At 41.4% G+C, this 144179-nt stretch overlaps 1 long non-coding RNA gene across 1 annotated transcript; it reads right to left on the reverse strand.

Moving 5' to 3' along the window:
* Positions 1 to 41713: 41713 nt before the first annotated feature.
* Positions 41714 to 64698, reverse strand: LOC148000285 (uncharacterized). The gene is made up of 3 exons (XR_015641864.1): positions 64481 to 64698; positions 48225 to 48392; positions 41714 to 42059 (listed from the first exon to the last, which is right to left on the reverse strand). It is a non-coding gene; the product is annotated as an uncharacterized LOC148000285 (long non-coding RNA).
* Positions 64699 to 144179: the final 79481 nt, after the last annotated feature.

Below are 144179 nucleotides of genomic sequence, written 5' to 3' on the forward strand. Positions count from 1 at the left end.
AGAGGAGACTCAGGATTACATTCATCTAGGTGAGGCACATGTATGAAAGGTTTGGTTTGTCAGAGGAGTAAATATTAGAAAATGGAGATATATATCTATATAGCTATAGCTATAGATATAGATATATATATCTATATAGCTATAGCTATAGATATAGATATAGATATATATATCTATATAGCTATAGCTATAGATATAGATATATAGTTTAAGAAGCCTGCTTTTCCTGATTGGCTGATCTCAAAAACGCTGAGTTATTGATCATTGCAGCTTCATACAATGGTTCTTCTGTGTTTGGCCAGCTTGTTTCTTTTTGCGACAGTGTCTTGTTATATACCTCAGCTGGACTCCAACTCAGGAACCTCTTGAACTCTGAAACAGGCCTATACCACCACACCCACCTTGATTTCTCTGTTTAAGTCTTTGAGGAACCAAATGGAACTCTCAGACATGAGATGAAGGTCACTTTTTACCCAGCATCTGTCTTTTCTAACAAACACAGGGCCAACACCTTTTTTCTGAGTGTATACATCTGCTGGGTAGACTTCTGTTTTGACTTGTACCCATCAATCTACCCATAGGTCACTATTTGGAATTTCCAGCTCATGTTCTTCTTTTTGGAAAAACAAGAACTTAAAGACACTTATGACTATCCCTCGGTATTTATAAGGACTTTATTCAATCCTTATGCTTTCCTCGGTATTTATAATTTTATTGTCCATACATCTAATTTCACGTCAACTTTTCTTAAGTGACTTGTCAGTTTTCATCTTTCCCAAGTATCCAATTTAGTTCTCAGGGAAATAAGAGCATTTTCGTGGTTACATCTCATCAGTGCGACATCATGATTAGTCACAGGTAAAGTGTGTAAGTGGAACCATTACTCTCCCTGAGTGGGGGAAGCAGCACTCTCTGTAAGCATGGAAACCTGAGTGGAAGGAACAAAAGTGAGACAAACATTGATGGGAAGGTTCAGTTACTGTTTTCCAAGGCACTAGGGAATGTTGTTCATCCAGTGGGTGTTTGAAATAGAGGTGAATTGTGAGAATTCATTTGTTCTATCAGAACCACTGTGAGTGAGGGCAGTTTTGTGAGGACATTTACTAGTCTGAAGATACCTTGGGCAGTTATAAGAGAGTAGGAGATAGGTGGATATTTCTGGTGTTCAGTGAATGAAAGCCTGGGAGGTCGCTAAGTGTTCTGTGATGCCATCGGTACCGATCCCTCACTGTAACAAAGTATGCGAGGGAAAGATCTTGAAGGGGGAAGATTTATTTTGACACGTGGTTCCAAGGTCCTTTGGTTCAACTGGAGAGTGGAGACACTGGGGGCGAAGAAAAATGGGAGCAATCCTTCCCTCCTAGGACTGGTTTCTAGTGTTCTACTTCCACATTACTGCCTCCCAACAATGCCATCATGATGATAAAAACCATCGAGAAATTCATGTCCTGAGCCCAGATGTCAAACTGCGCACTTGTCTAGTCATTTCTCAATGCGTGGGTCTAACAGGTGGGAGCTAAGCCTCTCATAGGTTAGACTTTGGGAGATATTCAGATTCAAATCATAGAAAGTTCCCCAGAATAGCATCTCATGTGCACCATGGAAAGTTATCTGGCCCCAAATGCCAGAAAACACCAAGGCTAATTGGTTTAGTATAATGCATGAACAACACAATTTTTAAAGACATCAAGAAACTTATAGTATTAGAAAATATGTAATCTGGAAAGCAAAAACAATTATCTAAAGGACTCAAAAGAAAGGTAGTTATGGCTTAACTGTAGTTTGGAGCTAACTCTGAACATAGATTTAACCCTTAGAGTCAGCAAGACCAGACAGCTTCATTAAGCCAACTCTCATAAACTAAACTGATATTTATAAAGTACTAACACATATATGTAAATAGCAAATGATAAATAGCAAACATTTAACAGATATTTTATTGTGTTTAAGGTTATAAGGGAAAAGCTAAGAGAGGGTTACTTCTTACTTGGCTTACTCACAGGAGCAAATTCTATTTTGAAGGATAAAGTTCTTGCAAACTTTACTTTAGTATCTTACAAAGATACTAAATTCTTAAATATAAGGATGGAGAGATGATTCAGTGAATAAGAACCCTTGCTTTATAAGCCTAAGGACCTGACTAGAAATCCCAGTAGCGATATTAAAGAACTGGGCATGATTGTGTGCCAGTAACACCAGCCCAGTGAGAGGCAGAGGACTGTCACTCACTGGAGAATGCTGGCCACCAGCATATATCCAGTTTCAAGTGACAGACTGTGCCTTCAGGGGCCAAGACAGAAATTGATAGAGTAGATACCCAACATCATCTGCTGGCATATGCAGACTCCCAAATCACACATATGTGCACATGTACCACCCACGCATACACACGTATCAGACATTAACATCAGGGTTCATAACAGTAGCAAAATTACAGTCATAAAGTAGCGACAAAAATAATTTTATGCTCTGGGTCACCACAACATAAAGAACCGTATTAAAGGGTCACAGCACTAGGAAGGTTGACATAGAGACATGTTGTACATGTGGCCTTGAAGCCATCGGAAATTGCATATCTACCCTTCCTCCTTTGGGGTCTATGACCTAGAGACCACCTTCCAGCACTTTCCTCATGTCCTCTTCAGTAGCCAACCCAGCTTAGCCCAAGTTTCCATAAAAGAATTAAGGTAGCGCTAGGCTTCAGTGATCCAAAAATCACAGAACATCATAAGGAAGAGATAAGAAAAGGAGAAGCAGTAATCTGTTGCTAAAGAAATTGAATTCCTTGCCCTCCATGTTCCTTCTGAAGCTGTAGATGACCAAGAATAAGTAGCAATGTCCCCAAAGTCCTCAGCTCTTAAGTGACTCTCGGAAAGAAATTGCCATGTTGTTTCATTGTCCATGATATGTAAAGGTAGTTTGAGATATTTTTCTCACCATTTTTCTTCTGGATGTTGTGCATTTTTAAATTTCAGCATTGTAATCTCAGTTAAAGTCTACCAACAGAAAGTAGACACAGTTATGTTACATGTGTGTAATGTTTCCTTTGAAAGTAACTGTTGATCTGTTTATAGAAATTAACCAGTGTGATTAATCACCCATATGTTTCACATCAGTTCCACACTTTGCCTTGTTGCTTTATGTGATGGGATTCATTTCTATATTTGCCACGATGATTTTAATCATGCTTGTCTTCTTTTTCTCTAACAGAGAGACCGCCACAGAGTTATCTGGAAGTCCACCAAGGTGAGCTGCGGGCATTTCTTATTCTTCTCCTGACTTTTCGAAACAATCAGAGAACAGCACTTTGCTCTCTTTAAGCAGGCGTCTCATTTTCTCGTATTCTTGTGCTAAAAGATCCTGCATGAGTCACTGGGTCACTCATCAAGAAGTAATGAGGCTAATGTCTATGGATGACTTTGAGAAATCGGTCTCATTCCTTTTATGTCTTTAGATAGGTGATAGACAAATGATAGCAAGATAGATAGATAGATAGATAGATAGATAGATAGATAGATAGATAGATAGATAGGTAGATAATGGATGGATGGATAGATGATAGAGAGATAGATGATGGATGGATGATGGGTGGATGATAGATTACATAGATGGCGAATAGATGATAGATTACAGATAATAAATGATAGATACAGAGATTATAGATAGCAGATATATGGTAGGTGATAGTAGTCTAAGTGCTGATTCCTCATTAGAATAAGAAGAATTGGCAATTGGAGATATTTTGCAGTGTTTTTCCCTTTACCAATTGTTATTGCATCCAGAGGTTAATGATTTATTTAAAAATTGTTTTCCCCTAAAGAACCTAAGTAGACTTTTATTGGTATAAATGCATTTGAAGTTCTTATATTTTAAATAAGAAAGAGAAGAGAAAAGGGGAGAGAGAGAGAGAGAGAGAGAGAGAGAGAGAGAGAGAGAGAGAGAGAGAGTAACAGGGTGGCTATCTTTTAAAAGTCATCTTACTGAGCACCGTATCTAGGATCTGGCCTTGGCACAAAAACTTCTGCTCAGTCTTTGAGAATCAATGAAATGTCATGGGGCATTGATTGGTTGGGGTCTGTTGAGTGGCCATTGAAATAATCTCAAAACAGAACAAGGAACAAAGAAGGGGACTCTAAATACCACTGGGGGATGGGATGTTTAGGATCAACACACTCTGGAAGAGAAAGAAACAGCTGAGCAGCTTGTTTTGTACTTGAAAACCCTGTAGATTCATGGTTGATATTACCCCCAAACTAGCTTCGTGTGATCCAAACACTTAAGTTACCATGTGTACTGGCTGGTTTTGTGTGTCATCGTGACACAAGCTGGAGTTATCACAGAAGAGAAGCTTTAGCTGTGGAAATGCCTTCATGAGATTCAGCTGTAAGGCATCTTCTCAACTAGTGTTCCAGGGGGGAGGACCCAGCCCATTGTGGGTAGTGCCGTCCCTGGGCTGGTGGTCCTGGGTTCTATAAGAGAGCAAGCTGAGCAAGGCAGGGGAAGCAAGCCAGTAAGCAACATCCCTCCATGACCTCTGTATCAGCGCCTGCTTCCTGCCCTGTGTGAGTTCCAGTCCTGACTTCCTTTGGTGATGAACAGCAATGTGGAAGTGTAAGCTGAATAAACCCTTTCCTCCCTAACTTGCTTCTTGGTCCTGATGTTTGTGTAGGAATAGAAACCCTGACTAAGACACCATGTATGTTCACTCTTTGGATAGCTTCTCAAAGAAGCATCCCAGAGGTGTGCGAGCTTGCAGGGTTCAACCGAGTGTGTTCCTGACATGTCTGTCACTACTGCGTTTGTTTGCCATGGTCCTTTTTGACTTGGAAACGTCTGCTGTCAGGGGCTGAGCATCCCATCATTTGCAAAGGAAGGGAGTTATGTGTCTACCCGTGTTTGCGGTGAAGAAGTTAATCCTGAAATAATGGAACAAGGAATGACTTCCAAACTTTTATATTACGGCTAAGACGTGGGCCACCTCTGTGTTGTCAGGGAAGACCCAAACCATGCTATAATCATGCAGATGAAAATTACTCATCTGTCTGAAAATCTGCAGAATCTCCTGAATTCTATTAACCAGTGCTTTATTGTGAATGCCAAGCAGTCAATCGAGTATTCCCTTGGAGTGATCTTCCGTTGTAGACTCTTTATTACCCAAGGGGACAGAATGCCCTCCTCTTGAGTTTGGTGGCTGGTATTTTGGTAATGAGCCTATTTATTTTTTTGTCATGAATTTTTTGTTGCTCTATTGTTGAATAATGTTGAAAATCAACAGCACGGTGGCGATCCGATTCTAACTGCAGCTTGCACTCATTTCCATGCATGTGTGAGAGTGTGGGAAATCAGGTTAGTGCTTCTCAATTATGTTCCTAATGCAGCCTCAGGTGCTCTGCTGGCTTTCTCCAGGGGCAGCTTGGGATATATCCATTGACAAGTACTTCCCTTCCCACATTAACATAAAATAACATAATTATTTCACAGTGATTGTCCCCTTTGGTAGCTAGGCTATTTCTTTGGCAAGCATTTGCTTGCACAGTCTCGCAGACCTCCATCCCTTGTTCAGATGTCAGCCTGTCTTCAGGTTTCTTCAGCCTGTCACTGGGAAACGAGCCCTCTGATACCTAGGTACCATTTAGAACAAGGCACATGTGGTTATTTTGTTTGCTTCTTGGCTAGTGACGAGTGGATCATGACACTTGGAAGTTTTTATCTTTTCAGTCACAAAAGCGTGCTTTTGCTGTGACATCCAAAAGAAAAATGGAAAATTGCAATCCAGACAACTGCTGGCTAGTGATAGGTGGCTAGGAAGGAAGACAGTGGCATTTTACCACACTGTTATGATTCGGTTTTCATTGGCTTTAACTGTCTTGGAATTTTCCAAAGGGCCTTTTACAGCTGTTCCGGGGGGTCGGGGGGGATGGAATATTGTACCTTTAATTGCCTTACATGGTGTTAATTTCAAGTCGCTGGCCACAGGTTGATAATACTCTATATAAATGCACAAATCACGCAGCACGGATTGTGCCTTGGAAGCCAAAAATGCTTCGAAGTTGAAACAAGATACATGTGCAAGACGCTTGTTCAAGCATCAGCTTCATCCCCGTTGCTAATGATAACTTAAATGTGTTTTCGAATTCTTGCTGTTGCTGAAATTAAAGCTTAGTAATAATATGTCACCAGAAAAATATTAGATTACTTGAGCAACATGCACTCTAAGCAGTGTAATTATATTATAAATATTAAAAACCAATGATCTTGTCAGGATTAAAACAAACATTTAAACCAACTCTCTTGTAAGACTCATCTTGAAGAGTTCCGCAAATGGAATGCATGCTCTCTTCCTTGAACTGTGAAAACAATCATTTTATCTTGCATGTGGCTTTTTGCTTTTATTTTACATGTAGCAAAAGGCAATTCAGCAATCTGAATAGTTTTCCTATTACAACCATTTGTGTGTGTGTCTGTGTGTGTGTGTGTGCATGCGCATGTATTAACACGTGTATATAAATGCACATGTAGAAGCCAGAAGACAATCTCAGGTTTCATCTTTTTCCTTTTTTTTTGGTGGGGGTGGTGGTATTGTTTCTGTTCTTGTGTTTGGGACTTCTTCTTCTTCTTCTCCTCCTCCTCCTCCTCCTCCTCCTCCTCCTCCTCCTCCTTCTCCTTCTTCTTCTCCTCCTCTTCCTCCTCCTCCTCCTCTTCCTCATCCTCCTCCTCCTCCTTCTCCTTCTTCTTCTCCTCCTCTTCCTCCTCCTCTTCCTCCTCCTCCTCTTCCTCATCCTCCTCCTCCTCCTCCTTCTTAGATGTCTCTCACTGGCTTGAAGCTCTGTAGTTGGTTAGACAGGCATGCCCCTTCTTCCCCAGAATTTATCTGTCTTGGTCTCCCCACTGCTGGCCTTGTAAGTATACATCATCCTGTCTGACTTTAAACATTTTTTAGTTATTTATGTATTTTTATTTTATGTATACTGGTGTTCTGCCTGCTTGTCCAGGTGTGTGTAAAGTGGAACTGAAGTTACAGACAGTAGTGAGCTGCCAGGTAGGTGCCGGGAATTGAACCCTGGGACTTTGGAAGAACAGTCAGTGTTCTTAACTACTGAGCTATCTCTCCAGCCCCAATTCCTGGCCTTTTAACTAGCTTATGCAAATCTACTTCAGGTCCCTATTCTTGCAAGGCAAGCACCTTGCTAGCTGAGCCATCTCTCTATGTCTATAATAATGTTTTTCCAATTCTGTTTCTTCTGTTGAAAAGTAGTTGGTTTAGGTAAATGAATTCAAAATGAAACATGATGATATCCCAATTGTTCAATGGAGTTGAGGTACTAAATTGATTATAAGCTGAGCTTTTAATTTAAATGATGCCTATACAAACAACATTTTTATTTTTGGATAACACAGTAAAACTATGGGTAAGTTTCACATCACCTCAGACTTTCCTATTGTCATGTGCCATCAGCCGCTGGTGTTGAGAGAGAGGAGACTTCAATTCCCTGTTAACACAGTATGGAAAATAAAGGGATTTAATAGACCATTATAGAAGCTTCTTGAGTACTGCAAGAGAGATTCATGAGCCGGCTCTTACGCACAGTACCTACAACTCAGGAACATGAAGTGTCAGTCAATGAAACTTAAAATAATTAGGCATGTGAACCAGCTGCTGTCATCTACTGGATTTCTCCATCAGCCAGTGGGAATCAGAGCTCAAGATTAACGTTATGAAAGATTGTGAAAGAAAAAGATGTTCTCTTGCTTTCAATGTTGGCATGTTAGTAATTTTTCCTTGCATTGTCTATAATGGTGTGGAAATAATATTACCATGACCCCTAGATCCGGCAATTCCCAGAATCCTCTTCTCTCAGATTCACTGCTGAGATCCCAATGAATCATCAGTACAATGGCCTCAGTAATTAGTTTCCATACACCACACTAGATGTTGTGGTGGTGTATTAGACATTTTAAGGCTAGTCATAGGCAGTATGACAGTCTCTGTGCTAATTTATAAGCTCCGAACCAGTTTCTTTATCCCAAGAGGGAATTGACTACCCTTTAGTATGGGTGACTCTTTAGTATGAGGAAATTCAATTCATTAGGTGCATCACATGTATTTTTTTGACTTAATGATATTTTTAGCTTATGTATTATTTACCAGAATGCAGCCCTCCTCACACATCGAGAAGAACCCATATAAGCAAAAGCAACCCAAGATCTGGAAGCACAGGGACAAAGCATTGCACTGGTGTTTGAGACTCTCTATCAAGAAACTAAGGTTGTTTTCCTGGGACTATCATTGATCATGTCACTCCATTATAGTTTTACTTGTAGAGCATTGATACTCGAGAATTGATACTGGTGTGTACTGCTACTAGGAAACTGATACCAGAGTGTGTATACTTCGTGTAGAGCTTTGTTTTCTGAGGTTTGAAGTGGAGCGGGCCATTTCTCATCAACCGTATTTCTGTCATGCATGTGCCTGGTCAGGAAGCAACAAGGAAAAATGATGGAAGCCAAGGGAATTAGGATAAGCTCAGAAGGCTTGGGTTGCTACTTGTGACTCTAGAGGGTTTAAGGTCAGGGCTTTAGTTCTCCATAGAAGCTTTGGTAGCTAACACAAAGCCCTATTTCTCATTGTCCTCAATACAAAATCCTTCTCCCTTGAGGGCCTTAGAAAGTAATGGAGTAAGACAGTACTTTTCCAGGTCAGCTTCTTATTCAGTTAAGAGCTGATGGGCACACACTTCCTTGCTTCTTCATGATGCCTAGCAAACAACAGTTTCCTCTAGTCTCCTAGGATCTTCCTCCGGGGTGGTTCTATATGATGAGTTTCATTATTTGTTCACTAATTTAACAAAGGTTAAGTTGAGTACTACCAAGAATAGACCATGTGGGAGAAAATAGATAAAACTCCAATTCATTTCTCTGCTACTTTATCTAGTAGGGAAAATACAGGCGAGCCCAGTGCTAGGCACATAATGCTTTGTGGGTCCAGAGAAGCAGAAAACCACCTGCAGTGTTTAGTATGAATCAGGGACTTGACAACTAGGAGACAAGCCACAGGTCTACTTGTGAGGAAGCAGATTGAAGTTAGCCTCTGAGATTATCTGTGAGGGACTGTCTTGGCTAGAATCACTGATAAAAGAAGACCTATCTTAATGTGGACAAGGATCATTGGTAGGTCATGGATTCTGGGTCACAGAGAAGGAGAAAGCAAGGTGGACACTAACTGCCATGGATAACTCATTGATCAGCCACTGCGAACACTTGCCTTCATCTTCTCATTTCCTTTCTGAAATGGCCCACTGGTTTCTCTTCACCATTCCTTTCTTGGAGAACCCTTCCTGAGCACCTGCTCTCAGTAGCACCCAAGACACATTTGCCCATGGTCCCACGGCCATCTTGTATTGTCCAAGCAGCAACTGCCATTCTCTCTGCATCTGTTGTCCAAGGTCATGATGTGCAGTCTTCCTCCTCAGACCCAGAACAGTGTCTTCATTGACTCCACCCTATGCAAGACCCAGAACAGAACTGGCAATCAAGAAATGTTTGTGGAATTGCTGTGTAAGCTCCCATTTTAGAAACAAGAAAACTGAGATCTAGTCTATAATTTGATCTTCCTTCCTCCTCCTCTAGGTACTCTGTCATCTCCCTCTTCTTGTTCTCACCTCCCAAATGATCTTCCCTCATTTTTTTGGCTTAGGGACAAGTCATATTCATAAGCAAAGTCTGGCCCAAACCCCAAGCCTATAAACAAATACTCCCTTGAATAAAGCCACGTCACTTCTTTACATATGATCTAAGCCCAATCTTGCAGCTCAGCCTCAAGGTTGATTTACTGTGTAGAGAAGGCCTAGCCTTGCTTTCATATTAGTCTTTTATACAATTTATACTAAAGAAAACAAACATGTTGAGAACCCATTACTGTTCCTGATTTACCCCTAATGCTTAGCACGGTGAGGAACAGAGTAGACACTAAGTAAATACTTGCATAAGGTTTGACTGTCTGAGTGGATATTTGAATTAATTAGTGGATGTTTGAATTAACGAATAAATGTTTGAATGGAGAAGAAGGGGGAAGACGACCAGACCACAGTCTGACATTGGAACAGGTATATGACTTCTTCGACCAGTCACTCTTCCTACTCTGCTTGACCCTTCACAATCACAGCACCCAAAGAGTTTCATCTACTTAGCTGCGAAGTTGTTAAGCTGAACTTGAGTCCTCATGAGCTGTCTAGAGGAGTTACCGTTGAGTGTTTGTCAGTCGAGAGCCTGCAAGACCAGGCATGGGACTCAGGCAAACTTACCGTTCCTTGGCCGAGTTCACTTAATATATCTGCCTCCATTTCTCATTTATAAATTTGGAAAACTTCTCATATTCATCTTATAGAGCCAACCTTAGGAGATAGTCCATGTAATGTAGCTAACCATCTGGTACACAGCCCATAATAGATACATGGTGGCTATTACTGTGGTTCCCCAGGCTAGCTTTAGCTAGCTATTTTTAGTAACATTTGATTAGTGTTAATATGTAGGGGGTGGCATCATATTTCATTATAAGAAGCTGCCCGGCAAAATAATTCATTACCTGTGTTCTGGATCCAAATGCCAGTCTCTATTCACAATCCTGCCCAGCCACTTAGTGCTGTGAAGTTTTATACATCACTTTACTTCACACCGCCTTGTTTTGGGGACAACTATGAAACAATGTTTCTGAAGGATACATGGCAAGGTGCATGGAGAGTGCTTCCGCAGGGCTTGTTTTATTACTACAAAGAAATCAGGGTAGACTATTGGGTGAAGTTTGAGGTAGAGAGAATAAGTGAATGTGTGTAGACCACTAATTCATACTTCACCTTTCTAATCAGGAATGTGATGCTTGGTGGTTTAAAGCCAAGTTTACTAAAGGCTGAGGATACAGCTCAGGGTATAAAGCACTAGGTGCACAAGAGGGGGCCTGGAGTGTGGATCACCAGAGTCCATGGAAAAGCCAAGCAGATATGGCTGCCACTTATGATCCCAGCATGGAGGAGGCAGGGGCAGGGGGCCAGGAGAGGGATCACCATGGGTCTCCATATACCCACACATACACATGCAGATATTCATATGTATGGGACACACACACACAAATAATAAACCAAAACAGATATTCTAAGCATTATAACCGTTTGGCCCTGTTATAACACATGAAAACAATGACTGACCAAGGCCACCCTGGCTTACAATGATTCAACCTAAAATTCTCAGCCTTGTGATGGCATGAGAGAGCTATCCACCCAGTAGAAAGCACACTTTGTATTTAAAATTATCTCTTTCCCAGGCTAGTGATATCGATTCTACTGTTCTCTGCTCGTGTCCACAGTAAAATGGATCTACGGTTCCCAATCAGCCATGCAACCGTGGGGCACAGCTGATATCCTCAGTGCTGTGTATCAACAATGTCCTTCAGCACACAGTCAGTACCTTGTATGAGACAGTCTGCACTTGATTGTAACACAGGCACTCCATTAGATGGTTTTGCCAAACCATCTGTCATAGGGCTATAAGCACTTTTAAGATAAGGTGGAGAAAACTATGGCATTTATTAGGTTAGGTGTATTTTCCGTTGAGGATATTTTGGCTTGTTATGAGCTTGTGGGGACACTGCCCTAATGGCAGGTCAAGGAGGCCCCGAATATGCAAATATTTCTCTTCAATCTCAGGCAGCCCTATCCAGAACATGGTTCTCATTAATTCTCCAAAGTACCCAAATCAAAACATTTCATTCTTTGCAGATGTTTTTAAGAGTGTAGTGACGGAATTAAATTACACTTGTTTTATAATACGGTGTTCTGATGTGTAACACACTATTAAGGAAAGGATCCTTACAAGGGAACGTTAGACTATCACGAAGCTACTCACTGCCTGACCTATTTAGACTGATCAGATTCTTTCTGTTGTAGACTGCATAATTAAATTTTAAATGGAACATGATAAAGAAATTATACTGGTGGTCTCCAGAGATTTCGATACCCTATTTGGCTCTTTATAAGAGTCTAGCAAAGACACACTTTAAAATTTAATAAAGGCCTGCCCTAATTTTTTTTCCTTTCAGGTTTCTCCTATTTGTTTTATAATTCAATGCTCCGTTACCTGATCCATAAGTGTTATCTGAAATAAGTGTTGAAAATAAAAATTCTTAAAAGCGCACTTATCCCAATTTGAGAATTCCATTATTTGTGGATGGGTGCTTTTTTTTTTTGTAGCAATTGAACTCTTTTAAGATAAAACCTGCCATTTCCTGAGTTCTGTCACTGCAAAGAATTGGAGTTCTGTTTGGCTGTTTGCAGAAGCGTTCACGTCTTCAGAGTTTATAGAGCAAAGGGGTAGAAAATAGTTTCTGTCTAAGATATAATTTTAAAATGGAATTTCTTATATACTATGGAAAAGTTGCACATCTTGAGAGGATTAAAGGCACAAAGACAGAGACACACACACGAGAGAGAGAGAGAGAGAGAGAGAGAGAGAGAGAGAGAGAGAGAGACAGAAAGAGACAGAGAGAGCTCAGGCAAAAGAGCCTATCGGGGGTGAGAGCATGCCTTTTAGCTTGGGGATCCTGAGAATTATTGCAGCCTCTCAAACAAATACCTTTGCTTTACAACTTTTTGTCACTTAGTTTTCGTCTGTGTTTAAGAAGATAATGATGTAGAGATAAAATGAAGTGTTGAATGCATTTGTTCATGTCTCTTCAGTAACACTTTATAAGACACACACACACATGAGGGAAACGTTTTGCTCTGCTGATGGGTTTTACATTTTGCTATACCTTCAACTTTGACAAAATAAATAAATAAATAAATAAATAAATAAATAAATAAAAGCCAGGAGAGCCTCCCTCCTGAGTTCCTTGCTTTTGATGCCATCATAAATTTTACCGCCATTGATATCTGACATGGTCAAGCAAGCAGGAGCATATATAAAGACCTGTGATATGTTCTTTCTTGGCTGTAAATAGTTCTATGCCTTATAAACCCTTCTCAGATTAGGTTTTATAAATGCTTCTATTATGTATTTTCTTTTCCCCTCTCTCTATTTGCACATACTGTGTTGTTCCTGCTTTTCATTGAAGCCATAAAACACTGTATGAAATAAAGACGATGTAGTGAGAGAATGTAGTCACTATTCAGCCCATCCATCCTTAACTTTGGGCTTGTCACCCAAAAAGGGAGCAGTGCAAACTTAAAGAGTCATGCTGAGCTACATAAAGGATGCTAAACAGAAATGTGAACTGGAACATGGCTGTCCAATGAATGAGCGGAATTCAACTTCCTTACAAAACACAGCATTGGAACCCTCCTTCTTCCACACCCAGACCCGCAGAACCCAAGCCAACAGCCACAATATGGTGACAACTGGTGGCCCTTAGTTCGTTATTGGACACCAAAACCTCCTCCCAGAGGAAAAGAAAGACAATCCCTGACTAGGCCTCTGTGCGGAGTTTCCAATTCAAAAACTAGCATGTTGAATGGGTAATGAAGATGCTTGCTGATTGGCCTAACACACAGGGAAGCATAAGAAGAAGGTGCTGACATTAGCAATGTCATAATTTCCTGTTATATCACGAGTACCCATGGGAGCAAGGAATTATGTGATCTGGCTGCAGAGGATGCAAAGTTAATGATCTTGTGTTTAAGAGTCAAAATATTCAACTAAAAAATATTGAACTCTCTAGAGAGAATATAATGGTAATTACAATGGCCAGAGGTTAGGGACAGATGCAAATAGGGTTAAAGGTTATAGAGTTAAATAAGAAAGAATGACTTTGGTAATATCTATCTATTGTACTGCATGGTGACTATAGTTAACAATGATGCAACACAATTGAAATTTGCTAAGAGAGAAGATTTTAAATGATCTTATTATAAAATATTAGATATATAAGAAGATAATAATATATAACTAGCCTATTTACTTATTCTCCAATGCATACACATATCAGAATGTGTTCTGTGCTGTAAATTATTTATCTTAATTATACTAACTATAAATAAAATAAATAGTCAGCAAGATATTCCAAAATTTAACATTTTTAAGTGTAGTAAGAAAAAGTATGGTCTATCTTGATGCAAAGCTTGTCACATTGTACATTTAAAGAAGAGGGAAAATAGCAGTTACCAAATAAACTGGCAAGATATTTAAGTGCGGAGGAGAGAGAAGAATTATAGAAAAAAATGAAAGGGAGGAACATGTTCTGAGACAAGAAGAAGAAGCAACATTTCAAAGAACTAGGAATGTTCTGAGATGGAGATCCACAAGCTGCTACCACTTAAATGGTCTATTGATAGAATATTCTATAGCCGAGTAGAAAAATTGGTAAAGGCTTTAGACTTACTAAAGAATTCTGCTTGTAATTTGTTTGGGTTTTGGTGGTGGTGTGAGATGTTTGTTGTTTGTTTGTTTTGAGTGGTTTTTGTTTTATTTTTTGTTTTGTTTTTTGTTTTTTTTTTTGTCAGCATGCCACAGGTAGCATTTCAAAGGATGGATAAGGTTGGAACTCAATGAACATACAAACAACTTTAATGTGCAGGTATCCTGTAAAGTCTACCCCTGAGCAAAGCATCACCAGGCTGTGAGCTCCCGGGGAACTGGAGATGTGTCTGTCCTCCTGGCTTTACTGTCTTTCAAACTCATCACACCCCCTAAGCACATGGGAGAAAGGGACTCAAATATGGCCGGGCTCATGACTAAACGAGAGATACAAATTTTTCTAAATAGAATTAATGCATGCACTGATCACTGTAGAAATAAAAAAGAGCAATGGGTTACTAAAAATATTGGGAAAATAAAAACAAATTAACTCTACCTACTCAATTCCCGAAATTCCAACCGTGGAGGTCTGAAGTGTTTGCTGGAAGTCTATAGCATTTAATATTAAAATATGTTGTCCATTGTTATCCAGAGGGTTAGGGGAGGCCATTTTGAATCTTCAGTGACTCCAGAGTTATTTATATCATGGGGGATATTTTGCCAAAGTAGAAAAAAAATATGCAAAGCAGATTGAGATTTTTTTCTTTCTTTCTTTTTTTTTTTTTGGAAATAATGTCAATGTCACAGAGATAATGTAATTCACAAATGACTCCTTAATTCATCCTGGCAATTTCTCAGAAGGAAAAGGTATGCAGACTCTTTGGGACAGCTCAGTAACTATCTTTTCCGTGACATTGATGGAGAGTTCTGTGTGACACCATTAGAGAAGACTCTTGGCAACAGAGTTGTGCACTTCGCGGATTCTTGGTTGGCCTTTCCCAGCTTGGCCTGCACGATCTTGGCTTATTTTATTGTGCCTGGGGTTTCATATTTTCTGGGTTCTTGCCTATAGCTTTGGCAGTTGAGAGTTTTCAGTTGAGTAAGTCCTACCTAAGTTCAACTTCCATGATGCAAGATTCTCTTTTGTACCAGAGTAAAGTGAAGCTCAAGGGTCACATGTCTTTGTCGTCAACTTTATCATCTAATTCCAGGTTTGCCCAAATTTTACAAGTGTAAAGCTTCTCTAAAAGCTCATGGTTTGTTTGGCAGGAGTTTCGGACAACGGGTAAGGGGAAATGGGTCACGAAGTAGCTAATAGCTGACAGTGTCTCATCCTGAGGTCCTCGTATATGTGGTCATTCGGTGTTCACTGGGGATGCATGTGAGGTGGAGAAAACCAGGCTCCTGTTGCTAGCATTAACAAAATGGTTGGCACACTTCGCAATTAAAAAGATGAAACTCCACAAAAAGACTGTGCATTAGAAATCCAGGTGGAGCCAGTAAGCTGCCAGGAATTTCAGGGCCTGACCCGATAACTCCAGAGATTTCTTAACATTCTTAAGGTGCAGCTATAAGACTATTGGAGAGTCAGCTATAAGACTATTGGAGAGGGAAAGAATGAGAAACTTAATATTTTTGAGCAACGTTTACATGTTAGCATTAAGGTATCCTCGTAGGTCGTCCACATACAAATTGCTCAAATTCTCTCACGTTGCAACTATTCTCCTTGAAATGTGCCACCAGCCAATTTCATTTTTAGATATTACCTTGGGTATCTAGAATTATAGCACCATAGGGCTACAGGGCATGTCTTTCTGTCTTCTCCTATTCTATAGGTACTTAGCCTGAAGATCCGGAAAAATTAAGGAAAATCCCCTTCACTGCACAACATGAATTTCCTAGGCAGGCTGGGGCTTGTTTTGTTTTTGTTTTGTTTTGGTGTGGGTGAACTCCTGTTACCATTTTAGAGCACACTCTTCAGACCACAGTGCCAAAAACCTCATTAACTACCCATTGGCCTCTCAGTACACACTCCCTTTTAGGTACTATCTATCCGTCTCCCCTACTTGCACCTTGAGACAAAAAACTTTATTTCCAGTCTTCTCCTCCATAGCTATGTTCTTCCTGCACATAAACAAGGTCTGAGGCAAAGATGGATCCTGGTTATTCACGGAACGGTGCGCTCAGATTCGGACGTGCATGCATCATTCGGGAATCTGTGGAACTATTCTTATGATTCTGCCTTATATCCGATTGACTCGCTCCTATTGATTTTCAACAAGAAACAACAAAGGATTGTGGAATCTGCCATGGCCAGACTCCTTTTCTTGTAGAGTCTAGGCTTTTCTAAAGCTGCTGGCGAAGCTCATGGGTCACAGAGAACTCCGTAAAAGCAAGATTATGTTATTGAGACCGTGTTAGTTGAGGATACAATGTCAACCAGGGTTTGCCTTTCAGGTCATAATGGGTAACTATAATTTCTGAAAAGAGTAGAAGGTTTTATAATAGAAAGTTTTATTTTTTTAAAATATGAATGGTGTGCGTGCGTGTGTGCGTGTTACTAACTATATACACATACCAAGAGAGATAGCAAGGAAAGACAGAGAAAGAACCTATGGATTGACTCTGGTTTAAAAGCTTATTGTCAGCAACTGACATTTACTGACTAGACAGATGTTAACATTGTCTTTGTTTTATTTATTCCACACAAACCCCAAAAAGTATTACAGAGGCAATATTACTTCTCCACTTTAACTTCTATTCCCATCTGTTCTGTCCCCTCTACTAAAGTAAACTGAGGTGTCTTCTATAAAGCAATCTAATTTGAAATGACTCAAGAGAGGCAGAGAAAGTGATAGGTAATTCTGCATATTCAGAATTCAATAATAAAAAATAATCACTTTAGTGAAGAGCCAGCTGTTCTTTGTTTTCTAATAGGCATGTGACGCTGATGAGAAATAGCATTCGGGAGAGGTTCACTGAGTGGAATTGGTTTGATTCAGAATATGATACCGCCGTGCAGAACAGGAAATGGTATCTAGGCGTAGCAAAGAGCTGAGCAGTTCAGCAGGACCAAAGACCTGAACACCATAGCCTTGTCTTCAAATTTAGAAGATGAAAAACTGCTAGTTGCTTCACGGTGAAAGCATGGCATGATAATTCTTTCAGGGAATTTGCTTGTGTCTTCTGTGTCCTTCAAATTTTATTTAGATGACTGCTTTCTAGAGTTTTGGTGTGCGATGACTTGCAATATGTTAAAATACCATCACAACTAAAACTATTCGAGGCAATTTAGACTGAGATGATTCTAGATCGGAGTTATTTTAGCATTCTGCTGGTTGAGTGACTAGGGCAATTATAGGAATCACGTGCTGCAGAGGTCATGCTCTGTGTCTCCTCTGTGACTCCGTTGTTTCATTGCACCTCCCCAAAGGAGACCGTGAGGCAAGGATTTCAGTCCAGTGCCACAAGGGGACAGATGTAGACACGTGTTAGGAAGAGACTAACGCCACTGAATTCTGTGGGTGAACGTGTTCCTGCCTGGGCTACTGGGACTCTTAACTCATGGGAGACTGTGAAATACTGAATATATGAAAGACATATATTCATCTGCCATGCTCAAGACTCACTGTTTTAAGTCACTCCAGAATCCTTTGATGTTCTTTGTCTTTGCACAACCTGAACATGTGTATGGCTCAAAAAAGTCCTTTCTGAAAAGCAGAATTTGTAGGCTTCTTGAGGAATAATCTTTGGGCAAAGGTCAGAGAAGGCTGAAGGCATAAAACCAAGACACTGCTACTATTTACCTCATCAGTGTGCCTGCTATCAGACACTCAGCACCCGTGCCACTACCCTCTGGGTACCAGATACCAATTAGTATTTACTCAAGGAAAGCAGAAAGGAGAAAGGGAGAAAGAGAGGGAGGAGGATGAGAAAGGGAAATGAATCAAATAATATAAAGCCAGCCTCGAAAACATATTACCCAGCAGTAATGATAGATAAAAGTTTAGAGGCAGGTTTTGAAAATGGCATTTCCCTTTTGATCCAGGTCATTAGGCTAATATCAAAGTTTATATCTGCCACATTTATTGTATCTGAAAAGATAGGAGAAAAGGAGAGTAGACATGAGAGATCACCAACTTCAACTCTGAACGTAAGAGCTATCCCCAACTAATTTCTCTCTCTCTCTCTCTCTCTCTCTCTCTCTCTCTCTCTCTCTCTCTCTCTCTGTGTGTGTGTGTGTGTGTGTGTGTCTGTGTGTGTGTCTGTGTGTGCTTGTGATCTATGTATGAACAACTTCATGTGAGTGCATGTGTAAATGCATGTCCATAGTGGCCAAAAATCTTTCTCACTCATTTTCCACCTTAACTTTTGAGTCAACCTCTCTTGAAACTTGAAACTCACTGATTCAACTAGACTGGCTATTGAATCTCAGGGATCCACCTGCCTTCATTTCTCCAGTCCTGGGTTTCTAGGCAAACAGTGTCACACTGGGCTTCTTATGTGAATGTCCGACCTCTGATCTTAAGACCTCATGCTTTCACAGCAAGCATGTAACTGACTAAGCCATCTTCCGAACACCGTTGCCCCATATTCTACAGGATTAACAGTGTGTTCAACTCGATTCTTCACAATAGATGAGTTCCCAGTGTTCTAGACAGCTCCTGATTATCAGTGAGTCCTGGAAGAGCTTGCTTCTTAGTCATGAGGGAGAAAGAGTTGAATGGACTGGAAAGGGGAGCTCTAAGATAAGGACAGGCATTGTTCACCTACTAGACAAAAATGGAAAATGTACCCTGGACTCCACTAATATCAAGATGTTTAGCTCAACAGAAATGACTTCATCTATATCCTGATTGTATTTGAAGATAAAACACAAAAGGCAAGTTATTGTAGACATTTAAATCCATGGCATTAAACAGAGAAATGCGTTTTTCAGAGTGCGTGATTATGAGGTTGCTCTGATAGCTCTCATCATGGTTTGAGATAGTTGGGGCCTGAAAGTGAAGATCTGACCAAGCAAGGCTCTGAATGCGTTTACATGCGAGTGCGTATACGTGGATTGTTAGAGGGTCAGAGAATGGAGAGTGTTATAAAGAGGGATGACTTCCAGAAATTATGCCTGTTTTGGCTAAGTTTCTCCTTTGGAGCATGTATCATCTTTGTGGCAATCGTAATTGCCATGTGAGTGTTGACAATGACTCTGTAGGGATCAATAAAGCCTAAGAAGGCTATTTCTCTACTGAACACTATGTCTTCAACAATGGCTACCCAGTTAACGCCTAATCAGAAAATCTCGGCTTTTTTCCATCCTCTCTCCTGGGTCTTTGAGTCATATATGCTACAGAAACAGCACCAGAGAGGCAGAAGATCCTTAGGAATGCAGCAGAGTTTGAAAGTGCCTGCAAAGGGTTAAGAAGTTAGAAGTATATACTCCTTGCCAGAAACAAGAACAGCAAGGCCTTGGCAATGACTGCTGTCTGTGTTTTCCTGAGAAGTGGAGAAACACACCAGAGAGACATCAGGGCCAGCATAGTCCAGGTCGTTAGGATCCCTGCCCTCAGGGACCTAATACTGCCTCCCCATCCCTACGTCTGCCAGGACCCTGGAAGTTGGTGGCAGGCTAGCTACATGGAGGGTGGGAATTCAACCCACAAACAGTTGCTTCTTTTTTCTAGCCTCATTTCTATCTCTTCTCGACAATTTCCTCATATTGATCTATTGCTTTAATTTTTGGTTGGCAATGGTGGTAGTTATGATGCAAATTTACCCCAGGAAAACAGGATATTTTGGGAATTCATTAATGCTAACACATTGCACTTGGATCATAGATCCCATCTGCCCAAATCAAACACAGCAAGCAAGCAACTGATAGCAAGCGAGAGCCACTTCACTTTCTTAGGACAGTACAGGTCCAGCGTGAGTATGGTTTCATCCCAACGGTTCATCTCGGAAACCAGAAGCCGGTGACATTTGCTAACACCGTGCTTCTCACGACACTTGGCAACATGGGTTTGGTGTTTGCTGTTGTTGTTTGTTTGCTTGTTTTGTTTTGATTTAGTCCATCAGAAAAAAAAATTATCTTGCATGCATTTCTGCTTAAACCAGGCAGAAGAATTGGCTTGGGTGCTGTATTGATTATTTATTTCTGTGTAGCATATTATCCCAAAAATCTAAAGGCTTGCAGCAACTACCCTGCGTTATCTATTTTTGGGGGGGTTGGGGGTGGGGGCAGTCAGGAAAATGCTCATGGCTTTTTCCTGGAGAGTTGAAACTGCTGTTGTAGTTTTTCGATGGGCTGTAACCATCATACAAAAACTTGACCGTGAACAGATGAGCTTTCGGATTCACTGGTATGATTCTCAGGATATAAGAGTTCTTTAGAGGAAATAAGGTCACTGGTTGTATTTCCTTCCTTTCTTTTGGCTGGGGCCTCCCTGACACTTCCTTGCCCTGTGGGAATCCCCATAGAAAAGCTGACTTCCATTGCTCCAATAAGAAAATAGATTCAGAAAGAACCAGAAGGATGGCGGTCACATCCTTTGTATAACCTAATATCATAACCTCTTGTGACTGTCTTTTCTTCATTATAATAAGATGTCAGGGCCAACCCATACTCAAAGGAAGGATTATGCCAAGGATATAAATATCTGGAGGCGGGGACCAGAGGGGAGTAGGTCAGAGGCTATTTACAGTGATGTGATTCCAAACTAAAATAAGGTGGTTATTTATGCTGCAGTAAGTGCTGTCTTCTAGAATAAATCCTCAATTATTTCTAGCGATGCAGCTTAAAACTTTGGGGATTAAAAAAGAAACCATATGGCCAAGCACATGTAGCAGTTGGATTGTTTCTTTAACGGTTGGCAATACGTCCAGTGTGTTAAGGAGTAGAGAAGGTGTTTAAACTGCAAGTCCTTTAAGGCATCAGCATTAGTCAACCGATCTGCAGAACGGAAGGCTCTGCCCCTTCTTCACCAGGAAAACCCTACAGAAGGAAGTCATTGGCAACTTCGAGTGGACAAGATGGCAGTCCTAGCTGAGGGGAAGTATGAACTCTAAAAGAAGGTGATTCTTAAAGGAGTCCCGCCCTCGTGTAAGTGTGTAGAAGGAACAGGATGAGTCCCTAAGTAGTAAACGATTGGAATGGATCCAGAGCACAGGTAGGATTTGCATAATAAAGGATCCAAGAGTTTCCTGGTATTCACAGGGCTGAGGCAAGGTCAAGGTCAGCCTGAGATACATACGGAATTCTAAGCCTTAGCTACTTAGGGAATCTTTGTCAACAAAACGAAACAAAACAAAAACCTAAAACCAAGTTAATTAATTAATTTAAAATGATAAATTAGCAGCTAGAGAGATGATCTTGCAGGTAAGAACATGCTAATTTTGCAGAGGAGCAGGGTTTCTTCCCAGCACCCACCTGGTGGTTCATGTCCATCTGTAACTCCAGTTTGAAGGCATCCAATGTCCTCCTCTGAACCTCAAGGGCACAAGGTTCACATGTGGTGCACAGATGTACACACATGCAAAACACTCATATACATAAAAATAAATATCTTTAAAAAATAAATATCTTTAACTGATACATTAAGGAGGGACGGTGTGTGTGTGCATGTGTGTGCATGTGCCTGTGCGTGTGCGTGTGTGTCTGTGTGTTCTGATCAGCTTAGGGATCTGGGGGCATGAATAAGTCAATGGGCTACAGCAGTAATGAAGAAGAATCAATGAGAGCGGGATGCTACTAACTGGCCTAATACCTGCTAGAGAAGGCAAGGCTCTGGGCAGAGCTTGGGAGGGCAAACAGCTCTTGGCTGGTCACTTACGCCTGAGCAATAGAGTACAGAGTCTTGGGTGGTAGCAAAGACCCCCACAAGCAGAGGAAAAACTAAAACAGGGAGTGAGGCATAGAATTGACAGATAGATAGATAGATAGATAGATAGATAGATAGATAGATAGATATAAGATAGATAGATATAAGATAGATAGATAGATAGAAGATAGACAGATAGACAGATAGACAGACAGACAGACAGACAGACAGACAGACAGACAGACAGACAGACAGATAGAGTAAAGATTCTCCAGTGGAGAATCCTCGACCACAGGGAAAAGACAGACCTTGTATTGAACCACAGAACTGAATACTCCTTTGCTTGGGCCATGGAAGATGGTCGGAATACAGGAATTCGAGGGAAGGGAGAAAGCTGTAAATATGCATCGAGAAACTGCTCTCCGTGGACTAGCACTTTGTCAGGAAAACAAGAAGCCTGCCCCGCCCACGGTCCTTCAGCTGGTGTGAGCAGAGGAAGGTACAGCTCCAAGGTGATATTGGTATTCGCCATGCTGTGTTGGTGGCCAGAGATGGTCACCGAGAAGGTTGCTGGGGACAACTGGGTGTGACCAGAGCTTGAGGAGCCCTCCCTGGTGTGCATTCTGAGTGACTAGCAGTGTTGAGGTGGCCTTGGCACTAGAGTCCTAGGTGTTGCTTGCTCTGCACACTTGTCAATCATCCCTGAGGAAGGGACAGTGAGAGTCTGTCAGCAGCTGCTCCAGGATAGGAGAAGAGGGAAAGTGGCAGTTAACGATGTTGACAAATTTCTAACGGGGCTATTACAGTCTGTTAATGTGGATTCTCAAACAATATGTTTCTGTGCTCCATATTTTTTTTTCCCCTGCTGCTTTGATTGAGAAAACCATAGCGACAGGAAGTGCAAGATTTACACCATTCCTCTAGCAGGGGATGGGTGCAGGCAGGGAAGCCCCCTTGGGGAGGAATTTACCTTTTAAAATTAGCCCTGCACAGGTGCTCTGGAACTGACATGTAACTGTGAGAAGGAGGGGGTGGCATTCCTGAAGGAAAAGGTTAGGCAGATTAACAACATTGCTGAAAATGCTGCCATCCTGGCTCTGTCATTAAAACAGGTGGCTGTCATTATGGCTGCTCACCCATAATGGGAAGATAATACAGGCTGAGAGAGATTTATATGGGCCTCAGGAAGATGGGATCACACACACACTCACACACACTCACACACACTCACACACACACACACTCACACACATGCACACACGCACACACACACACACACACACACACGAAGAAACAAAAAAGGGAAACAAATCATAAAGAGAGCAGTTGGGGGAGGGGTCTTTCTCTTCCCTTAGGACTGCAAACTCATTAATAACACAGGCCGTGTCACTTTATTCAGAGGGTTAATTCACCTACAGAGATCCGAGTTTGTTTATTCAGGTCTATTCAAGTATCCTTCAGAAGGATCTGTGTGCTTTTGCCTCTCTGCATGTTTTCCTTTATAGGAGGGAGTAGTAAATATAAAATTTATTGTGCACATCAAGACTTATTCCTGACTCACCTCAAATGCTGTCATATGCTCAGCAGACCATTAAATCAAGAGGTGGTTCCAACTGACGATACAACCAGAGGTGGCTTCTTTGCTGTGTGAGGATACTGATAAATCTGTGCACCTCATTTTTTTTTTACACTGACTCCTTTTTTCTGATGGTGGGGATGGTTTGGAGGGATTGAAACCAGACCCTCCATCATGGTAGGCAAGCATTCTACCACAGAGCCATAGCCCCTCATGTATCTTGTTTTACTTAAAGGGATTGTGCAAAAGCTTGTTAATAATTTGAATAGCATATTAATTACTTGAATTATTGCCAGATGCTACTTTAAGCATCTTCCAAGTACTCAATACTTTGAAGGTGAGTCGATTTACCATATCCACTTAGAGACAAATTACAGAAAGGCTCTGTCTCAGTCACTGTTCAGTTGCTGGGAAGAGACACCATGACCATGGCAACTCTTATGAAAGAACGCGTTTTAACTGGGGTTGACTTAGAGTTCAGAGGTTTGGTCCATTGTCCCCATGGTGAGAAACATGGCAGCACACAGGCAGACAGGATGCTGGAGAAGGAGCTGGGAGCCCTGTATCTGAACTCACAGGCAACAGGAAGACAGAGACTCTGGGCTTGGAATGGGCTTTTTGAAGCCTCAAAGTCTGTCCCCACGGATACACTTCCTCCAACAAGACCACGTCTTCTAATGCTCTCAAGTAGGGAATCACCTCCTGGTGATCAAGTGTTCAAATCTATGAGCCTGTGGATCCCAATCTCATTCAAACCACCACACCTCTACACTACTTCACCTGTACCAAGTCCAAGCTCATACAGCAAGGCTGTTATGCAGTTGGCTTGCACAACATGTCTTCCTCCAGCAGCAAGACCTTCATTTTCCTGATTCCCCAGCCACCGTGTGCATATCGGGACCTATTTTAAGTTTCACAGGAAGTTCTGGAGAGAACAAGTATCTTAGTCAGATTACTATTGCTATGATGAAACACCATGACCAAAAGCATCTTGTGGCAGGGCATATTTTACTCATAGTTGCATTAACACTTTATTATCAAAAACAGTGAGGGCAGGAACTCATGCAGGGCAGGAACCTGGAGGCAGGAGCTGACGCAGAAGCCCTGGAGGGGTGCTACCTACTGGCTTGCTCCTCATGACTTGCTCAGCCTGCTTTCTTAAAGAACCCAGAACCATCAGGGATGGCACCACCCACAATGGGCTGGCCCCTCCCTCATTGATCACTAAATAAGAAAACATCTTACAGCTTGATATTATGGAGGCATTTTCTCAATTGGGGCTCCCTTCTCTCTGATGACTCCAGCCCATGTCAAGTAGACATAGACACTAGCCAGGACAACACCAGTCATGTAAGCAGTTGGTGCATTAAAGGGTCAGTGACATAGAGCTGTGCTTGTGCTAGGGTGACCGGGTATTCTCTGTCTCCATGAGGCCTCTGTAAAATGGGCAGTCCATGTTAAAGTCAGATCTGGAGAACCTGGCTCTGCTTGCTGTGTGAACAGTCTGAGGATGCGAGGTAACCTTTTAAATCCATTAGAAACGCACATAAAACCATAAAGGACCAACACAAGGATCAAGGAAGGCATGCTCACACACTCTCTCTGGCCTCTCCCTTGCAGGTGACATAAAACCCCATCTCTACTTGTCAAATTTCAAGATGTCTCTTTGCTCATCACAAACATTCTCTCTCTCTCTCTCTCTCTCTCTCTCTCTCTCTCTCTCTCTCTCTCTCTCTCTCTCTCTCTCTCTCTCCCTCCCCTGGAGCTTTACAGCTGATTGGGCACAGATGGGAGGCAGGGGTAATTTCCCTTTCCCCTCCCCATTTCTGTTCAGCATTTGACATAAGACATGAATAGCATGTTTGCCTTACAAGGCATAGCCAGATTGCCAGGTAATTATGTTGATTTATAACGGCAGGAATGGTAGGTAGCATGAAACACCATTTTAACTGATGATGCTCAGCTTAATACTCCCATAATTTGTAAATTATCTCCTGTCGTGTTGGATGCCCAACAAACATATCAGTGGAAAGAATCCTGTCCAATTCTACCTGCCTACAACAGTGCCTGGTTTTTGACGTTTAAAGAGGAAAGAAAAGAAACGAATACAAAAATGAACCTATCGCACATTCCCTTTAAGATACTTTTAAGAAAGGGCTTCGCATTTCTGCTTCTCACGGTCATACGTACTGTAACAGAATGACTGTCTAACTCCAACCACAGATGTGGCATTTTAGAGGAGATGGTTGAAATGTAAGAGTACAGAAAAGCGTTCGTGAAGAGAGAGACGAGGAAAGACGGTAGCAGGTCAGTGAGGTCCACAGGAGTCAGAGCCACAAATGCCCAGATGTGGTCATCACATCCTAGGCGTGGGAGATGAGCATAGAATATGTGGGAATAAGAGAGTTGGATACAGACGAGGTGGATGATGGGATGACGCACCCCAAACCTGAGCATGGTTCACGGGACAAAGAAGAAGATGTGAGAGTTTTGCAAAGATCAAAATTTGCCTTTGGTCAGGTCAGGTTCATAATACTGGTATGAATGGAGACAGGGGAGCTATTTAGGAGGCCTCCTAGGTGGAAGGCAATTATAAGCAAAGACAGTAGCGGTAAAGCCAGAAGGCAAAACACATTTTAAAAAATCAGAATTATTTGGGTGGAAGAGAAAAATCAAAGGGGGTTTTACCATTACATAATAGAGCTGGGGTGACGAGTGGTCAAAAAAGGGTAAAAAAATTGGGAGCCAGAGAGATGGCACAATGGATAAAATTGATTGCTATGCAAGCACAGGGACCTGAGCTCAGATCACATTAGGTTTGTAAAAGCTGTTCCCTGGGCATGACCATGCCTGTTATGCCAGCATTGGCAGGCAGAAACAGGAGGGTTGCTAGGATTTGCTGGGTTCCAACCTAGATCTGGGTTCAGTAAGAAACTTAGTCTCAAAAATCAAAGAAGATGGAGAGTGATAGACCAGGACACTCAACATCCTTTTCTGGCCTCTTATCAAGCATATACAGGCAGATGCACTTGCATATACATACACGAATACATCATATGTACATACACACTTGCATGTAAAAATAATATTAAATTAATAATAATAATTAATTATAATAAATAAGAAAAAAGAAGAGGAGGAAAAGGAGGAGGAAGAGGAGGAGGAGGAAAAGAAGAAGAAGATGAAGAAGAAGAAGACGAAGAAGACAAAGACGAAGAAGAAGAAGAAGAAGGAGGAGGAGGAGGAGGAGGAGGAGGAGGAGGAGAAGGAGAAGGAGAAGGAGAAGGAGAAGGAGAAGGAGAAGGAGAAGGAGAAGGAAGAGAAGAAGAAGAAGAAGAAGAAGAAGAAGAAGAAGAAGAAGGAGGAGGAGGAGGAGGAGGAGGAGGAGGAGGAGGAGGAGGAGGAGGAGGAGGAGGAACAAATGAACAAGGAAAGAACAGCTTAAAGGTGTGGTTCTCAACTGTGGGTTACAACCCCTTTGGGGTGTCACATACCAGATATCTTGCATATCAGATATATTTACATTATGATTTATAACATGAAGTATCAACAAAATAATTTAATGGTTGGGGGGAGCAGGTCACCAAAGCATAAGGAACTGTGTTAAACAGTCATGACATTAGGAATACCGAGAACCACTAGCCTAGAGGAAGATCTGCTGTGAGTAGAAAGCTATTGAACTGAGTTTTCTGGGACAGGAAATGGGAACTAGAAGTTGCCCTCTCAAGACTGGAGTTACAGATTCCCAAGTTCTCTCCAGAAAAGTAACCAGTGAAGAAGAGAGAATGAGTCACAACCCCGAGGGAAAAGAAGTGCAGTGAGCCATGCCTAGACAAGACAAGACGGAAGAGAGTCATCATTAACTTTTGCAAGCACACAACACCAAAGACTAGAAACCCACATTTCCCCCTTAGTCAGCAGAATGTACCCGCACTCTCTCCAGCATGTCCACAGGGCACAGGATGAATATTGCTCCAACCCTTAGGCACATCTGCACAGCATACATTCAGGACGAATTCTCTCCTTTCAGAAGTAGTTTCTAGATGGCCAGGATTTCTTTCTGCCTAACCTTAGTCTCGTTAGTCTGTTCCCAGCATGGGCCAGGAGAATAAATGTTTTTAATATAAAAATCAGACCACGTCACTTGTCCCCTCAGACTCAGTAAGCCTGGAGCATCAGCTTTCTTAAGCATCTCTGAGCCCTCTGCAGTCTACCCTGGAAGCTCACTGCCCTCCTGGCCAGTTTCTTACCCTGTGCCAGCCACGACACGATCCTCGTTTTTCTCTCTACCTTGGGGACCTTTCACAGTCATGATTCTTTCCCCTTAGATTTGTATCTCTGTCCTCATCTCCTTGTTGGCTTTTCTAAGCAGCCTTTTCCAATACAACTTCCAGAGATACCCCTATTAAAATCATCACTCCAGCCTCAACCCTACCCAGCGCTCCTTCCCCATTCCCCTCCAGAGTGGAAAAGATCGTGACTCTGAACTGGACTCCCTCGGGTATGCATTTGCCTTTACTCTTTCTCAAAAGCATGGTCTTGGGTTAAATACTTTAATCTCTTCATGACTTCACTTTTCTCATCCATTAAATGGGCATATAATAAGTTGTAGCTAGGATCAAGTCCTCATGCGCAAAGTGGAATTCTGCGCGAGACATTTGTTCTTGGGGTTAGCATTGCTGGGCAGGTTGTTACCAGTTTCCTGGCATATGAGTCTGTTTCTAATGATTTGTAGCTTCACTATTGGGTTGTTTTTTTATTTCATTATTTTGTATACAACTAAATCTAAATGGGCACACAGAAAGGCAATCAGTACTAATGAAACAGAAACATTGGTGGCATTTTTCTCTGCTCTTGCATTGTGTCTTCGTGTCTTGGTATTAGGAAGAGTGGAATTCGGTATCTGAGACATTCAGTGAAACTCATACAGATAAAAGACGTTGACTTGGCACTGGCCACATTCACTCAACACCCAGAAGGACTTTAAAATAGAGAGGGATCCTGGATCCTAGACCACAGCCATACAGCTGTCTGCTTTTCTTAATTCCAAAATGAAAGTTCTCTGAATTTTATCAGAAGCGTAGTATTACCATCCACACAACTAGAAGACAGACAATATAATACATGGAAGAATCGGTGCAAGTCATTTCCATGTCACAGACTAGTCTGAACTTTCTCTACCCATGATGCCCTGTTCTGTGTTCTTCACCAAACTCATTATAAAGACCCATTCTTCTTCCCAACTGAGTCTTTCTTATCCAGGATGGCAGCAGAAGATGTAGTGTTCCCATCTAGGGTATAAACTAGGCCTGGGGCTCCTTCTCCCAACAGGAAAAAATCTGATCACTCGCTAAATTTGGGAATGGCCGTCAAAGCCACACTAGATTTCCTTAGGATATCCTATGCTGGCCCTAAGACTTAATGCTGTATTGCCTCAGATATTTTTGGGTTCCTATCTTCTCTTTGACTGATAAGCAGTCTTATAAACGTTTGGGAAGTCCATGAGCGTGTTCAGGAGGCCCAGGCCAGCCTGACCACATCCAGCCCAGCTGAGTTCCACAGCTCTGGTCAAGCATAAGGAGAGAGAGAATAAGTGGCCTGGAGTAAAGCATGCACTGGAGGATGTCACAACACACGGTGCACTCATTTTATCTTTTGAAAATACCTGCTGACACCCACATTCACTCCCATCCCCATATTCAGTATGGGGTAAGATCCTGATCTTGTCGAGATAGGAAATTCAAGTTCCCCAGGATGATAAGACCTTGCTTGTTTTGTGCTAAAAGATCTGTCTCCTTTCTGACCTATTTCTTGGACATCTTATCTCATTACCTTGACCATGCAGGGGACCATATGCCATCACGCCTCCCTCCCCTTCTTGCTGAGTTTAGCTTCTGGCAACAAGAGGAGAGTCACAGGAGAGCTGGGCCTTGGTTCACAGGATCTGTGTGGGCCTCCATCTTCCTCTGTGTCCTTGAAGAAAGGTAGAAATCTGGCGTTTGGAAAAGCCAGGATGCACACAGTAGATAAGAGTATGTCCTATAGCAGGTTGCTGGAGCCCCAGGAAAAAAAATGAATGTCTGTCTGAGGACAGATGCTTCAATGAGAAGAGGGCCACTATACAAGAATCACCCTCTCCTCTGAAGAATCATCGTGTCAGGGGCTGGGAGATAGCTCTGCTGGTAAGATGTCTGCTGCACAAGCACACAGAGTTCAATAACCCAAATAAAAGGCAGGCATGGTGGCATATGGCTGGCCCTAGAGATAGAGAGGTGAAGACAGTCAAAGCCCTGTTGTTCTGCTTGCCAGACACTCAGCCTAGCCGAACCAGTGAGCATCAAGTTAGGTGGGAGATCTTGACTAGTGTAAAGTAAGCTTGGGATTAACTGAGGAAGGCACTTAACATTGATCTCTAGACTCGATATTCATGCACATACATGTGCGTGTACATGCACACACATACACACATGCATACACACATGCATACACATATCCATACATCCTTTGAACACATGCATACACACACACACACACACACACACACACACACACACACACAAGCTATGTCTGAGCAAATACAGCCAGAGGCTTAACTCAGTGAGGTATTCTAGAAGGAGACCTAGGTAGGAAAAAGGAATCATATTCAGGGTCTTACAAATATTTGCAATACAAGAGCAGACAATACAGTTCTTAATATTCTGTGCATATGTGTAGTGTGTGTAATTTCTTAATGACACCTTACTTGTGGACTGCTCCACTGAGGACAGGCTAGAAGAACTGCAGAAATTCCAGGGTTACATGAAAGGATTTGGAGAAGGACCCTACCTCTAGATCCCCACTGTTGCTGCTTACATGTGGAGGTTGGATAACATGAGTTTTCTTGGCTGTTTTGCACATCTGATTGAAAATTTTCACGATTGTTTATATTGCCTCAGGGTATAAGTGCAAACTATGAAAGCTCTGTTACGGTGTATATGATGGGACAGCGACAGCTATCAACACCTATGAAAACATCTGCTGCTAAATAAATGCCTCTTAGAAATGCTCGACGTGTGGCATCCTGGAACAGAGGTGTGTGCTAAACAGAATAGAATTTTTACGGAAAGCTCTTGGTAAATTAATGTCAAGAGAAGGTCAACTGTGGTCTGTAGAAGGCAAGACTTGTTCTTCTCATATGAGTCATGTGGTAACTTACGAAAACAGATACTTTGCTATTTATGATCTATTCTGTTTCATGGTCTACTATTTGCCTATGTAGATAGTGTCTACACTACGGTTATTGGAGCAAGAGATATGGTTCAATTGGGAAAGTACACGTCTACTATGCATGAGGCCCTGGGCTCGATGCTAGTACCATATAAACGGGTCGTGGAGGTGTGTGCCCATAACCCCAGCAGTTTGGAGTTGAAAGCAGGAAGATCAGAGGTCAAGGCCGTCTCTTGGCTAAAAGTGTAAAGTATGTTTCCAAAGCCATAAGAACAAATTCTTCAGGCCTACTAGGAGGCCTCTCTTTTTGTAGTATAGAATATAAATCATTAATAGTAATAAATTTCTTTTCAGTGGTTAGCTATAATCAAAGGAGAAGAGTGATTGACAGAAAGCCCTCATGCAGTTGACCTCCTCCATAGACACATTTTGAAGATTAGAAGCCACCCAAGCCCTCCACATTTCAATTGTCCTAAGTTCAAGTTTCAAATACTGTCAGGGTCTTGTCTAGAAGCAATGAAATGAATCTTGGGCCAAAAGGAAAAAAAGGGGGGCATGCTTTTCCAGTTAAATCAAACTCTTGTCACTTGAAAGTAGAGAAAAATCAGTTATTCCCACCAACCTCCCATCTCCTTCTTTATGAGTCCAGCAGCAAATATATAATAGACGCCAAGCCAGCTGGCCAGCCCAAGAGCCAAAAATCATTCTACGTCAGGAGACATTTTAAATCCCAGCCCCAAAATGCCCAGCTCTTTTCACAGGGCAGGTTTTCTTCTTCAGTCTCTGAATGCTGAACTCCTGGGGCTCGTGGATTTCCCACAAGGCACCTTTGGCTCCATGAACCAGGAAAGGCACAGATGTGAAAACAAAGTACATATGGCCCTGTGCATCCACACGGTGCCTGGGCTCTGCGGGGGACATGGCTACCCAAGTCAAGTGTGCAGAGTCTCTGCACAGGCATTCATGGAGAAGAAAATCTTGGGAAAATTCCACATGTCACCAACAGGCTATTACTACGCCAGAATCACTGTCTTGGTTTTATGTTCTATTAAAAGGCCGTGTCATAACAAACCCTTAACCCTTCCCCATTGAAGTTCTGCACCTATTATACACTTTTCTCATCACAATTGAGCGATCTCTACTGACTCCGAAAAGAGTGACACTCCCAATCCTTTGAAAAATTAGGTGTTGTAGCCGACCTCTGAGACATAGCCTCCGTGGTGCTTGACTTGGTAACTGGAGCTTCTTGAGGGTAGAAATCACGAAACGAAAAGGCAGAAAGCAAGCTTGGGATGACAGCAATAAAGATTCAGGAGGGATAGTCAGTAGGGAATAAACTCAGAAGCGGCTCTGTGGGGAGTTCCAGAGCCTCAGAGTATCGTTCTCAGCAAGAGTCTTGACATCTGTCTGTAGCCTTATCACTGTATCTGTCGGTATCCACTTAGAAAAAAGTAATGAACGGAAGCTGGTTCAGGAAAAGGAAGACGGGGTGTTATAGTTATTTAAGTGGCTATTTTAAAGCTATATTTAACCAGACATTTGTACAAAGTAATTATGGCCCATGGCTTTATGGGCGACGAGAACAGTTGAAAGAATTAGGCAAAGCTAGAGCGGATAAATGATGCCCGGATTCTTGTTCACCATTTGGCCCACGTGTAATTAATTTTCTTCCTCATCTCCCTAGTTAGGCTTCCAGAATTGTCTCTCCACTTGTAAAGGGATCAGGTTCGGTAGTGGTATCTTTGCAGCTAGACACAAACAGATTGGTGAGCTGGTCCAGAAGCCCGTATAATAGCAGCACGACCATAAAAATGCCATCGCCCTCAAGTTGCAGGAAGATAAAGCGCGATGCTCACCGCGGATGAATGCTCCGTCTCCCTCTGTCCCCGGGCCGCAATCAATTGTACATCATTAACAAGACACAAAATCTTTACTAATTAGCTTTTATGATTATATTGTTATTGCGTTGAGCCTTTTCGAGCATTGGAAATCGAGGAGGAGATAGGATGCCCAGAAAAGAGCCCTGTGTGAAGGGGAGGACCAGAGAAGCCCGCCAGACCTGTCAGCATCAGACATCTTCAATCCATTCCCATCTGTAATTTTCAGTTCGATTCGCTGTTAAGATTAATATTTTAGTGAAAGAGTGACAACTGTTGGAGGAGAGGGAGAAGAACATTGAGCGTGCTTTCTCACCAGGCAGAATTCAGCTGTGGAAGTGATCTAACAAGAATAATTAGTCATTTTCCCTCCGCTCAAAACCTTCAAGGCTATTTATAAACCTCCATAGCTTTGTTACATGTTACTCTTCTCTAGACATGAAAAAAAATAGAATTCTCCTAATTAGGAAGATAAAGCTTTTACACCAGCATATATTCCGAACGGATCAAAGATTTAATTTAATGATATAAAACAATAAATCGTCCAAAAGCATCCACGAGAGGGTTTATGTGTTACATCAGAATAAGGAGGGTGATTTTAAATCACCCTACGAGATTGAGCACCTTAGAAGAAAAATTAGGTAAATTCAATGATATAACTTTAAAAAAAATCACAAACTAACTCGCGAACTCAAAGCAAAAACGCCGTAAATGAAGTTTTAAAATACATGGGAAAATTTTGCAATTCATATCATCATCCAAGGCCAAATATGTAAAGAGTTGCTATAAATCAAAATGACAATTTCCAACAAGCCTGAAGAGAAAGACGCAAAGGCTAGGAATGGTCATCTCCTAGAAAAGGTATTTGCATGTTTTCTACAGTGTATAGAAGTAGGCCCAGTCCTGCTCCTAAAAATTAAGCAACGTCGAGATACCACTTTTTGATTATCAAGTTGGAAAAGGTCAGAAAGTTGGATGACAAACTGTGTTGTACTGGGGCGAGAAGCAAACCCTCCCCACTGCTGCGGCAAATCCGTACAAACTGAGGACGGGGACTCAGCAGTTTCTAACAAAAATGGCAAACGTGCAGCCCTCTGAGTCAGTGGTTTCACCTCTCGGAGTTTACCCAACAGATACACTGTGAAAGCCGCGCTTTAAAACCCTGCACATTCCTGCTTTGTTTGTGGAAAACCAATGCCAGGAAACGACCAGACTCTTCCTCCACAATTTGAGTTATGAGAGCAATTCCGTGGAACAGAATGATTCTGCGAAGTAAAAATGAGATTGTTCTTCGTGCACAGATCTGGGGGAAAAAAAATTCCCCAAGATGTACTGCTAGTAAAAAATAAAACAATATACAATGTAAACATGCTGTGTCTTTTGTTCGAAGGGGAGAGAAAATCACACACACATGTATTTGTTGTTTTAAGAAGATAAATCATGATCCACAGTTCTTAGAGGATCGAGTGCTTGTTTCAAAGGCTCCAAATAGCCCAATCCTCCTGCTTCTGATTCCTTTACTGGGCCAAGCCATCTCTATAATGATGCTTAGACATTTTTTTCCAAGTATCTTGTATTGACTGCCTGCCAGGGCTTTAAATTTCTCTCTCTCTCTCTCTCTCTCTCTCTCTCTCTCTCTCTCTCTCTCTCTCTCTCCCCCACCCCATGTGTGTGTCTCTCTCTCTGAATCTCTCCCTGTCTCTCTCTCTGAATCTCTCTTTCTCTTTCTGTCTCTCTGTCTCTGTCTCTGTCTCTCTCTCTGTCTCTGTCTCTCTCTCTCTCTCTCTCCCCCCCACCCCGTGTGTGTCTCTCTCTCTGAATCTCTCCCTGTCTCTCTCTCTTTCTCTCTCTCTCTCTCTCTCTCTCTCTCTCTCTGTCTCTCTCTCTCCATCACGACAGAACTGTTGGAATGATGGTTTTTCTCTCCATTTTACAAATGAGAAAACCGAGGTTGACAGACACAGAGTAAGTCAATCAAGTCCCCATAGCTGAGATGTGGCAGAGGGAGCGTTTGAAACCAGGTTCTGGCTCTAAAGTTTGCATGCTTGACACTGGAGCACACAGATAAGTATGCCTGGTCTGCCTAGGGGAGGGTACTCCTGCGAGCTGAGTCTTTACCTCCAGCTATGCAAGAGCAACCAACAATTTTCTAGCTTAGGATCATTAGAATCTCAGCGCTCCTCGAATGGTCCTTGGATTCTTCACGGGATGAATCAGTTCAGAAGCATAGTTCCACAATGACAAAACAGTAGAAATTATCGACTTAGCAGCTTGCTCAGTTGACCACGGCTATGTAGAGTACCCTCTAGTGTCCTCTCAATATCGCTATTTCACAGTTCCGAAAGCTGAGGCTTTGATGAAGAAGTTAAGTAGCTCTTTAACCTGTGGTGGAGGTGGATAGCTCACTTAGAAGCTGTGGTCCCCTGACTCCAGCACTCTTATCCTTGGTACTGTATTCTCAGCCGTGCACTGCAACCATAACTTCGATAGTAAAGGAAGAAGCTGACCTGGAATACTGATGTCGGGACATCCCTTGCCTATGTGGCTGAGGTTAAAGAATCTGTGGGGATCCCTTCATAGAACCCACACAAGGAAACCAAGGCGCAAAGTGGCAAAGTGACTTTCAGGCACCCTGTGCCTGTTCTCAGTGGTTTAAATGCTTAGGCAAGCTCCCCCTGCTCCCTTCTAGGTCCACCACTACAAATAAAGTCATCATTTGGAATTGTCTAGACCTAAGTTAGGGGAAATTACACTTAGAAAGAAACGGGGAAGCAAGGGCAACTGAGAATCCATTTGCCCGGGCTTTTTAAGTTGTCTCCTGTGGATGGATCAGCTCAGATATTTTTATAGCAGCATCCTTCTTCCTTTTTCCTCTATGTTTGATAGAGGGATTACAAAACATCGATACCGAGTTATTTTCCTTTATCGCTGCCACAAAACTTGCCTTAATAAGAGGCGAAAGCAAGAAGGGTGGAAGCCCGTGGTCTCCCCACTCTATTTCTTCGAGAGAATCCCATAATCAAGGTTTGAGGCCTTTAAAACTCTTCTTTAGAGAAGACATCTTCCTGTTGCTAGTACAAAATTCTCCAAGCCCCATGCTAGCTTATAGATCTCTCTTGAGGGAAGTTGCCTTTTCTTGGGTAACAGCTACCAAGCGGTCAAGTGAACAGACCCTTCAGAGGAACTCAGACTTGGAGCACACCTCCCCCCACCCCACCCCAATATAAGAAAAGTGACCTGAAGCCTGATGATTGACTTCTGTGAGCCTTGCTGCAAACTTCTCTACCATCACGTTAAATACTATGTACTGGATGGGTCTTTAAGATAAGGCAGTGAATCACCTGATATAAAAGAACCACAAAAGTGATTTGCACATAGTAGGCACCATTTAAATCCACCTCCTCTTATAAGGAGCCAGACTCTGCTTCCCCCACGTTCTCTGTCAGTGGTCCCAACTCTACCCTCCAGCATCTAGGATTGAGAATAGAATCTTCCACAGGGTGGCCCTCGAAATCCTGCAAAGTAACCACTTTCTTCCTATGCGACTTGCTTTATGGTGCTCTGGACTTCTAGTCTTCTAGCCCCCATCTGATCCTTCTCAGTCTCTATGATTAAGCCAGTCTTTCTGATGACGCATTCAAACCGGCTTATGTATTTATATGTGACCTATGGTACCAGGCGCCTTATTGAAAGACATTTATTACAAGTAATGGTACATTAATGGTATAATAGAATTAACATTTGGTGCATATGTATCTTCTGGGAGTCATCTGCTATGTGAAGGATGACCCCCGGTGCTTTTGCCTGTGACTGAGAGGATGAATGTACTCACCAGTGAGTTAAAGCTGGAAGGAGCCCTATCACAAGGACTTGGTAAAGGGATCAGTCTATAAAGTGCTTGCAATCTGAGCATGAGAACCTCGAGCCCCAGGAACCATATAAATAGCCAAGTATGTAACAGGAACATACCCGCCATCCTAGTCCCGGGTGTGTGGAGTCCAGGGCCTGTTGACCAGCCAGCTTAAATGAGCCATCACACTCCAGATTCAGTGTGGGTCCTGTGCCCAAAAAGGGAGTTGGAGAACAATAGAGAAGAAGCTCATTGTCAATCAAACATCACACACACACACACACACACACACACACACACACACACAAACTACTAAACTCGACAAGGTCTGCTTTAGCTAACCATCAGGCTTTGGCCAATGGATTCTCTCTTCAACCCTTTTTCCCACCTCCCTCCCCCTCGTCCCCGCATCCTTCTCCCTCTGCCTCTCCCCCTGGAAAGAGGAAAACAGAATGATTGATTTCCTCTCCAGAGGGCAGTCAAATGCTCACGACACCTCATGAAATAATGTCCCATTGGTCTTTGCATTGTTCAGGTGACTTTGTAAGAGAAAGTACTTAGTGTTTCTGCACTAGTCTAGGGGGGTCAGAGAAGACAGAAACTCTTACCACAAGCTAACTTTTTCTAAGATTTTACATATATACAGTGTGTGTGTCTGTGTGTGTACACCACAGCTTGTATGAAGATCAGAGGACAATTTACAGGAATCAGTTCTCTCTTTCCACCATGTAGGTTCTGGGTTTCATGCTGGGGCCACCAGGCTTGGTAAGAAACGTCTTACCTATGGAGCTATCACACCGGCTCACCGCCTTTTGCTTCATTCCCTCAGCTTCCGAGTGGATGAGCATAGTTACGGCTACATCTCCCTTTCCTCAGTGTCGCCTGGGAGATGAACCAGAAAGTCACCCTGCAAAGTCTGATCAGAGACACCATCTTAGTTATCTGTCTCAGGGTTCCTGCGGCTTAAGGGGAATGCTTATAAAGTGTTGGAGAGTCTGGGAGGGAGGAGCTAGACGAAATGTAACTCCTCAGGAGACGGTAATGGGGACTCTCTGAAAGCTGTACTTTGGAGAAAAAAAAAAGATGTTTACACCGAAATAAGCATGAATCTGTATCTTTGTTTCTCTCTGTGTCCATCTGCTAGAGAGGAGGGTATGTGAAGGGAATTTGACAGGAGAGAAAAATTTACTCAAGCATGAGGATGCTGTTTCTCTAAAATCCGCGCTTGGCTTCTTCCCAGGGAATCTGACTTCTCCTGGGCTTTGCAGCTAAATTCTCAGGGACGTATCCTCAGAAGTACTGTCTGTACCAATTCAGCCGCTTCTAGGATGCCACATTTCAAAGGGGGGGAAAAATAGCACAAACGGGTAGAGTCTGGGAGATGAAAGTGAGAACACAGCCATATGCCCAAGACGTTCTCCAGCACACCCTGGGTTTCTCCTGAGCCAGCTTACGGAGCGTGGAGCATCCCGGCGCAGTTTCCATGGAGAGACTCTAAGTTCTGTAGCCAAGGATCCTGTGCTCAGTTTTAAAGAATTACATCATAGTCTGCTTCTCAAACATGTTAGAAAACAGAGAAAGAATGGGCCCACACTACCGTGCTGTGTATGGGGCAGGTGCTTTTGGTAGTGTGTTTTAAGAACAGGCTGATAAATTTCCCCCACCCCAAGTCCCAGACTAAACTGTCAGATTCCTTAAGTCATTTTATATTATGATAAAGTCAGCTCAGTTTTATCATGGCCAACCCACTTCCATATTGTGCTTCCCCGTCAATAAGAGACTGTGATTATCTTCCATAAATACTTGCTTAACTTTCACAATTCTTTGGTTGTGCTCAGAATACAAATGTTCCTTTCTTTTTTTTTTTTTAAGCGACGTCACATGCATTCTACAAGTCCAATCAGTCTAACGTGGATACCGTCGTTTGCTTTTCCGTTGCTGTGATAAATGCCAGATCCGAAAGAAACTCAGGGAAGGAAAGAACCTATTTCAGCTTTTCACATTAAGATCACAATCCATCATTGAGGGAAGTCAGCACAGGGAACCTGGAGAACGTTGCTTTCTGGACTGCTCAGTGTTTCATGCTCAGTTTGTTTTATTATATAGATCAGGCCCACCAGCCTAGGGATGGTGCTGCCCAGAGTGGACTGGGCCCTGGCACACCAATCAAGACAGTATCTCACAGATATGTTCTGAAACCAGTCTGACCCAGATAGTTCTGCAATGAGTGTTTCCTCTCCTGAGCTGAATTCTGGGTAGTGTCAGGTTGGCAATAAAAACTAAGCTGTACAATAGGGAACCAAACCAGGGTTGCTTGGAAAATTCTTAAACCTTTAGCCTAGGTTAGTCAGTGTATTTTGACCTTCTAAGATTGAATATTACATATTATTTTTTCCTCCTTGGGTCCTTTTGGTCCATCAGCAGAAGGGCTCTGTCATCACATAACTCTTGCCTGGCCTTTTCATAGACACAGAATGACCCCCATTCCCCCAGGGGAAGGTACCTTGATGAGTTTCCTTTGTGAAAAATGTCTTTGCAGTCTTCTGGATCAAAGAACATGAGGTGAATGTAAGCTGCTAGAGTATTGAATTATCGTTTTCCCTTTCAATTAGTACCAGTTGCTGGCACCTTATGTGACCCAAACTGAAAAAGAATTAGTGTCAGCATCTTTTGTTTTGTTCTGTTTCATTTTGTTAATTTCAACACAGTGGTTATCCTTATATGCAGGGCTGTCAGGATGCCTGGTGTGGGTTCCTAAATTCTCCCACCACTCAAAATAGCATGAAGTTACAAGTTGGAGAGGGACTGTCTCAGCTGATGTTTCAATCCCGGGTGTTTTCCTAGGGAAACTGGAGCCCAACCAACGTAAGCTGGTTGTGATGGGAACGATGTCTGTTAAGGGAGCACCAAAAACAAGAGGGAGGAGCTGAGTCTGTGCACTCCCCCTCATCCCTACAGTCTCAAGGCAGAAAAATATATTTTCTTCTTAGTGATGTCAAGTGAAGACAGGATCTTATTTTTTGTTTGTTCATGGTTTTGTTTTGGTTTTGGGCATTGAGCCGAATGGACTGGGTTAGTGTGGGGCATCCAACCGATTAGTATTCCTACCTCATTTAAATCTGCTCAGTAGAAACACTATACAGCTAAAGCTAGTTGTTAGAATATTCTGCCGAATGGGAACCTCTTTTAATTGATAGAACTGTGCTTCGCTGGGCACGGTGAAAGCTGAGGCACATAAGGTGAGCTGGTGTTAATGAAAAATTTTGAAATGTCTTGAATCATCAGGGAAAGAGTACCGTGCATTCAGTGTTGTTCTAATGTTAAGTATTTTATTGCATCCTGGATCTGGAAAATTGGTGATGCACACCCAGTACATGGATAATATTCTATTAAGCCGAGGGTTTGACTTGATATGACGTCCCACTTCGAAATAGAGCAAGATGGCGAAGCCTTCTTATAGGCGGCTGGCTGCTCTGCTCTGCTCTGGGCAGCATTAGACTATTCTTGTTTTGCATAGTGAAACTAATAGGTATGAATTGGAACCTACCTCCTTTTTCTTGGTAATTGGGCATTGGCTTTATAGATTTAAATATACCTGGCACAGTATTCTAAGTAGGCATGTTCCTAGCTAGAGGGCTTTGTGCTTCTAAATTTCTCAAAATCTACCATTCTCTTTGGCTAATGGGATTAAAATGAGCACAGGGATGGGACGCACTTCCTTGCTTTAATATTCCTGACGTTTTCTCTAGCCCTGGTTCCTGGCTGGTCAGTGTTCTTCACACAAGTGCAAATATTCCACAGCGATTTGTCCCGTCACAGTGTCAGACTCTGTAGCCCAGCCTTGCCCCAGAATGTGATGTACGTCCGTCTCTGGCTTCAAGCTCACCACAGTAGTAGTCCTCCTGTTTTAGCCTCTTGAGTGCTGGGATTACAGGTGTGAGCCACTATGCCCAGCTACAGTGGGAGCCTCTCAGTTCATTTTTATTTTCGGCCTAATGAAGGCTACGGAGCTAATTTGGAACCGAAAGGCTTTTCCGAGGGAAAAGTAAGTTTTCTAAGTAGGTGAGGGGTTTAGGGCTGGGAGATGATGATTTCAGACTTAAAAGGAGACCCGAAGGGAAGCTGACCTCATTTCATTGCCAGAAGATTACACCGTGTATTTATAGATGGTGATATTGACTTCCTGAAGAAGAGAAAAACTAAAAATGTGCTATGAAGCGTTACTGTAGTAATTTGACCAATGGCAAATAACAGTTGGGGCACCGAAGATTGTATTCTTTTAAGTGTGAATATTCGCCACCATTTGGGAGGTGGGTATAGAGTTTATATAGTTTAGTCAGGATAGAACTGCCCATGCAGACATTCGAGCCTGAGTTCGAAGCCCTGGCACCCATGTAAAAAGCTAGCCACACAAGAATGCGTCTGTAATCCTAGAACTGGGAAGCCAGAGAGGCTTGTGAACCTGGAGCTCATAGCCAGCTGTCTACATTGCGTCAGTTAGCTCCAGGTCAGTAAGGGACCATGTCTTACATTAAGGCAATAGGTCACAGAGGAAGACATCCATGACCTCTGGCCTCCACATGCCTGTGCACACATGAACATGCACATTTACTGTATAAATGCACTCACACAAGTTCAAATACACACACACTCACACACACACACACATACACATACAAACACACACATACACACACACATACACATACATACACACACATACACACACATACACACACATACACATACATACATACACACATACACACACACATACACACACACATACACACACATACACACACATACACGCACATACACGTACACACACACTCTCTGCAATAATTTTGGGTTTTCTGGTTACTCTTTCATTGCTTTGTTTCTTCAGATCTTCTTTTCTTCTCTTATTTTTTTCCCAGTGCAAGTACGGAAGAAAACAAAAAGCCCATGGAAGACCTTGTGGGTTCTTCCATTCCCTTTGTAGTCCGCAGGCCTCGTGGAGTCATGTGGCTGAGGTTTCCAGGGAAACAAGTCAAAATAGGGTGCTGGGCACAAGTCCCTTGTGTCCTTCCCTTCTCTGTTTTTCTGGAGTCTTTTTTATAAGGCTCTGAAGAGCTTTTAGAACCACCACTTGTTACAGGGTAAATCACGATTTTGCCTTAAGAGGCTTTTATGCTTGACACAGCAGATAAAAAAGCATAACAAGAAATCACTTTTCAACAACTGGCATGAGGAGATGAGAGAAAAAAAATATGAGGAGAAAATCATCTTTCATTTCTTCCAAGTTCCCAAAGGTCACTCACACCTTCCCTGAGTGCCAGAGTGACTCCTGTTTCCTCACGTGGCCATCTGTTGTCGATTTGCCTCCAGTCATGTTCAAATCAAACGTAAAATAGCCGACTTGGTAAATCAAATGGATCAACTTTCCCTCTTTATGAGGAAATGCGGTTTAGTCAGTGCTGAAAAAGAAAAATCATAGACTAGGGGAATATCTCAGTTGGTAAAGCGTTTGCTATACAAGTCCAAACACCTGAGTTCAATCCCAAGAACCCCCGCCGCCCCCCCACACTTCTTAAGAAAACCTTGTATGGGGTTGTACACTTAATCCCAGTGCTGGGGAGGCAGATAGGATGTCCCATGAGACTTACTGAATACCCAAGCTAGCCTATTTGGTGAGTTCCATGAATGACCCTGCTTAAAAACAAACAAACAAGTAAACAAACAGATAAACTTTTTGGAAAAGACTTGGGTCGGACAGGTGTTTCAGCGGTTACGAGCTCTGGCTTCACTTACAGGAGACCCAGGTCCCATTCCCAGCACTCATGTGGCAACTCAGAAGTATCTATGACTCTTGTTCTAGGCAATCTAATTCCCTCTTCAGGCACCAGGTATGTTCATGGTACACAGACAGACACACACAGACACACACTCACACAGGCACAGACACACACATGTTCCTTCAGTTGCAAATTTTGAGATTACCATCTTTAACTTTGTCCACTTAACGCATTCTTAGAGATTTACATATATGCATATGTGTATGTGTATGTGTATGTATATGTATATGTATATGTATATGTATATGTATATGTATATGTATGTGTATGTGTATATATGTATGTATATGTATATGTTGTTGCCTTCAGACACAGCAGAGAGGACATTGGAACCCATTACAGATGGTTGTGAATTACCTTGTGGTGGCTGGGAATTGAACTCAGGACCTATGGAAAAACAGCCAGTGCTCCTAACTGCTAGGCCATCTCCCACTTACTGTGTTCTTTAGTATCCTTCCACAAAAATCTAGAGCTTTTTCTTGAAACTTGTCAAGGTGCATGCACCGGCAATGCAGAGACCTAAAGTCTCAAAGAATTGTAGAAAAGCACGCAGGCTAACTCTTGCCTGACGGTGAAATGTCTCCATTCTTCCTCTCAGTACAGTCCTGGGTTTCCAATGGACCCACTACAGTTCGTATTTTAATAGCAAGTTATTACTTGTTAAGAAAGCTTGACGAGAAAGTGCTTGTTCTGTTAGAACAGGGTAACATAGCTTGTAAACTAGATTTAATTTTGACTTTTGAAAAGAAAACAAAATTTAAGTAAAGGTTGCGAAGGGCCGGTAAAGATAAAGAAAGGGGTCCATTTTCCTCATTGTCACTTGGCAATGCTGATCCCAATTTCAATGATGTAATGAGTACTCAACTTTCCTCCTCCCAATAAACACATCTCAGCCGCCTACTCTCTGGGGACACATCCTGAACGTTTTCAGACATCCTGCCATCTCTACTCATGTCAAGAAGATTCTCTCTCCAACCAAAATCGAGATTCCAACACCACTCGTGTTGATGGTCAGTCTGAAAGTATAATCCATAATCAAACTGATATTAAAATACACATCGTTGTTAACATTAGAAAGTTGATATGAGGCCCCCGACACAGACAGCAGAGGACTGCCTGGTCTGGCCTCAGTTAGAGAAGAAGCACCTAACCCTCAAGAGACTTGAGACCCAGGGAGCGGGGAGGTCTGATGGGGGATCAGGATAGGAATGGGATGAGGAATTATCAAAGGGTGGGCTGGGAGGGGGATAAGGACTAGACTGTAAAAGAAGAATAAGTTAATAGTAGGAAAATTTATATGTGAAAACGTTTGTACATATAAATAAATAAACAAATAGGAAAACACAAACAAAAAGTAACATTCAGATACTACTTTGCCATTTTTGAACACACTTGGTAATTAAACTCTTCAAAGCCAGACGTGGGAAGGCTTTTCCTTACTTCTAGAATCTTTTTCTGAGACTCCCATCCCTCATCCTAACTGTTGCGCTAAGAGCAAATTTGATAATGTCTATAAAAAAGTGTTTTATGTTTATCAAAATCTAGTATGAAAGAAATTGAAGTTATTTAGCCTGGTGTTATCAGTGGCTAACAGGGTAGAGTGACCACTTCTGGAGGGTGATTTAATACTTTAAAACCTTTACGATGTCACTTAGGGCTCTGAAAAAGATAACTTACCAAATGATACTTTTGTAACTTAAAAGAATTTAATGGCCACCTAAAGTGAGCAAATCACAGCCCTTGCTATTTTAGGGTCAAGCCCACGTGAGGCCATGGTCTTTCAAACAGACGTGATTTTATGTCCTTTTAGAAAACAAGAAAAAAAAAAAAAACTCAAGACCTCAAGAAAGCCTGGTGCTTCTGATTTGTCTGGCGTGCATTTCTCTGACACATCTAAAGAAGGAATAAAATAGTTCTTTAAAAAAGTGTTTAAACCATTGCTAGTTTGGAATCAACAAAATCATAAAATCTTCTCAGTAAAAGCAAGGTACCACTTCAGACCACACAAAAATAATGTCAATTGTGTGTGCATATATATATACATATATACATATATATATATATATATATATATATATATATATATATATGGGTTCATGCCTGCTACTTCATGGAATCAACAAAGATTTCAAAATAAGCAGACGTATTTTCTAGCCAGTGAAAAGAACTCAGCTGAACACGAACGACAAAACAACAGCAGACCCTCTCTTACCTGGTGGGCAGGTATGATAACGAGAAACGCCTTGAACCCATTACCACTGATATAAAACCAGTGCGCTTAAAGAATCGACCCAATCTTGGCGTCTGGTGGGGTGGAGAAGACTAGAAGAGCATCTTACCTTCCTATCAATATTAATTATACATCTATAAGGGCAATTTTGGATCATATCCAAATAGATAAAACACAATGAATCTAGCCCTTCTCTCTTGAAGAACAGATGGTACAATCTGCTTAGCACACATTTAATTATTTATTATCCTATTGGTTAATAAATATGTCCGAGTTTCCCCACGTTAGTGAAAAACTCATTAAAAACCTTGAGTCATACTTGGTTGGACGAGACGGCGTATCCCTGGACACACCCAGAGTAACTGAGTGGCCTGTGAGCACTGGACCTGAAGTTACACTGAGTGCTAAACAGAGGACAGAACCTCCTGGGAGAGAAAAGTGAGGCCGGAGCCGGAAATAGATGAGAAGAGATTCCTGACCGCCACATACGTTTGACCTTGAGAAAAAAGAAGGTGTTTAGAGGTTAAAACACAACTCAGGGTCTACCACCAGAATTTCTGCAGCAAGATATGGAACAGGACTGATGGTTTACATTTCTTATGAGCTCCCAGGTGTGGGGGGTTCATCTTGTGAGCTTGGCCGTATCTACAATCACCCAGGGGACGAGGATGACTAGAATAGCTGAGACGCGAGGACCTATCATACAGTAGGGCCCTGGGTTGAATCAAGAAGAAAGGGAGGTCTGCGGTCTTCACTGTTCTCTGCCTTCTGGTTGTGGATGTAATGGGTCAGCTTCCTCAAGCTCCCGCCACCAGGACTTCCCAGCCTCCATGATTATGCTGGAGGGCCAATCTGGAGGTTGGCCCTTCACTTGCTAAGTGGCTAGCAACTTTAGTTGCCTAAGTCGCTTTGGTCAGAGTTATGTTCACAGCGACGCCCCTAGGTGTATTGATGCCCTTGGTCCTAAGAGAACCCTTGGGGAATCCATCGTTGCACTAGATTCGCATGCAGTCCGCTCTGTGCCGTATTTGTTAACGTAAGAGATCTCCACTTGCTTTAAAACCTTTAAATTGAGATTTAAGGACAGAAGCCATTATTCACAGAAACAAACACGGAAAGGCACTTAATGCTAAACCCGCAAGTTAAAAGACCTAAAAGAGATCAAGCTGAGCTCCAAGTGCACCGGGCTATGAGTGAATAAGCCTAACTGATTAATGATAATAATAATAATTTTCTAAATGAGGCTGTACCCCACATCATTAGCACGGTTATTACCCAACATATGAATGGATCGTATCGCAGTTTGCTTGGGACGTTTTTTTGTTTGTTTGTTTTAATTTAGAATGTGTTTTTTGCCATAGAATGGTGAAAAGCAATGACAACAAACGTCTCTTTACCCAGAATTCACTCAGAGATTGTTCTACGGAAGTATCCTTGTGGGTCTGAGGTTATGGATGGCTTCGGGAGAGTCCAAATCAGGGCCTCAGACCTGTGTGCCGATGCTTTACTTGATAAGCCGCGGCAGTTACAAACACGTGTTGCCACCAACTTAGAGTAAATGCTCTGCAGATAAGCATGGAGAAAGGAAATGGTTGGGCCCATTTTGGATATACGGTGCATCTGTTTTCTTTGGCACACCCACGTTAAAGCCACCACATCTTTGCAAGGACGTCCATCCTACATATGTCAGGCTCTACACGAGCCAACTTATGGATGGCCTTTGCTCTTCTTGTCCAGCTAGCCAGACTGTAATGGAGATATGGCACCCTAATGATACCCTTCATGCATGGCTAGGTCAGTGAGTCCGGCACAGTGGAGGTGAAGAGTTGAGGAATCACAGCTTCTCATGTGGATTGTTCGAGAATTCAGGAGATCTTAGATACGCAAGCCGGGATCACCGCTGGCTTTGCTCCCTGCCCTACCTTCTTTTACACATTCCTGTCATGCTCTAGCCTTTCTGTTTTTCCCTTGGTACCCAGATTTATAAAGGACTTAAGTCTGCTGAAGATGGGGCATAGGATAGACTGTCACTGGCATTTCAGTTGAATATCTCTGAGCACAGAAAGATTTCCTGGTGAAATCGGGGATCGAGGAATTGGACAAAGAACAAGAACAGGAAGCCAGAGAAAGGACCAGAATAGTCGCAAAAGTCAGTGAGTTATTTCACTCCTGTGGCCTTGCACTACTGTATGAGGCACACAGAGCCCGAGAATCAGGGTACGGTGAGCTTTCTCTGTTTCACATGTGGTCAAATGAAAAGAGCAGAAGGAAATATCCATTTTTGGCAAATCAGAAATAATTTCTGGTATTGGCTAGGATGAGCAAAGACTGTTATTTGAAGTCCAGTTATTTATAAAGTAGGGAAATCATAAGTACACACACACACACACACACACACACACACACACACGGAGAGAGAGAGAGCACAGCACACAGCACAGTCAGGCAATGAAATGTCTGAGTGGGTTTCATTGATTACCAATTCCTGCTTTTCTCCACTTGATTCTCACATAGAGTTATAGACTCCAGGAGTCCTGGTACTTAGAGATACGGGCATGAAGACAAAGCATGCTGGCAAGGACTGTATTAGGGAAAATGCCTGTGGCAGCAGGAATCAGAATAGATGGAGTGGCCAGGCTGCTGTGCACTGCAGCTTAAGAACGACTCAGCAGGGCCACTTGGAGTTCTTGACCCAAACTTCACCAAGATCGACTTGTATCTCCCAGGAAAGAACCTGTTCGGCACTCCCTGCTGTGCTCAACCAAAGCCTGGGGAGATGGGTCAAACATGAATATACTCATGTTTCAAAGCCCAGGGTAGGTCAATTACACTGTGGCTGGACTTCTGTGAGGGTCTTGTCATCTACATGGAGCGTCTCCAAAGTGTCCTGGGATAAATGTAAGTGAAGTATTTCACTTTGAATTAGAGATGGCACAATTTGATTTATTTAACATTGGGGGGAAAGTTGCAATTCACTCTCCTTGGCGGTATGCCTTAGGAAATACAGAGTCAAATTAAAATCTACCCGATTTAAAAATTGTATTTCAACCATACAGTTTTCTCTGAACCATTGTGCACTGTGTGTGCATGTATGGTGTAAGGGAGTGGGGGAGGGGGAACGGGGAGAGAGAGAGATTAGACCCACACATACCTGTCATATGATTAGAATTTAGAGAACAATCTGACTGTCACTCCTTGCCTTCTACCCCACTTGAGACAGTTTTTGTACAACACTGGGCAGCCTAAGAGCTCTCAGGAACTCTCCTGTCTCTGCCTCCCATCTCCCTGATGAGTGTTGGAATTACAAATGTGTGCTCAGTGCCTTGGTTATCCAGCTTCTAGAGATCCACACTCAGAACCTCTACTTGGTGCAGCAAGCAAGCAATTCCCCCACCAAACCATTCCCACCCCACCTCCGAATTAGGCTTAAGTCTGGGAGAAGGGAGAAAAATGACCAACGTTGGCTTTGTTTTGGTCACGATGGTAAAAAGGAACGGGATAGCACAGACTTGGCCATCCGAGGGATGAGGATGGGATATGGGCAAGCCCCAACTTACCAAACACCACTATTGAATCATGAAGACTCCATGGGACATCTTCTTAGAGGTTATCAACCTCTTCCTTCTTTTGACTCAAAAGGGAAAAAAACTTGACTTCAAATTTAGAGGACCTAATTTTTTTCATTTCATATAAGTATTATGTGTCTGGTTCCATGGAGTAGATACCTTTAAAAAACAAAAAATCAGCAGCCATGTTAAAACATTCCTCTAAGTTAAATAGGCACATATCACCCTTTATTTGAATTATGTGTACACTTTGCTTTCTGTTCATCCAGTGTTAAAATGGAGAATGAGGAGTTGTTTGTTTTGTTTTTTTCCCAGACCTACTAGGTATCAACAGATGAGGTATCAACAGATGTGCTTCCGTGATTGACAGGAGTATGCAGAGAGGGGGGTTTCTTTCAGACAGCTCTTAGAAAACTAGTTCGCGTGAACTGTCTGACTTAGATGCAGTTGTATGGAATTCTAATCCGATTACATTACACTTCACTCTCAGCTCCTTCAGGCTTAAAATAATCGGTAGCAACAATGACAGTGTGTTAATGGGTTTACCTTAAAATGATTTTAAAACTCAGTTATCAGAGGACATGCTATTGCTTGGTATTCAATATTGTTTTTCTTGGGAAGAAATGCAAAGGTCAAACCACTATGGCCCCTGATAAAGTTATTTATGGTGGCTAATGAGATAAGCGTCTAGCAACTAGAGTTAAAATTAGTAATAAGATAATGACCCTAAGAACGAAATACCTTTTGTTTTCTTGTTCAAAAATGAAATGCATGAACTGGCCCTGAAAATGCACAAATCAAATTAATAAAGACTTGGGGTGTTTCCGTAGAGAAAACCCAAGATGGTGATTAGAGTGATGATTTGGAAGAAACTATCCTGGGTCAACCTCAAAACGTAGGCCTTGGGAATAACCCAAAGGTCATAGAATGAATTCTAGTCGTTTCGGACTAAAGGTGGACGTTAAAGAGAAACAGCCGTGGTGAGGCATGCCTAAGAAATATGACTATTTCCAACTTGGAGAATTTCTCATGTAAAATGGAGAGCCACTTACAACCACATAATTACTTGGATAGATCCGTCTATCTCCTTTGTTTACACATGAATAATGAGTAACCTTCCTGTATTGCTATATAAAGGCATCTGCAATGTTCAATACTAAGCGCTCTCTCTCTCTCTCTCTCTCTCTCTCTCTCTCTCTCTCTCTCTCTCTCTCTCTCTCTTTCACACACACACACACACACACACACACACACGGGGGCGTGGCGGGAGAGTCCTATGCAGCAGGCTCTCCTATGCACACACACAGTCATTCACTCACCCACTAAAGGAAGATTTTCATCTCTGTAGTTCTTTGCCTCCGAATCTAGGTCAAATAGAAGGTGTGTTCCCTAGTGTAATACAGCTGAAGTATTGTCTTATTTTTCAAGGCCCATTTGCATAAAAGCTTTTCCCTCACAATGAAGATGCTTCTCCACGTGTTTGTGGCGATTAAAGATATGTATATTTAATGGTCTTGCTCCATCAGGAGGATGTTGGCTAATGCTGGTGTCATAGGTTGCCAATTTACCTTCTAGTAATTGCTACTTAAATACTTGTTTGAGATGGGCAAGAACTCGGTCTTACAGCTAGCTTAGGATGCTTCGTCAAGCCTTGGTGGAAGAGCTGGCTTCTAATTAAGCCAACAGCAGCACCCCTAAAACTGCATAACTTCCATTTCTGTCATGTGTAATATGACCCGCTAATGGATGAAAATACAGCATAATCAAGAAGAGAGCTGTAGCGTCTTGTGTCTGGACAATCTCAGGACAAAATCATTTACACAGAACTCTCGTCAGATAGCATCCAACGCCAGTGTTTCCACATTCTCCAAAGTCAGGAATGGTGAATGAGATCTTACTCTGCACCGGCATGCAAGATCCTTAAAGCAATTGTTTTTAAAATATTACCCCCAAATTATAGATTATCTTTCTACCTTTAAGTGGCAAACACTAATCACCCATAGCAACTCCCATCTTCTTGTCTAGTAAAGACTATCAGTCCAACAAGGTAGAAAAATATAATCTTGTCAGGACTGATTAACAGATATCTCTTTCCAGATTGTGGTCTGCCACAACTCCTTGGCTCAGTTCTTCTTTACAAAGTTGCAAAACAAACAACCCAGCCTTGTTTTGCTCAAAAGATTTCGGGTTGTTCCAACTGACCTTAAGCCAACCACAGTCTTCAGTTCTCCTAAAGCATTCTGACTGCTTCTGCTCAGTTGGAAATCTTGTGCAACTTTAAATATTGGGAGTCATAGAGGTTAACATTTTGCTTAAAACACACATAGATGTAGAAACACACAAATCCAGATTGGACCCTGAAGCCAATTAGTGATCGTGTCTTACAAGACCAGTGATTTTTTTCAGTAAAGAGAGAATTAGCTAACCATGGGGAGTACTGAATTTTGATGCTAAATTAAATGTCTTTCTTTAAGTGCATTCATATCTTTAGCATTGCTCTACCTTTTTGTTCTGGTCTTCAGAATGTCTTCCCTTTTCCATTCACTTTTCTACCTGCTACTTCCAAAAGTCAAAGGGACCTTGGCCAGTCCTTCAGTTATTACTATTATTAAGCCTTTCCTTCCTTGCCTTCTCATAGATGGCTGACTTTATCTTTATATAATTAATACCTCCCCTCTCCAATGTCCTATCTTTCATCTGCTTACTGTGGTTTCTCTCTCTTTCTCTCCCTCTCTCTCATGAACACACACACACACACACACACACACACACACACACACACACACAAAACACAAACACATACATGCATACGCCCACCCTGTTTTTTTCTATTTATACATCTGTCATGTTTCATTCAAGGCTCTCATTTCCTGATACAGTCTGTTAATGCTGCAGCTTCCGTAATTATTATCATGTGTGTCTCGTGATCAAGGAACCCAAGGTTTTTGAAAGAGTAATCCATGTCCACTGGCTTTGTGTCCTCAATTCTTTTACTCATCTTTATTTAGGCATAATTGACAACATTATAAATCTGAACATTCTTCTTGGTGCTTCGGTCAGTTTTCACCTCTGTGTCTACTCAGTCCTTGCCCCTAGTCTTATTGCCCCTAATGGTACTTGGACAAAAGTAACCAATAAACTGGAGATAGTTGAAGTGTAACCTTGCTAGAGTCCTCTCTATGCAGGATCTCTGTGACGCTGATATCATAGACCAAATACCACTGAGAGACGCTCACTACAATTCTCCCCAAACATCCAGCAAGGTATGGATGGGTTTTCTGTGAAAGAAAGGTTTGTGGCCTGATTGTTTCATAAGCTTCTTCATATTGTAATCTTCTTAAGAAGATTCACAGTGTAGCCATGCATGGGGGCACACACCATGGACATATGCTTTCAAACTGAAGCAGGAGAACCATGGGTTCATTCCAGGATAGTCTGTGCTACATAGCAAGGTCCTATTCTCAAAAACAAACAAACAAAACCACAGATTTACAGTATTACACTGGTGAGCCCGTTTTACTTTAATCTATAATATCTTAATATAAACCTAAGACTTGACTTCTAGAAATTCTGTTCCTCAAAATGTCCCCTTCCAGACATAGTTCTCTGGGCTCTGTAAAGACTTTCTTTTTCTCATCTTTCTGGGTGCTTCCCATTGTCCCTAGCATTCTGTTTTGACCCACAGCTCCTCATATCCTGTCTTCAGTGAGCTCACACTCTCTTCCGGTTTCAACCATCTCCTAAAATGACGATTCCCAAATTGTCCCGTGTCCTTCAGATTCGTACATCCAGTTCTCTACCATGTGCATCCACCTGGATGCTCCCTGACGCTGCCTTTTCTTGGATGGCTCTCAGCACCCTATCATGAATAGGTCTCTAATTAATAAGATCGTTTGTGCTCTTTCTCCTCGTTTTGGGTGATTCTTTTTTCTGCACATGTGCCCGAAACACGAGGCACTTCATTTTGTCTATGATTTCACACGGAGCACGGCACAAAACCATCACAGTGGAACGATCCCAGGATGGATGGAAAGGGAGGAACTGAAGATAAGGAGTGTGTGAAACAAAATAGCTAGAAGGAGGAGTGAGGGAGGGCACTGGGAGGAGGGCAGCAATCAGGATATAAAGTATATCTTTAAAAAAGAAAAAGACAGAGAGAGCATATTCCCGGATGGAGTTATAGCTTCTTGGCCCCCACATTCCTCTGACGGCCATGCCAGCAAAGGGGAGTTACAGGAAGTGTAAGAACTTTGCCTCTGGCAATTTTCAAGATATTTTCAAAGGGTATAATCCTCTCATGCCCACCTGTGCTGGGTTCTTCTAGAGACCGTGTTCGAAAGCCTGCCCACCCACCATGTGGAAGAGAAATTGTGTGTGCGTGTGTGTGTGTGTGTGTGTGTGTGTGTGTGTGTGTGTGTGTGTGTGTGTGTAAAATCCCCCGCTGGCCCTTTAAAGGCAGCCATGATGCAGCAGCATGATGCTGTGACACAGGCTTGGTCCTTGAGTTCCAGGCTCCTGATACCTTGCTGATTTGAGCCTGCAGTTGACAGATCCATGTCTTGCACCTTGCCCATATGTTGCTCTTCCTTCCTTCCTTCCTTCCTTCCTTCCTTCCTTCCTTCCTTCCTTCCTTTCGTGCACTGGGGGTGGAGGGTAGAGTGCAGGAATATATATGTACATGCATGCTCCTGCGTGTAGATAAATACATGTGCAAGTGTGTGTGTGTGTGTGTGTTCATCTGTATGTGTGTGTTCATGTGTATGTGTGTGTCTGTGTGTGTGTCCGTGTGTGTGTGTGTGTGTGTGTGTGTGTGTGTATGTGTGTGTGTCTGAGTCTTTGTGTGCTACAGAACAACCTTTGATGGCATGCTGATGTCCTTCCCCTTCCTCAGGCATTTTCTGTCTCATTGGGAGAGCAGTTTCTCAAATTGGCCTAAAGCCTAACAGGAGACTAGACTAGCTAAACAGCATGACTCAGGCAACCACCGGCCCCCACCTTCCCAGAGCTGAGATTTACAAGTGCACACCGCAACACCTTTCTTGGGGGGCAGGGGGGAGGCTCTTTTCATGGACTCTGGGGATTGAACCCACGTCCTCATGCTGACAGAGCAACTACTTCCTGGCTAAAGCATCTCCTTAGCCCACATTCCTACTCTCTAGTGAGACAGTGAGTGACTGACACCAGTAGAGAGAGAGGGAACAGAGCTGGACTTTCGGGGGAGGGGTGTCGCATACGCCTCCATTCCCATTTTGCTCGGTGATGTTAAACACAGCATTCCTGTCGTCCTCCTCCCTGTAGACTGGATTTTAAAGTATCTGCCCGCCATGGCAGCTGCGAGCGAGGATTGAGTAGATAATTCGTATCAAGTGTTAAGTACATGCTGGCTGTTTAATAAATAGTGGCTGATGTCATTTAGTCTCTTGGGTCCGTCCTTACTTCACGGACCCTTCTTTTCCCCTTTCAGCAGGACTGCCAGGTCACACTTATAAATAGGACAGTGCCCGAGTCCTCTCAGATAGCCTCAGCTTAACCGTGAGTTCTCACCTAATTTCCTCTCTAGCTACAACAAAGGTTTTAGAAGCAGCAAGCCTGAAACTCAATACTTAGATACACAGAAGTACCAGAGTTTTTAGTCTCCAGAAGACAGACTTGCATTTGTGTTAGAAAGCCTTGTTTGAGTCTCTTACATAATAGTAATAATAAAAAAAATCTATGAAATGTAATTGATCAAACTCAAGGAGATGAAGAGTCCTACAGTCTATCCTGGCACGAGCACTTGAAGATTTCTGCTGCCTTGGATAGCAAACCTGCTGCTGAGCTCGCCAAGACATCCCCTCTGGCTATGTGATTACAGACAGCAATTTACCATCAGTGAAGGAAAATAAACGCTCGGGATTGCCCCCCCCCCACCCAGCCCCACCTCTCGACTGCAGTAACAAAACTGAATATACCATTTCGACACACATCAGGCTCTGCCTCATCAAATTCTCATGAAGCAAGACCAAAATTAATTTCCATTACAGGAAGATAGGTGAACTTCTGCTTCCCCATAAAGGCAAATAATATACTGATTTTTACAAGGTTCTGACTAAAGAAATCCATCTTGCTATATGGCATCCACAGTGGATAGAAGGCGGAATGAATGGTAAAAGGTTTGTTTTTTTTTATTTGTTTTGTTGTTTCTTTGTTTTTGTTTGTTTGTGTTTGTTTCTTGGCGTGCTCGCGCTTGCTTTTGTGAGTATAGCAGAAAGAACACGGGGTTTAAAAATTCCAGAGTCCTGGCGTCAAATGCTGTCTGTAGCTCATATCCGTTTAGCTCTGTGCTGCCTTATTTACATGATTTGTTTTCCCCAGTGAAAAGATCCAGGGATCAGAAGTTCAAAGGCCTAATTTCTAATGTCAGTTTCACAAACTGACCACTCAATTTCAATTTTCTTCACTTGTGTGGTGGGACAGCGTCCACGGATGGCCATGCTGGGACTTGAATCTGTAACAGGGAGAGACATTTGTAGCAGATTGATTCAGAGGAGTCTGATTAACACTTGAGGCTTGGCCTCCTATTGCCAAGCAGTATCATAAATGCATCTGCATTTCTTGGGGGGAAGCAGATACTATTTCTCCTATTTTGCAGATTAGAAAACATGGCCTTGGATATACTAAAGGACACCGCCAAAGTTACACAGTTGCTAACTTACTGAGCCAAGTCTAAAATGTGGTTCTTTCTTCTCCCTGCAAATGAATGCTCCTTCCCAAGCCACAGGTTCTGCTGTAGGCAGTGCTGGCCTGCACACATCTTCATGAAATTATCATGGTGCATGCACACCAGGCTAGGGAATCTGATTCTTTTTTTCCACATGAGGCCACTTTGTTCCCTCCTTTTCCCTAGGCTTGTCATTACAGAAAGGACTTTACTAGGTTACGAGTCCGTTCATTGACAGGAAGCACTGAAGAGGACATTGGAAATTGCAAAATGTTTAATGGATAAATGATTAGACAGTTAACAGACAGACGAACACATGATATATAAGACAGAAATATACATAGGTAGATAGATGGCAGTAGACTTATTTCATTTTATTTTATTTAATTTATTTTATTTTATTTTATTTTGAGACAGGGTCTCTGCATAGCCCTGGCTGTCCCGGAACTCACTGTGTACACCAAGCTAGCCTGGAAGTCACAGAAATCAGCCTAACTTTATCTCCTCATAGGGGTTAAAGGTGTGCCCCACCATGCCTGGCATTCCTCTCCTTTTAGTACCTTACCTCTTGAAACTTTGCCACTCTGAAAGTAACTGGAAATGCCAACTAGCCAATTTCTCTCTCTGTCTCTCTCTCTGTCTCTCTCTCTGTCTCTCTCTCTCTCTCTGTCTCTCTCTCTCTGTCTGTCTCTCTCTCTCTGTCTCTCTCTGTGTGTCTCTCTGTCTCTCTCTCTGTCTCTCTCTCTGTCTCTCTGTCTCTCTCTGTCTCTCTCTGTCTCTCTCTCTGTCTCTCTCTGTCTCTCTCTCTGTCTCTCCCTGTCTCTCTCTCTCTGTCTCTCCCTGTCTCTCTCTCTCTCTGTCTCTCTCTCCCCCCCCCCTCACGTGTCACTTGACACTTCCCGCCCATCACTGTGCATTTGCTGGTAGCCTTTCCTTCTACCTAGCTGCTCAGTAACAGCCCTCGCTGCTGTCCTCATCACTGATTTATTTTTGAGTGCAGATTCCCCCTATGTATCGTGTCCCAGAAAGAAATTCTGACACCTAAAACAGTTCCTGCCAGTAAATATCCTTCTGTCAGAAGCTCTGCCCTGATTTAGACTGATTCTTGACAGCCTCCCACCGGCAAACACCTGCAGAAGCCGGCGGTAGCTACAGGTGGATTCCAAGACCTGAACTTGATCTGAGCAGAGCTGGGGGATCATGCTGAATGCATCCTGGGAGAATGAGAGGACGGTCGCCCCCTCTCCCTGCAAAGTCATTTCGTTATTCGAAGGGAACAAGAATACAGAACAGCTGATGTTTCAAAGGAGTTTACATAGGCGTTTAGTGATGCGGCAGGGCCAGTGGTCTTTGCGGCTTATTTCCAAATACTGTATCACTGTGAAGTATTTTTACTCTTCCGGGATATTGTACATGGCAGACACATTGCTGACATCTGGCAGGTTCGTAGGCAGCCACTGAGATTTTTTATTTTATTTTATTTTTTTTAAAACAAAACTGTTGCAAAGGATATTTAAACCCGGAATGTCAGTTGGGAATAAAATGTTCCCTTCTTAGACTGTCTTTCCTGGTGTGAAATGTACAAATTCTAAAGATTGGGAGTGAGTCAGTTTATATATTCCAAAACAGGGAAATGGAAAGAAAAGCCTTTTTCTCCCTCTGAATGTCAACCGGACCAACTTGGTTGCAATGATTTAAAGGAAAAATAGGAGGGTTTTCTGTATCTTCCCCGAGCACATTCAAGTATCATATCCTCTACTTGGAAGCTCACCGTCATGTGCCCTGGAGTTGGACAGGGCTCAAATTTCTACTCCATGGCTTCTCTGCTAAATGGGAGGTTGGGGTGGGGGTGGATGTCGCAATTAAGCATTCTGAGTTCAGAATCATTTGCTGCTTTATCAAAAAGGGTGACGCCAGGGCCATCAAAATGGCCCAGCTGGGAAAGGCACCTGCCACCAAGCCTCAGTTCAATCCCTAGAACCCTAGGGATGATGGAAGGAGAGAACTGACTCTCTGTATGTTGTCATCTGCCCTCCACACACATGCCATCATGTGAACACTCGCGCGCACACGCATAAGCACCCAAAATAATAATAAGTAAATGTTTAACAAGGAGGACGTCAATATTCCCTGTCCCCTAGGACTATTGGGAAGAGCAAATGGCATATCTATAAATAGTTAAAGCAGGTGTCTGGTACACTAAGTGCTTATCGATGTAGCCGTTATTTTGCTATTATATAAAACTTAATGTACTAAGAAAGGCATAAGGTGTTATTTTTTTTTTTAGACAGAGATAGTTAACATTAGGTGATTCTTCTTTGAAGTTGATAATAGATTTATGAAACTCTTTCTATGAAATTACTGTACTTGACTCACATTGAAATTATGTAATTCAAAAATGAAAGCCATGCAATTGCTCTCAAAACATTTCCAGCTTTTGCAAGATACTGGTTTTACGTTCTGTTATTCAGAAAATGAATATCCAATTTTAGACTAATATACTAAAAAAAAAAAAGAAAAAGGATGTAAAACCCATCTTTGCCACAATTTAACCGTTTCATTATCTTCTTACACTTCTAACAAGTTTTGTGGAGGACGACAATCAACCTGTTAGACTCTGACAGAGGGTCTCATGCAGCCCAGGCTGGCCTCAAACTCAAAGGATAGCCAATGCTGGTTTTGAATTCCTCCTCCTCCTATCTCTTCCTCTGAATGCTAAGGTTACAGACACATGCCCCGTGCCTAGCTGATTCTTTTCTTAAGCAGGTTAACTTGGAAAGTGTTCCCTGTATTTACATTTTGGGTGAGAACCTTGATTGTTTCCGAACTCAGACAGTGAGAGCTGGAGCACCATCCCCCGTGGTACTCCAGCCTCAAAGAGGCTTGTATATTTTTAACGAGGAAAGTGATAGAAGATTGGCAACCGTAAATTAAGCAGCCTACAGAACAATTGGCGAAATTGGAACTCCAGTTCTTCCGGGCTTGCCAAGAATGCACTCAAAGCAATGTGGAGGATGGCTGGGGAACGGATCACAAAACTGAAACACTCGACAACTGTTAGGTGGCTATGGCCTAACTCTACTGCCCCAAGCCACAAAACTAAATATGAATAGAGGAGAGAAAGTTATGAAACAGAAAAATCTTAAATTCCAGTGTCTAAATAATATCGTTGCTGCTGTCAGACAGAGCACATTTTAACGGAAGTGTCCATGCGCTAGGCAGAGCTCTCTGGAACACAACTGCTTGCTGTTTTAGAAACTCCTGACTGGACAGTTGGGTTCCTTGGCAGGACTCGGGTGTGTGTTTACTTTGTCCTGGTTCTCAGTTTTCCAAGCTTCTTATTTCCATGATCCTGGAACTGTGCTGGAGTCTTGTGTTTCCAGAAGCAATGTGTTCTGCTCTTGAAGACTCTCCCTGTTTCTCTGCCCCAGGTTAACTCAAGATGGTCCGGCTGGGAAAGTGATTGACACCCAGTGAGGGCGGAGACTAAGAGAAGGTGTGAGTCGGCTCCTCCTCGCTATACTGCTGTTATTGATGGCAGCCATGTTGTTTCTGCCCTCCTCCTGCTAGCCTCATGCCTTCCAGCTTTGCAATCAGGCTGAGGACAAGCCAGACATCAACAAATAAACCTCAGGCTATATTTCCAAGAAAAAAAAAAAAAAGGACAGAGCACACCATGGAAATTTCTTAAATGATGGTGAGCTATTTAGTAACTAAATATACATCAAGTAGGATTATAATTTTCTTGACAAATTAGGTTCTCCAAAGGACAGATCAAAGTTGACAAGGCCGACGAGACCAGAAACAAGTCAGAACCTACGTAGTTAAAACATCTTCATCTCCCCGCATCCAAGGTGCAGAGAACCACGAAGAAGAATGGACTAGCTAAATAATGTTAAGAGATGGGGAGGAGCGCCATGAAATACTGTCTTCTAGACATGACATGGTTATACCACCCATGAGCTTACACTTGCCGTTGTTACCTGTACAAGATCTGCACAAAACACAACCCATCAAAATTCCAGGGTGAATGGGGGAGGGGCTCCTGAAACCCCACCCCTAGTTGAGGACATATTGGCAGTGGGAGATTGCTAAAGGAGAGGAAGTCACTGTCTTTTGCTGGTAGGTTGACCACCTACCAGCGGATGGCCCCACACCTATGCATATGGAGTCGGCACTAGGTGACCCAGGAAGTTAGTAATAATGTCATGAACCAGGAAGGAGACAGGTTACTGAGCTTCAAGGACAATTGGAGTGAGTTAGTGGGGATGGATAAGATCAAAATATATTCTACACATGTATGAAATTTTCAAAGAATGAATGAAAGTATTATATTTAAAAGACATCTGAAATGACAAGGAATGGAATATTAACTATGGTGAGATGAACTAGGAAATATATTGGTAACTATGGTGGGATATAGCTGTGTCCCTGGCTTCTTAATGGTGAGAGGAGATAGTGTCTATTGCCATGTTTCTTTTGTCCAAGTTATTATTTTGAGGGGGAATGTTGACAGTTCTTAGAGAGGCAGAGAGGAAAAAAAAAAAAACAATGACAAGGAATCTCTATTCTGTGAGATCAGCACTCACAAATCAACCAGAAGACATCTGACAGGTTCCTCCTAACTGCTAACAATGGGGGAGAGACCTAAGAGTGTAAGGAGAAAGAAATCTACAGCAGCTTTAAATCCCAAAGAATGATACACACCCTGTCGCCTCACGTTGGGCCAGCTCCAGCTTTGTCATTCCGGGTTTCTCTTCCCAAACGAGTTGTACCTCTACAGATGTACATGTTTATCTGAAAGGAGGTCTGTCTTGTTATTTTCTCTTCTCTCCCAAGATAGTACTCATTTTATTTTAGAAGGGAGATTATTGTCAAAGGCATCTTTGGATGTTAGAAGCTGGCGTCTCCCTATGGAAACTTTCGTAAACGGCTACACTTTGCGGCTTCTTTTTCCCTCTTACCACACTGTGCCTAGCTCACTCTGTTTGCACTGGATGGGGTTTTAATACAGTGCGCGCATCCGTGAAATCGAGAGAGAGAGACAGAGAGACAGAGAGAGAGAGAGAGAGAGAGAGAGAGAGAGAGAGAGAGAGAGAGAGGAGAGGGAGAGGGAGAGGGAGAGGGAGAGGGAGAGGGAGAGGGAGAGGGAGAGGGAGAGGGAGAGGGAGAGGGAGAGAGAGAGAGAGAGAGAGAGAGAGAGAGAGAGAGAGATTAAAAAGCAACAGTAGTATCTAGATCACTCTAATGAGTCTTTCCCCACAAACCGGAATGCAATTGCTCCTCTCACATTCCGTATCTGTTCTAATGCCACTTTGCTTCAGACAACCGTGTCTCTACTAACTTATACAAAATCCCCTCCATCCACCCTGTCAGTACCATCCATCTCTTATTTCCCTTTGGGTAATAGCACCTCTCATTATTTGCCAGAAGATCGCGTAAAAATTCTCAGGTCTTGACCCAGAGAGATTTTTGACAACAAAGGTCATCACTGATCCCTACTGGTGCCTGCAACTCTGTGTTGGAAACCCCATAGGAGGGCCCTCCTGCCGCCATGACAGTCTCACGCCTGGAACCCCGAATGGATGAGGTAGCCCGTCCTTCACTCACCTCTTTCTTCCTGCTTGGATTCCACTACGTTTTAAGGATTTCAACTACCTACCTGTGGTCAAAGATCTCTTTTCTGGAGTTAAGTGGTTTCCACTTGTTAAAGCGAAGACAAAGGAAAGAGCTCCCTATACGTGATCCTCCCACTCAAACCGTTGGTTTTCACCTTACGCTTTGATCCACTATCACCATCACCATGAATGAACAGAGGTGAGAAGTGACGTGGATATTGCCTAATGAATATACCCAAGGCAGGGAAGTCGGCATCGACAGTAGTTTGCATAAGTACTTTCCAGGTTGTTTTCTGTAGCTTTACAATGCTAAGCTCGTACCCCTGTTTTATAAAAAGCAGACAGCGAGTGTTCTGTTGTCCACACACACATTATGTCTTCCTGGAGCCTCAGAGAAAGTCAGTATTTCCCACAGAGCTCACCACAGCCATTTGCCTTGCTAAGACACCACTCATTTTATTACAGTTCATGTTGAGGTTTTTCTCACCGCAGTATTATTTTAAAAAATCCTATGGCAGTATTATTTTAAAAAATCCTATGAACAGCCAGCATGTATGGTACATTTTCTGTGTGCCAGGCATTGCGCCAAAAGCTTCCATGCGTTTCCTTGTTTAATCCTCTTTGCTCTATTAGGCAGGTAAAAATCATATCATTTTCATTTATTGGTGAGAAAACCGAGCCTTTCCAAGGCCACACAGATCCAGGAGATAGCTTATTAACAAGGGAAAGAAAGCCGATAAGTACTTTATAGACAAAAGTAATCCTGACGACGTCTGAAGGAATGTGCCTTTGATTACAGAACAAGCCTAGTTCAGGAGGGACTCAGGAGAACTTAAGGTCAAAGCTGAGTGGGCAGTGTGATGGTGACACTGAACAAGTTTACAGAACAAGTTTCACCTATCTAATCCAATCATCAAAAGCCCCCAGTGCTCCAGACTCTGAAACTTTTTTTTTTTTTTTTTTGGTTTTCCAAATTCCTCAAGAAGAAATTCAAACCTATGAATACGTACAAGCTTCAATATTAAGGATCGTGGTGCTTTTGAATTGTGTGCCGTTACTATTTTAACTTCAATGCTACAAAGCTCCCCGCAGCAACACCGGCACACTTTGTACTGGTAAAGGGAGCTGGGAGGACTAGGAGAGTGCTTTAAGCAGTAACTTCTTCCCAAATTAAAGAATGTATGGACTGATTGGATTTGGGAGCCTTAAAAAGTGAAGCACCAGTGTTTATTGAGTCAGAGTTGGACTTGAGAGCTCCTGGTCTTGGAACCCACCTTACTACTCCACACCTGATTACCATGTGTTCAGTTAAGTGATGGTTCAATGGCTACTCAGTATAATTAGTGCAGACATCCAGGTAGAATGACTGCAAATCTGAACTAGCTATATTTCTTTTAACTAGTTGGCTTATTTAAGTGTCCATAGTTACCAAATAAATGGATTATTTAAGTCTTAAAATGACTCTAGGTATTGTGGGCATGCGCCTGGGCAGGCATGCGCCTGGGCAGGCATGCGCCTGGGCAGGCATGCGCCTGGGCAGGCATGCGCCTGGGCAGGCATGCGCCTGGGCAGGCATGCGCCTGGGCAGGCATGCGCCTGGGCAGGCATGCGCCTGGGCAGGCATGCGCCTGGGCAGGCATGCGCCTGGGCAGGCATGCGCCTGGGCAGGCATGCGCCTGGGCAGGCATGCGCCTGGGCAGGCATGCGCCTGGGCAGGCATGCGCCTGGGCAGGCATGCGCCTGGGCAGGCATGCGCCTGGGCAGGCATGCGCCTGGGCAGGCATGCGCCTGGGCAGGCAGCCGCTTCTGATTCTATTGAAGTTTAATTTCATATACCCAATAGCTGCTTGTCTGGCGAATATGTTAAAGCATGAAAAAAAGGTACACTTGAGAATGTTTTCAGGAATGGGTATGCAGCAGTGTTTAAGGTGAGAGAGGAGTGCGCCCCGCCCCTTTTACGGAAGCCACATGCAGAAAAACCAGGTTTACAAACAGCTCACTAGCATATAATTACAAAATGACTTTAATAATAATTTAAAAGGGACTTCTGGTATAGTCACAATATTATTTTACTGGTATGCATGTGGATTGTACCTTTCTTGGACAATGTACATTTATTATGTGAGGCAAGCATGTACCTTGAATCGGCTAACTGCTGACCAGTAGAGACAGCACAAAATGTTTGTTTCATTCATTTAATCAAAAGTTTTAAAAGCAAACAGGGACCAGAGCCATGACCAACACAAGCAGAAGCAATTGTGGCCACTCACGCTGATTCTAATGACTAGTATTCCAGAAGCTCCTTGAGAAAAATGTAGCCACAAGTTGCACTCACTCCATTTCCAACATCTAAAAAAGCATTTTCACTGGGAATTGGGTAAAATGTATTTTAGCCATAATGTACATAAAGATGTCTAAACTGTAATTGCATGTAATTTGAAGGAAATGTTCAGTGGGATGAAGACTGACCTATTCTAGAATATAAACGTACAGGAGTTCACATTTTCATGATAATATTTTATCATTTTGAAAACTTATTCTTAATAGACCCTACATTATGTTTCAGTAAAGTGGTTTCATTTTCTTTAACAACCATTAATAGCTATTAGTGGAAAAAAATAAGGCTTTATATAGATCATTAAAGTACATTTAAGTAATTTGTAATTGACAATTAAATCATCGTGGTAATGCATTATCATAAGTTTGATAGATCTGCCTTTTTTTAAAGCACTGAGAAGAAAGGCCCTTTTGTAAGACGCCCCAGTGCAGACTCTCCTCGCGTCTTAATTGATCACAAAGCACACATTGTCTTGATGTATGTGCTTGGTAATCATCTTGTACAAGTTTCCTTTTGTGAGGATTTTGATGCTGTGTGTGGGAGTCTGATTCATGCTGAAAACAGCATCCTTAGTTAAGTGTGGAATCAGCAACGGCCATCTTTGAATCTTTGCCCTTGGCATTGTCGGAACGTATAAAATACATTTGAGACGCTCTACTCTGAGAGCCCAAATGCCCTACTCTTTATTACCCTCTCCTTTTTCTTTATCTCTCTAAAGACCAGTGAGTAGGTCTTTAAAAAAAAAAAAAAAGCTGAGTCTAACAGTTACCATGGCGATGGTTATACTGTTAACTGCAGCCAACCATTAGGAATTGCCCTGTCTAACCATTTGGAAGGTGATGTCTCTTTGCAAATGTTAGCCTCTTGAGCTTTGAACCTAGGAAATTTGTGGACTTGCCAGATAGAATTTCTGGTCAAAGTAGTTGTGTATTGAGATCAAAATTCAGAAACTTCACTGACTTTGAGAGGGGAATTCTAATCATTCTTGGATCAACCTTTGAAATGTCCCAAAGAAGACTGATTCATTTCCCCTTTTGTTGATTTAATTATAGTACAGAGTAACAGTAGAATTTCTACATTGCTAGCATAAATCTTGAAGCACAAGAATAGGGGGTTTTTTTTGTATTTCAAACTATTTATAAAGCAAAAAAAAAATCAAAAGATTAATTTTTCATTATTGGCTAGAGATGCATAAAAGATCCAGTAGAGTGTATTACCTCTCTAATATTGAGAAGTGATATTTTATAATGTGGACATGACCAAGTTTTATACAAATTTGGTTAATCTCATAAATACTTATTTGTTTTGTCCTCTTACATTTAACCTCTGAAATTTATGGGCTTCCTATGAGACAAATACACCACATGAAAGTTTAAAAGACAGAATGGGTGATTTTTTTTAAGTTATCTCTTAAAATTGAAATTAATTAGATATTAATACTGGACTATTAGAAATTAAACTTTTAATAGAACTCTGAAAGAGGAAAGAGTGTCATATTATCAGATTAAGTATCTATCTCATACATAAACTATTCAGTAATTTTTTAAATTAAATTAGATTAATGAATTCAAGCAGTTGAAAGAGCACTTACAGGGTCTATGGTAGAACCTTAATGAAGAGTTCAATTGATTTTCTCTTGGTCCTCTCATCGAGTGGCCAGCATTGTTGCCAGGATAGTAAGAATGAGCGCTAGTAACCGGAAGTACAATGATCGAGGATCGCTAGATGTGAGTTCATGAAAGGGGAAGAAAACTAACTGCGCTGTGAGGATTTTCAGTGGCCTCGAGAAGTCCCACGTAAGGTGTAACTGATGGGAATGTTAAAGAAATAACCCTGAGAAGTGTTGAAATTGTTTTCTCTACTTGCGCAAGCGCCGGGGTCACCAGGCGCTTCTTCTGAAGGTCAGCCATGGACAGCCTCCTTGGCAGCAGGAATCTTTAATTTTAGTTCCGCCATTTCAATTTGACTCCACCACTTGAAACATGTCTCAAGGTATTAATGAAAGAAATTAAGATTGGCAAGGCGGCAGAGACTCTTGATTCCAAAACACTGGCAGCAAAATGGTTGATAAATTAAAATGACCTCATCAGTCAATAGTGAAAACTAGGTGACGGTTCTTTAAAGATATGTTGTTTTTTTACATTTTTTTTTGTTTAGGAATGTACTAAAACTTTACTAAGTTAGAAGTCTATTCCATACTTGCAATTCCTCAAATGTGAAATATTATTATAAATACTGCAATAAGATAAAGTATATATATATTAGAATATATATACACTTGTATATATATATTCAAGTTTATATATATATATACACACACACATACACACACCACTTGAATGTAGTATATTAATAAAACAGGTATAAGGAGACTCTTTAAAATGTGTTTCCTAAGTTTAGTCAAGCCACATCATTTGCTTTTTTAATAAAAAAAAAGTAATGTATTCTTTGAGCTTTCTAGTTAAGATGATGTATCAATTTATGGCCCTTGACATAATCCAAAGATAGGATTGTACACTGGAAGAATCATACTCTACAATTTAATATGGTATTTTGCAAGAATATAAAAGGCTGTTTTAAATTTATAATGTGTAACATAGCATAATAAATCATTGCATAAGACACTAAGAAAAATTCTGAAGCCGTTCCCAGTAAAGCTAAGCCTGTCCCTAAAATTGGAACAAAGCACGAGGCTGTCAGATAGACAGGGACGTGTAGAATGCGATAAAAGACCGCTCTCCTAAATGAACCACTGGCCAGAGATGGACAAGGTACAACTTTACCATCATTTGCTAATCAATGTCCCCGAAGGTCCTATCATCATAAAAGGCCATTTAATTAAAATGAAAGATATGCCCATTAGAAATACAAAGATAAAAACTCCCGTCACTTACAAAGGAGATGAACGTATGTACAAAAATAAATAATAACCAACTAAAAATCTGGAACGACTCAAAGAGATCATACAAGTACTTTGATCCATGACTTCCCTGACATGGAAAGTATTTGAAGTAAATATTGCCTTTCCTAAGAGAGAAGACATTGGCATTTTAGTAGATTTGGCGTCTATGGATGCTTCTAGATGTAAGAAGCAAGAACTCTGAAGGTGCTACTTTTTCTCTCAAAACAAATGCCAATTAAAAGCCTGGAAGGATGACCAGGGGTGTGTGTCAGCGGTCAAATGTTTGCTTAGCGTGCCCAGGCCCTCCCCACATCCCAGGCTCAGCCCTCAAGAAAACAGTGTCCTAGAGTCACTTCAAACGGAAAAAAAATGATTTACACTTCCTTTGAAAGGAGAGATCGACGGGATAATCAGACGTTATAAAATAATACTAAACACTCATATTTAAACATAAGACATGGCAGGTGGACTCAGAAGCATGGAGTCTAATAAATAAAGACATGTATCTTATCTTCAAACCCACTAGGAACTGGGTCAGATAGTAAACAACTGCCGAAGAGGCCCGTCCGTGTAGGAAAGAGGGAAAACCCGTGTTGCTGCTTTATCTTATCTCAAGCATGGAAATTACCTGTACATGAATCAAACCCCAAGGTAAAAACACAACCAAACATAAAGGTAAATACCAATATTTCAGGGCAGGCCATTTTTGTATAAAAATAAAATAAGCCCAATCTTTATTTATATGATAAAGTAAATGAACTAGAAATTAATTTTAAGGTCCTGTCTTAAAACCTACAGCACAGCTATGTATCAGATTGCCACAACTCCATTTAGAAATCTCTGGTTTATGGCTGAGGCGCATAAACTCGCCGTAAAGGTAGACAAATGACAGCACCACTGGGGGAAACATTCACCTTCACTAATATTCAAAGAAATGTAAATAAAGCAGTGAAGTCATAAGTTTTCACTCATCATACTTGCAAATGTAAAATTAAATAATAGTGTGCTTCAGAGACCAGCAAGGCATGAATTATACTGGGGAGGGTGTGTCGGCAAGTGTAAATTTCCAGCAATGCAATTTGGAAATGTATGGTTAGGCCTAAAGTAGTTCTCTCCAAAGAAAATGAGAAATGTCTACCAATGTTAGTATTTAAGACAGTGGTTCTCAGCCTGCTGAGCTGTGGCCCTTTAATACAGTTCCTCATGTTGTGGCGACCCCCAACCATAAAATTAATTTCTTTGCTACTCCGTAAGTGTTACTTTGTGATTGTTATAAATTGCAATGTAAATATTTTTAGAGAGAGAGAGAGAGGTTTGTCAGAGGAGTGGCCACCTGTTGAGAACCACTGGCTTAAGAATTCTCTTTGTTGGAGCTGGCTCAGTGGTTCAAACCACCTGCTGCTCTTCCAGAGTTTGGTTTCCAGCACCAACCCTGGGTGCTCACAACCACCTGTAAACACAGCTTCAGGGACCCCAGGTCCTTTCCCTCTGAGAGTATCCACACATAGGTGATATAGACATTATATACATGCGCGGTCTCATAATTTTTTTCTCTCTCTCCCCTGTCACCTCTCTCATACACACACCCACATGCAAATGAATAAAATAAATAATGATTTAAATAGACTTTTCATCTCAGTGATAAAAGCATGTGTGAAAACTTAGAAAGCACTTTAATAACTCCGTTTAAGAAAAAGAGAAGTGAGTTACCGGACAGCAGTGAAATGAAGATGCGTGTCTCAGAAGCTAGCAGCCCAGAGGACTCAAAACGGCACATAGACTCAATTCTATGTGTCTTAACACCCTCTTGTGGTCCCCATGTGCACTGCATTCATGTGCACAGCCCCCAACACAGATACACAAATACAGGTCAATTAAAAAGAAAAGATTTTTTAGCCAATCAGCCCAATGCCAGTTATATTAAAAAAGATGAAATATATACATTGAAATGCCTAAAAAAAATAGAGCAAAAGTGAAACAGTCTCTCTTCCGGTTGGATGCAGATGATTACACTGATTTCTTTTATCCTTATTGGCATTTCAAAGCAACACTGTGAACCTAAATTGCTCTTATGATCATTAAAAACAGGAACCGTTGTTTTTAGAGAGAATCATGCCCTGTGTCCAAGTCATCACTCAGTCTGCATTAATGGCATCTAAATTAAGAACATGTTAATAGTAAAGCTTTAGTAATATAATGTCATATGCTCAGTGGGAATTCAGTATAATATATATCCTTATATAATATAGTTGATAAGTTCCATTTGTAGCCGGATGCTAAATATAGGCAGAGGGAGGAAATGTCTTCTGGAAACTTCTATATAGATAATTATTTGCTCTAGTCTGTAACAGCCTAGAAGTGGGACTCAGTACATTGCCCACCAGTGCCCCAACGCTTGCTATTCAGCTCGGGTCAGCACAGTGTAGGTATGGTTTGGAAGCAGTCTGCGTTCTCTTCAGCTTTGCGTCACCCTGATGGTTTTGCAGGTGCTCTGCCATCGGGCTCCGTCGCTAGGTATGAAAAGGAAACGTGTTCTAATGCTTACAGTCTCCCTGTGTGCATGTGTGTTGTTTTCTCTGTGCGTGGTGAGTCTGTATGAGTGCACGTGTGGTCTCCCTATGAAATGTTCCTTTCGAAGTGCAGAACTTAAAGAGAGCATGAGTTTGGCGGCTGTAACTTTCGAATGCACTGAACAGCATCTTCAGTCTTGGGCTATGATCGGCAGCAAACAGACACCATGTTCTCCCAAAACATGGTGGAAAATGCTGAGGTAACATTGGTGTGTGTATGGGTGTGTACGTTGTACACGTGTGTGTCATCCATTCGGTGTAAGGCGAAAATCTACAGAACTCAGCGGCAGACAGATAATGAATTTGGAATTCTTCACGCCATTCTAAGGACATGATAATAACATGCGGTCTAAGGGAATGTGGCAAGTGTCCCTGTCGGGACATCCCTTGAGATGGAGGTTCCGGCAGAGTCTGCTGGTGAACAGAGGCCCTCCAAAGGCTCAGACATGGTATAACGCCTGCCTGTCAGGAATAAAACCATCAGCAGACCAAAGGAGACAGGTTGTCTAGATCAGATGAAGAGATACCTGGATCTCTTTGATGGGAGAATAAATAAAATTGTATTCTCCTATAGTTTTGCTTTCTTGAATTCTGTGGAGGAGTGTCATTTCTTTTGCCCTTTGCTTCCCCAATATTACATGTGGCTACAAACAAGAACGGCAACCATTTCACAGGCTGGATAGGTAAAAAGGAGTACCCACGAACGACCACGTCAGTAGCTGGGGCGCCGTAACGGCGGTGTCCGTGTGCTTGTCGCATGCTGCTTCTGCAATTTGGAACTTTTAATAATCTGAGTGTACACACATGCATGCATGTGTATGCATGGGCACACACACACACACACACACACATACACACACACACACACACACACACACACACACACACACACACACCAGACTTGCTATGTATGGAGGATAACCTTGAACTCCTGATCCCCTTGCTTCTACCTTCCAAGGACAAGGATTGCAGTTGTGTGCCACCCTATTCCACCATGGAGCTTGGTGCATGCTAGGCAGACCCAGTACCCACTGAGCTGTACCTCTGCTATGGCCGTCGGAATATGAAAGGCAAATCGTGCTTTTGCTTGTTGGTTTTCATCCTCTCAGTCTTGATTAATGTGAGTTTTTGTTGTTGTTCGGTTAGTGTTGGTGATGACGGTTTTCAGTTTCTTGAGACACTGCCTTACTACATAGGTATGCCAAGGCAGGTTTCAAACCCTCCATCCTCCTTGCAGATCGCCTTTCAATCCCACAGCCCTGAAATGAGGCTGGCCACCAGCCCACACTCCATTTCATCCTCTCGTGTCCTCAAACGTGGCTCTCCCACACCGCTCTTCGTCGTACATCTTCAACTAGTTGGCTCATTCGTACCATGGTGCAGTGTGTACTGGACATCTACTGGGTATCAGTCACCCCTGCAAGCGCTGGGATTGTGTAAGCCATCAGCGTCTCTGTTCTCAAGAAGCAGATACTAACTGTAGTATATTCAAAGGGATGAGTTGACTCGTCAGTTGCCACAGTAAGCTGCCACAGAGGATGACGTCCACACCGGGGTGACCTGCGGCAGGAAACACCCATTCTTCCTTCCGCGAGCCAGAGCATCAAGGGTAGTTTGTCACATGTAGGCTGGATAGTTCTCCTTCAGGCCATGAGTCAGCTGTGCTTGGCTCCTGTTCTAGAAGAGGCCCAGATCTCCTTCCTGTGTGCGTTCTGGGGGCTCATGTGGAAAAGACAGCAGGTTCCCCTGGTATGAGTTTTTATCGTGATGGGCCACAACACCTAACAGACCCTGTCCACACAGGAAAATGTCACACAGTGTCTGCTTACATTTAATACTGGAAGCAGATTCCATAGTCAAGCTCACTCCCGGTAGAGTGAATGTCCGTAGCCTACCCACTCTAGTGCACTTTAAGGTCACATGATAGGGGCAGAGCATGAAAAATCACCAAAATAATCCGATTTTCCACACAAATTATGACATTGAAGCGTGAATATGGTGAAAGAGCAGTCTATTCAATGTGGAGAGGAAGTGAAATGTTTCTGAAAGGGCATATCTCCATCAGCATGTAGGCACCAAAGACGTGGAATGGGTGGAGTCAATACGTAGATGATAGATGTAAGGATGGATGGATGGATGGACAGATAGATTGATAGATGATAGATGATGATAGATAGATAGATAGATAGATAGATAGATAGATAGATAGATAGATAGATAGATGGATAGATAGATAGATGACAGATATAGATAGTGGATATGATAGATGATAGATTAAAGATAGAAAGAGCTATTTAGATGATAGATAGATAGATAGATAGATAGATAGATAGATAGATAGATAGATAGATTGCAGATAAATGCACATAACAATGTTAGATGATATGGTAGAGATAAGTAGGTTTGGAAGAGAACATGGTTTAGTCTATAGAAATACCCCATACTTGCTGAAGAGAACGAGACATAGAGAGACAGAGAGATAGAGACAGACACAGAGAGCTAGAGAGAGATGCAACATAGAGAAACAACTTAAAACTTACCCATTTCCTTAAAAACTCCTAAGAATCACAACGTAGTAGTCTGATTTCTGTAATAGCCTCCCTCAAGTTCCCCGAGAGAATGATTGTGTGAAAAGAGCACTTCTAAAGGATAATTAAGCTTACAAAAACATGAAGTGTGGTTCTTCAACCCAAGGGGACTGCAGCCTTGTAAGCAGAGAAAAGGCCCAGGGAAGATGCTACCACAATGGAAGAGAGATGCTTAGAAGCAACCGTCCATGCTGACACCTTGAGCTTGACTGTCAGCCTCCGGAACTCTGTGAATTTCATTTCTATAGTTTAAGGCACTGGTCTGTGGTATTTTGTTATAGCAGCCCAGCTGACAAATACAGGCATATAGGTATTTTTACAGGTAGGGAACAGAACACACTGGGGGTTGTCATTGATAACATAGTGATGGGGAGACGAAAATGTTTTGCTATGTCCATGCTAACTGGCCTCCCTTTTATCTGACCATGATCACAGTCTAGATACCTTTTTTCTCTACAAGAGTTCTTATGCTCCTTTGAGGCTAGTAAGCTATATTCGTGAGATACCGGTTGCCCAATTCGCTTTTTCCCTCCTTGTCTTATTGAGAGAATTTTACCATTTGCTGACCCAGAAGTTCCACAACATATCCATCCTTAGTATATCAAATACAGATTCCTTTTCCCAGTGTACATGATCCATAGTGTGGCCTCTGTCTGCCCACACCGATTACTTTCCTAGGGCTTACTTTCCTGGCCTCCTCTATGTTCAAACTTGTCATCTCCAAGTGCGATCCTCACCGCCTGCACACATGGCCTAATCAAATGAAAAGATTCCCTACAAGGTTATCTCTGTGTGTTTAGGTAACACTGCCCCCTTCTCCATTTTATGTGCTTATTTATTGTTTCCTGGTACATTTTAACTTATTTTTAGTTGGTATAAAGAATGACATACCTATTGATGGCATTTCCATCATATATACCATTGTATTTTGCCCATAGTCACCCCCCCATATACCCACCTCTTCATTTTTCCTTCTCAATTCCTACTGGTCCCCTTCCTCACAAACAGTCTGCCTTATATGTCATAATATACAGGTATTAGTGTTTCAATCTATATGAAAGAAAACAAGTATTTATTTTTGTCTTTCATACCCTGTTTTGTTTCTTTCCCTCTCATTTTAGACCCTTTTTCCCCAAATATAGTCCCCTTTCTACATTAATATCATTATATATGTAAGTATAATTAAATCAAGATTATGGGTGTGAGAGTAGAATCGTGCTATTTGTCTTTCTGGGTCTAGCTTGTTTTACTTAACATGATGAGCTCCAGTTCCATCTGTTTTCTCAAAAAAAAAATGGCATACTTTCATCCTTCACAGGGAACTCCTCTGTGTGTGCACGCTACATTCTCCTTAGGCTTTCATCTGCTCGTGCTGACTCTTACCATATGCTGTGCCTTGGAGCTCTTATGGATCGTAGAGCTTCACGGCATAAGAACTGTTCAACTCACCTGAAACTTGTCTTCTTCCAAACTTGATTATCAATTCCTCAAAGACAGAGGCAGAGTCTAGTCTTCCTTCTGGATACCCCATAATGCAATTCAGACTTAGAAAGCCGATATCGTTGTCCTTCAGAGAAAGAGTTGCTGAGTCACCACGGGGATCAAAAAAGGGCTTAAAAAAAAAAAAAGAAAAACAGATGATACTGTAGAATCTTTGAGTATCATTTCCGTCAAGGTATTCTCTCTCTCTCTCTCTCTCTCTCTCTCTCTCTCTCTCTCTCTCTCTCTCTCCATATATATATATAATCTCCAATGTTTACTTTGTGCCTAAACGTTGATACTTAAGCTGAGCATAACCAGATGGGCAAGCATGTACCTAGTGAGGTGCTGGTAGCCACTAAAACTTTGTCGGGTTAGAAAATGGTAGTATGAATAGAAGCCCAGAAGAAATAGAAATATTATCTCTGAGGACTGGAAGAGGTTTAAAGTGCAAAGAGCATAACATACCAGATGGGAACACCTGATGGGTGACCTAAGTGGTGACCCTCTGGGTTGAGGTAGATCTTAATGGGTTGAATTGTAGGAAAGAGGCAGGAAGTTTGAAATTCGGTTGACATTTTAGCTCGAGACTGCTTTGGCCATGGTTTGATGCTCAATAACTCTGGTTCACACGCATGGGAGCCATCAGAGCCCAAGAGACTGGCAAGTAACTGGAAGAGACCTTAGACATGGTGACTTGAACTAGGAGAGCACAGATGGTGGGAATTGGGCACATTCTGGAGAAAGCATTGTTCAAAATGGCCTCATGGTCTCTGGCAGTTTTTTTTTTCGTGCATACATTCTAGATAACTTCTATTTATAGTCAACAGATCATTCTTTGGTTACAAACCCAAAAATAGACACAAGGATTTAGATTGGTTTGGACTGGTGTTTTGACATCCTGGTGATGAAATCTAGGGCCTTACAGAGGCTGAGAAGGTCCTCTACCACTGAGCTACATCCCTAGTTAACCAAGCTGTTTTTGATCTGGGTGCTGATTGACTGTGGATGACCCGTCCATCAATATTTGGTGAGCTGTACACTTATAGGCACTTTTCCTTATTGATACAACACTTCAAACTTTACGCGTGACATAGAAAGTTTTAGAGTTTATTATTCCTTTCCCTTTTGAAATAATTCCGAGGAAAAATTCACAGAAACCTTCAAGAACTACTTTGCTGTTGATTTTTTTGGGGAATGTGGAAATATGCCAGTTAGAAACATGTCTTGGTTAAACATAATTGTTCTCCTCTCCTGAAGGTGCAATTCGGCCTCCTTTCTCAGACCCTGTACATTGGCTATTTTTATTTATGTACTGGATAAGGTGGTGGAGAAGAGCTCAGCACATTCCTACCTATCTCAGCAGCTAAGCAATTAGCTGAGTGTTTGCTTAGAGTCTAGTCAAGCTAGATTTTTCCTTTGACCCATTGGGCGTGACTCTGCTCACTGCCGTTCTCCCTTTCTCCCTTTCTCAGCAACTTTGTGGACTCAGAAGTAGCCTGTTCCCGGGTATAAATAGGCTCGCTTCTGGTTATCCCTCCAGTTATCTGTTAGCTTTTGAAATTCTACCGCCTTAAATGTGTACTGCCTTGTTTTCTAGCATCCAAGTACACAATTCCTGTCATCACTTAGGGCAAGCTAATGCATAACTTTTTATGAATATATTTTCTTTCTCCAACTAGGTCTAAGCATCCCTGCCAGGCGTCCAGCTCTTTTACACTGCAGCATCCTCCTTGCCTCATCCTCAGTTGTCGATTCCCTTGGGATTCTGGTCTTTACCCAGTTCTTCCTATTCCAGCCTCACTTTTTCTCCTGGCTGATTTCACAGCTTCTCCCATAACTGTGTTACCAACTGCCTTGTCAACTCAGATCTGCCCTTGGGCATACTGAACTCAGTAATGCATTCCCAGTGAATCCAAAGTAGCTTCTGGATGTGTGTGTGTGTGTGTGTGTGTGTGTGTGTGTGTGTGTGTGTGTGTCCATCCTTTTCAGTCAGCAATAGCATCATTTACCGAGTGGTCCATGCGGGAAAACATCAGAATTATTGTCAGCTCCTCTGTTGTGTTCTTCCCACCTGTCTAAACTGTGACTCTGCCTCTCAGGGAGGTGTGAGCACCCTCTCTGCAGTAAGCAGAAGCAGAACCGTGCAAACAGTGAGGCTTCGCTCCCACCTCTGCTGCCCGTTAAGTTGGTCATCTTGACGTTCTTCCTAATCTCCAAAGTTAGAGGTCCCTTAGTAGGTGTAGCATGATACTTTGTATTTACTGAATTCAGTGATCTGATCTCCCGTGGGAACATCGTGCATAGGCCAGCAAATAAACAGTGGTCAATTCACAAAGAATCTCCCTCAAAGGCTCGCCCAGTCTTATCTGCACAGCGACTCCCCTCCACTCCCTTCCCCATCCTGCTCTCGGTTCTGACTCCACACTAGAAACAGAGTTCTCTTTCTAGAGCCCAGAACTTTCTGTGCCTTCTTCCCGCCAAGCTTCCCAGCATGAACTGCAGGGTCCTTCCTCACTCAGCTTCTAACGCCTCTCTGCCCTATCTTCATGACTTCTGTGCCTCTGCTCGACTTGTCCGGAGTGTTCTTTTGAAGTATGACTTAACCGTATTCTTAGGGCATTCACGGCATAGACCCTGACTATACTAATATGTGTAATGGTGATAAAAGAACTCAAACCATTACACGCCCGTCCACGCGATGTGAAGCGACATCAAATGTAAACCATCTTAAGCTGTAAGCCTATATGAGTCACGAGGAACTGACTTCAGGAAATGTATGTGAAATGTAACCGCGTGTCCTGTTTGCGAAAGCAGGTCAGAATGCAAGCTGCTACAGAACCCGGGGGTTGTGAGAAGGAGCTCGCTTGCAAGATGCACTGAGAAATGCGCTCTCACAGAGAGAAATGAACTGAGGCCAACATTGGTACTAGAAAGTTGGTTGCATACAACAGAGCCACATTTGGAGCCGAGAAAGAGGGGATGAAAAAAGCAGTCTAATTTCCAAGTCTCCTTCCTTCTTCTTGCCTATAGGACTCTGGGTTTTTGCCAAGATATGACCCAAACTACTGTCCCTCTCAGACTGCTCCTGACCCTGAAAGTCTCATTTAATCCCACAAACCTGCACTTTATCAAGTCCCAAACCCCCACATTTACAGAAAGAAAGGTTCAGTTTTGCCTCTTCATAGCTGTTTTAAGGTTACAGAGCTTGGGGTTGGAAAAAATGGCTCAGTAGGTAAAGGTACCCAAGTTGGATCTCTGAGCCCCACACGGACTGCAGACTGGTACAACCATTCTGGAAATCAGTCTGGAGGTTCCTCAGAAAATTGGACATTGAACTACCTGAGGATCCAGCTATACCTCTCTTGGGCATATACCCAAAAGATGCCCCAACATATAACAAAGACACGTGCTCCACTATGTTCATAGCAGCCTTATTTATAATAGCCAGAAGCTGGAAACAACCCAGATGCCCTTCAACAGAGGAATGGATACAGAAAATGTGGTACATCTACACAATGGAATATTACTCATCTATCATAAACAATGCCTTTATGAAATTCATAGGCAAATGGTTGGAACTGGAAAATATCATCCTGAGTGAGGTAACCCAATCACAGAAAAACACACATGGTATGCACTCATTGATAAGTGGCTATTAGCCCAAATGCTTGAATTACCCTAGATGCGTAGAACACATGAAACTCAAGACGGATGATCAAAATGTGAATGCTTCACTCCTTCTTTAAAAGGAGAACAAGAATACCCTTGGCAGGGAATAGAGAGGCAAAGATTAAAACAGAGACAGAAGGAACACCCATTCAGAGCCTGCCCCACATGTGGCCCATACATATACAGCCATCCAATTAGACAAGATGGATGAAGCGAAGAAGTGCAGGCCGACAGGAGATGGATGTAGATCTCTCCTGAGAGACACAGCCAGAATACAGCAAATACAGAGGCGAATGCCAGCAGCAAACCACTGAACTGAGAATAGGACCCCCGTTGAAGGAATCAGAGAAAGAACTGGAAGAGCTTGAAGGGGCTCGAGACCCCATATGTACAACAATGCCAAGCAACCAGAGCTTCCAGGGACTAAGCCACTACCTAAAGACTATACATGGACTGACCCTGGACTCTGACCTCATAGGTAGCAATGAATATCCTAATAAGATCACCAGTGGAAGGGGAAGCCCTTGGTCCTGCTAAGACTGAACCCCCAGTGAACGAGATTGTTGGGGGGAGGGCGGCAATGGGGGGAGGATGGGGAGGGGAACACCCATAAAGAAAGGGAGGGGGAGGGACTAGGGGGATGTTTGCCCAGAAACCGGGAAAGGGAATAACACTCGAAATGTAAATAAGAAATTCTCAAGTTAATAAAAAAATTATGTATCACTTAAATAGCAATAAATACAAACACATTTTAAGCATGTTTAAAAAAAAAAAGAGAACCAACTCTCGCAGGTTTCCTCTCGTCTCCACGTAGGTGCTGCAAACTCATACCTACAAGCACAGGTTTGTGCACAGAAATGAAATAAATTAAATATGATAAAAATGAGAGGAGAGCTCATCATTCGAGCTTTAAGTACACAAAAATCCCTAAAGTTAGGACCAGGATCCTTGATCCCCCAATCTTCTGAACCCATCAGGTTCTTGCCTAATGACTCAGTGGCCACTTTCTATAGGATTTGATAAGACTTTTAGAGTTAATATAAAATAACAGTCAGCCAGTGGGAGTAGACAATGTATCCGAAGGATTCCATGGCCACCGAACATGAATGTATAATGTCTATAATGTCCACCCAATGCTCCACCATAGTGACAACCAAATGAGTGTCTTCCCAATTGCAAGACACGTTAAGTACAGATAGAAGGAAAACATAATAAATACCAGAACTTCAGAAGGTGCCACAGACGGAAAGCTAACACTCCCATCGCCTCACTGTTTAGAAGAGTATGAACGCATCACTGTGGGTTCAGAACCATCTTCCCCAGACCATCCTGGATGAACTGCCATCTTCTGAAAGGAAGTTCTGGTCTGCCCCAATGATGCTCTGTCTTCAAGCTGTGTGGTCTGCTTCTCGGGATTTGCTAGAATGGAGACCACTAACGGCTTCCCCAAGTTCAGTGAAATCTGCATGCCTTTTTCCGTGAATGAATAGGGATTGCTTTGTATGGTGCCTCTGACACTGGCTGTCTGAACAAGCAGAGAGGCAGTTGTTTATGTCTCAATCTTAAAGATAGCCAACAGCCCAGGCAAGGTGGGTGAGTGGGTAAGAGAATAGCAGCTAAGCCTGATGACCTGATCTCTGGGATCCACATCATGGAAGGGGAGAACCAGCATTGTCCTCTGACTTCCATAAGCGTACCGAGTGTGCACACGGGAACATGTGCGCACACACATGAGTAAATTGGTGTGATGTATAAATAGCAAGATTATGCTTGGCACACTGTCCATGCAAATCCTACCACTACCTAAATCAAAGACATTTTCCCTGGGATCTGCCTGAGGCTCACCCTTGGCAAACCATTTAGCCAAAATTGACTGTTCAATTGTGAAAGTGTTGTCTGTTAAGTGGTAAGAGGTCACAACCAGTTATTCTATCAACCAGGCTACTTAACGTGGTAATCCCCATTCTGTCACCAGTGGACACAGGTTTGATGTTTGCATTCATTTATAGTAAGCCACCATTATCAGCTTATGATATCTCTTCTTACATTTACCTAGTACCTCTTTTCAAGAGACTTCTAGGAGTTCCAAGGACTTCATGGTTTATTATGTACACCGTACTTATTGATAAATATACATATAAGAGGCATTATAGTTATTCTTGCTAATTATTCATCCACCTGCCCCATCCAACCCAATACGCATCTTCACTTTCAAATGAATGGCTTGAGCGAGGAGTAGCCATTTGGAATTTAAGCCACTTCTTGTGACAGAGTTGACAGCCACCTGTTTCTTGTCTTTGAGACAAGTTGGAGATAACCAGTGAGTATTCACATACATGGAACTCTTACACAGTCCCTCAGAACACCATGAAGCACTTGTTTTACCAAATGACTTTGCATTATACTTTAGATCAGTTGTCTTTCTTGTGCATTGGAAATTGACTGCTCCTACCTGTGTCCTATGGTTTTGAATGTGTAACACACTCACCCTACTTGTGCACAAGCCAGCTGAGAGTAGTGTGATCTGAATGAACAGGGTTGTAGCTCATTCTGTTAATTCCTACCTGGGCTCACTTCCGAGCTGATTTCTCTGCTCGACCTCCATGACACCAACAAAACCTTTGCCTCTGAGGTTGGCAAGCTTAAGTCAAAGAGAGCTTGTGTCTTTTGCTCAGTGGCAGCAGAAATGAGAGAAACTGCATCTGTTTGGCCACTACAAAAATGTACACATGGGCTTTACCAAGGTTACCGAGGGCCTATTGTATACACTGCACTTGCTATTCTTGGTCTATTTCTTTTAGGATTTAGGATTTAGAAAATACTCCATATTTTCTTTGTAAAACATTTCCATCTGTGGTAACAATATATGTTGTTTTTGAGTGTATGTATATAGCATATGTACATATATATAGTACAGTATATGTAGTTATATAGTGTGTGTATATTATACACAGTGTGCAATCTATATATAGTGTGTATACTATATATACATTGTCTATATGTTATATAGGATGCATATTTTATATAGTGTGTATACTATATAATGTGTGTACTATATATACACATTGTGTATATATTATATAGTATGTATATACTATATATAGTGTTTATATTATATAGGATGTATATTTTATATAGTGTGTATACTATATAGTGTGTATACTATATATACATTGTGTATATATTATGTAGTACATATATACTATATATAGTGTTTATATTATATAGGATGTATATTTTATACAGTGTGTATACTGTATAGTGTGTGTAGTATATATACATTGTGTGTAGTATGTATACATTGTGTGCATATTGTATATATAGTGTATGTATACTATATATAGTGTGTGTTTATACAGCATATGTGTGTATATTATATATATGATGTGTGTGCATGTGTGCAATATATATGTGTATGGATCCATGAGATCACATGGAAAGCCAGGAGAGAATTTCAGATGGTTTCCTCTGTCATCTTCCACCATATTTCCTTGAGAACGAATCTCTCACTGAACCTGAAGCCGGCTATTTCCCCCCGGGCTGGCCGGCTAGCAAGCCATCAGGATTCTCCCATCTCTACCTCTCAGTGTTCACATGTGTGCGCTCATTTGTGTGGAGACCCGAGGTCTACATCACGTGCACCCTGTTTCCTCTTTCCTGTATTTTCTGAGACAGGATCTTTCTCTGCAGATGGAACTCTGCAAGTGGTTAGCAGCCAGCTAGTGCGGCACAGGGCTCTGTCTGTCTCTCCTTGCACACACTCCCAGTGCTGCTGTAACAGGCACGCACCAGTGGGCCTGGCATGTATGTGTTTACTAACGACTCGATGCTTGCATAGAAGGCACTTTACCAGGAAAGCCGACTCCCCAACTCTCTAATTCTTGTGTTAAATTAATTGTTTAATAAGCATATAAAATAATGGATTTCTTTATGACACATCTATCCGTGTATAGTATTATGCTTAGCTCATCCTTGCTCCCAATTACTGTTACTTATATCACCTCCCTATCCCATATATATATGTATATATATCTTAAATGTATGTATACATATATACATATATCTTTTCTATATTAAGAAAACTTGCAATGTTGTTTCTTTTTTCATCTCCTACCCGTTATCCTCTTATCTTTTCCCTTATGCCCCCTTAGCTCCCTTCATTTTCCCCTCACATCATCCCCTTTCTAATTTCACATAAGTATTTGTGTTACATACACTTACTTATATTTTGAATCCAGATCCAGCAGGAGAGAGAAAACATGGAATATTTGTGTAAGTGTGGTTTATTTCACTTAACAGCGTGATCTCTAGTTCCATCCATTCTCTCACAAACAACATCATGTTTCTTTACATCTAAATAAAACTCCATTGTGTGCGTATACCACACTTTCTTTACGCATCCCTCTGCTGATGGACCTTGAGCCTAGTTCTGTGTCTTGACTGTTGTGAAAAGTACCACGAGGAACTCGTATAGGCAAGTATCTCTGTAGCACCCAGGCTTGGATCCCTTCAAGAGCAACCAATTGTTAACACTTGAAAGTGACAACGGAGTAAACTCAGTATTCTTGTGCACTTGCGTCTCAACACCGTCCTTTGAGGATGTGCTTCCGGGAGGTAGGATAGGGTTTTGTAGCGCGCCCCCTTTCATCAAAGGAGGATTTAATTCTGCAGAGACTCTCCATCCTCTGCCTTCTCATATTATACATTCCTCTTGAAACGGGGCCTTTTTATTACTTCTGCAATGTAAATGTCAAAATGCAAAGACAAGGCACAGAAGGCGGAAAACAGTTGGAGTCATTAATACAGCATGTGAAAATTTAGCTTTTGATTCTGGAAATTGTGACAGAAATAAACGCACATACAATTTACCTCTCAAAAAAAAAAAGCTTTTAGGAAGTTTGAATCAAGAAAGATCAAGAAGCTGACTGGTTCTCGCCCTCACCAATATTCCCACATCACAACACTTTCCTACTTTGTCCTTTGCCAAATTTGCATTCTTAGCTAAAGGTTTAATTTATGAAGTGAAAAATGTCTTTTTGAATATAGAGGGCAGTGAGACAATTTATACTTTTGTTGTTGTTCCCTGCTAATTGCTGCTATAATTCTTTCAAACAAATTTCCCCTACAAACCTAATTTAATAATCAAGACTATTAAAACTAACTATTGTTGATGGCCCAAATAATAATTTGCCCTCAAGAGTACTTAGTCTGGGTGGCTTTGTTCTTCAATTGTAATAAAGTTTGAAATGAATTGATGTAAAACTGGTGTCAGAGGAGTAACCTTTTAAGCAAGTTTTCATTAACTTACCATCCTTCCTCTCAGGCCGCTACTATCACATTAAGAAAGTAACAGATGCATCACACTAAATGTTCCTTAAAGGCCATGCCCTGCCTAGTGAGTCCTGCTGCCAAGCTCTATGTCGAGGGCACAGTAGATGGAGTTCTCGAGCTTGGTCATCTGCAGTTCCGTGGGCAAGTTCCTTGAACTTTTTAGGTGAGAGTGGGACACTATGCCACTCTGTCAATGTTGTGGGATGGTTCAACACAAAGGGACCTTGAAATTTAGCGCATAATGGTGTGAAAGGAACATTTCTGAGTTGTCGTCTGTGATAACTCATGCCTAAAGTGGGAGCTTTTTTTTTCATATTTGTGAAGGAAAGTACATATCTTGAAAATAATACGATCTTTCTCCCCCCACCCCCATTTCAATGGTTAAAAGGGAATTCGTTTCTTAACAAATATTCATTGGATCAATACTTAATGAGAAGACTCAACCGGAGAGAAAGATGGTCTGTTGGACGTGTAAGGAAGAACAGGTGTTAAGTCAGTGTGCACTTGGAGTCACAAACTTCCTCTACCGCGTGCAAATATTACAAATAGCACACATGTTCTATCCACTCATCCTATAATCCCATATGCAGCACGGGCAGCTAACGGGCATGAGGTCCTCCGTCCGTCATCTTAGCAGAATTGGGATAAGTAATAAGCCCTTAACTCAGTAGCGCTCTCATTACTTAGGTCTCAAGACCAAAAAGGAAATGGATATAAAAGATTTAGTGGTTTGGTTCAATCCTGGCCATTACTACTCCGGTTCCATAATCCATTGGAATGTAGGAAGAGTCTCGTGGACTAGCACGGCAGTGGTCTGATCTTGTAGCTCTACGTTTCCCCGTCAGACTAACTCATGCCAGATGTCCATGTGACCATTCCACTTTTTATTAATATCTGCACTGACCAAACACACCCCGTTTTATAGGCTCTTCGCGTGCTTTAAAATAAATTAGCAGTTGGTGGCTCCATTTAACTACAGGGCGAAGAGAGCTACAGGGAGGTCAAGAGCCTTCTGCTCCAACACTCAGTAGAAGCCACAAGGGGAAGAGGGTCACACTCTATTTCCCCAAGGTCTCTCCGCTTCCAAGTTCATTTACATGATTCTTTTCCCACTTCAAAGGAGCACGTTGGATGTCCTAGGCTAGCATTCCCTGGCAAGGCCGTTCCTTTTCGTACGTTCACTCAGTGATTTTCACATAGTGTCATGAAGTTGTCCTTAAGGTAAAACTCTTGTTTCAGAACCTGATCTTTGTCAACTGGTTTGCCATGTCTTATTGGCTGTAGAAATGGGAACGGCGATTGGTTATCTTTTCATTTATTTTTCATAGTCTAATGGACACACTAATCAGGATGGCTATGTAGCAGAGACCAGGAACTCTCACCTCTATGCCCTCCCCAGATCTCCCCATCCCTACTGTGGCTAAGACCAAGTTCAAAAGTCAAGGATCTTGCAAGATATTGGGTGTATTATTCAAGGTCTTCAGATATTGGGGAACACAAAACCTACCATCATTTTCTTCACTTATTCTCGGTTAGGTTCAAAGTCTAGAATTTTACTAGGGAAGATACACTTCCTGCCGACGTAGGATGGGATGAGCATTCAGGATCCACACCAGCATTTGTTGACCCAGGTCTGTTTTGAAATGTTCTAGGTTATTCCATAGAAACTGAGGGTGTCCTAAACTTCCAAGGTCAGTATGCACCCCTGGAGTGATGTCTGAACTTACCCTTTTGGATGACTATGTGTTCAGTCTGGAGCATTTTGTCTTCTCACTCTGTGTGTGTGCTTTGCGTACTGTTTGACTTCCTAGTTATGCATGGAATTACTCCTACTCCAATAAACAGAAAGGGGAATGTGTATTTCTCTGGTCAACTTTATGTTCAAAGCCCCAAGAATATAGTGGAGCAGAGTGGCAAAATTTCTTTCTTTCTTTCTTTCTTTCTTTCTTTTTTTTTTTAAAGCCACTCATTAGCCTTTTGGGAATGAAGCTACTCTATCTGACAATTAGGTATTCAGTGTGACCAAACAATCTTTGTGTTGCCTGCTGCTTTGATGCCCGGATTCTAGTTGAAAGAAGTTCTTAATTTATAAGAACTCTGGCGTACACAGAGTTAAAACACTTCCGAGTCTCTTAGCCTCTGTTCTCTGCGTCTATGGTCCAGGGTGGGACTAAGGGTCTTGACCTTGTCACTCTTTCTAAGGACAAGAGGAGAGGAACAGATGAATCCAACTGTGAATGCAGTGTCCCAGAAAAGAGAGGCAAAAATCCTTTTGAGCACACTGACCTGTTCAAATCTCAGTCCTCCGGGATGCTTTGCTGATAGTTGATAGCTGTGAGATCGGTTGTGTGTGTGTATGTGTGTGTGTGTGTGTGTGTGTGTGTTTGTGTGTACATATATATATATATATATATATATATATGAAATGATATGTCACTGAATTGCTTAAAATCTTCCCAGTTTTTGAGATGGTAATTAGGAGAGCCAACGCCAGGCTCGAGTGCATGCAAACGAGCTCTCTATAGAAGACACAGCACAGCAGTGCACAAACATGCCTAGATAACATAACTTGTCGGCAAGGATTATTTCTTCCTAGTGAGTCTGCAGGAGCCCTTTTCTGTACTATTCAGCATCTGAAAGAGAAGAGTGGAGAGAGAGAGAGAGAGAGAGAGAGAGAGAGAGAGAGAGAGAGAGAGAGAGAGAGGAGAGAGAGAGAGGAGAGGGGGCGCATTAGTGAATAGCGACTGTGGCATTGATGTTTGAGCGCACTTCTGAACTGGCTTTTGTTGAGACTATCAGTGTAGAAAGCATGCGCTGTCCCAAATCCGCTGTTACTATGAGAAATGAGGAGCTGCTTTTAAGGTATGTTGTTGGGTCCTTTGTTTTTAATGTAGGCTTTTCTAGTTCCGAGAGCCGGTGGAGACGCTAATCTCGCCCTGAATCAAGCAGCTCCCTTATCTTAGAAGAGAAAGAGAGAGAGAGAGAGAGAAAGAATCTAGACAGAGAGAGGGAAATGAAATTGAGACCAAGAGGTTGGGAGGGAGAGAGAGCGCGCCAGGGAGAGAAAGGAGAAGGACTGTTGTGAGGGAGTTTGTATGTGCACTAGTTGTCTTTTGAAACCAGACCATGCATTTGCTCCCCGCTACCTCTGAGCAGCCAGCGGATGTTTTAAGGGTTCCGAGTCTGGCTGTTGGCTCGTCTTTTCCTTTGCCATGTCTAAGCCTCTTTCATTATTATGCACTCTGCATGGAATAATCACGGAAAAAGGAGCTGAGGAGACTCCATATTAGACTTGCGTTCCAAATACCACTCTAATCTGGACTTAGCCACCTAAATAGTCCTCTCGTGTTATCAGGTTTGGATCACTTTATCCTGTTTGCCAAAATGTGTACCTGTTTGGAGACCTCTGTTCATGCATGGCGTCCTGGGTCCTCTTGTGTGGGAAAGCGGATACCTGCTTCCTGCATGGGTGTTGGGGGTTCTATCGTGGACCAAGAAGGAGGCACAGCTGACCTTTTTGGGAAGCAGAGAGAGAATTATGATAGAATTGGCATCCTGCTTTTAAAAATGCAGTCTTTTGTTTATTTGCTAGCAGACATTGTAGCACTGAATACATCTTTGGGTCTGACAATGGGACTGGTCGAACAATGGAGCTGTCAAACTAGCTTAATGCATGTCTGGGGCTGGTTTTTCTGTTTTTTTTTCCTTCCAACACCCCCTTTTATCTCCTGTAATCTTGTTTGTGTGGACTATCAGAGGGACGAGCTTTGGGTCTGCTTATTTGTGGTTTTATGCTTTTAAAAATTTATTATCTGCCGTTCTCGGAGCTCTTTTGCATTTTGCAGTTATGCTGGCTGGATTAAGTTAGAGATTTATGGCTTGCCTCTCTGTTAACTACAGAAAGAAAACTTATTGATTGGGAATGCTCGTAATACTATTATCGTTGTGGCAAATGCCTTGTTGATCAGACCTGCTTCTGCTGTACCTAACTGCCGAGGGGGTTTTTAAATGTGCCCTTTTTGTGGACTGTAGCATAAAAGACAAGTTGAGAGGGACGTGCTTAGTGCTTAAGTAATCAGCATTCCTAGCTTTTAGCTTCCCCTTTGGCATCTCTAGATAAGCAGTTTAGAAATCCAAGGACAAGAACTTTTGCCTTTCCAATTTTGATCACAAACTATTGTTCCGTTACTTTGTTGTGTGAAAGGTTTCAATGGAATATATTGTTCTTTGCTTCATGTTTATATTCCTACAAACCGCATTTCTATGCAAGGCAAATGTTTCACATAATTCAGATTGCCCTTCATTTTGTAAGGTAAACATTGGTTTCTCAGGTGAAAATACTGTAGAAGGGAAACTGGAAAAATCTGGTTCAAACTTCTCAAATGTTGAGACCATTAGATGCAAAAGAACTGAAATTAAAATGATGAGTAGTTGATTTACATGAAAATCCTCTTTTTTAATGTCGATGTCCATGAAGAATATATATTTATACCGTCTTGGTGTTTTTGCTTAATGAACTGTTTGTGCCAGATCAATATATGAGATATGTTTTAGTAAGCTCATAGACTAAAACCAAGACCCTAATTTGATAAACAAAAGGGAAATTGTTGCAATGAATAAAATAAAAGATAAAATTGGTTTCAAATATTTCCTGGTAGAGTTTGGTTCAAATTGGGGATGTCCCTCATCAGTAAGGAAGGAGACATATGTACCATTTATATATTTTAAAAAAATGCAATTATGAAGTACCAGCTATTCCGTAGATTCAGAGACAAATTTTTAATTTTTTCAACTTAAGTTGAAATATTATTAAATACTTAATGTGGAATTATTTACATAAATGTTATCAGCTACCAGAATTGCTTTTGCAAGTTGAGATTTCCTACCGGTAATATTTCCCAGAGCTTAGGTACATCCAAAGCACATGTGTGCGGTGTAATAATATCCTTTAAGTTATCCACTGTGAATAGAGTGGGTTTTAAAGGCATGCTTGCTATGTTCTCTCGGTTCCAATGGGATCTGAACTGCTCCTTGCTTTGGGTATACCAATAATTGCTTTTAGGATGAGCTCATAAAAGGTAATGGCTAAGGCTAACCAAGTGTTACCAACACACCCTGGTTCTGCTTTCATGGAAAAAAAAATCATTCTAACACACAGATTGCAAATCACTCTGTGTGTGTGTGTGTGTGTGTGTGTGTGTGTGTGTGTGTGTGTGTGTGTGGTCTAAGAGAAAAGCAGTCTTCCATACTCGATAGATGCTTGTCAGGAACTCATTTAAATAAAAAAGTCACTCGCAGACCACCGTGTTGAATTTTTTTCCCTAAATTGCTAATTATTTAGCTGTGATATATTCACTTAAGTTTCTGATTGCTCATTGTTAGGCTGGACACAGGGGGACTTCTACTTGTCCCCCCTTCTCTGGTGCTCTGGTACATTGCCAGTTTCCAGATTTGGGGGGTTCCATACCTCTCTCCCACCCACCATGTAATTCCAGCATCCAATATACAGAACAAAGTGTTTTTCTCTATGCTCAGAGAAAAAGTATATTGCTGGGGGTTGGCAAACTTGCTTGCTTTTATGTCTACAAAAGTAACAAGATAATGTAGTCTGCACCTATTATTCACTCCGTGGGCAATGGTTTTCCTGGGCAGTGACCTACACAAACGTAGAAACGAGATTTAATTCTAACCTGAGACCAAAAGAAAAGGAATAGGCAAAGATTCAAACTGGTAAAATGGTCTCTTTCACTGGAGAAGAACAATTGCACCCTAAGCCCCTTTATGTAGGAGCCTCGGGAATATTTACATAAATGTGTCCAGCAGACCACAGACCAAGATCTATAACCTCCCACGTATTAAAAATTCTCTTCTTTGCAAGGATGGAGCCTGATAAACATTTCTTTATTGGCTCTTATTTTTTTTTATGTGACTGGATATCTTTTATGTGACTGGATATGTAACTGTAAGATATCCTTGGGGGGCTGGAAAAATGACAGGGGACATCTGACTAGTATTCATATCTAGAAGTTTACAGCTACTGTGAGTTGTGCTTGAGTACCTGGGAAGTCATTCAAAGAGTGAATCAATACTAATTATTGTAATCAGGGGGGTTAATTAGGTGAAAATGTAGCTGACAGAAAGTTCATTGCTTGCAGCCCTGGAAGCCCCCAGGTTGATAGAAGGAAGTGAGTAGAAAAGGGAGTGCAAGGATCATCGAATCCGCTTTCGTAAAGAAAAACACCACTCGATTTCCTATCACTATGCGAGTGATGAAATTAGCGTGGCCAACCTTATTGTTATGTAGATATTTGAGTGAAAGGATGAACGGAATGGGTTTGCCTAGCAGCCCCTCTGCTCTGAGCTGTTTCCCTACCCTTCTTAGCACTGTAACAGGTTCAAGTCCTGTTAGTGACAGCCATGTCCTCTTGAATCATGGCTTCCAGCCTTCACTGGATTTCTTTATGTTGAGAATTCCCGAGGGACTCAGTGGCCGGGCAAGAGACAATGAGGAAGGCACTTCCTCCTTTCCTGAAACTACAGCTTGCTTCTCTCATTATTGGACCTGTTCGCTTTCCGAGATACTTTCACTTTTTCTGTGACTTCTTTTAGTCTGGAGAGAAGAGGAGGCTGGGGTGGTATGAAATCAATTATAATTCTGTGGCATTTTGTTCAGCGGGCATAGGAAGAAGCTTTTAGAGAAAAAAAAAAGGTGGTGTGAGGATAGGAGGCTGTGAAGGGTTAGGTCGTAGCTACTCAGAGCGGAAACAAAGTATCAAAGAGCTGGGGTGGCTTTGTAATCACAAGCATAAACAACAGAGGAGAACTCTATGGGCATGTGTATGTTTGTGTGTATCTGTGTGTGTCTGTGCGTATGTGTACGCGTGTGTGTGTGTGTCTATGCGTGTATGCATGTGTGTGTGTGCATGTGCATGTGTATGTTTGTGTGTGTGCATGTATGTTTGTGTGTGTGTGCGTGTGTGTGTGTGTGTGTGTGTGTGTGTGTGTTCATGTATGTGTTAGGCTCCATTTAACTCATATGCTCTGACATGACACAAGGTCTACTTTGTTCCCCAGGATGCCTTCATGCATTATAGAAAGTCATGATTAGAAATTATCAATTACCACATATGAGCATGCTCACCTTTGCCACAGTTTTCTTCTGGTGACCCACCCTAGCACATTTTCCTTGCATGTCAGAATTAAGTCAACAGGAAATGACGTCCGTGGAGAGGATGGACCAGAGTGACATATATCATGAGGGCAGCTTGAGCTTCTACTGCTCCAGCCCACTAAAGGTTGCTCTGCTCATCATCGACTACACAGGGTCACGATGACTCCCTGGCGTCATCAAAGCATAACTAGCCTCGTGGAACAGCAAAAACTAAAAAAATAAATCAGAATTTACCTGTAAAATCGTTCCAGTCCACAAAGTTTGTTATGGTGGCAAAAAGGGACCTGCACTTTTGAGATTCGTGGATTATTATTATTTTTTTAATATGCATCGGGAAAGCTTACAGTTGTACCAGTCAGAACTCTGGATAGAAGTGACTCTAGCTTCTATCAGGGAAGTGAGAGGCCTCTGTGTAGAAACCCAACTGCATTTTTCACCTTCCTGGAAGACACCCATCGTGGTTCTAATAAAAGCCACGGGTCCTACACTTTTTATCATTCCTTGCCCTTTGAATGGCATCTCAGGCCCCTAGAATGCTCCCCTTTCTTCATAAGCAGTGCCCTATCCCTTCTGACTGGGCTAGGCTCAGGGCTTTAGACCGATCCCTGAAACTGTAATTCTGGAAGATTAACGTTGCCTTCCTTCTCAATTGCCATTTTTGGTTCCCAACAAAGATTGAGGCATAAAATGTTATTATAGAAAGAATACAGTTAAGACTGAGTCATAATTCTTCTCTGGCTAGCATTACATTAAGTGCTTATATTCATATTGTCTAATGTAATTCTCATAAATATCAACGTGGTCGTGATGGTCGTTCCCATCTTAAAGACGGAAAACCCAAGACTGAAAATAATGAAGTCACCTACTAGAGTCACAGAGATCATAGTGGGCAGGACTATAACTCAAGGCTCAGCTAAATTCCTTCTCTGGGCAGTGGCAAATATAACAATTTAATATTTGCTTCTCATTTATTCCCCTATTACTGTGAATCGAATCTAGCATATTGAATATGGGAGTTAAGGGCTCTCCCGGCAAACACTATCTAACCATCCGTACACTCCACTGCAAGCCTTTGAGACAGAATCTCACTGAGTTGCCAAGGCTGGCCTTGAACTCACTCTGTAGCCCGGGCCTGAGCCTCCCAACTCGGTCTCTGGTATAGCTGGGATCACAGGGCTATGCCACCAGGCCCAGCATTTTAAAAAGTAATTGTACTGTTTAATTATGTCTATGGTGTATCTAGGTCTAGGCATGTTCGTGTGCGAGTTATGGGGATACGTCCGTGTAATTATGTGTTGGATACCTGGGGGCTGGAACTACAGATGGTTGTAAGTCACACAGATAGGGTGCTGGGAACCGAACTCTGGTTCTCTGCAGGAGTAGTACGTGATCTTAACCACTGAGCCAGGTACTTGCCGTCTTAAAATCTAAGTTGCCACATTCCCGTCGTACCTTTTGATTGACAGGTGCCCTTTCTATTGCCATTGGTCCATTCGTCAGTGGACCACCCACTCAAGGGCTCATCTAGACGCTGGTCACAGCTAATGGTTTTAGCTGCTCTATTCTTCCTGGATCACGTTTCTTTTTAACTTTACTCATTTTCCAGTGTCAAGTTTTGGAAGGGCGTAGGATTTATGAGAAGAAATAAAGACCGGCAATAACGGAGGAAGGATTAAGGGAATCAGGAAGAGAAATTGAAACATCACAGCTTCTACGTTCTCACTTGCTTACCTTAGAGTTCATAAGGTCTTTATTTTAGTGTTAGACAGGATCTATAGATAGGAGCCTTGCTGGTCGCAAACTCCATATCCTTCTACTTCAGCCTTCAACGCACGGAATTTATAGGAGTATACCAACCAATTTGGCATTCAAGAAGTCTAAGAAAAAAGTATTCTATGACTCATTTCTCTTGGACTTTAAGATATACAACAGAAACTGATGCTGTAAAGAATAGAGATTTTTCAAAGCTCCGTGGATTTAAAATGTTAATTTTAAAAAGTGTCATATTGCAGTCACAACCAGTCAAACAATCAAGTCTTCAATAAAAGACATTTCTTGGCCACCAAAAAGCTCCAAGACTCATGGGGAGAAAAGAAAACTATGTCTGGAGAAGGATCAGTGGTAAAACGCACCCTGACAGACCCAGAACTTGGTGGTGAAGGGTGTGTGAGGTGGAAATAAGGTAAAGAAGATGTCTATCTTTCTTACTAAAACCAAGCAAAACAAACTCCCAAGCTTACCACTGGCCATCCTTAGCTCCCAAGGTATCATCTGTCCTCCCTCCCTGCCATAGTCCACAGGGCAGACGTGCCTGTTACTCTTAAGAGAGAATTGAGAGACTTAGGGATTAGGTATCAGCTTCACAGTGGACAATACAGATAAAGAGAAGCTATAACACCTTATATATCACCCTGGATAGTCAGACAACGTCCATGAAATGGCAAAATTTCCATGAAGATCTATGAGGAAGAAAGGAAGTTTCCTCTAATAGACTTGGTAGGCATTAGCATCAAAAGCAAATTTAAACAGGCATTTGGGATCTTCAAAAACCTCTCATAGAATGAAAGTAGTTTCAGATTTGAGCTATTATTATAGGGGGAATTTTTTCCCCTGATCTCAATACCTTGATATTTTTTCAACCTACGTGTCACTTTAATAGCTCGGTTATATAATTGCTGTAGTAATAACGAGGCTAGCACATTATATGTCTTATCTGAGGAGCGTGGCAAGCTTTGAATTGTGAGCCACTCTTCTCTACTAGGAAGTAATGACCACAGGTAAGACAAAGGTCCAGTTGATTAATCAGAATATTGAATGACTTGTCCTGGTGTCAATCAGTTCTTTGACAAAAGGAAACTCAGAATCCAACAGGTTTGATCCTTAAATCTCATGATCATTTTACTCAGCTCAAAAGTATCATTTGTCCTAAAGGGCCTGACCTGTAAACTCAAAGTCAGATGTTTCCTGATCTTAGGAGCCCAAATCTCTTTGCTAGGAATCGGTTGTCACTGGAAGTAAGCGCTGTATTTTATAGAAACCCAACTTTTTAGTCTCCCAATTGTCACTCTTCTCCCAGTTGTATTTGCTCATGAAAAAAACAAAACAAAACAAAACAAAACAGAAAATAGCTTCGGACAAATGAAACCGATTGTCTTTTTTCATTGGAAATTCTGAATCCAAATAAGATCTGCCTCAGTCAACCCCATGCCGAAAGTTTACCACATTCATTTGTCCATTTCTTTTTATTCCATGCCCACCTGTTCCTGATCTCTCGGGGACCTCATGTTATGCCGGCAACTGGGTCCTCCCAGCTGTCCTTGCACAGCTGTTGTATTTTGTCAAGCAGCAATTCCTCCCTTTTAAAATCTGACAACTTGGGAGAGACTCAGATAACTTCCTGTGGATTAGGGGAAACATTTGATGGGCTAGGGTGTTGATAGGTGGATTGCAAGGGAATTAGAAACGTCACTCTGATAAGTATAAATTTTGTTCCTGCCGCCAGTCTGGCACCAAATAAGGGCGCTGGTATCGTTTGACAAATCTCCGAAACTTCCAAAAGGGTTCTGGAACATTCTTTCAAAGGCTACCCCCCATCCCCTCCAATGTCTTCCATGTGCAAATCTCCATGCTAGACAGGGAAGCCTTTTTTCTTCTCCCCACCCTTTCCCCAGACTTCTTTGAAATGTTCACATCCTATCTTCTTGCTTTGTGGTACACAATCTCCCATCCTCCCCCTCCTTCCTCCTGGCACCGTCTGGAAAGAAATCCTGCCGCTCCCTATAGGGACAGCTGTTGCTACTTCAGAAACCAGCCTTGGTCAAGGCAAGTGACATTTGATTTCTGGTAGAAATAAGTAACCCTAGGCCAGCTCCTCTCTTCACTTTGGTAGCCACCCACCCTGCCTCAGACACACAGCTGTAGAAGAGAGGGAGACTTAGTCCAGCTACCATTTGAAAGAGAGAAAGAAAAAGTGGTGGGGGTGGGGCAGAGACAGGAAGAGAAGACTGAGCAAGAAAAATTAAAGGCTGAGGGAGGTGGGTAATGGAGAAAGGAGAAAAGGGAATGGTCAGGTTCGAGGGGGAAAGGAGGCGATGGCTGAGCTCTGGGTCTGGCCTTGGAATGGAAGCTCCCGACAGCCCTGGAAGGGCCTCTCATTTTCCAGTGCGAAGGTAGGTATGCAAGGCAGCAGCTTCCATTGAGGGGCCTCTTCAGAAGGAAGACAAGTTCACCGTGCTGTATTTTGGTTCTATTAAAAACAAATTGAAAAAGAGAAAGAAAGAAAGGAAGAGAGAGAGAGAGAGAGAGAGAGAGAGAGAGAGAGAGAGAGAGAGAGAGAGGAAGGAAGGAAGGAAGGAAGGAAGGAAGGAAGGAAGGAAGGAAGGACCCTAACAACAACAACATATGACTGCACATCAGTAGAACCCGTTCTCTAGGAAGAGAGACTATTTAATATCACTTAAGAATGTAACTGTTTAGTAACTACTCTCTCTTCCTGGGTTTTAAATTTTACCTAAGTGGTTGTAGGAATGTGTTAAAGAGGCACTCAGTATGGGAACAGCCGACGGGATAGTCTTAAATTGATGATTAGTGATATGTTTATTCTTAAATGATAACCCTTAGGCACAAAAGTTATATTTACAATGTATCGCTTGAGGACTTGTTCGAGGTTGTTTAAAATCTTTTTTTTCTTAAGCTATTGTTTATTTTTGAAAGTTGCTAGCAAAACTGGATTGAGCCGCCTGTACAAAAACACATGTCCACAAAGTCAGATACTCTCTCAGGTACTTAAAATTCATGTAGATTTCAAGTTTATTGCCCGGAAATGATGGGAAACCGCATAATAGGGCCTACATTTCCTGCTTCAAATGGCTCTGAGCACTCTGGGCTTGCTTTTGTTTGTTTGTTTTCTTGCTTTTTAAACCAAAACAACCATGTTAACAGAATCTGAATTCAAAAGTGTGACAGGGAAAGGATATTTTGGCCTTTGGTTTGCACTGAGTCGCCAGTCTCGAGGGAAGCAAAGGCATGCTTTCAAAAATGGGACATTTGGAATCCAGTGAACAGCACTAACACGTCTTTGTTGATGGCCAGTGCTTTTAAAGGTCCAATCATGTGGGAAGCCCGGAATAGGAGTAATAAAAGACAGAAATGTTTCTCAAGATGTATGAAGTTATCTGCAGAAGGAAGCAAAAGTTCTTTTAGCATGGACATTCCTCATGGCCTGTCAGGTATCAGTTTCAAATACAAGTATACATTTCGCAAACCAACAACAACAACAAGAAGAAAAAGTTGAAAGATGCATAGTCAGTGGAATGTACCCTGGTACCCCGAGCAGGGTGGAAGGACGAAGATTCTTCCGTTTCAAGCAATGCGCACTCTCATGCGAGATGCGGTTATTAGCACCCCGTTTTATCGAGGGTTGCTTTTACTGGTGATAATTCAGTGCTCAAACAATGGCCGCTGGACAAAACGGTATGGGATGCTGAGGAGGGGAAGGGGAGCCGAGGCAGCACAGAGCAATGCCTTGCCTTGGAAAGCCTCTTGTAAAATGAGGTCATTCAGAAACTTTCCCTTGAAGTGCTTCCAATTCTTGAATTGCCTTTTGTTTGGGAAATGAATAGCAAGTTGATTAAAAAAAGGAGACAATTAGGGGAGGTAGGGGGATGGGGTAGAGAAGAGCTTAAGGTTTTGTTCCAAGGGAGCTAAAACTACAAGGAAACTTCATTGTTCCTGCTCCCCCTGGTCCCCAGGGACGTCTGCACAAGGTGGTGCCACCAACTAGTTCATGTCCACTAGAGAGAGAGACCCCGCTAATGTCCTCGTCCCCTTTCATGGCTCTCGATAAGATCCTTGGCTTTAGAAACCGCTCTACATTGAACCCGAGTGTTCAATTGTGGCCCAGTGAATCTGTCTGCCAGTTAATTTTAACTGCCAAAACAGGATACCTGATGGCTCCCTGCTATATGGAGGTTTAAAAGGGAGCTTTGTTGAGTTGTTCTGGGGTGTCCCTTCCCCCCCCTTTTTTTAACCAAAGCGGTAAAAAGAGAAATGGAAGCTTTTCATCCAAAGCTCTTTGGCTATGTATTTTTATTTTTGGTGTTTAAGTTGATTATCAGAAGTGGACGGCGTGTATGCGCTGTGACTATGGAAGCCAAACAGACATTAGAAATAAACGCTGCCACTTGGCCACTTACGAATACCTGTCAAGTGGGGGAGGGCACACGTTTTGCCTCCCTGCTGCTCCCCCACCAGGTTCCTATGCAGTCATGCCATTATCTGTGTGTTTGCCAGCCGGGCTGTTTAAAGCCAGCCACACTCTGTAAACCTTCCTGGGTTCACAACCACCACAGTCCACGTAGTGTGGTTCTCTTTTCCTTTTGACCCTCGTTTTGCTTCTAACTTCAAATGGCAAAAGCAAACGTGCTCTCAAAAGCATGCCACACGGTAGTTGCTAAATAAGGCAATAACCTGTGCACTTGTAATTCTCTCCCTATGACCTACTTACATCCTCCTTCACCCTCCTTATAGTATGATTAAAAGCTGCTTTGAATCCACTATTGCCTCAAGGGATTTGAGGCTAGAATTTAACAAAGTGCTGAGAAGGCTTAAGTCAGTAAGAGGGCTCCCCTACAGCTTCCCCTAACTAATTCACATGCAATTAAAGAGAAAATAAATATTTTACAAGTGTGTGTGTGTGTGTGTGTGTGTGTGTGTGTGTCCACGAAGAATTTCTGCCTTATAGAATGCAGGTACACATGGAGCTTTATTCTGTAGCTGACGCCTTCTTTGTGTGTGACTGTGTGCGCTTTGGAGGCTGGCTCTGCTTTATTTTGTCTCAAATTTACTGTCCGGCCACCTCATCTCTGTGCGTTCAAGGTTTACGTAAACAGTGTGTGATGGTCAAGATAGTCAAGGTTTGTCTTCGGTTGGTTACCCAGCTAACTACTCAGAGAGATCATTTCAGAAGTAGCTGGCAATTGGCTTGGTAAGGAGGAAAAACAGCTTAGAATTAGGAGAAAAGGCCTGGGTATGATTTTGATCTAATAATTCATTTTTGATGCAATTGTCTGTCAAGTGATTATAAACTGGGACCCGGCTCCTCCAGAAAGGCAATATTTAAAAATGAAAGTTAATCAACTCTTCTATCTTAACTACCCTGCAGTTAGGAGGCTAAAAGCCAGTTGAAGGAGGAAATTCTACTTAATTAAATTTGTTTGTGTGGATTTAACTGAATAGCACAGGCCTGTTACTCCATATTGCTCACTGCCCTATCTGGGTTTAAAATTGACACCTAACTATTTTCTTATAATCTCCAAGGGCAGTTCCCACTGTCACACAGAGATTGGTGAGGAAAATGTGAATCTTTTCTTTACCGCCTGATAAATTTAACTATCGTTTACTTAGCTATTTAACCATCTAGCTACCATAATCTGGGCATGCTGTCATTTGTGAGGTTAAAGAAAAAAAAAAAGCTCCTTAGTAAAATATTCTGTTAGAATAACAACAGAAGAGAATAGACATACAAATTTTCAAAGAAAACCATAAAATGTATATACGTCCTATGTAAGTATGAGTATGTGTATATATGCCTCTGTGTACACATTAAGTGTATAGATATGTATTGCCTCAGAGTTCAAAACATGTCATTTGAATATAGAATAAAAAATGATTTTACCACAAAAAGTAAACTATAAAGTTTACTTATGATGTTGACTTACAACAGAAAATGAAACATACTTGCGACTACACTGAAGAGTTTGCTGTCACCCAAATAGCCAAACCATGAGGACAATAAGCCGCGTTATCAACTACTTTCCTTGAAAACTTTTGTTGAGCATCTGCTCACTTTCCTCTCAATTCCTCTCAGTACCCCTTCCCACAAATCTTCACTGTGACCCGAAGTGACAGGATTGGCTTTTACTGTTCGGGTTAAATAATAGGAAATGACAATTTTGCGCTCCGCTCTTTATTTATTTATTTTGGAAGCAATGGGATTTGTGACAGTTTCTCATTTTAAGGCCCGTTTCTTCTTCGGTGTTGAAGTAGACACCGAAGGCAGCACCGTTGTCCTCCCGTGTGTCACTCGGGCCACTGCGCCCAAAGACAGTTACTTCCTCTCTAGCAGATAGAGAGCAGCACCCCACGGCCAGCCCCACCCCGGGGGGGAGACACGGAGGTCGCGCGCGATGCGGGTCCCCAGCGGCTTCGCTCTCCCGGTGGCCGTGGGAACGGGGCGGCGAGAGGGTCGGGGCGACCGTCGCAGTTCGGCGCGCCGGGCTCGTGGGGCCGTGCGCAGAGGCCGGGGCGAGCCGGGCCGGCGGGCCCGCAGGGGTTAAGCGTGGAGCGGCCGCCCCGGGAGCTCCGCCCCCGCCCGCCGCACCTGGCGCTCGGCAGCCAGGCCGCCCCGGCGCCGGCTCGCGGAGGGGATTGGTGGAGCGCGCGAGGGAGAGAATGTGACAAGTGCCCGCTTCGGCGGCCGCCCGGGGAGGCCGCGCGCACCTGTCCCTGCCTGTCTCGCGCCGCCCGCGGCCGCTCGGACGCGCGCACAGCCCCCCGCCGCCGCCGCTGCCGCCGCCGCCGCCGCCTCCGCCACCGCCGCCGCTGCGTGCGCCGAGAACATGACTTCTGCCTTCAAGCTGGATTTCCTCCCGGACATGATGGTCGAGGGCCGCCTGCTCGTTGCTGACAGAATGTGAGTGGCCGAGGGCTCGAGGGGCAGCGCGGCCGAGAGTGGGGCGTCGTCTCCACAGAGGCAGCGGCCGCCTCCCCTCCGCGTCTTCTCTTCAGAGGACGCGGCTGGGACGGCGCAGGGCCGAGCGGGCTAGCGGGCGAGCGGGCGAGCTCGGTGAGCGGCCAGCCTTCCCTGGGCGCGCCAGCGCGGGGCTGGCGGGAGAGGACCCGTGAGGGGTCGCGCGGCGTCCCGTGGTCCCGGGCTGGGCGCGGCGTCCTGCGGGCGGACCGGCCGGCGGGGCGCGGGGCGCCGGGTCCGGGGCGGGGCGGGCGCGTGCTGTTTGCACGCTCGTGCCTTTAGAAATGCGGGGTGGCCGGGCGGAACAGCCTTGGCTTTCGCACTCATTTCTGAGATGGGAGAGAGGAGGACGAGCGAGAGAAAGAGAGAGAGAGAGAGAGAGAGAGAGAGAGAGAGAGAGAGAGAGAGAGGGTAATTACACGCCCTTAAAACTAGCCAGGTGTACTCTCGTGCGGAAATTAGAGGTAATTTTTACGTAATCGGGATGGTTTTGTCTGATAGGTAGTCTGTGATTTAATAATTAATGTGATTCTGGTGGTTTTACGTGTCGCCAAACTAGGATCGAGCGGTTATTGGGACAAGTGGAGGGCTGGAATCCGCGAGGAGAGGAAACTATGTGTAATTTTTCTTTCTTTCTTTTTTTTTCTTTCTTTCTTTTTTAAAAAAAATCTGGCTGCTCTGTCTTGGTAGGGAAGTTTCTCTCTTTAGCTCGGAGATCTCAGTGGGATCCACTTGTATTTCAGGCATGTTATGTAAAGAAACCCTAGATAGAAAAAGGATTGCCAGAACAAGATGGGGAAGACTGTGTCCTCCTGAGACACGGGATGTATATAATTCTCTCGTCAAGTGAGGCATTCCATAATGTATCGGATTTAGTGGGGGAGGGTGCTGCCCCTGGTTAAGTGATGTACAAATTTTTCCTGCTGTCTGCGCTGTAAGACTTAACATCCATGTGCTTTCTGGCACCCTATGCTACTCTTCCAAATATTCGGGCCACTACAGGCTTTATGATCCATTTCCCTGGCTTTCGCCTGTAATACTCGATTCTTTTTTTCTGGTATGTTAAGTATTATGAGTTGAGAATCTTGAAAAACTCCACGGTGGCCAATTATTGACGCCCTAGAATTAAAAAAAAAATCAAGTGGGAGATAAGGACGACAGAATCTGTTAAAATATGTATTGTCTTTTCAGTCGATGTTAACTTGAGTGGACACAGTCAGGTCCACTGTCTCAGAGTTAATCAGATAACAAATTAAAATATCGAATTCCCTTTTGGCACTTTTCTCTGAAAAATTAATCTTTGTTAGTAATATTCTCGGGATGGTTTAAAGAGATCTCTTTCCCGTTGTCCTCTTAAAAAATCCAAATCTCTCTCTCTCTCTCTCTCTCTCTCTCTCTCTCTCTCTCTCTCTCTCTCTCTGCACGAGTTACTTTGCAAGTCTTCCCGTTTTTCTCTGGTTTTGTCTGATAGGTAGTCTGTGATGTGCTAGACTGTCAGGGGTGAATCAGGGCGTGGGACTAATGATTTTGAATTTATGGTCACCTGCTACATAAGTGACATAATATATCTAACTAGTGCATGCTCTATGAATTTAAAGCATTAATGGCCTCTGAAAGATGTAGTCTCTTGTCAATTAAATTATGGATTATGAAAATTTAATTCCTCCTTTTCATTTGGTAGATGAATGTGGCTTGTGTCAGACTCTTAGCTCTGACAAGAGCCTTTGTATCTCAGTCATAGAGTTTTGGATGGGTTTTTTTGTTATTAAATATGAATCTTAATATGACTTCTACTCCACTTTCCTCCCAAAAGTCCATGATTTCCAAACGATAGCCTTTGGCGTCAATCCCAGATTGTTTTCAGCACTTGTCAGCTATTGCTTCAATGAACTAAGAAAAAGCAAATTCGAAAATGAGGCCGTTCTCGTTTGTTTCCAAGATAACCGTTGTGCATCCCCACAGACCTGAGAACACCGAGACATATTTTCCACAAGAGTGTGTGATTAAGTCATGTTAGAAGTCATGTTAGAGATTGGTTTTTTTGGGGGGGGGCTAGAGCTGTATGAATGAGATCATAACTTTTAAAATGCTTGAAACCCACCTAGGTGGTGTATTTTATAGCCATTTTTTTTGACATCGAAGAAGATAGCTGTATGGATTTATTGTTTGGGGGACTGGTTGTCACGGGTGGTATATTGCCATGTGGCCTAAAATGCTGTCCGCTAGATATTGGCCTGTTCATAAAAGGACTTTAAATAAAGCATAGGGGCTTTTCTGGTGTTGATTTTCTAAAGCAGAGCGTATTTTCTCAATGGCGTTTCCCCACAGGAATATATTAGATAAGTTTGCAAGATGTAATATGTTTGAGTCCTCCAGGCAGATGAACAAACAGCTTTTGAGATGAATTATTACGCTTGGTGGCCCCAGGAGCCATCCAGTGTTTAAAGAGCCCAGATCATTTAAGGCTCTGTAGTGATGCGGAATTGTTACAACATATGCTTCCAAGTTTGGGGATTCTAAACATTCAGTAACAAAACTGTAAAGGGAAATAAGCATTTTAAATAATATGGGCTGTTAGAGTTTTATTTTTGTGTGTTATTATAAACTATTATCCATAGCAAAGTGTAATGAAAATAGGAACTGATCTTTTAAATTCTGTTTTAAACCAGGGCATCTGGTTTTCATTGAGAATGGGAATGAGTGTTTCCTCTTTGTTTTACCTCCTTAGTGATACATTTAGAGTCTCTTATCTTTGGGTTTTTTTTTTTTTTTTAAAACAGGACCAGTATATAAAGGCTTAGAAATAAGAAACTACAGGTGAAAATGTGGCTTGAAAATTATTAATGTCAGTCTTTAGATTTGCAGTTACATGGCTAAGAAGAAGTTACTGATAAAATGAAATCTTATATATATACTTTTCACATTCAGCAAGTCACCTTAAAGAAAATAAGCCATCCTGACTGTAATACACTTGGGGAATTCATCTGCTTGTTGATAACAGGCGAAAACTATTTTTCTGTATGTGAGTAAACTGAAAGGTGTTCCTCAGATCACTATTGTTAATGTTAGTTGATGCTAAAGCAGGTTTTGAGACCATCTCACCTGACCTCATTTTATAGGTTAAGAAACTCTTAGTGGGCAATAGGACTGGCCCCAAGAGGCAAAGCCATTGTTTCTGTAAAAATGAAAATGCCTGCTTAGTTAATTGCATGGCTACTGTGTATCAGGATACTTGATTTATATGATCTCTAATATCATGGTGGGTCTAAAGGTTAGGTGGTGTTCCCGTTGTACAGGGGATGCTTAAAAGCCAAAGTTGTATCATAAAAGAGTAATGCGTCACCTATTTAGGGTCGCTATACATACTCTCGTTTCCGATTCAAACTCAGATTACTGCGTATGTTTATTAGCTAACCAACAAATGAGAACATGCATTGTTTATGTTTACTAGCAAGATGAAGGTTAAGAGCACATGGGACTTCCTCCCCACCTTTTCATGGCTTTTAAAGTTTATGTAGAAAACGACAAGCTTATGGACATTTTCCCCCAGTTCCACCATGGTCATGAAGGGAGGCTAAGGTGGAACTGAAGAGCTGCTGCGCGCGCAGACGGCTCTTTAATGAAGACTTTCAGAGCATGTGGTGGTGGGCTTCTCAGCTAACAGTGCTGACTTTAGTATCAGCGGCCTTGTGGGACTACAAGCGCTTGCCATGCAGCCTTTCAAGAATGCCAGTGTTATCTTTGATCTGGGCAGAGGTATTACTTTAATTGTTAAGTCTTGCTGTTTAATTGTAATGTGCTGGATTGAGATTGCTACAGCATCTGTTGATGAGATGCAGTGAGCTAGGAAAACAAGAGCCTTGAAAGACAAGATAAAAAGGCAATAGGATTTTCAGATATGCACCTAGTAATTAAGATCTCATGCGATGATGTTTTCTACCTTGGAGTGTGTTTTCCTCCCCTAACAGCTATAATAACACTATTTGGCCTTTGAAGAGTGCAGTCTTTTTATTTTACACAAATCACCAAACTTTTAGTTCCCTTTTAGCCGTGTGTGTGTGTGTGTGTGTGTGTGTGTGTGTGTGTGTGTGTGTGTGTGTTATTCCTTTTAAGTTAACACTCATTCAGTTCCCACAAAGCAGGTAATGTTATGATATGTTAAATCTGTTACACATGAGTGTGCATACAACTAGCACATATTAAATACAAATATTGTGCAGAAATCGAAGGAAGTGTTTAAAGGAATCTGAGGTCATTGTAAGGATTTAAAAAAAAAACAAACAAAAAAGAATCACACTCCCATAAGTGTTCAACAACAATGCATAAGCATCCCTTATTAGCATTTAAATAGAAAATGTTAAACTTTCAGCATGCTTTAAGGAGCTAAATTAATAAGTCATTGCTGTGGTTTACTTCCAAGTTTGAACTTCACCCAAGTTTAGAAAGTCATTATTCTGAACTTAGAATTTTATTATTGGAAGGTTTGCTTTCTTCAGGTGAGGGACATTTTCCCCCAGGTATGGATTATGTCTTCACAAAGAGCTAGGTAGTTCTGATCACAATGTTTGTTTTACAAAACTACAGAAGGGAAGGCTTTAGAACACACTAATGGTTTCCGGTTCGTTAGCACCTCCAAATCTTCAAGCCACCCTGCCTGTTTCCACTGTGGCAGAAGTATCAAGTCACACAATGAAGCCACCTTCAGTACTGTGCTACTTGTGTGGCCGTGCAGAAAATGTGTCTTTATGTTTTCCTTAAGAAAAAGTGCTTGCTGAACCTAAGAGAAATGGAGCTGTGCGTGCGTTCCTGGAAAAACCTTTGTGGGAAACAAAAACTAATTAGAGCAGCAAATGTGGTGCTCACAGGTAATTGTAAAATAATTATTCCCCGTTAGCATCATCGCTGCTTAATTGTGCTATCCAATATCTTCCTGCTCTGAATCCAGATGTGAAGGGATAGCAGCCGCTCCCTCCTCCTCCTCCTGGGAATATGCCTTTTTCATTTAGTGCGAGCCACACACACCTCCTAAAGGACTTGTAAAAGACAGAGGAGAACATTTAGGGAGGGTTGGAACAGCTCCGCTCTTCCCGTTTGTCCTCCATCATGACAGAAAGTGATTACTTCAACTATTTCTATAGAAATATGATTCCACTTATGTGGCTGAAATGCCTTCCTTGAGCGAGTCGGAGATTTACACGTTTTCTAGTGCTAACCCAGAGGTTTATGAACATTCTCTTTTATGAACTGCAGATCGTATATTATGTTCTGTGTTCTTCCAATACAGAGAGTGACATTTTCAGACCAGCTGACAATTTAAAATATAATGATAATAAATACGTCATCCTGTGGCTTTCAAAGTGGCATATGAGTACAGACTCAGATTCAGGTTTAATTTCAATCATTTCAGCTAGCGAAAGTCTCAGCAGACTGGGCAGCAGAATAATAGACACAGCTTTTTCTAAAAACAACGTATACATACAGACTTAGACTATGTTTAGAACACATTATAACACATCATTTTAGTTGGTTCTGTACTGTTCTTTCATTCGTATATAGCCTTAAGGTCAGATTAGTTAGAATAATCTGTACCTCCTTTAGGTCAGCATCAGGGTAGGAACCGCCCATCTGGATGGCCAGTTGACCCAGATTCCTTTTTGAGTCACAGTGCTTTTAACTGAGATGTGTGTAATGTTTTGATTTTTAAGTCCCAATAGTTACAGAAGTGTGTCTCTTCAGTGACATGGTAGCTCTCTTTCTGACACAATCCCGGGGACCATGTCTGCTTTCTCCAGTAGCTGCCATTTCCTGACATGTATTTTTAGGGTTATTTAGGACTGAAAACCTTCCCAATGAATTTTACATAGTATTCAGAATGCAGTTAACCTTAGTTGATTTATTTGATATAACTTTGGACATTCTTTTTACATACTATACTGTATATATTGTACAGTCATTATACATTTTAATCTTCTATGCTAAGTTCCACATCCTATGATGTTTTACCCTAAAAGACTTAACTTTCATGCTTTTACTTGAGTTCATTAAGTTTTAAAATAGTCTTTTCCACCCTCTCCCTAAGAAAACTATCTTAGTTTATGAATCTCTTATCTCTGTCTGTAGCAAGAAAGTTAGGCCTTAGTCGTCTGATATAAAGAGACTAAGTTGACCCTGTGGGTTAAAAGAGGCAAAGACTTTATCTGCTTGACAGTGGTCAGTAGATAGAAAGTGAGTTTGTGCATGTAAATGTGCATTTATAAGATTCCGTTTTATTGATCAGAATACTTCACTTTCTTGAGAGATCTTCCATTTAATGGTCTTTGGGTATGAAACTTATGAACTTAGAGGTTATTACCTTTATAACTGGATTTTATCTTTTAGGAATATTTCATACATTGACCAACCATGCACTACAAATTATGATTACTGCTGTCCAAAGTTCTCAGAACTGTTTCACCTTTGGCATAGGCCACAGATTCCTTTTTTTGGGGGGGGGGGATTCATTTTGACAATTCCATTATATATTAGTTGCTAAATAGCTGGGACCTCACCAATGTAGTGACTTCTTTACCCCTTAGTGGGGTTTCAGCTACAGCTGCCACACATAAGATCTGCATGTGAGTGGGCTGGGCAGGAAATCCTAACTTTCTTTTCTTTCCATGTCATTAGATACGGTGTTGGCCTGACTGACTTCCTTGTGTTATACTTCTTTGGTGGCTGGCATTATTGTGTGTGTGTTATTGTGTGTGTGTGTCTGTGCATGCATGCACACGCTCACACACACAACAGACACACACACAATAACACACACACAATAACACACACACACACACACACACACACACACACACACACATCAGGCCGCAGCTTGCAGTTGATGCTGAATGCAGTTCTTAAAATTTCGACTGTTGTGCTGGGAATCCAGTGCTTACTCCGTGCATTAGGCGAAAATGACCGTTACAAGAGATTGATGAGTCTATGAGCTCCTAAGAACTCATTGGTGTAAAGAGAGCTAAACACACGTGCAGAACCTCAGCTCTCTTGTCTTTTGTGGAGCTGAAGTAAGGTACTGGGTATTAGACAACAAAACATGCACTGGGTTGCAGACTGACATTTGGTTTGTCCTTGAAGTTTTTAGGAAAAAAATAGCAGACAAGGGTAAACGAACATTTACAAAGGTAGGAGATGGGCATATAGTTACTTTTTTCTGATTGTTTATTTTGCTCTTTGCTTTCTTTTTACTTCAGCATAGACTCAGTGGGGATACAGAAGTCCATCTTTTTTTTTTAATTTACGTTTTCTTGGTGCCTTTCTTTTCTTTTCCTGGTGCATATCTTTTACTCTACTCTTCTCTGAAGCCCACGTGGCTTGTGACCCTTTCCTGACTCTCAGAAGGGGTTAAAGCCATGTCTGACATAGGTCTCAGAGTTGGTTTCTGAGAGAGAAGAACCAAGATACCGATCTCAGTCCTGGAACAGCTGCACCGTTCTGTGCACAAATCTCTGTTTTGACTTCCTGTGTTATAGAAGGGGTTGAACATACGGGTAGCGTATTTCAGAGTGATTAACTTTATGGATGCCATTGTCTTGGCCAGCTATATTTGACTAGGCTGCAGCTGTGTTTGCTTTCTCAAAATTGTCACCAGGAGACCTCCAACTGCCATTATTCACTAAGTCCATGCTAGTAACATCCTCAGGACCTGCATTGTCTAGTAGATCGTCTTTCACAGTGTTAGCTTCTAGACATACATTCCAAGAAGCCCAAGTAATATAAGTGCTGTTTGCTGTGGAGAACTCTCTCTCAAAATAAGGTCTTAATAAGTTTGTCTTTCTGGTTATGCATAGTCCTATCTACCAGGAGTCTTTCTTTTCACACCACACCTATGTTTCATTGACTCCCAGTTCCTCCTTTTCTTTCATGTTTGTTTAGATGTTGATAAATTTTCACTTCTGCTGATGGGTGATAAGCACTGGGAATGCGTTTTTTACTGGCTTCTGGTGTCTTCAAGACCTCTAACATTTTGGATTGGAGACACAAATCTTTTTATTTGATTGGTGTTAATGTCAATTTAGTGTTCTTCCTAAGAACTTAGCGATTTTTTTCCCTTAATAAAAAAACACCATAGTTCTATGGCCACAGTGGGTTTTACTTTTAAATGGAAATACCTTTCTCTTGTATTGTTTTTGCATCAGGGATGCTTGCTTTGATATGGTAGTCTCTAGAGTCTCTTCGGCCCTGTGTGGCTAGGTATCCTTTATTTGATCTACCCAAGTCTCCTGCTGAGTTAAATTCTACTTTGGTTTATTCCAGTTTATTCCAAGTCTCAATTGCCTTGCCAAAATTTCTCAACAAGAAAGTAGGGGTGGTAAGAGCTTTTCAACTGTCACACACATTTACTGTGAGACTAATTTGGAGCAAGGGTGACAACCTTTTGTAGTTTCATGACCACACATTCACCTGTTTCCTGGGAGCATCAAATATAATATAACCTCATTATAACTGAGCTATTACTGTTTTTCATCTCAGAACATTCATATTGTGAAGTGTCAGGCAAAGAACCATAAAACAATATTGTTCCCCTGTAAACTTCTCAGGAAATGCTCAGTCTCCAGCATAACATTATGATGACTGATTTTTTTCATCCTCCTTCTGCATGATGGTAGGGAGATATAATACAGTTTATGTTCCAACTATGAACTTGGGCTCAGACCTCCCATTCTGGGATGAGATAATGCCAAGGCAATATTCAGTATCCTGATGTATAGGTCTGTAAAGCCCATCTCACACTTACTGATTGAGATTGAACTTTCTTAAGATAAAAGAACCAGGTAAGCAGTGTTAAGGTTGGACCTCACCTTGCACCCCTTGAGTTTTAGAAACCTAGGCATCTGATTGGACGTGGAAGGGAAGCAGGGTGGTTTTCACAACCCAATGGCCTCATTAGCTGCCCTGGCCACAGCACAGCACAGGAACACAGGATCAGTAGCTACAGAGTGGAAGGCTCAAAGGGGGAGGAAAACGGTGATTGTTTTTTTTTTTTAATTTACAGTGTGGCATATGCTGAGCCAGTGAGCATAGTATGTGAGCTGTTTGATGCAGCTAGGTGTTACCAGCTGCTGATGGACTGTAGTTCTCTCTTTGTACTTAATAAAGAACTTCCTCCTTCTCCAGACATTGTTGATAGGCTCCTTAGAGTCCTAAGAACGGAGTAGCTGTCAATGTGAACGTTGGATCCTGATGCTACAAATCACCTTATTCTTTTAGATCAGTCATGGCCATCTATCTTTTCCTCAGAAGCCAAAGCCTTAGAATGTGAACCCATTGCCTAGGAAATAGTCTTTCTAATGGGCCAGGGGAGTACTTGCTCTCTATGGTGGAGAAACTTTATAAGCTATGGAATTGACCTCACAAACACAGTCTCTCGCCTCCCAGAACAAAACATTTCCTGTGTATGGGGAGCCAGATAGGGGCTTCTGCTGTCTTTTAAGTTTGTCAGGAAAGCAGAACTAGGGCCCTGGTGGGAAACAGGCCGATCTTTAGAAAGAGGGCTGGTTGCACAGATACTGTTTCTATGTGAAGTCATCAGGTCTTTGGAATTAACACATTTTATCAGTGTCAAAGAAGTCCAATTTGCTTTAAAGGCAGATCTTCATCTGAGCCAAGATATTTTTAAAAAGCAGCTAAAGTTGGATTATTGACAGCCAAAGAGGTTGTATTACAGCCACGTTGGTTTGCTGCCATATCTTATATATCTGCTTGGGACATCATATTTTAAATACAGATTTATTTCTAGTTCTCTTTTAGACCAGAATAGACCCAGAAGGAAAAAAAAAAGTATAGTAGTGTCAACAAAACTGATTCTTTGATGTTTCTTTGTTTCTTTCCATCAGCAAAACTAATTCTCTGATGTACCTTTCTTCCTTTTTTTTTTCTTTCTAATAACAAATTCTTTAAGGGATTGATCCTATCAATAAACTTCCAAACTTATTTATGCTCTTATTCTTTTATTCATTTAGGATATACTATGGTTAAGCAATTAGGCCAGTGAAATTAAACAGCATATTAGAAACGAAAAAACTGTTTTGCAGGTTAAGTGATTGGGGTTCAGCAAAATGGGAATGTACATCTTCCAGAGGCCTGAGGCCTTTTGATTGTCTCTCCCTGGAATTTAAACCTAGAGGTTGCTCTTAAGAGTTTTCAGTTCTTAGATCTTTCCTAGGCTGCCTGCAAGTGTGGATGACTATGTATGTGGATTTTGAATATTAAATAAATACAATTTTTTCTTCCTTTTATTGACAATAGGTTTTTTCCCACTTAATATAAATGGATTAGTTTCTTCTCCCTCTACTGCCCCCACTTCCTCTCTTATCCAGATCTGCACCCCTTCTGTCTCTCATTAGAAAACAAGCTTCTAAGGAATAATAACTAAAATAAGATAGGATATAATGAAATGTAATAAGAGAAAACAAAAATAACACATAAGAATAGGATGAAACAAACAGACGGAAGAGAACCCAAGAGAAGGCCCAAGAAATGGCCCCACTCACTCACACATTCAGGAGTCCCATAAAAACCCGTCTAGAAGCCATAACATGTCCATAGAGAACATGGTGCAGAGCTGTGCCAGCCAGGCCTGTGCACGCGCTTCAGTCTTCACACGAGCTTCGCTCATGCTGGTTTAGGGCGCCTCGTTGTCTTGCTGTCCTCCCTCCCCTCTGGCTCTCATATTCTTCACGTCTCCTTTTCTGCAGAGTTCCCTGAGCTCTGAGAGGAGGAATTTGATGGAGACATGTCATTTAGGGACGACTGTTCAAGATTTCTCCCTCTCGTATTAATGTCTGGCAGTGGGGTTCTCTGTTTTTGTTTCCATCTGCTGCAGGAGGATGCATCTCTGAGTGTTGCTGAGCAAGGAAGGCAGTGATGTGTGAGTGCAGCAGCGCGTCACTAGATGAAGTCATTCTATTGCTTCTCTAGGGTCATGGACTCTTAGTTTCAGGTTCTTGGTGACCACAACAGCATCAGGTATGGGTTCCATACCATGCAGTTGGCCTTACATTACACCAGATAATGGCTGCTTACACCCACAGACTTTGTGCCACCATTGTCCTAATATGTCTTGCATACAGGCTACCATTGTAGATCAGAGGGTTGTGACTGGGTTGGTGTTTTCATTTTCCTTTGGTGATGTGCAGAGTACCTTCCTATCTCTTGTTCAGTGAGTTGGTGATGTGCAGAGTACCTTCCTATCTCATGTTCAGTGAGTTGGTGATGTGCAGAGTACCTTCCTATCTCATGTTCAGTGAGTTGGTGATGTGCAGAGTACCTTCCTATCTCATGTTCAGTGAGTTGGTACTGTGCAGAGTACCTTCCTATCTCATGTTCAGTGAGTTGGTACTGTGCAGAGTACCTTCCTATCTCATGTTCAGTGAGTTGGTGATGTGCAGAGTACCTTCCTATCTCATGTTCAGTGAGTTGGTGATGTGCAGAGTACCTTCCTATCTCATGTTCAGTGAGTTGGTACTGTGCAGAGTACCTTCCTATCTCATGTTCAGTGAGTTGGTGATGTGCAGAGTACCTTCCTATCTCATGTTCAGTGAGTTGGTGATGTGCAGAGTACCTTCCTATCTCATGTTCAGTGAGTTGGTACTGTGCAGAGTACCTTCCTATCTCATGTTCAGTGAGTTGGTGATGTGCAGAGTACCTTCCTATCTCATGTTCAGTGAGTTGGTGATGTGCAGAGTACCTTCCTATCTCATGTTCAGTGAGTTGGTACTGTGCAGAGTATCTTCCTATCTCATGTTCAGTGAGTTGGTGATGTGCAGAGTACCTTCCTATCTCATGTTCAGTGAGTTGGTGATGTGCAGAGTACCTTCCTATCTCATGTTCAGTGAGTTGGTGATGTGCAGAGTACCTTCCTATCTCATGTTCAGTGAGTTGGTGATGTGCAGAGTACCTTCCTATCTCATGTTCAGTGAGTTGGTGATGTGCAGAGTACCTTCCTATCTCATGTTCAGTGAGTTGGTGATGTGCAGAGTACCTTCCTATCTCATGTTCAGTGAGTTGTGACTGGGTATATACCACTCCAAGATGGCCCTTCGTCAGCTCTCTTTGTATTCCCTCTCTCGTTTCTTTTTCCCACCCTCACTTGATCCTCCCATTCCATCTACCCCCGTCTTTCTTTAATGACTGAGTAATACTGTGTAAATGTGCAGATGTACCACATTCTCTTTATCCACTCTTCTGCTGAAGGACATCTAGGTAGTTTTGATTTCTGCCTATTATGAACAGAGCAGCAGTGAACATGGTTGAGGAGTATGGTAGGCACAGTGACCGTTGGGTATATGCCCAAGAGTGGAGTATGGTGGGCACAGTGACCGTTGGGTATATGCCCAAGAGTGGAGTATGGTGGGCACAGTGACCATTGGGTATGTGCCCAAGAGTGGTAGAGCTGTATCTTGGGGCGGAACTACCACACTGGCATCCAAGTTCGCAGTCCTACCACCAATGGCTGTGTGTTCCCCATGCTCCACATCCTCAACAGCATAAGCTGTCACTTTTTAAAATTGTAGCCATCTATCAGATGTGTAAGTTAAAATCTCAAAGTAGTTTTTGATTGGCTTTTCCCTGCTGACTAAGAATACTGAATATTGCTTCAACTGCTTCATTTGAGATCCTTCTATTTCGAATACTCATGTTTAGATCTGCACCTCATTTTTAAATTGGATCTTTCGTTTTCTTAATATCTAGATTTTGGAATTCTTTATACATTTTGAATACTATTCCTCTATTAGATGTGTAGTTGTTAAATCTTTTGCCATTCTGTAGACTGCTACTTTATCTGAATGATATTGTCCTTTGCCATGCAGAGGCTTCTAAGTTTCTTGAGGGCCCATTTACTAATGGTTGACCTTAGTGTCTATGCTAACCGTGTTCTATTCAGAAAGTCTTTTTCTGTGCCTCTGAGTTCAAGGCATTTCCCACCGTTCTCTCAGGTTCAGTGTAACTGGTTCAAGGTTGGGGTCTTGGATCCTTTTGGACTTGAGTTTTGTGCAGTGGTAAGTATGAATCCATTTGGATTCATTGTGTATTTCTGGCTTCTTTATCAAAAACTAGGTGTTTGTAGGTGTGTGGATTTATGTCTGTGTCTTCAAATTGGTTCCATTAATCAATGTGTCTGATTTTGTGCCACAGCATGTTTATATCCTGTAGCTCTGTAGAACATGAGTTTGGGGTATTAATACTTCCCTGGGTTCTTTTGTTATTAGGATTGCTTTAGCAATTGTTGCAGTTTTGTTTTTCCATATGAAGCTGAGAATTTTCTTTTCAAGATCTGTGAAGAATTGTGTTGGAATTTTGATGGGGATTGCATTCAATCTGTAGATCGCTTTTGGTAAAATGCCCATTTTTACTATATTAATCCTCTCAATCCATATGCATGGAGATCTGTCCATCTTCTTGTGTCTTCTTTAATTTTTTCTTTTCAGTCTTCAGTCTGTCTTCCACTGCTTCGTTAGTGATATCACAAGGTATCATTTGAGGCTATTGTGAAAGGTGTTGATTTCCTGATTTCTTTCTCAGTCCACTTGTTGTTTGTAAAAAGAAAGACTATTGGTTTTTATGAGTTAATGTTATATCCTGCTTCTCTACTGAAAGTGTGTATCAGCTGTAGAGGCTCTGGTGGAAATTTTAGAGTCACTTATGTATGCTATCATATCATCTGCAAATAAAGATACTTTGACTTCTTCCTTTCCAATTTGCATTCCCTTGTTCTCTTTCAGTTGTCAGATTGTTCTAACCAAGACTTCAAGTACTGTATTTAGTAAAATGAGAGAGTGTACAGCTTTGTTTTGTTCGAGATTTTAGTGGACCTAGTTTGAGCTTCTCTCCATTTAAGGTGATGTTGTCTATGGACTTCCTTTAAATGCTGTCATTATATTTCTTTTATCTCCAGACTCCCCAGGATATTTATCATGAAGGGGTGTTGGGTTTTCTCAGAGTCCTTTTCTGCATGTAAAGAGATGATCATGTATTTTTTTTTGTCTTTGTTTGTTTATGTGGTAGATTATATTTATCAGTTTGTGTATGCTATACCATCCCTGAATATCTGGAATGAAGTCTAACTGAACACCGTGGATGATATTTTTGATGTGTTCTTGGGAAATTGGTCTGTAATTCTCTTTCTTTGTTGGGTCTTTATGTAGATGGAGTATCGGGGCAACTGTGGCCTGATAAAATGAATTGGGCAATGTCCCTTCTGTTTCTGTGTTTTGAAATAATTTGAGGAGTGTTGACATTAAGTCTTCTTTGAAAGTCAGGTAGAATTCTGGGCTAAAACCACATGGCCCTGGGATTTGGGTTAGTATACTTTCAATTACTGCTTCTGTTCATTAGGGGCTACAGGTCTATTCAAATGACTTATTTGATCTTGATTTAACTTTGGTAAGTGGTATGTTTCTAGGAAATTATCTGTTTCTTTTAGATTTTCCAATCTGATGGAACACAGGTTTTTAAAGTATGTCCTTACAATTCTCTGGATTTCCTTGCTGTATTTTATGTGTCCCCTTTAATTTCTAGTTTTGTTCATTTAGATTTTTCTCTCTCTGCCTTTTACTTAATTTGGATGAGGGTTTGTCAATCGTACTGATTTTCTCAGAGAAATACTTTTTGTTTCATTGATTTTTGTATTGTTGTATTAATGATTTCAGTCCTGAGTTTGTTTTTTGCCATCTGCTCCTTTTGGGTGTGATTTTGCCTTTTTGTTCTGGAATTTATAAGTATGCTGTTAAATTACTAGTATGAGTTCTCTCCATGTTTTTTATATTGGCATTTAGAGCTATGAACTTGCCTTTTAGATCTGCCTTCATTGTATCCCATAAGTTTGGGTCTGTTGTGTATTCAATTTCATTCAGTTCTAGAAAGTCTTAATTTCCTAGTTTCTGTCTTGACCTGTTCCCCACTCAGTAGTGAGTTGTTCAGTTTTGAGTTTTCAAGCTTGCTGTGGTTCCTGGTGCTGAGACCCAGCTGTAATCCACGGAGGTCAGATGGGAAGCGGGGTATTATTTCAGTTCTCTAGTATCTGCTGAGACTTGTTTTATGTCTGAGTATATAGTTAGCTTTGGAGAAAGTTCTGTGAGGTGCAGGGAAGAAGGTATATTCTTTCGTGTGTGGGTGAAGTGCTCTGAATATCTGTTAGGTCCATTGAGTTTATAGCCTCGGTTAGGTCCAGCCCGTCGCACGTCTGTGTTTAGTTTTGGTCAGGAGGGCCTGTCTGTTGGCTAGAGTCAGGTATTGAAGTCTCCACCCTCAGTGTGTAAGGATCAGTATGTGATGTAAGCTATCTTAGTGCTTCCTTTAAAAACTTGGGTGTCCTTTGTTTGGTATACAGATGCTAAGAATTATAATGCCCTCTTAGTGGATTTGTTTGTTTTCCCTTTGAGCTTGTAGTATCCTTCCCTGTCTCTTCTGAATCATTTTGGTTTGAAGTCAGTTTTGTCAGATATTCAAATGCTATATCACTTGCATTGTAAGTCCATTTGCTTGCGATGTCTTTGTCCATCCTTTTACCCTGAGGCGATGTGTATCCTTGATGTTAAGGTGTGTTTCTTGGCTGCAGCAGGATGGATTCTGTATTTGCATCTATTCTGTTAGTCTGTGTCTTTTTAATGGGGAATTGACACTCCTGATGTTGAGAGATTTCAGTGTGCAGTGAGTGTTGACTCCTGTTATTTTGCTTGCTTGCGTGTGTGTGTGTGTGTGTGTGTGTGTGTGTGTGTGTGTGTCTGTGTGTCTGTGTGTGTGTGTCTGTGTGTCTGTGTGTCTGTGTCTGTGTCTGTGACTATGTTTATGATTTTTCTCATTTGGGATTATTTATCTTTGTGTTTTCTTGGGTGTGGCTAACCCCCTTAGGTTGGGGTTTTCTTTCTTGTGACTTCTGTAGCTCTGAATTTATAGGTAGATATTGATTAAATTTGGTTTATCATCCAGTGTCTTATTTTCCCCATCTGTTGTGATGAATGTTTTTCTGGGTGTAGTAGTCTGTGGTCTCTTAGTTTCTGCAGCGCCTCTGTCCCAAGCCCTTCCGCTTTTAGAGTCTCCATTGAGAAGTCAGGTTAAATTCCAGTAGATCTGCCTTTACATGTTACTTGGTTGTGTTTCCTTGTAGCTTTACTATTCTTTCTTTTACATATGCTTAGTTTTTGGTTTTGATTATTGTGTTCTGAGGGGACTTCCTGGTCCAGCCTATTTGGTGTCCTGTATGCTGCTCTGTTAGCACGTCCATTAGGTTAGGGAAATTTTCTTCTGTGGATTTATTGAAAATATTTTCTGTCTTTCACTTGGGATTTTTCTCCCTCTTCCCTCTATTCTTATTATTCTTAGATTGATTTTTTTCAGTGTCCTAGATTTCCTGGGTGTTTTGTGCCAGGATTTCTATATTTAACTAAACACAGTTTCATAGTTTCATAGGCGCAACACTCGTGCACCTTTTTATACTTTACTGTAACTGCCTTTAGTCTGGAAGGCAGTAATGGTGTAGATATGTCAGTGGAAAAGGGAACCATATTACTGTCAAGATCTATGTGTCCGAGTAGATTTGAAATAAAAAATACCTTAGATGCGGATCCTTTCTCTTCACTTATGGTTGTATATTTTACCAAGCGCTTTCTCTTAAGGACTCATTAGACACCTGGGCTTTCACTCTGAGACGTACCTCCAGCGTCCTAATGTTTGCATTGGAGTTAGATGGACGGTTGCTTTTTGGCGGGTAGGAGGAAGTGTAGCTCTGCTTCGTATGGGTTAGAAAAAAGGCTCTCAAGCGGTGTTTGGTCCCTATCCTCTCCTTTAGTTGGCAGTTTTACACAGGATCTTTTCTAGAGTTAGAACCATTCTTAACTTCCTCAAATAAGCCATAGAATAGTCAGTAGATTAAGTGAAATCTGAACAAGATGGACCTGTTTCATATCAGGTGTCATCCTGTTACTCTTTCATCGTCTCTGGAATATAGCTTTTCCTCAAGTGGATAACCATTTAATTGGATCCCGAGTTCCCTGGAAACCCTAAGTTTCTGTCCTTTCTTTATTACTGAATGTCTATAAGAGTTAATAGCAAAGTTAGAGAAGAGTTCATGCATGGGTAGATCCAAACTACCAATGATTTCATAGGAAATATTAGCTTGTAGAAGGGCCTTTACACTTGGCAAGAGACAAGCTCTGTAACAACCTAAGAGGATGTGATTGGAGTGGGGTTTTCACTCCATGTGCTTATTGTATTCTTTCTACTGATGCAAACATTATCTATAATTACATTTTCAAGTGACTGAAAATTGCAGGCTTTGTTGAACAAAAATACAGCCCAAGAATGGAATGTATATCCACTCTGTCCTCATTATAGGGCTGTCAGAAATCAGACTATAAGGCCCAATACCATAGCTCTCCTCTGTGTGATACCAACTCCATTCTCTGATGTTTGAACACTTTGTCAAAATGCTGGGCTTCCAATGATGATCGTGATTGGAGGAAAATGCTATTACTCCTTTAGTGGTTCATTTGCTGTATTGTCCTCTCAGTCATCTGCTCTCGAACAGATCTTCTGTTTCCAGGATGTAAGATAGGAAACCACAGATTAGTTTAGCTTCAGGTGCAACGGGCATTAAAGAACATTTGTTGAGGATAGATACTTTTACCTCCTGGGGAAGATACAGTTGTATTCTTCTGACGTATGTTGTAGTTGTAAACCCCAGCCATTGTACGACTGATTGAAAAATAAAACGTTCCTATAGTGGCCCAGTGCATCGTGGGTTCTTCCCTTGTCCTTAGAATCTGGCCCTCGTACAAGAGAAACATCCTGACTAGTTTCATACTTCAAGGTACATACTTCACACATCATTTCTAACTGCAGTGGGAATCTAAACCATTTGGACTTTTAAAAGGAAATTAAAAAAGAATTAGATATAATGTAGCTTATATTTTGTTCATTGTCCATGACTTTAAAATACATGAAATACAAAATGTGTCTTGGCTTAAAGTAGAAAAACTTACAGGAAGAAGAAATTATAATGATTTTATTGTTAATTTGTTTTTAAAGATCAAATTTACAGTCTTTTGCTATATTATGGTCCTGTAATTGACTTTCCAATCTATACTACAGCCTAAAACTGTTGAAAACATTAAAGAAAAAAAAATACTGTGGTGGCTTTATTTCACAGGAGCAGCAAAACAGAGAAACAAGGTTGTTAAAAAAACTCACAAACTATTTCTGAGTCTTTTGTTTTTCTGACAGTTGGATGAGCAAGTTTGTTATCAAACAGAAATATTTATTGGGCCAGAATTAAATGATTGCATAGTTAGGGCTGGTGTACATACAGTAGATTCCCAATATGCAACTTGAGCTATCTTTTCAAACAAATTATAAGTTACAATATATGATATGTTTTGAGCAGATCATTTTATAGACTACTATGAAGAGTTCCAATTACATTATATATTTTTAACATTTTATAAAGCTAGAACAAAATAAGCAGGGTTTGAATAAAAGGTTGTCTGTGTAATACAACTTACCTGCAAGGGTTTTTGTTGTGGTTGTTGTTATTCTTTTGAAATGTAAATGTCTCAGTATAGCTTTGTAAGTAAGATCTGAAAGTAAATATTCTGAGAGACAGGAAGTTTTTATAATTGCCCAATTGTAAGATATAAGTGAGGGCATCTCCATTTGTGTGTTTCTTAAGGTTCCTCTGTGAATTATAATCCATCAGTCTCTTTCCCTCCTCCCCTTCTTCCTTTTCCTGGATTGTTTCTCTCTAAGTATGTGAGTTCTTGATAATCTTAGATTCTGTGCCAATCAGCAGAACTCATTTTAAGAAATGTAATTAGCCCAGAACTAAAGTATATTAGCCTTTAAAGTTATCTAATTTTCCAGGTTTCTTGGTTGCCTTCATAGTAGCAAGTTGATTGCACTGTGGTCTTGAAAATAAGTTCAAGTCAGAAACTACGCTGTAGACAACTGCAGTTGCTTTGCAGCTGGACAGTTGCCGTTCAGGTGGATGCCGTTCAGGTGGATGCCGTTCAGGTGGACAGCTGGAGAAAGCTCAGGAGTCACACTGGAGAACACTCAGGAGTCAGGGCTGAAGGACACTCAGGAGTCAGGGCTGACTGTTCAACTGAGGTGCCTCTTGTTCTGCTGTCCTGTGGCAACAAACTTAAGTATCTTCCGTCCTGCAGCTCTATTCTTTTACACTGTTTGACAATGCTTGCCAATGACTGGATTGCTACATTTATTCCATGTGTAATACTTAACACCTTCAAGTCTCATATGGACTGGATGTTTACTGGCTTCTAGGTGTTCTAAGAATTTGTAAAATGTTATTAGAATACAGGCATTAAACGGGAGAATATTCTGAATTTTAGCCTGTGACCTACAGAAATACTTGTATCTTCTTCAGGGAGACACATAATTTATCAGGAAGATCTTCAATTTCGTTTTGTTTAAGCCATGTTAAATTAGACCAGGGTTTTCTTGTTGAATCTTCCTAACTTTCCATAGAACCTGATTTTTTTTTCAAAAGAATAATTTCACACTTTGTGCAAAAATGCTGTACTATCTAACACATTGTATGCTAATTTAGAAAAAAATAAGTTAAAAATTTGCACATGTGTTTATGTGTGAGAGAAAGAGGCAGTGTGGGGCATGCATGTGTGGTCTGCACACATGTGGGAAGACACACAGTCTGTTACTCTCTATATTATTTCCTTGAGATAGAATCTCCCACTGAACCTGGATGTAGGCTGACAGCTAGCAAACAGCATAGAGCCTCCTGTTCTTCCCTGTCCTTTTAGAGCTGATGTCACAGGCCCATTCATTCAAGATCAAGCATTTTAACATTTGGTTCTCGAATTTTAGCCCCATCCTCATCCTTGTGTGGCAAGCACCCCACCCACAAGTTATTTCCCAGGTTATGCCTGTCACTCTTAAACCTACAGACCGTGTAACATTAATATTACAGTGGCAATCAAGAGTCTTAAAAATAATTAATATCTCACTTATCAATCACCAAGACCACTGGGGAAAATACAGTGTCTCCATGACAGTGTCATGTGTGTTAGTACTTTTGTCTGGTCCATCTTTTGCTCCCTGAACTTCCTTCAGAAGAGTTCTTTAATTTACTTTAATGGTGGTGGCTGAGAGTAAGAGGAGGGGATGGCCACACCTTACTTGGCATTCAGTTACGACCTCCAGTTCCCTTTCACATTCTTAGCATTGAAGATACAGTGAACGTGTGGCATGCTCTGCTAGGGCAATCCCAGTTTGTCACAGTTGTACTAAGGCCATCGCTAATAGTGTACTCCTTCTGCTCTGAAAACTGACCTGGTTTGAATGTTAGGCAGTGGGGCCCCATCTCAGGTGCAGTTCTGTGTCACTAGCTTTTGTGAGTATGAAGGTGTGCTGGTTGTCAAAAACAGATCCATGAGGTTAATACAAGCCTTTCTACAAAAAGGCTCAGGAAAAGAAAGTTTTGTCTTCTCTCTAATTAAACAAGCAAAGATGTGACAACCTTTCCTTTATTGTTCCTAATGTGTTACCACCCTGCAGGACACTTTAAAATATGCCATTCCCTTAGGTTATTTTTATTCTTTAACCCAGATCCTTTGTATTGCAAATTTTTGGGAATATCTTTCTGTCAACACCCTTCCCTAGTACCTGGATCCTTGGTGAAGGACCCTGAAATAAGACTTTGAGGGAAACTTTATTGTTCAATTCAGTTAAAGTCATGAAATAACTTTTTCTCATTCTGGAAAGTTCAGATAGGAAGCTAAGATACTTCCAATGACTATCAACTCAGGCGTGACCAGAGTCAGGAACCTATCAGAGGGTCCCGCCTTTGTTTGCTCCCACTCTGCCCTTCCTGAAACAGCAACAGAAGAGCTCAGTTGAGGCATAATGACCCCAGGCTGCCCAGGTTTACTTTTGAATTTTAATCCCTGGGCTACTTTTTCACTCTATAATATCAAGTTATCTTTCTTGTACAGTACTAGAATTTCAGAGGATTTGTGAAATATGTGTGTTTAAAATGGATTTTCTGATTTTTACATTTATACCCAGCTGTTTGTCATTCAGTTCAGCCATCAGCGTGAGTCTCAGTGGACCGTGTAATGTGCAGCTGTAGCCAGACGTAATGTTTCCTCTCCCTAAATGTTTCTGTTAGAGGCTTAGAGAGGCTGACTAAAGACTGCTGATAACCATGTTGCCTGCATTAATTTCCCCTCTGGTGCTACACAAATCTGCTTGGCAATTTTATTTCATGACCAACAAGCAGAGCAATGCTGTGATCTCTATCCCTGGTAGGAGTGTTGACAGTGTATATCAGGTCCATCTGCATTGATAGGAAAGGTGCCTGTACAGTTAATTCAGACTGCAGGAAGCTGTTGGATCTGCATGCATAAATACACCAGAAGCAAGATTGGACCTCAGAAACATCAGCCAGGATTCAAATAATAGCCTTCGCCTAGATTAAAATAAGTCCATAAATTAATTCCTTGAACAGAGAATTTTGTACAGAAAAATAATTTTATGATCATTTTTCTTTAACCTCTATAGTCAAATCTTGTTTCTAATTTGCATTTATTATTCAAATCTGTGTTTTCTTTTGTGTTTATATGATGTAGCCTTGTTTAGAAGCTACAGCTTCTACTAAATTTAATTACTTCCCTTCGAGGCTTTAAATTGAGGGCAGATTCTATTAATTGTTAATTACTTTCCTCTGCCATTTACACAGTAAAGGTCCAGTCACTAATCGAGGGTCTGTGCTGTATAGTGACAGGTAGCCTCTCCCGTCTCAATATTTACCTTTCTATGAACACATGTTTCTTATTTCTCTATCTTTTATTAATACAGAAGTAGACAGACATTTAACTGATATATTGGCCATTATTATGATCTATTCTAGTGTCCTTACATATTATAGATAAATAAGTGGCAATTATGTTTGACTCTGTGTTGCCATCTGGTGGTATGTTGATCTCCTTTGCCCTGCCTAGGCCAATCTCCAGTGGGAAGATGGTGTCCTGAAACTATATTACATACTCAGTTTTACCCTCAGTCCCTCACTGGTGAATCACAGCAAGAGGAAGCCTTACTACCAGAGGGCAGGGTCATTCACTCACATCTTTAGTATATTCAGAGATTTTTGTCTCCTTAAACTTCTTCTCTTGACCTCTAAATGTTTCTTGCTCCTTTTCTGTTTACCCTTCACACCCCCCTTGTTCCTGCTTGAGCATGAACATGTTTGGCTCATAACCCTTTGTTCAGCTCTCCTTCAGAGAGCTCACACATCTACGTGTCTAGGCTGAAGGGGAATGGAGTACAGTGCTATTTTTTAACACTGACATGTTTTATCTGTCTCACAATGAGTTGTTTTTTTTAGCCTCAGTAGCTAGGCTTAGAATCTGCCATGGTCAACTTTGCCTGCTGATTGATAGACATCCTGAGTTGCCCAGAGTCTCATTTCAACAGTTTATTAAAAGCATTGCAGATTCAACCATGTTTAACTTACTAAAACTAAAGACGTTCATTTACTTGACTCAGAATTCTTCAAGATGAAGTTACTTCATGAACTAGCTTGACAGAATTTCTCACTGACATTTCGTTACTCATTTTAAAACAGATTTGCCGTGATACTTAGCTTTTAGATTGTGTTCTGTTTTTGTTGTTTGTCTTCTTCTTTTGGGACCTGGATCTCAAGTCCTTGTTGGTCTGGAACTTTCTATGTAGATAGGCTGGCATTGAACTCAGGAAGACCTGCTTGCCTCTGCCACCCACATGCTGGGATCAAAGGTGTGTGCCATCATATTTAGTTAGATTGTAATTTTTAAAATTATTTAACAGTTATGGTACTAGGATGGATAGTAGAATCCTGATTTTTTAAAAAATCATGGATAAATTTTTTAAAAATGTAGATATCAGGTTGAATTAAAGTATTAAATAAAATCAGTAAAGATTTTCTCATTTTTTTGGAAACAGGTTGTTTTAAAACATCATTTAACTTCCTCGTTTTTATTAGATTCTGTAAAAAATACCCTGTAGTCCTTAGGATTCTGAGTAGTAGTTGTGTTAGGTCAAATAGCTGCCATCTCTGGTGGTAATGACAAAAGAAGGGAAATCAATGGAGCACGGAAGAAGCTTTCTTTCTGCCCTTCTGTGTCAGCGGCAGTGGGTGCTTCTGAGAGAACCCGGCAGTACCAGCGAGGATGAGCATGCGAGTTGTAGACATTGTAGTGTCATCCGAGAGTCCTTACCCTTCCCACCTCCTGCACCTTCTTGGTCTTAGTAGAATCTCTTTGTAGTGTCTGGACTACATTCTGAGGAAGAAATCCTAAGAGAGCGTGCATCTAAGGCGGTTTCTAGTATAGTACTTTGCTGAGTTGTGCTGGTCCAGGTCTGTGGTGTGTGGATCTAATGGTCTTGTCAAACCGTAGTGCTTGTTAAGTTACTGATACAGGATGGTTGTCCACTTAGGTGAGGTATGAAGATAATCCTATTAGAAAAGTGATTTCCTGACAACCAAAACACATCAACACAGTAACAGTTATGGTACTAGGATGGATAGTAGAATCCTGACAGGTTATCTACGAGCAGGAAAATGTTACATGGAAACATGCTATAAAAATGGTTTCAGGAGTAAAAAGCAAAATATCCACTTTTCATTGATTTTTTTGTATATATTACACATATAAGTTACATGTAAATCATAAAAAATCATACATAAATTTTAAAAGTAGGACACATTGTTCTTTCACAAAGATTGTGATTTTCAAATGAGCTATATGACATTAGTATAAATATCCCATCTCAAACTATTTTAATATTTGGTATACTATATATGGGCTTGAAATCATAATTATTTTAAATTAAACTAGTTAAATTTATGTTTATTACAGTATTTCTGGTAGCAATGAAGCTTACTTATTAAATGGAATTTTAGAATTTAAAATGGGAAGTTTTAAATTGGGCATCATGGCTCATGCTGCAATCATAAAGTTTGGGAAACGAAGGTAGAAGGATTTCTATGAGTTCAGGGCCAACTTAGACTATATACAAAATTCCAAGTGAAGAACAAAAAGAAATAATCAAGAAAGTTTTATAAAATTTTGGGTGCTAGAGGATGGAAAGGAACTTCTGCAACTAACCACTGTTCATGATATGTGTGTGTGTGTGTGTGTGTGTGTGTGTGTGTGTGTGTGTGTGTGTGTATGTGTGTGTACATAATGAACATGCATGTATATTAATATTATAGGTCAGCACCCTAAGCTGAGTGTTTCCTTGCATCCCTAGTGTGTAGATGTCCACACTACCTACCCTTTAATGGTATTGACTGCATGATGGCAACATCAGTGTTGTGTAGTCCTGGTAGTCCTGAGTAGTCCAAGGTGAAAGTGAGTCTTGGGACCACAGCTTTTAGTGCCCTGAATCACATAGAAGAGAAGAAGCCTATTAGGTGAAGATCAAGGGGAAGTAGTGAAGTCACTCTGCTGGTGTGGAAGTGCACAGATACTAGTAAGAGTGCCTCCTGTGCACTAGAATTTGAGACACAGAGGACAGCATCTCAGCAGAGCTTCCGTCAGTGCGTCTGGCTCCATTCTCCTTCCTTCCTTTCCCCTTCTGCTGGGTACAGTGCAACACTGTAGGTAGTGCACCTCACACGTGCCACAAGATTAGCACTCCAGGTCATCTTTAGATTGTTTACTTACCTCAGGAGACTTCATGACTTGTTATGTATTTGCCCAAGTACACCTTTTATTCTCTTTGTAGCATGTATAAGCTTCTGTATTCATATTATTGAAAAATATTATGCTTTTAAAAATGGTTAAAGCCAGTCAATAGAAATTATATTAAATGTATATAATAACTTTGATGATTAAAATAGAAACTTATCACCATTAAAGCTAATTAAGAATAATTATCTATTAAATTTTACATTCTATGATGGTTGACACTGGAAGAAACCACAGACTACACAATTCAAATAAATAGGTAGGTGAATGTCTTAATTCTAGGTGGTTTTGAAATGTAACATATGTTGAGGGTGAGGCTGGCAAGTTTTGCAGTGTTGTCCTTCTTTGCTTTGCTTTTGACAAGTGTGCTTGACACACATGCACACGCGCACACATACACAGACACACACACGTCTCATTTGTCATGGAGAAGAGCAAATGTGTTGGTACTGTGTTGATTCCTTGAGCTGTAAGAGATTTCTCTTCTTTTTCCTTTCTCTGAAATGGTCTCAGTGTGCAGGTCAGGCTGGCTTCTAAGTCGTCCAACCTCCTGTCTTGTGCTCTGCCACACCTAGATAGCTAGATTTTTTTTTTTTAATTGAAGACTTCTGTTTTCAAGTTTAGTGCAACCTAGAAAAATAAAATGTCTGTTGTTGGTATGGGGACACATGAATTTAAGGCAGTGTAGGACAAGAGGAAGTGAAGAAATATGGCAGTGCAAAGCAGAGGAAAGGGAGACGGTGGAGTTTCCGAATCCTTTGCTGTGGCCTTGTGTGAATTGCCTCCCACAGTATGCAGATAGTGTATGACAAGCATTGACAAGATGTAGACACAGGTTTTTTTTTTTTTTTTTTTTTTTTTTTTTTTTGGCTCTTTTTTTCGGAGCTGGGGACCGAACCCAGGGCCTTGCGCTTCCTAGGCAAGCACTCTGCCACTGAGCCAAATCCCCAACCCCTAGACACAGGGTTTTAAAGAAACAAAATCGGGTCTCTGTCCTATAAACATACTCTTTTATGTGTCCCGTCTGATGAAGATTTTAATTCACAATGACAGTTTCATGGCAGACAAATTGGATCCTATAAAAGTAACAATAACGTATAAAATGTTTAAAGTCATAATTCATATAGAATTTTATTTATGGAGCAGTAAGACTCAGCCATAATCCTGTGTGGCAGCCTTTATCAGCGCAGATATGTTTTGTTTTGACTTCAGCCTTTTCCCTTTTAGGTTTTTCCATCTTCCAGGGCTCTATGCTGTTTCTTTTAACTTTGTCTTTCAGAAAGCTTAGTTTAGCTCTTTGTCTTCTTTCCACTCACCTTGCTGGGTTTGGCAGATGTAACAAAATACCCTGGACAGAGGGGCTTAGACTAGTAACATTCATTTCTTGCAGTTTGTGAGGCCAAGGAGTTGAAGATTGTCGTGCAGTTTGTAGGTTTGGATTTGGTGAAGGCATTCTTACTGGCTGTGGAGAACCATCTTCTGTGGCACCCTCATGACCGCATTGGCTAATTCCCTTTCTTCTCTTATGAGGGAGTTAGTCCTTTCCGTGGCCCCACATTCATAAAGTCATCTGATAGAATCACCTCCCAAAGTCCTCTTCTAATGCTGTCACATTGGATGTTATAACTTAAATATACCAGTCTTAGGAGATTGTGGATACACAGTCAGCCAGTCAGTAGCAGACACTGGTAGAGTTGTGTAAAAGCACACCCCAGGAGAGACTTAGGTTATCTTGACTATAAGAAACAATTCTCCTACCTGGATTAGTCCATGTACAAGGTTTTATGGGAATTTGTTTTCATTACTGAGGATAAAACAGTAGCATCTCTCAGGCTAGGCAAATGAGGTTGCAGAAGTTCTTTCTCTGTAAACCATTCGAGGCTGGACTCTCAGTCATTCTCACCGCACCGCTTCTGCTTCCTATGTTACACCATGCCCAGCAGAACATTATAAAGACATTCGTTTTCATTAGAGTACTAGCCTATGAATAGAATTTCCAGGTCAGGTAGTAATTTCTGAGGAATTGCCCATCTATTTTCAGTAGACATTGAACCATGACTGTGTGCTTTACCTTACTGTATGTGTCTGAGTGCCAGTTTTCCATGTTCTTTCCATTTGTTGTTGTCTGTCCCAGTATCATTCTGTGAACTCATGTCTTCTTATCAAAACCTTTTTTTTTTTTCTCTGCTACACTTCTGCAGGAAAGCTGGGTGAGGACAGAGGAAAAGAAAGAATTTAGAAATACCTGTTTTGTTTTCTTATAAAAACAAAGCATTGAATGGGGCTTTGGAGTCAGTACAGAACACACTCAGACAGCATATTCTCAGCACCGAGGAGATTTTATTACCCTGGGGGGACAAGTCAGGCCTGCCTCTGGATAGGGCAAAGACAGCAGCTGGAGTTTCTGCAGTAATGGTGTTGGGAGAAAAAGGGTTGTGTCTGTAAGGATGAGTTGGTAAGTCCTGATTGGACAAGGTAGCCAGTGTAGCCAAAAAATGAATTTTGACTGCTGGACCTTGATGCCTTGACTGTTGGACCTCAGTGATGAGCTTCAGAAATGAGTTAGGCATAAGGAAGTGGCCAAATAAGAAGCTAGACTTGGTAGAGATGTAGTCTCATGGTTTAGCAAAGGTGAGGGAAGCAGGGTGGGAGATCTGCTGGTGCTGTGTTTGCAATGCAGGGTCTGTTAGGGTCCTTGCGCATTGTACTTGTTTTTTCCTGTGATGATCCCCAGTCCTGTATTCCTAGACTCAGTCTTTATTCTAATTAGCTTCAGTAGCCAAGGCACTTGACTGTCTACTTCAGTGTCTGCGGCGCATGGGAACTTTGCATTTCCCAGACCAACTCCAATCTTCTCATCCTTCACTTTCCTACTTCCCAAATGGTAGCCAGGTGCTTGGGGGAAATCCTCATGTTCTTGACTCCTGTTTCCTCTTCTCCAGACCAAGTTAATCAGCTAAACTGTTTTTGTGTTCAGCATTTAGCCGTTTTTGTTCTGATCACTTCTTGCCGTGTGTGTGTGTGTGTGTGTGTGTGTGTGTGTGTGTGTGTGTGTGTGTGTATGTGTGTGTGTTCATGCACACACATGTGGAGCACATATGTGATCAGGAGGAACTTGTAGAAGTCACTTTTCTCCTTCTATTGCCTGGGTCCCAGGGGTTGAACTCAGGTTGTTAGACAGGGTCACAAGTGTCCTTAACCAGTGAGCCATCTCATCGTGCACCAGCATAGTTCTTAAAAATTTACTTACATGTTACTTTATCAGAACATTGTTCTAATTTCAGTATCAATGACTAGCAGCTAGTCACTTTCTGTTATTGTTATATATCTATTTTGAGACATTTTGACTATTTGATAGCGTAGGCTTATTTGTTTGTTTTCAGTTTGTTTACTGAGTGTATGCGTCAAGACAATAGAAGATTTTTTTTTCTGGTTTGCTGCTGTTTGTGCATAGCCTGGAATACTATTTAGTTTATAATAGTCAGCAATTATTATTAAATAAATAGGCATATCATTTCTTCTCCCTTGAATCACTTGTAACATTTGCACTGACAGTCTGTTGGGTGAGCTCTTAATCTTTCATACATTTTGGAAAGGTGTCCATATATTTTGGTACTGTCTTCCTGTAACTTGATTTCTTTATATATAAATTTGCAGTACTGCTAGGCTTTGAGATCTCATTTGAAAGATGTCTTCCTCATAAGTACTAAGGATTATGATAATAATATAATTTTTATAACTCAATCTAATTTTAATATAATAGTGTGGACCCTATTAGCTAAGCACGTGGTAATAACCTTCTATTAAAGTACCCTAGGATATAATGTTATAATATAATAATTTCTTATTACTGCGGTTCCACTTATAAGGATCTCAGTTATATACATATCGAGCTTTCACAGTTTAAGAATAAATATCCAGAATAAGAATTTGCCATTGAAAAAAAAAAAGAATTTGCCATTGAGAAAACTTATCAAAAATGTAAAATACTATTATCTAAAGGGATTTTGACAAAATATGTCTGTATATTTAAATTGCACCTTTTTGTTTTAATAATTCATTCTTAAACCAGGTTATATGTTTTCACCTAAAATTCTAGATTAAGTGCCTTTTAGCTCTTGTCTCACCTTCTATGTGATTTAATGCAATTGCCAAAGAGAAGTAAGGTTAAAATTAGCTTTGGAGATAATGGTCTTGTACATTAAATAATTAAGGGAGACATGAGATACTGACTGAAACTTGGGCCCTGTAGTCATTTGTAGGAAGGCTTGAGTTTTAACTTTATGTTTATATCTTAATGTGCTGTGTAACAGTGAGGGTTATAAACTTGCTAATCTTTCTTCTGCAATGTGGAATGAATACCCAGGTCAGTGACTAGGACCATGGAAAGCAGGAAGGATAATGAACTGAACAATAGTGCCTACTGAGGTATTACTACTGCTAATGCTTTTAACACTGTGTAGTCCTGGGCAAAGTGATGCTGCAAAGACTGTCTCGGGAGCAGAGTGTGAGCTTCAAGTAGAACAATAAAATGCAAATGCCACTTCTGCTTTGCTCCTAGACCCTAAAAATGAATGGTGGAAGAGAGAACTGGAGCTGCTTTTAAGCACAGCAGAACAAGTTCAGAATAAACAGACTCCCTTGAGGAGCTTATCTGTTTGTGACTTATCTAAAGCTACAGAATTGGTGATTTGTAGCACTTTGTCTGTCTCACTGGATCATGTGATCGTTTGTGAATCCATATTCTTCTTTCTGTGTATGCTTCAGCAGAGGAAGTGAGTGGAAGAGAAGGTATTCTCAGATGTTCAGGCCTTAGCAACAACCCATCCTAGAGTTGAACCTTCAGTGAGATTATCCCACCGTGTGCTCTGTACAGTTCTCAGCTTTGCTGCTGTTTCGAGGTTTCATGACTCCCCAAAGATGCTAGAGGCCAGTGCTTCTGCAGGTTTTTGTCTGCTTGTTTTGTTTTTGTTTTATTCAGAAACAAAACAAAAGAACAACCAAAAACAAAACAAAACAAAACAAAACAAAAAACAAAACAAATCCCAAATCCAATCCCAGGCTACAGTTTCAGTGGGTCTAGGTCAGCCTGAGTGTTTGCATTTCTAACTGGCTCTGAGGAGGTTCTGGTTTGGGTGCTACTGGTCAGGAAATCACACTGGCCAACCACTGCTGTATGTAATGGTTACAGTTGGCCCTCAGTTAGGCACACAGTATGCTCTCAGTAAGTGCTAGTTGGTTCACTGCATCTAATGACACTGGAATGAAATATAAAGGGAAGAGAAAGTATATTAAGGTTCTCATTAGGCGCCCTGCCTGACTCTCATTAAGACTGCCCTGATTTCTTTTCTGTCCTGGGCACGAGGGCTCAGTGCTAATTTTCAGGCTCCTGTTGTCCCTGAAGTATCATCACTGTCATCTAAGCCAAGGCTCTCTGTACCCTTTCTTTTCATGACTCATTTTAGGCGAATCACTGGTAATGTCCAATAGAGCCCTTAGGACTAATGTGTGAGTGAGAACCCGTATACTTTGCAAAGAGTTTTGGTAAATAAAATGTAAGCTGACTGTAGCTGCTTCCACTAAGCTGACGTTTGAGTGAGTTACCAGAGGGAAGACGTATTTAAAAAAAAGAGAGAGAGAGAAGAAAAGAGATAAATTCAACTTGTAGAGGAAAAAATGGTTGGAATTGCTGAATTCATTGTTTATTTCTCTCACAATTTTCTGAGTGTAAGCATGTGGCTATTTCCTCACCAGAAAAGAATTTTTGAAAGATTATTTGCCATATCATTTATATTCCTCCTACTAAAGCATTTTAGAGAGAAAGAGTATTTTCCGTCATTAAAACAGGAAACAACAACAAAACCAAACAAAACACAAAAGAGCCCCAAACCAGCCTTTATGTTTTATAAGCTTTGACTTTTACAGACCCTTCACTATACCACAAGAAGAAAACTGCTGTCTCCAGGTTTTAAATGTCCTTTCCATTGGATTTCTGCATGTAATTGTCACTCTGCCTGCAGCCAACATACAAATTCAGTCTTCAGAGTACTGTTTTCCTTAGAGTCCCTGGGACATTAAAAGGATGTTTTGTGGATGAAAAGGACTTCAGCAGGAATAAAACTTAGTAAAACAAGTTTAAACAAAGTTAAGCAGTTGTCTTTAATTTGGAACTCCAGAATGTTTGATGATTGTTATAAATTGTGGGATGGAGAGAGAGGTATATTTTTCAGACCTCATATAATCATGGATACCTCTGGTACTGACTGAGCTGGACAGACTTTGGAAAGTACAGTGTACATCAAACCATACTGCATTCCTCAAGAAGATTCAGGTATAGAGACAGCTGAGCTCTTCATGCCAATAGGAGGTCCACAGTTTATTTTCATTTCAAGTGGAAGAGAAGTGGTGGTGGGAATCTTTGGAAAGATATATGGTTCCCTTCCTTAATTCTCTTACTGGTGAGACCTCAGGGTCTTTCTGGAATGTTGAGTTCTGTCTAAAGTTTTACTGAGATAGTGACTTTTTCATTCTTTATTGCCTTTATTTGCACAAAATTTCATTGTCTAATTCATCCAGTCTGATAGTATTGCCAGATGTTCTAGAATAAAATGTTGCAGGGAAATCTTATATTTGACCCCTTATATCTGTCTAATTTCAAAATTATGAAAAATTCAACTATTAATTTTAGGTCCAACCATTTACATCCTAAACAAGCTTATGAGTCCTCTGCCAAGATGGGGGCATTGTTCTTTGCCAATTCCTATTCTTTCCAGGCTTGTTGCCTGCACCCCTCCTTGTCCCTCCCCAGGGCTGTATTCTAGTTAGCAGTACTCTGCCTGTTATGTTGCTTTTCCTGCTTGCTAGGAAATGTCAAGGAGGTGTAGTTTGAACAGTGGAGGCTATTAATCTCTGTGACAGTGTCAAGAAAAGAGTACAGTTTTACAGCTGCAGGTTATTAGCATTCCTGACAATAGAAAAGTTGACATTTTTTTTTCTTTTCTTTGCATTTAGGCTCTTGCCTTGAAAAAAAAAAAAACTTGCAGTGAAGAGAACATGCATTTTAGCTGTTTTAGTATTGCATTTAGGGAAGTAGTGAAAACCGGAGAGTAGGGTTTCTCAGATTTGTAGTGTAGTTGACCTTTTAATCCCTGAGTGGTTATTAAGGATACTAATTATTCGTCACCCCCAGTCTGCCTCCTGCCCCTCACATAAAGACTATCGGCGTCTGGAAACAGTTAGAGCAACCTCATTTGACGGCAGCATCATACTTGTTAAGATGCACTGAGCTGTGAGAACACATCCATCAAATATCTAAGGCAGAATTTAAGAATACTGGCTTCCTGTTTTCTCTTCTCAAGGAGTAATCCAAACTTTTAACTTGATAGATTGCAGAGTACTGCCATTTTCTGTTTCAGCCAATCTAGTTCATATTCACTGACTGTAATTATGAGTGTAGGTGTGTGAATTAGTTGGCTTAAAAACTCCAAATTGGGCACACTTATAAATGTGTTACATGTAAATGTTTCAAGTATAGAATACATAATTTAAATGAATGACAAGAAGCACAAACATCATTGGAATTGTGAGGAAAACAGAAATTAGATATGTTACAGCCTTGTTTTTGTTCTGCATGCTGCCTTCATGTGTGAGAAGCCAAGAAAACTACAAAATATGTAGAGAATTGAGTGGGATCTTGGGTGTAACCTATTAGCTTGAAACATTGGCAAGAAGGAAATCACTTGTTTTCTGTGTGTTATTATGTAACCATGAAAAAACTGTTTTGTTTGCTTGTTTTTTTTAAGCCTTTACTTTCCCTAGGTGAAAAAAAATGAAATGGACCTTCAGTCTCAAAATGTTGATGATGCTGCACTCTGTGTGTGCCTCAGAATGACCCTCCCTCCTCCACACTGCATCTCTGTGTTGGAATGCGGGTAGGAGTCTAGACTGAGAGCCAGGGCAGCTTGACTTACGGTTAATATTTTATCTATTTAGAAGATTACAGTGTGTTCAGATGTGCTGGAGTCTGTCATCATTTTACCCTGTGCTCTAATGTCAACAGGCTTTTACCAGCCCAGATTCCTTGTTCATATCTAGCCATTTTATCATGACTATAGATGGGCGAGATGCTAAAGACACAGCTTGTGAAAACAATATGAACCATGACCTCTGATTTTTTCTAGTCAGAATCATTATGTAAGATGCCTTTATTTGATGTCAGTGTTCTTTCTCCCATTGTCTCTCAACTGTTTTCCCCTGTACTTCTGTTTCTCTGACTTACCAGTTTTCCTTTCAAAATGGCTTATAATTTGGTATTTGTATCCCTCATTTTCCACACTACCTGATGTTTCCTGTACGTACCATGCATCTCAGCTCATAGAGTTTGGAATAGAAAGGCCATAGAGAGACTGTTAAAATGTCCTACCAGCCTTCTTTTTTTTTTTTTTTTTTTGGTTCTTTTTTTCGGAGCTGGGGACCGAACCCAGGGCCTTGCGCTTCCTAGGCAAGTGCTCTACCACTGAGCTAAATCCCCAGCCCCAAAAAGATTGTGTTTTAAGGGCTAAAGAGATGACTCAGATGTTAAGAGCACTGATTGTTCTTCCAGAGGACTTGGGTTCAAATCCCAGCAACCACATGGCAGCTCACAACTGCCTGTAACTCCAAGACCTTATATCCTCAAACAGCTGTACCTGCAGGCAAAACACTAATGCATATAAAATAAAAAATAAAATAAAAAAAGATTCTTTAAATTCTTTAAATAATTAGGATATGGTAACCTGTCGTTTAGCACTGGGGAGGTGGAGGCAGGAGAACCTGTAGTTCAAGATTATTCTCAATTGCACAGGAGTTGAGGCCAGCCTGGGCTACTCGAGATCCTGTATCAAAATAGACACTTATGTCCTTGTTGATCCTGTTTCATAGTGACTTAGGAAAACCCTGTGTCAGACCTCTAGTCTGTGTGCCCTCCTACCTCATGTACTGTGTAACTATCAAGTGACCCACAGAGAGCAGATGGACAGTACAGGAGGGTAAGACTGTTGTAGTCTATAATATATGTCTACGAACTATTGCTGGTCATAAATTTGATTACATTATGAATATTACCAAAATGGTTATAATGCATAAAGCTCATTTGTTTATATATTTGTGCCAATTTCTATTGAACAGAAAACAGAAAAAATGAAAAGTTGTTCTCATTTCATAATTTTTCCTCTTTTTCTATTTTACTCTTCAGTATGAATTACAACTGAAGAACATCCACACAAAATTAGTAGGTGGGTTCTCCATTTGTAGAATGTCTCTAGAAGTCCAAATTTATGCTCATCAATTTTGTATTATGGAATTATCATAATCAGATTTTACACACTCAGATTTCTTTTTCCAAAGTTTCTGAATTGAAATAACAGAGAAAATAGGATGTATTGGTTTGATAAGAGACAGTGTTATAGTGTTATAGACGTAGTTTAATATTAACTGACAACCCAAGCTAAAAGAAGTGCATTTTGTTTGTTTTTATCATCCATGTGCCCTCCTACTTCATGAGCTTGTGATTGGGTGAGCAGAATTCATGTGCTTGACTAGAATGCTTTTTAAGATCTGTCCTAAACCTGTGGAATGAAATCTGAAGAAAAGAATTTTACTTTGCTGGCCCAAAGTTTGGGTATCTAGAAGATACAGCAGAGTTAGTAGACTGAGTGAAAATGCCCTAGTCCCTGTGCTAAGAGCTCTCACGGTTTGCCTCCTTCGCTGCTCCCCATCTGTAACATCCCCTATCTGGCTCTTGCTAAGGGTTCCTCTTGAGTCCCTGCTGCTGCTCTATTATTTAAATCCCATCTACTGCACTCACTACAGCAGTGCTCAAAGCTGCTTTTGTATTGGAAAACAAAGCTTTAAAAGCAGCCAGGGGAGCTACACAGAGGAGTAGGGATTTTGTGACAATGGCCTAAATCCAGAAAATGCATTTAGAGTTTTTGTTTGTTTTAGGTAGAATTAATTGACTTCTGCATGTTTGTCCATTGAAAATGGAGAATACTTTTTTTCTTTTCCAGAGACTCAGGATTTCCATTCTATGTGTTAGTGTGTGTTTATCATGTACTTCTATCCCATCGTCTGTAAAAGACTTTAGTGTGCATTTAGGACCTACACATAATTTATTTTGCATGTACATTATATTCTTTATATTCTGTGGTTATAGGATTATTCCATAAATGAAATATTCCCATGCAGAATGAATAATTACATATTTTGGTAGATAGCATCTACCTTTTAAAATTTGCATAGCTGGGAATTTGTAGTGAATAGTGTGTGTTCTATCGTTTGTAATCGTCAGTTGGTAATGGTTTTGTATACCCTTTCGCACATGGATTGATAAGGAGAAGTAAATTTAAGATTTGGTTAAGTATAAGTGCAACAGAACACACAGTAATTCAAAAGGTGGGGGAGACATGGCTGTGTGTTATTGAATCTTTACAGAAACTTAAGGCAATAGGAGGGTTTTGAACTTTATACCAAGAAAATTGAGATGAGAAAGAGCAAAACTGAAATGTGTACAAAGAGTGCCGATGCATTTCTTGGTTAGAAGCCTTACTAAACATTTTAGAGCATGCAAGGCAGAAGGGATTAATTTTCATTAGCACAGTAGACCACTAATCTTAAGAGGTAAAGAGGACGCTAAGTACAAGTGCTAGAAACAAACCATTTTGAACGACTGTTGCATTTTAATCAGTCTGAGTGGCATAAACATTAGAAGTAACTCATGAATGTAAACCAAAACAGAAATTAGAAAAGCAGGGGCATTTTATGTAATGAAAGGCAAAGGCCTTCAGGAGGACCATGAGGCACTTAGCCCAGCTCTTATCCACATGTTTCTGGGGGTCAGTAAGAACTAGTGGACCGAGGAGTCCAGTTACCTGCTCACCAATGGGTTTCAAATTGTTTGGGGCTCCAAGGAGGCTGTACTAGCCAGCTAGTCACTGTGTACCAGTGATAACTCTTGGTGAGAACAATGGAGAGTAAGAGACAGCCCCTGGAAGAATAAGACATCCACGCCCATGCTTTGGGACAAGCCTCCAGAGCTAATGGACTGGCCTGGCTCAGGGGAAGTGGGACCAGGTGGAAGAGCGCCATCTGAGCCTCTGGGAAGTTTTGTGAGAGGGTGTGTGTATGGAGGCCAGTGAGGCCACAGAAGTCTGGACCTAATGTCCTGACCTCTTGCTGTGGGAATGTGACCTTTGTCAGAGGAAACAGTTATATTATGAATACAGTCAGGAATCATCTTGAGAAAAGTCTCAATTTCTTAAGAATTAATCTATATAAAGAAGAGAAAAAGCAAAACAAGTTAATGGCATTATAAACAGCTCCTCTGCTTGGCATTCTCACAAAGAAGCCCCAGACCTTGCCTTGTAGAGGAGGATGCTGTTCGGATGAGTATTAATCCGAGGAGACTGTGTGGCTGCTGTGGGCACAAGCACGGGTGATGTTGCAAAGCTGTAGCTGTAGTACTCACTTCTTTATTTCTATGAAAGGTTTGAAAGTATGAGGAGGCAGCATATGATGGTGAAGGACTCATAGGATTCACAACATATTTTTAAAGGCTTTTCTCTCCAAACCCCAGAATTGTTCCTTTAACTCATGTCACCAGGAAAATGCGTGCTAATTTAAGATGCTGCCCCCACCGAGATTCTAACTTACTAGCAATTGCCACCAAGAGCAATTACACTCAGCAACAGACACTAGTGTTCAGGGTTAGAAAGATTTGTTAAACACATGTTTGTTTTCTCCTTCTTTATCCTGCTTAGGTTTTACATTGCCTGAGAAGAAATAAGATGCTAAACATGATGAAAATACTTTCCCCTACCAATTGGAAATATGTTATCTGAAGGAAAAAAACAAAAAACATGTGAAATTCGAATGTTTACACCTTCTGGAGCCATTGGAGATTTTGGTGTATTTCAGTTGGGTTTGATGTTTAAATGTGATTGATATAAAAGAGTATACTCTTCATTTATAGATAAAGTAGCAGACCAGTTTAGCCTAAGCTCAGCCATGAAATAATATTTTAAGCACTTTTCTGTCCACACACCGTCTTCCTATAGGCATCATATATTTAGCTGTGCCGGCTTATGGTGTGCCTTCTTGATTGAAAACGAGACTCCTTTAAAGGAGCTCCACAGTGCTTCCTCTTTCACACCTGTCAGCTCTAGTCGCTTTCCTTGAGTGTGTTGTGTTGAAGCAGGAAGTAGGGTGTTTTTCACTAAGCACTCACACACTTGGGGGTGGCGTTCTCTTTCTGTGGATGTGAGACAGACTACAGAAAAGCTTAAAGCTCTGTCCATGCTCTCTGCTGACAACAGAACTGGTGCTCAGACACAGGGGTTCCTAGGGTCATTCCAGCACGTTCTCCATCCTCTCCCTTGGCTCTGCCTTGGTGACGCTGTTTCAGTGGGTCAGCTGACGTGTAGTCTGTTCCTTAATCCCTGACTTTTCCACTTGATGTGAATGAAGTCGAATGTTCTGGAATGGAGAGAGAGTGCTTCAGTGCATTCATCTTTACAGTGTGCCTAATAACTTGGTCAACCTCACTGGAATGATGGGATGTTTTAGACATTTTGGTGAGCTGGGAAGCAAACTTTTCAAAGAATTTACTAAACAACAACAACAACAACAACAACAACAACAATAATAAAGACAGTGGGCTCTTTTCTCATAACGAACATATTTTGCTTGTCTCATAGTCCTTCTTAAGGAAAAGCCTGCTTGAAGCGGCAATTAGGAAAGATGGTGAAAACGTGTCCCACGTTAACATCTCCCATCCTAGAGGAGGCTTTTAAACCTCTGGCTGCACACTGTGCTCTGTGCCCTGCAGACAGGAGATGGAGCATCAGGTTGAGCCTCCAGCAGGCTTCTGCTTAGAGAATGCTCTCACTTCTGGAATCTTCTTAGCAAGTTTTTTTCACTCTGAAGTCTCACACATAAGTCTCCATCTTCTTTCAGTGAGTTGGATACATAAAATGTAAATTCCAAAAGTTTATCAGATTTCCACCTTGAGATGCTGGTCTGTCACAGCGTAGATACGTAAAAGAGGTGAGTTGGCCCATTTTTTTTCTTTCTTCCATTCATTTAATACAAACACTTCTGAAATGCTGATCTTTGAAATTAGGAGGCCAGACCTCAAAAAGAAAAGAGAACAAAAGGAAGTGAAGAAGGTCCTAACTGGTGCAGTGAACCAACTTCCGGTGCCCAAGAGCACGGGCATTTGAAGGCAAAGCTCAGTTTGTCTCATGTTGCCACACAACCCTTTGTCCTTGGAAAGACTTCAGAATTTGATTTTGTTCTGCTGCCTGAGATAACATGGCATATGCTTTGCATTTTAATTTACCCATAGATACTAAGTAAACATCACTCAAACACCTGCCACCATAGGGCAGCTATGGAAAAGCCATTTGTGCCTCCTAAGGACTAAGATGGCCATAGGTAAGGTTCAGTTGCTGTAATATAACTGATTATAGAAAAATGCTACTTTGGTTACGGGGACATACTTTCTGGAGTGCAGTTTCCTGGTGTTTCTGATGTTCGTCCTATTATGGCCTTCCATTGCTGTAGCTTTTAACTCTCTCCTGCATCTGTTAGCAATTCAGGGCCATCCTTCTCTGCGGCTCTTTTGAGGAGAACTGTTTAGAAATATGCATGCTACATGTAAAGAGAAACCTGTTAAATATTCGCTTCTTATTTGAAATCTGGGAAGTAAGTGTTTGGAAATCATTCCATGAGAAATACTGATTTGAAATGGTTAAGCAACTACTATAGTACTTGTGATTTTCCTACTAACACATAAGCATAGAGACATTAGACGTAATTATTGAAGGTATAGTATTTTAATTAGCCATTTTTACTTCCAACACCTGTCACTATTAGAATCACGTGCATCGTTTTCTTCGTAAGAGTGACTCGGGACTACCAAAGTTACATGAACGCTCCATGACAGTAAGGTTTGTCACTTCATTTGACAGGAAATAAGACATAATTAGAAATGCTTTTATGTTTTAAGTTCAAATATTAGACTTCTGAAATGTCACACCAGTATGGCAAATACTTTTAAATAGAACGAAAGCTTTTCTAGTTTATAGTATACATGAGAGATTACTGTATACTTAAGAATTCAGTGTAGCTACACACGTGCCTATACTAACAGTACCCATGAAGCAGGGACAGAGGCAGGAGTAACTATTTGGGTTTAGGCTAACCTGGTCTACATTGCCTACATAGTGAGCTCTAAGCCTGCCAGGGCTACATAGTGGGACCCTGTTTAAAACAAAAGGAAGCATATAACACTGACATATTGGTGGCCGTCATTTTTGTATGTACATGAACTTCATGTAAATAGTATTTTAAAAACACTAGTACCCGGATGGTTGTCTGACCAGCTAAGCCGTGGTCTCTGAATGTGGAGCTTCAACATGTGGCATTTGGGGTGGTGGCTTTGTTTTGTTTTGTTTTGTTTTGTTTTGTTTTGTTTTGGTTTGGTTTGGTTTGGTTTGGTTTGGTTTTACCTTAGGCGGGAAGAGGAAGAAAAGATGTGTACTTCTGCCCTCTACATGGATATTCTGCCCTCTACATGGATATTCTGATGTCGCATGGCTCCTGCAGAGCTGTGTTCGTCTATGCACTTGTAGTCACTCAGTTGTATCACAACAAATGCTAAACACGCATACAGTTGTTAGAAAATAAGGTGTGTGTCTGGTGTGTATGTCAGGTCTGACTGCCAGCTCCTTCTGGAAAAGACTTCATCAGAATATCATCCTAGAGTTTACTGTTTACTCTTGGTGAAAGATACTTCAGTTTTCCTTATATCTGAGTGCACCATTACAGGATCATCTCATTTTCTTTGGCAGATTTAAGGTAATTGTGGGTACAGGCTGAGTTTTCTAATCAGCTCACAGGGCCTCACCTTTTTTTCTTTTAGACTTTTGGATCTTGTTTCTTCTCAACCACATTCTTTATTTGGATCGAATCACTATTTACCAAGGTCAGTCCCACCACCATCCCCCTCGTAATGAGTATGGTGAATTATATTTTGTTTGCATGTAGTAAAGAAAGGGCCTGGCTAGCTCAGTACTCAACCGCATTCACAGCCTTTGCAGATTCCAGTTTGGTTACATTACCCACATTAAGTGGCTTGTAACCACCTATACAACTTGGGCTCCAGGTGTCTGATTCTCTATTTTGACCTTCTGAGAACACTACACTCTCACGTATGTGCACCTGCACATGCACGCACATAAAAATAAAATAAATAAAAATAGAAAGAAACAGTTGATTGTCTTTGTAGAACTTTAGGTTCCAAAGTTAAAGCCAGATAGGATACCTTTTTAAAAAGTAAATATTCAAAAGTATCATTTAAATATGAAAGATATGGAATGATATGATGACTTAGCGGGTAAGGCATTTGCTGTCAAGCCTGACATCCTGAGTTCCATTCCTGGAACCCTCATAGACGATGAAAAGAGCCAACTCCTTCAAGTTGTTCTCTGTATGTGCACCACAGTGTGTGAGCATTTCAACACAAAATAAAGATGTAATTTGAAAAAATAATTAAATATTTGAAATTATTCTGGTATTTTGAACTGCTCTGCTTTAAATGTAGTCTAGTCATCACAGTCTCTTTTGCATCTTTATAACAGTCTCTCTCCACTCTCAATAACTTTATCAAATCTTGATATATAGAGCATGAACATCAGGGACAAAATGCACATTCAATTAGGCCAGAGCCTCTTTACTGACCTAAATAACAGTTCATTCATGAGATAATGTGACTTACGGCAGAGAGGAAAATCTCCTGCCTGAGTTGGGGAAGCCTGGCATCGCACAGACTCTTCGTGGTCAGAAAATCATCCAAAACTAGACCAGGCAGGAAAATAGTGCAGAGATTTCCAGGTTTGATCTCTATTTCAAGAACAGCTCTTTCTCAAGCTGTGTGTGTAATTAGTTGTCTAGAGTAGACCTGGTAATCCTGCAGTGCATGCCTTATTAGTACAAAACCTCTTGTTATCAAAGGAATTTTGTGATTAAGCACTTTTTCTGTTTTAAACTTGTTTGTTTGTATATAACTTGGGAAGCTCATATTTTTGTCAAAGGATTTCTTCTCTGGACAGTTGGTCAGTGTATTTTGGGAACTTGGGATAGCTGTAAGTTTGGCCACAATTGTCATTAACAGAGTGGCCATATCTTAGAAATGAAAATACTGTATTGTGTATTAAGTGTTGTTATTTGTTTTAGTTAAGGGTTCTATCGCTGTGATAGAGCACCATGATCAAAAACAACTTGGGGTGAAAGTGGTTTATTTCAGCTTATAGGTCCACTCCACAGGCCATCAATAAAGGAAACTGGGATAGGGAAACGAGGCAGGAACCTGGCTAGAAATTGAAGCAGAAGCCATGGCAGTGCACTGCTTACTGGCTTGCCCTTCAGGGTTTGCTGAACCTACTTTCTTATAGCACAAAAGTTCTCAACCTGTGGCTAAAAAAGCAACCCCTTTGGCTAACCTCGGTCTCCAAAAATAGTTACATGACGATTCATGAAACTAGCAAAATTAGTTATGAATTAGCAACAAAAATAACTGTGTGGTTGGGAGTCAGCACAGTATGAGCAACTGTATTACAGTGTCACCGCATTAGGAAAGCTGAGAAGTACTGTTAGACTAGAACCCTTCTCCCAGGGGTAGCACTGCCCACAGTGAGCTGGTGCTCCAACACCAGTCAACAAGGAAGTGTTCCATAGGCTTGCCCATACTCTGATACAGGATTCTCGATTGAGGATGCCTCTTCCAAAGAGACTCTTCTGTCAAGTTGACAGAAAAACTAGTGAGCACTGCATTAACAATGATCATTGGCTTGCTGTTTGAAAATATGCCACACTGAAGACCAAGTTTCTAGAATAGCAACCTTCAGGGAACATGGGCAAATCAAATCCAAACCACAACAGCACCTAAGCCAATCAAGACAAATCTGGCTACTCCTACAAGTAAGAACTGTAAGTAAGTACTCGCTGTCTCAGAGATTTCAGGACATCGAGTATAGAAATCACTACCTGGTTGTTAAGCACTTCTGAAGCTTTTGTTGCAATGTGTGTGAGCCGATTCGTCTTTATACTGGGTCTGCTTTATAATTCTGAAGTCTCTAAATGGAAAGAAGACCCACTGTTCTTTATGGTGACTGGGGAGGGAGGTAAGGAGATGAGGGCCTATCCTGTCACCCAACAGGCTCCATGAAAAGGGATTTCCTCCTCAGCAAGAGTCCCACAGCCCAGACTGAAGCAGCACATTTCTTTGTTGGAACTGAACTCAGCAACTTACTCACTAAAAGTGATGGTCTAGGAAAGAAGGGAGGGAGGGAGGAAAAAGAAATAAAATAAAATTAAATAAGAGATTATCTTGTCCCTATTAGGTTTCTTCCCATAAATCTGACAATAACTTCTTAAATTTGTTAGAGGAAACCCCTTAAACTAGAAAGACATAACATAAACTAGAAAAATCCTTAAAATGACATGGGTCAGAATAAATTCATAAAACAAGTTTTTAAATCTAGCAAATATTTTGTTGGATCAAGTTTTCTAGACCATTTTAATTCTTGATTTATTAATGTCAAAATGGGAAAAGAATAAGATGTGGGTTTACTTTTAGAGCTAGAAGGAGAAAACTTAAAAGTAAAATGAAGTTCAGATTTCATTCATTAAAGTGTTTATTGACTGCTAAAGGGAAAAAAGAAGACAATTTCTCCTAGCTTTATGGGTTATACAATCTGGTCAGAGAAATAGAAAATTGGTAATATAACAGCTATACTAAAAGATTCATGGGCTGGAGGAGATAGAACAGGGCAAGGGAATTTGGTGAGGGAGTAGTTAAGGAAGATGTCAGTATGGGCTTTATGTAGAAGGAAGTACATCAAAACTAACAAAGACAAAACAGGTGCACCATATGGTAGTGATGGGGCTCTCCAGGTAAAAGGTGCATCTGGTGACAAGCATCTGCGAAACAGGATTATAGGAGCAGGAGCCTGAACTGAAATGAGCCTATGGGTTGGAAGGCTGGACAAGAGTGCACTTTCAAAAATGTGATTTTATCAATGCAAGGAAAGCTTTGAAAGTAATTGAGCAGGAGAACAAATGATCTGGTCCTACATATGTCTTGGTATTTATCAGAATTTTTACCTTAAATTCTATATTTTCTGGAATGAAACACGAATTCCCATGCCTGAATGATAGGTGAGAATTACATACTGACCTGGAAGTATATGCAGAACCTAGGGCTCTGGCTCTCTCCTGTCCTTCTCTTTCTTCCTCCCACTCCCTCGTGTGTATGCATGCGTGTATGTGTGTGTGCGTGTGTGTGTGTGTATCAGTGGGGCTAGAAGGGGAGGCAGGGTCAACTGCTACTTGAGTCAGCTCTATGTGAGACATAATTAATTATGACCAAATTATATATTTTTCTGTGTCCCAGGAAGTAGGGATTTGGGGTGGGGGTGATTGTTGCACATGTGCCTACACGTGCTCATGCTATGTCTTTTCCTTCTCTATTGATACTATGGGTGCAGCTATTGTTGGGTTGAAGTGAAGCGCATTACAATCAGAAGAGCAATTTTTTTTTGGCTTTGCAGTAACTGTCATGAGGTATGATAGCTACTTCTGCCTAATGGTAGAAATTATGTAGAGGGGTTGAATTTGTGACTTTCAGTTCCTTCTCAGTTTCTTTTAACATCATGTTATTTCTCATTTAATGTCACTGCAACCTTTTTCTGTATATTGGTGGCACCTCATGACTTTGCTGTATATATTTTGAAAGGAGATTGTAAAGTCTCTAATAGCAATATGTAAGGTGAAACAAGTTCCAAGGAGAAAGTCATTATAACTTAGAAGACTATGTAGGTGCATACATAGAGGACAGGTTTAACCATGAGCTTCTTTGATGTCTTTGTATTGTATGGAAACAAGCATTCTTGTATGCAGTACAAACATATTTTGAAGTGTGTAAGAGGTAAATCCCAGATTTTTGGGGGGCCGGGGGAGGGCTTCCTTATTGAGTGTGATAAGGGAAGATATTTGCAAATATCAGTGGTGTACCTGCTATTACGCTGGAGCTGTCCTCCTATTTTCCAAAGAAAATTGAAATGTCTGACAGTACCCGAATGGCACATGCTCGACTTTTAAATAAGATTCCATACATAAGGAAAGGAGAGTACAACTTTTAAGAAAAAAACAAAACAAAACAAAACAAAAACAAACAATTCATCGTAACATAGTGCCATTTACCCACTGTTTCCTAACTAATAAACTCCCAGTTTTGGACAATTGTAACAGTAGAACATACTTGCTTCCCTGGTGTCCTTCAGGAGGTGGGCAGAGTCAGGTCAGGCATGGATTTAAATATCCTTTTGTTTTATTGATTCTGTGTCCTTGAACAAGTTGTTTAACCTTCTAAATCCCAGCTTCTCATCTGTAAAATGAAACTAGTAATGGGTAATCTTTTTTTCAGTCATTTGAGAATTAAAAGATACCACCTGACCCTAGTAGGTACTTAGCAAAGTAGGAGGAGAATGAAAATAGAGAACTGTTGTAGAAAATTTTAATCCCAATATGGGGTTTCTACCCTGCCTTGATCATTCAGTTCCCAGATAAAAGACACACAACTTTTATTAGTTACAATAAGCCTTAAATACCACAAGAGCTGGGCAGATACCTACCCTCTGTGTTATTAGAATCTATTTTTCTATAGATAACCCATGAGTTTTTACTTACTATGTTTTATCTGGGCTGCTGTTAACTCCAATTGGCCAGCCCTCAGGGCCACATTCTTATGTCTCTCACCTAACCTGTGGCGACTTCTCTTCCATTCACCTTCTTCCTCTCATGGTTCTCTCTTGACTACTCCAAGCCTGAGATCCCTAAAACTTCCTATGTCTCTTCTTCCCAGCTATTCGCTGTTGGCATCTTTATTCACCAATCAGAAGTAACTTGGAGGCAAGGTCACACAGCATTACTTGAGTCTACATGCAGACTCTCTCATCTGTAGGGCAGCCAGGTCTTGGGGGCCGCATTTATCATTACAGTGCATAGCAAAAGATCAAACTGCAGTTATCTCCTCTTTAGTCCAGTAAAAGGCTCCTTTACTCCCAGATATTAATTGAATTCAATTATAACATTATGAAAATTTTAGGGTCTGATATACATTTATAACATCCAGTTCTTTATATTTGGCAATTTATGTAAAGTATTTCATCACCTATGCTAACTTATGAGTTTACAGTTTTGTACCTAAATCATCTTTGATTTTAACTTGTGTTACCATTCAAAAACCATCCTTTTAAATCTACAATACCTTCTTTAATGCTAACCAACTTATGTTTAATGTGAGAGTATAACTTTCTAGTCTTTAACCCCATCAGAGATTTGAGAAGGAATAAATATTATTTGAGAATACAGGAAGCACAGGGACACAACTTCTAAAAAGTCATGGAAATGACAGAGACAGCTGATGCCTGGACAGTCCCTGTATTCCTTATAATGTTAGAGCATCTGCCTTCAGCCTTCTGCCCAGACCATCTGACAGACTTTACGTGAAGCAGGAACTACGAAGGACTGCTTATCCTGTCTTGGCAGAGCTTAGCAATCAACTGTCCTATATCCATTTATCACTTTTAATCTTTGGTGTACAAAGAATTCTAGAGGCAACACTGTGTGAATGCATAAAGGTACAGAGAACAGCAAGTGTGAGATCCTTGAAGGTTGGAGACAGATTCAGCTGAGGAAGCAAATGAGGCTTGTGGAGCTGGGACTCAGAGGTTGTAATCAGCCCTAGACTGTAGTGGGAAGTGAACGCAGTGCTTCTGTGTCTTTGCAGGATTATAAGAGCAGAAAAGCCTACAAAGGATTCTAAGTAGAGGAGTAAGCATTTTCAAAGGATGAGCTCATTTGAGGTGACTTTTAAATATGCAAAATGGTATTGAAGTTGGCACCCCTTCCCCCATGAAAGCTCTGAACTGAAGATGTGTGCTTATGATTTACCATATTTAGTTTGGTTGGAAATCTTAATTTATTAAGATCATTAACAATGTGCAATAAACCTGTGAGGAGTGTAAAATGAGACAACACCCAGCAGCTGGTATCCTGGTCACCAGAAAGAAGCAGATGATCCTGTAACTGAGCAGAGGAAAGTGCACTGGCAGAGCAGAACTCCTGAGAATGTTCAGTGAAAGAAGTCAGCAGTTAATGTTAGGGAAAGGGGTCAAGTAAGAGGTAAACTTTGCAAGTTCTTGAATTGCTTTTCATGAAGATATTTGATACTCGTAGAAATAATTCAGTAGAGTAGTATGATTTCAGGCATCTATGAACTAGGAGGTGAAACGGTTAGGTCAATTTTTTTGTTTTTGTTTTTGAAAAATTTGCCTGTTTAAAGGAAGAAGATATGGTAATATCAAATGAGCAGATGTAACAGTGAACCTGCTCATTTTCATGTTTATGTTTTGTTTTAGTTTTAATGTATTAATTTAAATTCTGCTTTAATTTAAATCAGTGGAAATGATAAACTATTTGAATGCTCATGTATTTGAGCATCCAGATTCAAAGGTTTCCTTGAATTCTGCCTTAGTTTTATGGTAAGATATAAAGAATATCAGCTCTGATATTCAAATAGAGAATAATGGGGTTGTATTAGACTAGGCATCCAACCACAGTTTCATCAACTTTATTGTTCACAATAGACTTGTTATTATGTTTAATTGTGGTGAAACTATTTAAAGAAGGAACATTTCTTTTCAGAGATCATTCGTGTAGGAGGAGTTACCCAGAGGAGTCGGGCTCCACATTTCCTGGCAGATCTCCTCACATAAATAGTAGCACAGGTTAATGAAATGGCACTCACAGTTTGAAGTCAAAGACTAGTTTCCAGGCAGAGGTGCTGTACCATCCTGTAATGCCAGCATATAGGCGGCCGAGGCAGGAGGAACTGGAGCTTGAGGCTGCTTTCTCAAGTTGCCTCACAGTATATTTCTCCAAACTGACCTGGTTTTTTAACTAGTCCTTAA

This window comes from Rattus norvegicus, chromosome 17 (assembly GCF_021556685.1).
Source record: "Rattus norvegicus strain SHRSP/BbbUtx chromosome 17, alternate assembly SHRSP_T2T, whole genome shotgun sequence".
Lineage (NCBI taxonomy): Eukaryota > Metazoa > Chordata > Mammalia > Rodentia > Muridae > Rattus > Rattus norvegicus.